Source organism: Rhinoderma darwinii, chromosome 2, assembly GCF_050947455.1.
Source record: "Rhinoderma darwinii isolate aRhiDar2 chromosome 2, aRhiDar2.hap1, whole genome shotgun sequence".
Lineage (NCBI taxonomy): Eukaryota > Metazoa > Chordata > Amphibia > Anura > Rhinodermatidae > Rhinoderma > Rhinoderma darwinii.
The window spans coordinates 469,786,540-469,922,325 of record NC_134688.1 but is presented as its reverse complement, the minus strand read 5'-3'; the positions used below and the strand labels follow the sequence as shown (position 1 = coordinate 469,922,325).

The following is a 135,786-nucleotide window of genomic DNA, read 5'->3' as shown; positions in this document are numbered from 1 at the left end:
CTGGTAGGAAGGTTCCTGGTATAGTGAGGGACTGTACTTGTGTAGTTAGTGCTCAGGCGAGCAGGTTTTATTTTGTTTTGCCTGAAATGTAAATGGCTTATTTTTCACATTTTAGACTATAAAAATAAAACACATGCAAGCCCTGTCTGGACTAAATTTGCTGCGTCACTGTCTCTGACTGCTGTGAACTCGCCTGCCTCGCTCCACTGACGGTAAATCCCTCACAATATATAAGTATTATTTTTTCACTGCCAAAGCCCATATGCGTAACTACACCATAGCATAAAATACTGCCACATATGGTAAATAATGCTACAATGCAGTGCTAAAATAACAGTACTATAACAGTGGCATTGTTTTTTATTTTACAAAAATATTGACTTATTAAGTTCGATTTTAATCCAGAACTTTGAGGTGTTTGTCATGAGTGTTTATTAGCCTATAATTCACCAATATTGAACAAGGAACCACTGACCTAGCAGATTGTTACCGGTCACGAGCACCGCTCCTGCACAACACATGCTTATTAGTATTGTGATTAGCAGATATAAGCCTGCATATGATTGGTCAGGTAACAATTTGCTATGTAAATGGTTCCTAGTTCACTTTTTATGACATATAAGAAAGTAGCACACACACCATGATTTCCAGGCTGGTTGGTTTAACACAAAACTGGGCTGCTGGTTTTTTTTTTCTTACCAACTTGACCAAACTCCTTAGGTCCTAGGGCTGTTTTTTTTAATTATTATTATTACTATTTTGCTATATTATTTGCTATATGTTATATATATATATATATATATATATATATATATATATATAGACACACAGCACACAAGAAAACGGTGACAACACACTGAGAACACTAATGTCACCGAAGCCACGTTTTATGTATATATATATATAAATTAATTGATGATGTCTGTTCTTTATGCACGGCCAAACGACTGGACCAATCTGCACCAACTTTGTCCCATAAGTAAATCAGGTCCTTTTGAAGGTTTTACACCGGGCTTCAGATCTTTAGGGCCTACTGTTCTCGACATATTCACAAAAAATTGCAATACAGAAGCAAATATGGCACCACCGACTTTGACTTCAAGGGTCCTCCTCCATATCACATCACATGATCCGTATTAGCCAATAGAAGCTCGCAGGTCCTTGATTCTTAGCCTCACTGACATACACACAGTTTTACATTTTTGTTTTACACCAGGTTTCTATAATAATCCAGCCATCTTTCTTTACTCACCGTGAACGTACCTATACTACACTGCACCTATACTGGATTTCAGCATTCTCATAAATTGAACCATTTTCAGACCAGTAGTGCCTCTAAAAAGGAACCTGCACTTGCACTTTATTGGATATGTTGGTTTCATATCAGTAGGAAACAAAGTTTTTAACCACTCACACAAACAAAGGCGGGTAACTCTGCTAGTACTAGATGTATAACAAGTACAGCCAGCAGGTGGCAGCATCGTCCTCAGAAAGAACACAAGTGCTAATTATGCTGGAATTCACTAGGCACTGAGCACCGTGGCTGTTAAAGAATAACTGCTCAAATGTCAAAAGTTTTGATTGGTGAGGGTACACCCTCCGATCGCTAAAACGAAGGGGCAGTATCGCCCTGCCGCCTTTCAGTTTTGACCGGCTCTCCTTGTTGGCTAAAGACGGGCTTATAGATAGTCTGTGAGCCCGTCTTCAGCTAACGAGACGTGTTATCCCAGTTGTGGGCATCAACAAATTTAGAAACCCCCCTAAATCTTACATTAGCCCTTGTTTTATCTTTTGATAACAGAGTGAGAGAGTGGGAGAATTTCAGCCAATACAAGGTGGGCTCTCTTTTCTTATTCACAGCAGTCAGATTGCACCCAGGGATAGTTTTAGGGGATGTTAAAGTGGGCAATTTTTCAGGGCCCCCATTTCCTTGGGACAACCTGAGGGTTGGGCATATAACCCTTAAATGCCATGGATTACCAGGGCACCCTAACATTACCCTTTCACTACCCTAGACCACCTGGGACTTTACCATTATACGGCATTATATGGCAGCATTATTTGGGCATTATATGGCAGTATTATTAGGGCATTGTATGGCAGTATTATTTGGGCATTATATGGCAGTATTATTTGGGCATTATATGGCAGTATTATTAGGGCATTGTATGGCAGTATTATTTGGGCATTGTATGGCAGTATTATTTGGGCATTGTATGGCAGTATTATTTGGGCATTGAAAGGCAGTATTATTTGGGCATTGTATGGCAGTATTATTTGGGCATTGTATGGCAGTATTATTTGGGCATTGTATGGCAGTATTATTTGGGCATTATATGGCAGTATTCTTAGGGCATTGTATGGCAGTAATATTTGGGCATTGTATGGCAGTATTGGACATTGTATGGCAGTATTATTTGGGCATTGTATGGCAGTATTTGGGCATTGTATGGCAGTATTATTTGGGCATTGTATGGCAGTATTATTTGGGCATTGTATGGCAGTATTATTTGGGCATTGAAAGGCAGTATTTGGGCATTGTATGGCAGTATTATTTGGGCATTGTATGGCAGTATTGGGCATTGTATGGCAGTATTATTTGGGCATTATATGGCAGTATTATTTGGGCATTGTATGGCAGTATTGGGCATTGTATGGCAGTATTATTTGGGCATTGTATGGCAGTATTATTTGGGCATTATATGGCAGTATTATTTGGGCATTGTATGGCAGTATTGGGCATTGTATGGCAGTATTATTTGGGCATTGTATGGCAGTATTATTTGGGCATTATATGGCAGTATTATTTGGGAATTGTATGGCAGTATTATTTGGGCATTGTATGGCAGTATTGGGCATTGTATGGCAGTATTATTTGGGCATTGTATGGCAGTATTATTTGGGCATTATATGGCAGTATTATTTGGGCATTGTATGGCAGTATTGGGCATTGTATGGCAGTATTATTTGGGCATTGTATGGCAGTATTATTTGGGCATTGTATGGCAGTATTATTTGGGCATTGTATGGCAGTATTATTTGGGCATTGTATGGCAGTATTATTTGGGCATTGTATGGCAGTATTGTGCGGTATAAACATTTGGGTACACACATGTATCTTTGTGTTATAAATATATTTTAAATTTATAAAAGCAATTATTTAAAAATGCCAAGCTGGTGATCCTACTTTACCTGTTGCCCAGGGCCCCATTTTGTACAAAACCCACCCTGGTTGCACCACACACACAGCCTGCTGCTGATCAGACTATCGAGTGTTTGTGTGCATGATCATGATTTATATTGCATGTACTGAAACTATATGTAGCAAATAAATACTGGACTCAAGTAGTGGTCACTCAGGCAGGAAGTCGGGTGGTTGCTAGGCAACCTAAACAACGACAATTTGCAGAACTCACTAAGTGACAGGCTATGTGAAGAGTGAAGTTAATATGACAGACACTGAACAATTGTGCAGCTTTACTGTAATCAGTGATGATCAGACATGACCACAGCATCTGTGTGAGGGCACGTCCAGACGTGGCGGAATTGCAGTGGAATTCTCCAGCGGCCGTTTTTTTACATTTGTTTCAATACATTTTTAGGCAAGTTAGTTCAGACGTTGCGGAACACTCCGCTGCGGACCATGGGCGGCAGTGCAGAATTTTCCCTCTGCAGCATGCACTGACTGTTGCGGAGAAGCGGAATTTCACTGCAGATTTCAGCCTTTGAAATGCAAAAACTGAAATCTGTGGCAAGTCCGCTGTGTTTCTGCAACGTCTGAATTACCTGTCAAATATGCAAATGTTGGTGCAGATTCGTTGCGTAATTGCCCCAAATCTGCACCAACATTTGCAGCGGAAAAATTACGCCACGTCTGAACGTGCCCTAATTGTTCGAACTGCTCAGTTTGCAACTTCACCTCCGTTATGAACCTTCACATCTCTTTGGCTTCTCTTAAATAATCATAATATTGTATGGCTTGGTACATCAATCAATCAATTTTTTCAGATTTGAGTCAGCAGCGTCTGGGTGAGACCTCTGAATTTCGTCTCGTGGTGAAGGCCTATTATTAGTCTCCTATTAGACTCCAAATATTTTTTTGCAGCCGTTAGTTAATGCAGTAGACAAAGCAGATTGTTTGTTTTCAGCATTTTTATACACATTATTTTTGCTGTTTTAGAATTTTTAGGCTTAGGCTATGTTCACACGGCTTAGCAAAATACGTCTGAAATTACGGAGCTGTTTTCAGGCGAAAACAGCTCCTGATTTTCAGACGTTTTTTGTAACTACTCGCGTTTTTCGCTGCGTATTCTACGGCCATTATTGTATTATGTGTCTGTATTATTTTGTTTATTTTGCACTTTACTTTACTTTTATGTTTTTATTATGGTCTGTCCCTCAAAGGTCAGAAAATACCTTTTGCGGGCTTTATTTTTTTTTTTTCTTTTATACCTTATTTTTCCACTATAACTGGGATTGCAAAGCAGCCCCAGATACAACTGAATCAGCGGAAATTGACACCAATAGGGCTGTGCTGGGTCTAGGCAGCAGCCTTCCACTAACAGCATTCAGGCGAATATGTGACCAGTAGAGGCAGCAGCGCTGCTGCCTCTATTTTGTGCACAACGCTCATTGAGTGCTGTGTACAAGAGATCAGAGAAGACAGAATTGTTGGAAACCACTTCTATCTTCTCTCCAGTCTCTGAAGCGTTTTAAGGACTTGGACTGCCCGCCGTATATTTACCATGGGCGATCGGGAACCAGTTAATATTATAGCAGCTGCAATGAATTGCAGTCAATGGTCAGAAAAGTGTCCATAGTGTAATCGTTTCCTAGGAAGAGATGTTCAGCCCCTTCCACAGAGACTAGGGAGTGACAGGGGAGCCGCATACTTTCTGCGTATATAGTGTTACTATCCTGCCTTATCTAGGCCTCCAGCAGTACAATACAGCCGTTATTACATTTCCTATCCTCTATTGATAATGAGATGACTCTGCTGACTCTGACACAGCTGAGCTGAAAAGTGAGCTGCAAGCAAAAAAACTGAAAATGTCAGCCTATTGTGTCTGCTCATCACCAGTGTAAAAACGGCAACATTTCAATATATATTTAGTCACATAAAAAATACACCAACAAGAGGAAAGATGTATACTTATAATGAAAACCGGATTTAAATAATATGCCATTTTCTGAACATATATTCACTATTATCTCGTCTGGGACTGCTAGATGGAGCAGATAGAGATAACTATGTTTTCTAGTCCGGAAGCGTGTTTAGAGTCAGCTGTTTTTTTTTTTAGCTGTGCTCCATTAGACCAGTGCTGTGATCATTTACTCCAGCCTAGCTGCATTACATATAGGGAGTCTGAGAAAAGACTGAAATTTACCCTGTCTTATCAGAGGCTCAGGCTACTGCTTTGCCCCATGCTTTATACTGAAGCACTGCTTGTCCAGATCAGCTGCTGTGTATAGACACAAGCTTAGAAGTAAGTTAGTGCATGGAGAGCTAATTTCTATTATAGCAAGGATAGAACAAGCAGCTAAACCAAGTGGTTACGGCCAATCATATCCTAGTTATACTTGATTATACCAAAAAATTGAAGAGGATATCCAGAATCCCAGAATATTGTGGTTGAAGGGCCACACGGTGCCGTCCTAGTAACTAAACCAAAAACAATAAACCAAAAAACTATCCAGGACAAAACAAGCATTCATCTGGGTAAGAGAAATTCAGATATTGATATATAAAAAATAAATATATCTATAAATATTGTGATATAAAATTAGTTTAATTCGTAGAAAAAAGAGGAAAATAATGCAGACAAATTCCCACAAAATTCATATACAGTAATAGAATACAATTTTAAAACTACCTGGCCAGGGATAATTTTGGGTATATATCGATATAAGCATAAATATGCTAAATGAGATACAAAAGGATATATTGGCAAGGTACATATAACAAGTTACAGCCTAGGAGGGACAGTCAATTCAAACCTGTCGGGACGGCAAAATTGTTAAGCACATCCAGGAACCAATATAAGTACGGTAAAGTAGAGTGAGCAAAGAGAATAGAAATGATCCACAATGATTTTCCGCATACTCATCTATTGTGTGTACATCAGTCCATAGATGGGCTTTATCATTCTTGAAGTTTCATTGCAACTTAAACAACCTTAGAATCGTATTCTTGGTCACTTCAATTCCTTCAAGCAGGCGGATTCCTGATTATACACAGAGTGGATTTCTCCCTTGCTTCCTTGTCCGAAACAGGATGGGTTAATTCCCGGATACAGGTGAATTTAACGGCTGTTGTAGCGCGCATGCAAAGTTCTTGCTTCAAGTTTGAAACAGCCAATTGATCAGTGGCGGATTAAGTAAACCATGGGCCCTGGGCTGTTCCACAAGCTTGGGCCCCCTTGTCCACCACCGCCCTGCCACGTCATGTCTATATTAAACACCACCTTTCTGTGTGAGCACTGACAAATGAGTGCTACGATTCCCCTTGTCAAAGGGCTGTGTCCCCACATACTGACAGTCTCCAACCATCGCTGACAGTATCACACTGTGTAGGGACACATCCTCCTGACAAGGGGAATGGTAACACGCATTTGTCTATTAGTCCTGGGTACACAAAGACTTTATGTGGAATACAAGGATTTCCGATAACAGACATGTCAGGAGAGGTGACAGATAAATGCAATGACTCACAGGTGATGTCTTCACTGATAGGTCGTTCTCTTTTCTTCTCCATCTGACACAGACCGCTATGGCGACTTCTCCTGATGACTGCAGTTTCCTGATGAGAAATCTTTTCCCCTTGATTCTGTAGCCATTTTCAGCGTCTATAGCAACATAAAAATTCAGAAATGAAACACCCTAAATCGTCTTATACCCCAGACCCCTAAGCAAATTAAGACCCAGGCCCATACATTAACTCAAACCAATAAATTCAGTCCCCAAGAGGTAACTAAACTTTTAAAAAACATTTGGCGTGTCATAGTGAGAGTGATATGTCAGAAGTTTTGATTGATGGGGGTCCCAGCATTGAGACCACCACCGATCACTAAAACAAAGCAGCAGGAGTGCCCGGGTGAGCGTTGTTCCACTTAATTTCTGACTGTCTTTTCTCGGCGCGGTGTACGGACTCATAGACTTTCTGTTGTGCCCATAGACCGCATGCTCGGCTATCAAAGGAAAGACGATCAGAAACAAAGTGGCTCCTCACTCACCTGAGCGCTTCTGCCACTTTGTTTCAGCGATTGGTGGGGTCTCAGTGCCCGGACCCCCACCGATTAGAACATTTGACATGTCACTATGACATGTATTTTTTTTTAAAAAGTTTCGTTAGTTACCCTTTAAGCAGTCAGACACCCCTCCCCAGTGCATCTGACTGACTGCTGAGTGCCCTATGGGAGGGTCTAAGTGTCTGACACTTAGGGCGGATTTACACGAGCGTGTGCGTTTTGCGCACACAAAAAATGCGGCGTTTTGCGCGCGCAAAAGGCACTTAACAGCTCCGTGTGTCATCACCATATGATGCGCGACTGCGTGCCTTTCGCGCACCCGCCATCATTATGACACTCTGTTTGCATGTTTGTAGCACCTGGTGCTTTTCTGTTTGCAATCATAGTTATACTGCTGTTGAGCAAATCACGCACGTCCCACGGAGGTGCCTCCGTGTGGCATGCGTGATTTTCACGCACCCATTGACTTCAATGGGTGCGTGATGCGCAAAAAACGCAGAAATATAGGACATGTCGTCAGTTTTACGCAGCAGACTCACGCTGCGCAAAAATCACTGACAGTCTGCACTGCCCCATATACTTGCATAGGTCCGTGCGAGGCGCGTGAAAAGCACGCGCGTTGCACGGACAAATTACACATTCGTGTAAATCCGCCCTTATGGCTCTTGGGGGGGGGGAAGGAGTTATTCCCCTATAGAACCCTGAACAGTCAATCAAACGCTCTGACCCCCCCCCCTGCAGAATAATAACTACTGAGGGCTCCATGGGGGAGATTATACTGCAGGGGGGGGTTCTGAGCATCTGACTTACTGCAGAGGGCTCTATGGGTGGGAAATTATTTTGCACACAAAAAATGTGAGATTAAACACCCTATATACAATTCACACTAACACCAAACACTATATATTCAAACCACACACACTATATAGACTTACATTATAGACACTATAAACACAGCACACACTATATACACAGCACACACTATATACACAGCACACACTATATACACTATATACACAGCACACACTATATACACAGCACACACTATATACACTATATACACAGCACACACTATATACACTATATACACAGCACACACTATATACACAGCACACACTATATACACAGCACACACTATATACACTATATACACAGCACACACTATATACACTATATACACAGCACACACTATATACACTATATACACAGCACACACTATATACACAGCACACACTATATACACAGCACACACTATATACACTATATACACAGCACACACTATATACACAGCACACACTATATACACAGCACACACTATATACACTATATACACAGCACACACTATATACACTATATACACAGCACACACTATATACACAGCACACACTATATACACAGCACACACTATATACACTATATACACAGCACACACTATATACACAGCACACACTATATACACAGCACACACTATATACACAGCACACACTATATACATTATATACACAGCACACACTATATACACAGCACACACTACATACACAGCACACACTACATACACAGCACACACTACATACACAGCACACACTACATACACAGCACACACTACATACACAGCACACACTACATACACAGCACACACTACATACACAGCACACACTATATACACAGCACACACTATATACACTATATACACAGCACACACTATATACACAGCACACACTATATACACAGCACACACTATATACACAGCACACACTATATACACAGCACACACTATATAGACTTACATTATGACACACATAAACACACACACACTACATAGACTTACATTATAGACACTATATACACAGCACACACTATATACACAGCACACACTATATAGACTTACATTATGACACACACACACACACACACACACACTACATAGACTTACATTATAGACACTATATACACAGCACACACTATATACACAGCACACACTATATACACAGCACACACTATATACACAGCACACACTATATACACAGCACACACTATATACACAGCACACACTATATACACTATATACACAGCACACACTATATACACAGCACACACTATATACACAGCACACACTATATACACAGCACACACTATATACACAGCACACACTATATACACAGCACACACTATATAGACTTACATTATGACACACATAAACACACACACACTACATAGACTTACATTATAGACACTATATACACAGCACACACTATATACACAGCACACACTATATAGACTTACATTATGACACACACACACACACACACACACACATAAACACACACACACTACATAGACTTACATTATAGACACTATATACACAGCACACACTATATAGACTTACATTATGACACACACACACACACACTACATAGACTTACATTATAGACACTATATACACAGCACACACTATATAGACTTACATTATGACACACACACACACACATAAACACACACACACACTACATAGACTTACATTATAGACACTATATACACAGCACACACTATATACACAGCACACACTATATAGACTTACATTATGACACACACACATAAACACACACACACTACATAGACTTACATTATAGACACTATATACACAGCACACACTATATACACAGCACACACTATATACACAGCACACACTATATAGACTTACATTATGACACACACACACACACACACACTACATAGACTTACATTATAGACACTATATACACAGCACACACTATATAGACTTACATTAACTAACACACACACACTTACCAGTCTCTTCCTCTGCGGTGCTTGTCTCTGGCAGCCTCCAGGACCTTAATCATGTGACTGTGACGTCACCACAGGTCCTTCACCCTCTAGTTTCAGTTTTGCCGTTATCAGGCAGCTGCTGGAGGTTTAGACAGGAGGGACAGTGCACAGCAGCACAGAGGAGCAGACTGTCAGGGAGACTCCAGCACCTGCCCATCACAATCTCTGACAGTCTGCTCTCTACAGCTGATGTGCTGTGCCCCTGTTCCCTGGCCTCAATTGACTCCCCCTGCACATTCCCCCCCGCCTCTAGAATGCGGCAGCAGCAGCCCTGGAGAGTTTTGTTTAACTTGTGTGCGGTGTGGGAAGCTATGGGCCCCCCTGCAAGCCTTGGGCCCCGGGCGACCGCCCGAAACGCCCATATGGGGATCCGCCACTGCAATTGATATCCTCTAGATGTTAAGTCCCATACCTTGTAAGTAGTAGAGGTTAACCCCTTAATGACCAGCCTATTTTAGACGTTAATGACCAAGCCATTTTTTACGTTTTTCCATCGTCTCATTCAAAGAGCTATAACTTTTTATTTTTGCGTCGACATAGCTGTATAAGGTCTTGTTTTTGCATGTTTTTTTATTTTATTTTTTATGACGTTCACCGTGCGGGTTAAATGATGTAATAAGTTTCCAGTTGGGGTCGTTCGATATCAAATATGTTTAACTTTTTTACTTTATTTTGTTTGTTAATAATAAAGCAGTTTGTAAGGGGAAAAAGTGGGGTTTTCTTTTTTTTCACTCTTTTTTTTTGTCACTTTTTATTAACTTTTTTACTAGTCCCACTAGGGGACTTCACCATGCGATAATCCGATTGCATTTATAATACACTGCAATACTTCTGTATTGCAGTGTATTGTGCCTGCGGCATGACCTAGCAGGCATTCACCACAGGCAGACCTGTGGGCCTTTATTATGCCCCCAGCTGCCATCGGAGAAACAGACACTCGGCGGGTGTTGGTGGGAGAGAGAGGGAGCTCCTTCCCTCTCTCTCCAAAACCACTCAGATGAGGTGCACGCTATTCAGCACCGCATCTGAGGGGTTAAACGTGTGAGATCGATACTAATATCGATCTCACACGGCAGAGCAGGGACGCCCCCAGCCTTCAGCTAACTCTGGTAGCTGAGAGCAGGGAGATTTGACAGCTCCCTGCTCTGTTTACTTATTCCGATGCCGCAACGTAAAAAGTCTATGGCATCGGAATAAGGTCCGTTAGTGACCCACGTAGAAACACTATGGGCCGGTCACTAACGGGTTAAGAATCTCAAGTCCAGGGACCCAATAAAGAGATACCAGCCAAGGTAGTAGGTAACAAACCAAGCGTGGTTTGAAGCATGGAGTTTACAGGTAACCACGCCTGAGGAAAACGGTGTGATGACGTCTCTCACCACTGTGCATACGTCTTACGCGTTTCATCCTAGCTGGGATTTCATCAGAGACAGGAAATCATGTTCACGATAGTACCTGCTTATATAGCAGAGGCATTTAACCCCTTCCCGACATTTGCCGTACATGTACGTCATGGAAAGCATTGACTTCCCGCATCTTGCCGTACATGTACGCCGAATGTTTGGGACCGGCTCAGAAGCTGAGCCGGTGCCATCATCACCGGATCTCAGCTGTATCTTACAGCTGACATCCGGCTGTAACGGCGGGGACCGAAATTAGCTTCGATCCCCGCCATTAACCCCTTAAGTGCAGCGCTCAAACGCGATCGCTGCACTTAAGGTGTTTGCAGCTCATCGGAACCCCAGTAATGAAATTGCCGGGGTTCCGGTGGCTGCAATGGCAACCGGAGGCCTAATACTGGCCTCCCGGTCTGCCTAGCACCGAAGCCGGTCAAGATCCGCCCGGCGGCGGAGCCTGATCGGCTTCCGTAGCTGCCGGCAAGATGGCGCCGGGTCAGGAGCTGATCCGGCGTCATCAGCGGTGGAAGTCAGCTGTACTGTACAGCTGACATCCACCTGTAACGGCAGGAACCGGAGCTAGCTCCGATCCTTGCCATTAACCCCTTCGATGCAGCAATCGAAAGCGATTGCTGCATCGTAGCGGTTGCTAGCAGATCGCCAGCCCTGACAGGCAATCAGGACTGGCGACTGCTGTTATGGCAACAGGAGACACAATGGTCTCCTGCTCTGCCATTACGGAAGCCGATTTAGGCCCCGCCGGGAGGCGAAGCCTAATCGGCTTGCTGTCAGTGAATGACTGACAGATCTAATACATTGCACTACATAGGTAGTGCAATGTATTAGAAAAAAAAAAATCTGACCGTTGGACCTTCAAGTCCCCTAGTGGGACTTGAGAAAAAGTGTAAAAAAAGTATAAAAAAGTGTAAAAAAAAAGTGCAAATAATGAAAGTTTGAAAACAATAAAAGTTTCAAGTAATCAAATAAAACACAATCCCCCTTTTACTCTTATCAAGTCCTTTATTATTGAAAAATAATAATAAACCATATGTATTTGGTATCGCTGCGACCGTAACGACCGGAGGTATCAAAATATTATATTATTTATTGCACGCGGTGAACAGCGTAAAAAAAAACTTAAAAAACGTTACCAGAGTTTCTGTTTTTTAGTCACTTTGCCCTACAAATGTTAGAATAAAAAGTGATCAAAAAGTCGCATGTATCCAAAAATGGTACCTATAAAAACTATAGCTTGTCTCGCAAAAAACAAGCCCTTATACAACTCCGTCGACAAAAAAATAAAAAAGTTATGGTTCTCACAACTTGGCGACAGAAAAAAAATACATTCTTTTTACAAAAGTAATTTTATTGTGAAAAAAGTTGTAAAACATAAAAAAGTGCTATAAATTAGGTATCGCCGGAATCGTACTGACCCGCAGAATAAAGTTAACATGTAATTTATAACGCATGGTGAACGCTGTATAAAAAAAACGAAAAAAGCTGTGCCAGAATTGCGTTTTTTTGTTTACCTGGCCTCCCAAAAAATAGGATAAAAGGTGATCAAAAAGTTGCATGTACCCCAAAATGGTACCAATAATAACTACAGCTCGTCCCGCAACAAACCAGCCCTCATACCACTACGTCTATGAAAAATAAAATTAGTTATGGCTCCAATAAGTCAGGAAATAAAAAAATATGCAGTTGTGCCCGAGGGGAACATTTCTTCTGTTTGAAGAGGCGATTTATCAAGGATCTAAAATTAGGGAACCAGGAAAGGGAGGGCCCAAACCTTATCGCTGGAAGCGACGGTGCCCGTATTATACCAGGACAACACTTCCCAGCAAAATTCCCCAAACTACAAAGGCGCGGAATGTGGACCAAAAGGGGGATAAGAAAGGACGCCATATATCAGTGCGACACCGGCCTGTGCAGAAAGGATTGCCTCACAGCGTAACACACATCCATGGATCATTTTATTGGTTTTTTTTACCCCATTATTATACCACCTGACTATGCCCCTTATATACTCCGCCCAGCTTACATATGCCCTACATTATAAACGGAAACACCAGTAAGACTCCAAACAAAACTACTACCAAGCAAAATCCACGCTCCAAAAGCCAAATGGCGTTTCCTCCCATCTGAACCCTACAGCGGCCCAAACAGCAGTTTCCTTCCACATATATGGCACCGTCATACCCGGGAGAACCCTTTTAGCAATTTTTGGGGTGTGTGTCTCCAGTGGCATAAGCTGGGCACGACATATTTGCCACTGAATGGCATATCTAGGGAAAAATATAAATTTTTAATTTGCACCATCCACAGCGCATTCATTTATGGAAAAGACCTGTGGGGTGAAAATGCTGACTACACCCCTTAATAAATGCATTGAGGGGTGCAGTTTCCAAATGGGGTCACTTCTCAGGGGTTTATTTTTATTATTTCACATCTGAGCCTCTGCAGTTGTGAACCAATACTTTGTAAATCGCCAAATTAGGCCTCAATTTTACATGGTACCCTTTCACTCCTGAGCCTGGTCGACTGTCCAGGCAAGAGATTAGGGCCACATGTAGGGTGTTTCTAAAACCAGGAAACCCAGCATAATAATTAGAGAGCTGTCTTGTTATGGTGGCACAAGCCGGGCACCACATATTGTCCACATATCTGTGGAAAAAATCCCATTTTCACTCTGCAACATCGAGTTCACACTCATTTCTACAAAACACCTGCAGGGTTAACATGCTCACTACACCCCTAGGTAAATGCATTGAGGGGTGTAGTTTCCAATATTGGGTCACTTCTGGGGGGTTTCCACTGTTTTGGGCCCACAGGCGCCCAGAAACCAATCCAGCAACATCTGCACTCCAAATGGCGGTCCTTCCCTTCTGAGCCCTGCCGTTTGCCCAAACAGCAGTTTATGACCACATATGGGGTATTGCCGTACTCGGTAGAAATTGCTTTACAAATGTTGGGTTCTTTTTTTTCCTTTATTTGTTGCGAAAATGAAAAAATTTGCGCTAAAGCTACGTCTTATTGAAGAAAAAGGATTGTTTTTATTTTCACTGCCCAATTCTAATAAATTCTATGAAACATCTGTGGGGTCAAAATGCTCACTACGCCCCTAGATGAATTCCTCAAGAGGTGTAGTTTCCTAAATGGTGTAACTTTTTGGGCGTTTTCATTGTTTTTTCCCCTCAGGGGCTTTGCAAATGTGACATGTCCTCCGCAAACCATTCCTGCTCAATGTGATCTCAAAAAGCCAAATAGCGCTCTTTCCCTTCTCAGCCCTGCCGTGTCTCCAAACAGCCGTTTATTACCACATGTGGGGCATTGTTTTACTCGGGAGAAATTGCTTTACAAATTTTGTGGTGCTTTTTCTCCTTCAGTCCTTGTGGAAATGAGTAAAAATAAGCTAAACCTACATTTTCTTTGAAAAAATGTTGATTTTTATTTTCAGGGCCTACTTCCAATAATTTCTGCAAAAAACTTGTGGAGTCAAATCGCTCACTATACCCCTAGATAATTCCCTCAATGGGTGTAGTCTCCAAAATGGGGTCACTTGTGGGGGGTTTCCACTGTTTTGTCTCCTCAGGGACTTCGTAAATGTGACATGGCCTCCGAAAACCATTCCTGCTAAACTTGAGCTCCAAAAGCTAAATAGCGCTCTTTCCCTTCTCAGCCCTGCCGTGTCTCCAAACAACCGTTTATTACCACATGTGGGGTATTGTTTTACTCGGGAGAGATTGGTTTACAAATTTTACGGTGCTTTTTCTCCTTCAGTCCTTGTGGAAATGAGAAAAAATTAGCTAAACCTACATTTTCTTTGAAAAAATTTAGATTGTCATTTTCAGGGCCTATTTCCAATAATTTATGCAAAAAACCTGCGTGGTCAAAACGCTCACTATACCCCTAGATAATTTCCTCAATGGGTGTAGTTTCCAAAATGGGGTCACTTGTTTGGGGTTTTCACTGTTTTGTCACCTCAGGGGCTTTGTAAATGTGACACGGCCTCCGCAAACCATTCCTGCTAAACTTGAGCTCCAAAAGCCAAATAGCGCTCTTTCCCTTCTCAGCCCTGCCGTGTCTCCAAACAACCGTTTATTACCACATGTGGAGTATTGTTTTACTCGGGAGAAATTGCTTTACAAATTTTACGGTGCTTTTTCTCCTTTAGTCCTTGTGGAAATGAGAAAAAAAATCGCTAAACCTACATTTTCTTTGAAGAAATGTTGATTTTAATTTTCACGGCCTACTTCCAATAATTTCTGTAAAAAAACTGTGCGGTCAAAATGCTCACTGTACCCCTAGATAATTTCCTCAATGGGTGTAGTTTCCCAGATGGGGTCACTTTTGGGGGATTTTGACTGTTTTGGCACTGCAAGAGCCCTTCAAACCTGACATGGTGCCTAAAATTTATTCTAACAAAAATAAGGCCCCAAAATCCACTAGGTGTTCCTTTGCTTCTGAGGCCGGTGCTTCAGTCCAGTAGCACGCTACGGCCACATGTGGGATATTTACTAAAACTGCAGAAACTGGGCAACAAATATTGAGTTGCATTTCTCTGGTAAAACCCTCTGTGTTATAAAAAAAATTGTACTAAAAATTTATTTCTGCAAAAAAATATGACATTTGTAAATTTCACCTCTACTTTGCTTTAATTCCTGTGAAATGTGTAAAGGGTTAAGACATTTTCTAAATGCTGTTTTGAATACTTTGAGGGGTGAAGTTTTTAAAATGGGGTGACTTTTTGGGGGTTTCTAATATATAAGGCCCTCAAAGCCACTTCACAACTGAACTGGCCCCTGTAAAAATGGCCTTTTGAAATTTTCTTGAAAATGTGAGAAATTGCTGCTAAAGTTCTAAGCCTTGTAACGTCATAGAAAAATAAAAGGATGTTCAAAAAACGATGCCAATCTAAAGTAGACATATGGGGGATGTTAATTAGCAACAATTTTGTGTGTTATAACTGCCTGTCTTACAAGCAGATACATTTAAATTGGGAAAAATGCTAATTTTTGCAATTTTTTGCTAAATTTTGGTGTTTTTCACAATTAAATACTGAACATATCGAGCAAATTTTGCCAGTAACTTAAAGTCCAATGTGTCACGAGAAAACAATCTCAGAATCGCTTGGATAGGTGAAAGCATTCCGGAGTTATTACCACATAAAGTGACACATGTCAGATTTGAAAAATGAGGCCCGGTCAGGAAGGTCAAAAGTGGCTAAAGAGGGAAGGGGTTAAAGATACATTGTCAATTTCAATAACTCAATCGCTTACATGCAGTAGAATATTGGGAATAAACTGCAAGTACAGATTAAACGAACGTACAATACATCTTAAACCATTTTTAGAAAGGTAATCATAATAAAGAATAATTTCGTTAGAAAATATTACCAGGATTGCCGAAAGCAGATACGACCAAAAATTGGTCCTCATTAATAACTTTAATTGAGATGCTAGTGTCATTATCCTGGAGAGAGAGGCATCACTCTCCCTTAAAATAATTTAAAAAAATACAAAATAAAATAATATATAAATAAATAAATAAAGAAAGAAACAAGAAAAAAGAAGAAAAAGGAAAAAAGAAGAAGAAAGAAAAAAAGTAAGAAAAAAGCAATAAATAAAGAAACAAAAAATCCCAAACATATTGCGAGTAGCGATATTCTGTTTCCTTTATAGATCACAGAAAACATGATTACAGTACGGGACAGTTGTCCTGCAGAGAGGCAGGGACTCCTAGCGTCGTACATAACTATGATGCTAGGAGTCCGGCTCCCTGCAGTGTGTTCGGCCCGGTACTTGCGGCCGAAATACGTCCGTCAATTACGGACGTAATGACCTCGTGTGAAGATACCCTTAGGGTATGTGCACACGTAGTGACCAAAAACGTCTGAAAATACGGAGCTGTTTTCAAGGGAAAACAGCCCCTGATTTTCAGACGTTTTTTGAGCAACTCACGTTTTTCGCGGCGTTTTCGCAGCGTTTTTTACAGCTGTTTTTGGAGCTGTTTTCATTGGCGTCTATGAGAAAACGGCTCGAAAAACGTCCCAAGAAGTGTCCTGCACTTCTTTTGACGAGGCTGTAATTTTACGAGCCGTCTTTTGACAGCAACGCGTAAAATGACAGGTCGTCGGCACAGAACATCGTAAGACCCATTGAAAGTAATGGGCAGATGTTTGCCGACGTATTGGAGACGTTTTTTCAGACGTAATTCGAGGCGTAAAACTCCTCCATTACGTCTGAAAATAGGTCGTGTGAACCCAGCCTCACTCTTCAACACTCCGATTTTATGGAGGCACATGGATTTTTTTCCCATATCAATCTGACGGAATTTTTTTTTATTTAACATAATACTTTAGATGCCGTATTATGCAGGAGTTTTGACCTAAAATAATTATTTCTAGAGGAGATATGCAAATATTACTTTTTTAAGGCACAGTAAAATGTCACACAGAAAACCTACAGCTCATTATATAGAACTGTATGGACTTCATGTGCCGCCTTACATGAGCCCTGTGCATGAGGCCTTTGACTGTAAGTTCTTACCTAAAAAATAAAACTATTATTATTATTATCATCAACAATACTAAACTACTGCTATTACTAATATTATTATCATCACCATTTTTATTATTTTATTGTTGACACTCTTAGGCCCTGTTCACACAGTTTTTTGCAGGCAGAAAAAAAACTGCCTCAGAATTCCTTCAGGTTATTTCTGCCTCCTATTGATTTTAATGGGAGGTCAGAGGTGGAAACCGTGGCAGGACGACATGCCGATTTTTTTTCCATGAGTGTCCGACAGTGGCCTGGGAAAAAAAAGCCTCTGTCTCCCATTGAAATCAATGGGGGTGATTTTGGAAGTTTTTGGCGCCGATTCCAATGCGGTTCCCGCTTCAAAATCAGCACCAAAAAACCCAGCGTGAACTGACTCTTAGGGCGGATTTACACGAACGTGATATACCTCCGTGCAATGTGCGTGATTTTCACGCGCGTCGCACGGACCTATGTTAGCCTATGGGGCCGTGCAGACAGTCCGTGATTTTTGCGCAGCGTGAGTCCGCTGCGTAAAACTCGCGACATGTCCTATATTTGTGCGCTTTTCGCGCATCACGCGCACCACACGGAAGCACTTCCGTGGGACGCGCGTGATTCACGCAGCAGCACTAAAAAGTATGAATGAAAACAGAAAAGCACCACGTGCTTTTCTGTCTACAAACATAGTGTCATAATGATGGCGGCCGCGAGAAAATCACGCATCCGCGCATCATACGCTGTTGACACACGGAGCTGTTAAGTGCCTTTTGCGCACGCAAAACGCAGTGTTTTTTTTAACGCAAAACGCACACGCTCGTGTAAATCCGCCCTTAGGGCTTATTCAGACGAACAGGATATACGTCTGTGCAACGCGCGTCTTTTTCATGCCCGTCGCATGGACCTATATTAGTCTATGGGGCCGTGCAGACAGGTGCGTGATTTTTACGCTGCATGAGTCCGCAGCGAAAAAGTCACGACATGTCCGTTCTTTGGGCATATTTCGCGCATCACGCACCCATTGAAGTCAGTGGGTACGTGAAAAACACGCGCACCACACAGAAGCACTTCCGTGGGACGCACGTGATTCGCACAACAGCAGTGAAAAGGATGAATGAAAACAGAAAAGCACCACGTACTTTTCTGTTTACAAACATACACACAGAGTGTCATAATGATGGCGGCTGCGCGATAACCACGTTTTTTGCGCGGGCAAAACGCACACGCTCGTGTGAATCCAGCCTTAGGCTGTATTTACACGAACGAGTGGCAAATCGACCGTGAAAAACGTCATTTTTTCACTGGCTGAATTGCTTTCGTGCGAGATCCGTGTTCTTGGAAAATGTGCAAAAATCTGACATGAACAGGAAATAAAAAAACAGCCGTCACACGTCCGGTTATCCCTGTTATGTGAGCAAGTCCTAAAGATCCTTATTATTGCTACTATAATCAGAACTACTGCTATTATTATCATCATCAATATTGAATTAACATTATTATTATTATTATTAGTGCTATTATTATTTTTATTATTATTATTATTTTTATTATTTTTATTATTATTATTATTATTATTATTAGTGCTATTATTATTATTATTATTATTATTATTATTATTATTATTAGTGCTATTACTATCATCATGACTCTTAACCCCTTCCCGCTCCTTGACGTACTATTACGTCATGGCAGCTGTATCGTTCGCGCTCCATGCCGTAATAGTACGTCTCGGGAGTAACGGCCGTTTCGGCCGTCCTCCCGACACATACAGGAGCTGTGACGCTGCTGTCTTGTTCAGCAGCTGTCACAGCTCCTACAGCGGGGACCGATCGCTGTGTCCCCGCTGATTAACCCCTTAAAAGCCGCGTTCTATAGAGATCGCGGCTTTTTAGGGGTTAAGCTGCCATCGCCGGCCTGCTACGCGATAGCGGCCGGCGATGGTGACTATGGCAACCGGACACCAAACAATGGCGTCCGGCTATGCCATAGACGGAAGCCTAGTGGGTCCTGACAACGTCAGGACCCACTATGCTTGCTGTCAGTGAGTAGCTGACAGTTCTAATACACTGCACTACGCATGTAGTGCAGTGTATTAGAATAGCGATCAGGGCCTCCTGCCCTCATGTCCCCTAGTGGGACAAAGTAATAAAGTAAAAAAAAAGTTAAAAAAAGATGTGTAAAAATAAGAAAATAAAAGTTTTAAAAGTAATAAAAGTAAAAGTCCCACTTTTTCCCTTATCAGTCCTTTATTATTAATAAAAATATATAAACAAACAAATAAACTATACATAATTGGTATCGCCGCGTCCGTAACGGCCTGAACTACAAAATGATTTTGTTATTTATCCCGCACGGTGAACGCCGTAAAAAAAAATATTAATAAACCGTACCACAATCACAATTGTTTGGTCACTTCACCTCCCAAAAAATGGAATAAAAAGAGATCAAAAAGTCGCATGTACCTAAAAATGGTACTGATGGAAAATACAGTTCGTTACGCAAAAAATAAGTCCTCGCACGGCTTTATTGATTGAAAAATAAAAACGTTATGGCTCTTAGAATAAGGTAACACAAAAAGTGAATGATTGTTTACAAAACGTACTTTATTGTGCAAACGCCATAAGACATAAAAAAAACTATAAACATCTGGTATCGACGTAATCGTATCGCCCCGCAGAATAAAGTTAATATATCATTTATAGCGCACGGTGAACGCTGTAAAAAAAAAAGTATACAAAAACAATAGTACAATTGCTGTTTATTAGTCACCACGCCACCTAAAAATGGAATAAAAACTGATCAAAAAGCCGCATGCACCCCATGAAAACTACAATGGATTCCTCAAGGGGTCTAGTTTCCAAATTGGGGTCACTTTTGGGGGGTTTCCAATGTTTTGGCACCACAAGACCTCTTCAAACCGGACATGGTGCCTAATAAAAAAGAGGGCTCAAAATCCGCTAGGTGCTCCTTTGCTTCGGAGGCCGGTGCTTCAGTCCATTACCGCCCGAGGGCCACATGTGGGATATTTCTCTAAACTGCAGAATCTGGGCAATAAGTATTGAGTTGCGTTTCTCTGATAAATCCTTTTGTGTTATAAAAAAAATGGTATAAAAAGAGTAAATGTCACCTCTACTTTGCTCTAAATTTCTGTGAAACACCTAAAGGGTTCATAAACTTTCTAAATGCTGTTGTGAATACTTTGAGGGGTCTAGTTTCTAAAATGGGGTGTTTGATAGGGGTTTCTAATATATGGGCCCCTCACAGCAACTTCAGAAATGAACTGGAACCTAAAAAAATAAATAAATGAGGCAATACTTCGCTTCTTACATTATACTGATAATGAGCCGTGCCCACTCCGAGATGACCCCAGTTTTGACCGTTTGTATAAACGGAGACCCCTATTAGACCGTTCCAGTGCCCGGTTTTCCCAAGCATACACCCCCGAGAAGTGTTTTTCTATTGATGAGTCCCTGGTACATTTTAAAGGGAGGGTTCAATTCCGCGAGTACCTGCCGGGTAAGAGGGCAAGGTATGGCGTGAAGATGTATAAGCTGTGAGAGTGCATCAGGGTATACCTACAGGTTTAGGATATATGAAGGAAAGGCCACCCCCAAACCAGACTGCATCCTGGACTACAATAGGTACATGGGAGGGATGGACTTGTCAAATCAAGTCCTGAAGCCCTACAGCGCCATGCGGTGAGGTATAAGAAGCTGGCCGGGCACATCATACAGATGGCTTTGTACAATGCGTATGTGCTACGTCGATGTGCAGGCCAGAGGGGAACTTTCCTGGAATTTCAAGATCTAATCTTTAGGGACCAGGAAGGGGGGGTGCATCGTACCAGGGCAACACTTTCCAGGAGAAGGTCCCCAAACCGGTGGAAAGGGAAAGAGTCAAAAGAGGTGCAGAGTCTGCTATAAGAGGGGGATAAGGAAGAACACAATATACCAATGTGACACGTGTCCCGAAAAACCAGGGCTCTGTATAAAAGATTGTTTTAAAATGTATCATACATCCCTTGATTTTCAATTTACCCTGATGCACTCCGCACAGCTTACCCCCCTCATCTTTCCCTTCTGAGCCCTGCCGTATGCCCAGGCAGCTGATAACAGCCACATGTAGGGTATTGTCGTACCCAGGAGAACCCACATTACAATTTAAGGGGTGTATATCTCCGGTGGCGCATGCTGGGCACACTATATTGGACACTGAAATGGCATATACATATATAAAATTGCAAATCTCACACTGCACCATCTGCTGCGCATTATCTTTTACACAGTACCTGTGGGGTCAAAATGCTCACTACACCTCTAGATGAATGTCTTAAGGGGTGTAGTTTTTAAAATGGGGTCACTTCTCGGGGGTTTCAACTGTACTGGTACCTCAGGGGCTTCTGCACACATGACTTAGCACCAGAAAAGCTCCAGTAGGCCAAATGGTGGTCCTTTCCTTCTGAGCCCTCCCATGGGCCCAAAGGGCAGTTTATCACCACAAATGGGGTATTGCCGCACTAAGGACAAATTGGGCAACAAAATGGGGTATGTTGTTCCTTGTGAAAATAAGAAATTTTGATCAAAAATGACATCTTATTGGAAAAAATATCATTTTTTTCATTTCACAGCCCAATTCAAATAGGTGCTGTGAAAAAACTGTGCGGTCAAAATGATAACAAAAACCATAAATTAATTCCTTGAGGGGTGTAGTTTCCAAAATAGGGTCACTTCTGGTGGGTTTCCATTGCTTTGATACCTCTGGGGCTCTGCAAATGCAACATGGCACCCGAAAACCAATCCAGCAAAATCTGGACTCCAACAAACACATAGCGCTCCTTTCCGTCTGAGCCCTCCCATGGGCCCAAACGGCAGTTTATCACCACAAATGGGGTATTGCCGCACTAAGAACAAATTGGGCAACAAAATGGGGTATGTTGTTCCCTGTGAAAATAAGAAATTTTGATCAAAAATGACATCTTATTGGAAAAAATATAATTTTTTTCATTTCACAGCCCAATTCAAATAGGTGCTGTGAAAAACCTGTGCGGTCAAAATGATAACAAAAACCATAAATGAATTCCTTGAGGGGTGTAGTTTCCAAAATGGGGTCACTTCTGGTGGGTTTCCATTGCTTTGATACCTCTGGGGCTCTGCAAATGCGACATGGCACCCGAAAACCAATCCAGCAAAATCTGGACTCCAACAAACACATAGCGCTCCTTTCCTTCTGAGCCCTCCCATGGGCCCAAACGGCAGTTTATCACCACAAATGGGGTATTGCCGCACTAAGGACAAATTGGGCAACAAAATGGGGTATGTTGTTCCCTGTGAAAATAAGAAAATTTGATCAAAAATGACATTTTATTGGAAAAAATATCATTTTTTTCATTTCACAGCCCAATTCAAATAGGTGCTGTGAAAAAACTGTGCGGTCAAAATGATAACAAAAACCATAAATGAATTCCTTGAGGGGTGTAATTTCCAAAATGGGGTCACTTCTGGTGGGTTTCCATTGTTTTGATACCTCAACGCCTCTTCAAACCTGGCATGCTGCCTAAAATATATTCTAATAAAAAAGAGGCCTCAAAATGCACTAGGTGCTTCTTTGCTTCTAGGGCTTGTGTTTTAGTCCACGAGCGCAGTAGGGCCACATGTGGGACATTTCTAAAAACTGCAGAATCTGGACAATACATATTTAGTAGTGTTTCTCTGGTAAAACCTTCTCTGTTACTAAAAAAAAATTGAATAAAATTGAAATTCAGCAGAAAAAATGAAATTTGCAAATTTAATTTCCACTTTGCTTTAATTCCTGTGAAATGCCTGAAGGGTTAAAAAACTTTCTATATGCTGTTTTGAATACTTTGAGGGGTCTAGTTTTTAAAATGGGGTGTTTTATGGGGGTTTCTAACACATAGTCCCCTCAAATCCACTTCAGAACTGAACTGGCACCTTCAAAAAAAGGCTTTTGAAATTTTCTTAAGAATATGAGAAATTGCTGTTTTATGTTCTAAGCCTTGTAACGTCCAAGAAAAATAAAAGAATGTTCAAAAAACGATGCCAATCAAAAGTAGACATATGGGAAATGTGAACTAGTAACTATTTTGGGTGGTATAACCGTCTGTTTTTCAAGCAGATGCATTTAAATTCTGAAAAATGCTATTTTTTGTAAATTTTCTCTAAATTTTGCAATTTTTCACAAATAAAGACTGAATATATCGACCAAATTTTACCACGAACATGAAGCCCAAAGTGTCACGAGAAAACAATCTCAGAATCGCTTGGATAGGTTTAAGCATTCCGACGTTATTACCACATAAAGTGAAATATGTCAGATTTGAAAAATGGGCTCTGAGCCTTAAGGCCCAAACTAGGCTGCGTCCTTAAGGGGTTAAGGTAAAAAGGGGAATAAAAAAAGAGAAAAAAAAAAAAAAAAGAAAAAAAAAAGAAAAAAAAAGAGAAAAAAAAAAAAAAAGAAAAAAAAAGAAAAAAAAGAGAAAAAAAAAACGGCGCTCCTCTAAGGTGATATCGTTCTGGTATTTGTAAGATAATGAGTAACTTAATGAATGGAGCTCACCTTGGTGAGTTGTGCAATGTCGCCAGCACAACTTAACTTTGTAGCTTGTACACGCTTGTTCACACTGTGCTTGCCTCTGGAGCCATAACCGCATGGGGTGAATTCGTATCAGGAACTCCTCTCCTTGCGGTTTTGAAGTAATGCAGATTAGGAAGAAAAAGCTGCTCCTCTGAACGGGCGCTCAGGTGTGGATTGTACTGGTATCTTCACAAAATCGTCAGGGTATATTTTCAACGATTTTATTATTAAAAAAGAACAATATAAAATTTGATTGCTGCAACGCGTTTCAACCACGCACTGTGGTCTTCATCAGGCACATAAATTTGGTTACAATACATCATCTTATATACTTGTATCATATGCTTCACTTCCAGGTTATATATATACAAAAAATTAATCTTCTTCTATACTAAAGCTAAGAATATCTACCATTTGGCAGAAAATAGTTGGTTAAAAGGTAGAAAAGAGGAGAAATAGCAATTAAGAGAAAATCAGTCTGAGGAAAAAACATACACACACCTGTGCTGAAACGCCCATGATGAACCTTCACCTTGCCAGTTTAACCTGGAAGTGAAGCATATGATACAAGTATATAAGATGATGTATTGTAACCAAATTTATGTGCCTGATGAAGACCACAGTGCGTGGTTGAAACGCGTTGCAGCAATCAAATTTTATATTGTTCTTTTTTAATAATAAAATCGTTGAAAATATACCCTGACGATTTTGTGAAGATACCAGTACAATCCACACCTGAGCGCCCGTTCAGAGGAGCAGCTTTTTCTTCCTAATCTGCATTATCATCATGACTGCGATTACTGTATTTTTTTCTACTATTATAATTCTTAATATGCTAATATTATTACATTCATCATCATCACTACTGCTATTATTACTGCTTTTTAAAAAACTATTATTAGCATTTTTTATTATTATCATCATCACTACTGCTATTACTACTTCTAATATTATTATTACTACCTCTACTATTGATATTACTATTATTACTATTATGATTTATCATCACTATATACAGTATATGTATAAATATTGTTACTATAATCTTTGTTTATTACTCCTACTATTACTATTATTTTCCTAAACATCCACTTTGTGCTTGACCGTAAAAATGAAGAAAAACCGATATCGGTACAGACCCCCAACCAACCAAACTTCCTGTAGAGATAACACATATGTATGAGTAGGTTGACTGGGCACTCCAAATATGACGGAAGTCGTCCTGCGGTTATCAACTTAATTTCTCTGGTCAGAGCTGTAAGGGCACGGCCAGACGTGGCAGAGTTTTTCCGCTGCAAATGTTGGTGCAGATTTGGGGCAATTACGCAACGAATCTGCACCAGTATTTGCATATTTGACAGGTAATTCAGACGTTGCAGAAAACACAGCGAACTTGCCACAGATTTCAGATTTTGCATTGCAAAGGCTGAAATCCGCAGTGAAATTTTGCTTCTTCTCCGCAACAGACAGTGCATGCTGCGGAGGGAAAATTCCCCACCGCCGCCTATGGTCCGCAGCGGAGTGTTCCGCAACGTCTGAACTAACTTGCCTAAAAATGCATTGAAACAAATGTAAAAAAACGGCCGCTGGAGAATTCCACATCAACGTCTGGCCGTGCCCTAAGGGTATGTTCACACGCTTAACCAAAAACGTCTGAAAATACGGAGCTGATTTTAAGGGAAAACAGCTCCTTATTTTCAGACGTTTTTTGAGCAACTCGCGTTTTTGGCTGCGTTTTCGCAGTGTTTTTAAGGCTGTTTTTTGAGCTGTTTTCAATAGAGTCTATGAATAACAGCTCCAAAAACGTCCCAAGAAGTGTCCTGCACGTCTTTTGACGAGCCGTCATTTTATGCGCCGTCTTTTGACAGCGACGCGTAAAATTACACCTCGTCTGAACAGAACATCGTAAAACCCATTCCAAGCAATGGGCAGATGTTTGCAGGCGTAATGGAGCCGGTTTTTTCAGGCGTAATTCGAGGCGTAAAACGCCTGAATTACGTCTGAAAATAGGTCGTGTGAACACACCCTTAGAAAAACCAATGCAGCTGTTACTGTCTTTCACATCGACATTTTCAATCAAGTTCAATGCACTAGATCAATGAGTGCCGGCAGGACCGCCCGTAGGGCAGCACAGGTCATACGGTTGTGAAGTGCCTTGAAATCATGGGTATAGGTGGAGCCTGCGCAAAGGCATAATTTGAAGCTCCAGGGCCCCAATAGAATGGGGCCCCAACATATGACATGTAATCTCATGGTGAAGAGGGGCAATTGGCCATCCTCAGGCACCAAGTTCCAGCTGCATCTGCAAAGCTTGCAGCCCCTTTAGTTACAATCCTGGGCCTGCTCTGTCTGATACTGTATTATAGCCTGGGGTATTGAGGGCCATTGCCGATTTTGAAGAGGAGACATTAATATCTACTGGTTTTAATGTCTGATTCACACGAGCGTATTTTATGTCCGTGTTACCGACGTTAAAACAACGGCCGTCACACAAACCTATGTAATTCAATGGGGCCATTCAGACATGCGTTGTTTTTCATGGAGCGTGTGTCCGCTATGTGAAACTTACCGCAGGTCCTATGTTTTTGCGCACCACGCAGCCCATTGAAGTCAATGGGTGAGTGAAAATGACTGACAGCACACGGACACGTCTGTGATTCACGCTCCAGTTGCCAAAGAAATGATGAGGGGAAAAAACAAAACACCTCCTTCAGTTTTTTTTTGCAGATGTAAAAAACGCATGACATACGGATGACATAAGTGCGTAAAAAACGGATGCAAAAAATACAATGGAGCGGACCTCAATAGTTGGTGGGCGTGCAACAGTTAAATTCAAAAAAGGCTGCCTGCCGGCAGAAATAAGCCCTGTTTTCCAACCATTATTAAAGAGTAAAAATAAAAAAGTCTTTATTCAATTTGCAACAAGGACAGACTACATGAAATGTAAAAGTTAATGTCCATTTCTGACAGCAATTAGCACAGTGCCAGACGTAAGAGCTCTGTCTAGAAAGGGTTAAGTACCACAACCACAGAGCGCTACATGCAGTTAGTTATTAGTTAGATTCAAAGGTGTCAATAGGACAATTATTAAAATAAAGGTAGAAGCCCCCCCCGACATGTTTCGCTACGATGTAGCGTCCTCAGGGGTATCGGGGCCAATGAAAACGGATGTACCCCCTGAGGAAGCCAAAGATAGCGAAACGCGCGTTGGGGTTGTACTGTGGACCTTCCAGCACGGACATATCGTGAGACTCTCACTTTTGAATGGGTAAGACAGCATCACTATAACTGATCACCATACAAATACTGTGTTCCCTATGTCACTATTTTCTGGCCAGGCACTTATCCATTGTTGCTACATAAATTTTAGGACATCGAGAACTAGCAGTATTTGACCCACTTTGCTGAGATATTCTATATACTTTATTGTATGGGTGGTGAATTTGAGTCTGCCCTATTATATTACTCCTATGTTGTATCTTGTCCTGTGCTGTATTGTATACCACGGTATTAGTACTAGAGTCTTCTTATGATGTGTTTTTAAATGTATGTTATTTTCTATCAATAAAATTTATATATTCTTGTATACTTTAGACGATATAGCTCTCTTTTCTTCGGTATGGTTCTATAATTATGGAGCAGTCTATTTGACATAATATGGGGGGAAGTTGGTTTTCCAAACTTTACCTAGCCTGTAACCAACATATGCTTAGAGTTTATCTATCTATATCCACAGGCTGTGTCATAAACGTCAGAGAGACACCTCTGGGACCCGCACCTATCTCCAGAACGGGGCCCCATAAACCCTGTTCTACCTCTCTGTGTTGCGGCTGATGCAGGTGAATTCTGACCATGAAGAAGGAAACGGCATAGCTCGCTGAGCTGCGCTGTTTCCGTAAGTCCCATAGAACTGAATGCTAGTTACGGAAACACCTTAACTCGCATGCTGCGCTGCTTCCGTAACTGCCATTCACTACTATGGGATTTACGGAAACGGCGTAGCTCAGCGATCTACGCTGTTTTCTTCTTTATGGTCGGAATTCAGCTGGAACACAGAGAGGTAGAACGGGGTTTAGGGAGCCCCGTTCTAGATAAAGGTGCGGGTCTATCTATCTGACATTTATGACATATCCAGTGGATATATCATAAATCTCCCTGAAGGGAAAACCCCTTTAAGTAAGTCGACCGCTCCAGACCGACCGACGCAACATCATCAATACCGGCGAACATCACACACCGAACCAAAGAGAAGCAGTTCCAGCCATCATATTAGGGGTGAGTTACTTAAATGTTTGACCAAATAAAGCAGGCTCATTTTTAAGTTGATAATTTTGTATGGCCGGCGAATGATTTTATAAATATCCAAATGGCCCTCGGCAGAAAAAATGTTCCCCACCCCTGATGTAGGTCATTGGCCTATTAATTTATTCTCTGTAGCATCAACATATTGAGCTCTACACAGAACAGTAGTCACTCACATCAGATATCTGTTCCCAGTCATAACTGAATTTTCCTGTTTCATAGACACGCCAATTTCTTAGGAAGCCAATTATCCGCATGTTATTTGGAGCTTGGGAAGAAATTGGGGTTACATATAAAATCGTAAAACTTCTTGTAGATGTTTATTGTGGTTGGACTTGAAATCGGGACTATTGGACAAGTTGAGGTGGAAAATCAAAGGGTCAATCCATAGAGTTATTTAAAGGGGCTGTCCAGTTTGGAAAACCCATGTTCATACACCATATTAGAGAATTCTGAGTTAATAGAGGAAAGTTCTCTGTCCAGGATCCTCATCTCTTGGCCAAAGTGGAGAGCAGTTAGAAAGAGAGTATCTCTGTCTGGAGGACCTGACTTGTCCTGTCTTACACAGACAACACATTTGTATGAATGGACACTGTGTAATACTTCATTTCCCCTGTGGTGGTGCTACAGGGAAGATGAACATTTACTGCCAGGTTTACCTACTGATTACAGCTGATCTCTGGAGGTCCAGTAGGGGGACACTTTGTGATCTGTTTACTGTGGAGGGATCTTACTAACAAGTAGGGAGAAAGTGGAGAACCCCTTTAATCAGAAGGAAAGACCATCAAAACAACTTATGGTGCAGAATCCATGAAAGTTCAGCATAGTTGGTTGAAGCGTCGAGCGGGCGGGTGGATTTCATTCCCCCGCCCGCCTGGCGTGGCCATGCCGCTGGAGGCGGACCTGGGAGGAGGATATTTTGATATGGGATTGCACGATAGGACGCTATCGTGGGTGGGCGGGATGAATCAGCGTCTGTCATTAGTGACCGACGCTGAACACCTAACCACCCGATAGGAAACAGCTGGGATCTTACCTGCAAACCACCAGTGAGGAAGGTATATTTAAGGCTAACTGGGGCATTTGGACATCAACCCCTGACGAAGCACCAGCGAAACGCGCATCGGGTCAAGCAGAGGTCCCCCCTCCCGGTCCTGATCTCCTATTCATCTTCTTATACGTAGGTGTAGGTATATTGCTTTGCATGTTGTTTATACTTAAGATTGCACTTTATATATATTCTCTATACTTATTCATGTGTTCATCTGTGCAAAGCGTACCATGCCTAGTACCTGCTCAATAATATGTATTTATGCACTTTAGCCATATATAGGATCTGTTAGACCATTTTTACATCTGGGGGGCCACTCTGCTTTTATGTTCGGATTCCGTTTTTGTTCGAGGGTCCATGGCATTTTATTATGTTTAATTGTTATATGTTTTTTCTGTGTGTCTAATTGACTTTAATAAAGATTGTTTGTATTTTTTCAAATACCTGGTCGTGACTTGTTTCTTTTTCTGGTATAGTTGGTTGAAACCAAAAAGGTCAGAAAAACATTGGAGATGAGAATTACTATTACAGCTGGAGCAGGAGAACAGTTTTATAATCTGTACTGTAGACTCACAGTTTAATGAGTGTTTTAGCCCTTGTAGATCTGTCTAATGACAATCCTGAGGAAAAGAAAATTCTGGTTGCCTGCAGCTCTTAGAAATTTTTGCCACGTGGATGCTGTCATGGATCTTTGAGGGTAACCCTAAGGTCAAGATCAGTGGCGTAGCTATAGGGGTCGTAGTTGTCGCAATTGCTAATGATTTAATAAATTCTCTGTGCCGTGACACCGACACTTCCTGGTAATGAGCCGGGCTCCATTGATGTCACATGTGGGGGCGTTCCAGCCAGTGTGGAAGAGCCGATGCGGAAGATCCTGGAAGCCTCCAGGTGAGCTGCACAGGGAGCCCGTAATGTATTGTGCTGTCTGTGTTAGCAGTGGAGAGAGGAGGGCCTTTAAATTACGGGCCCCCCTCTCCTCCGTTGCAAACTGCACAATACAATACATTACAAACTGTGGGTTGCGACCCCCTGGGGGGTCGTGTGAAGGCCTCCGGGGGGTTGCAAGCCACTCACTAGGTCTTGGTTCCAACTGTATCTGCGTCCTCATGACGCAGATACAGTTAAATTTATTGCTGGAGCAGTGAGATGACGGCTCCTTCCTCCAGCATTCATTGGGCCGTTAGCCATTAGTGGCTCGACGCAGACAGGCGCGATGTAGTGACATCATTGCGCCTGTCTGCACCGAGTCACTCATAGCACAGGCCAAAGGAGAAGAAGGCTCTCCTTCACCCATCGCGGGAACGGGGATAGGTAAGTAATTTTATTATTTTTCTATTATGCACATATGGGGGCATTATACTGTATCGGGTGCTGATATCGGGGCATTATACTGTGGGAGCATCCATGTGGGCATTATACTGTGGGAGCATCCATTTGGGCATTATACTGTGGGAGCATCCATGTGGGCATTATACTGTGGGAGCATCCATGTGGGCATTATACTGTGGGAGCATCCATGTGGGCATTATACTGTGGGAGCATCCATGTGGGCATTATACTGTGGGAGCATCCATGTGGGCATTATACTGTGGGAGCATCCATGTGGGCATTATACTGTGGGAGCATCCATGTGGGCATTATACTGTGGGAGCATCCATGTGGGCATTATACTGTGGAGGTACAGCTATGGGGCCATTATACTGTGGAGGCATCCATGAGGGCATTATACTATGTGGGGGCAGCTATTGGGGGCATTATACTGTGTTTGAGCAGCTATGGGGGGCATTATACTGTGTGGGGGCATTATATTGTGGAGGCAGCTATGGAGGGCATTATACTGTGGGGGCTGTTGGGCAAGGTGGCTGGGCATAGGTGCGAGCAGGGGTCTGGTGGTGTTAGGGAGGGGTAGGGGGGCCAAAGCTGAATTCTTGCACCAGGGCCCATGAGCCTTTAGCTACGCCTATGGTCAAGATGACCCCTATAAGTAAAATATTTCCCAAGTACAGGAAGTAAGAACAGTGAAGTGTCTCTAAAAGAGTGCTGAGAGCACAGGTATAATAGGTTGGAGTGACTGCCAAGACTTTCATATTGTGTGTGTGTATTGTAGAAGAGGATTTCTGCACAAAGAGCTGTTCTTCTTCCACATCCTCTTCACAATCCAGGAATGACTGTAACATATCCTTCATTGCCTGTATTCTTATTAACCAGTCATATGGAAACAGTTTCCAGTTCTTCGTGTAAATAAATTAAACTTTATACTATATATTATATGGGGAACGTGGCGTCCATCTCACATTTAGGGTCTGTTCACACAGAGTATTTTGACGAGCTTTTCGTAGCGGAATCTGCTCCGCAAAACTCGTCAAAAACCGGCCGAAAATGCCTCTCATTGATTTCAATGGGAGGCGGGGGCGGTTTTCTCCTGCGAGCGGTAAAACCGCCTCGCTGGAGAAAGAAGGGACATGCCCTATCTTCACGCGTTTACGCCTCCTGCCTCCCATTGACATCAATGGGAGGCAGAGAGAGCGTATTTCGCTGAGTTTTTTGCCCGTAGCACTCAATGGCCGTGGGTGAAAAACGCTGCGAAAAATGCAGCGAAAATCGCAGCGAACGCCGTGCAGGAAGGACAAAATCTGCCTCAAAATCCCAAACGGAATTTTGAGGCAGAATTTTCCTCCTGCAAAAAACTCTGTGTGAACGAGGCCTTAAGCAACCTGGAGCTCCTCTTAGATCATGTACACGCGTTAAGGATTTGATGAGGAATTTGGTGTGAATTCCGCGCCTATACCCACACCCGTCCGCTGACATTCTGCATCCGATGCAAGTAAAAGGGGTTTCTGAAACCCCTTATTGATATGCTCCAGAAGGTGCGGAATTATGAATGTGCTGCGGATTGAATTACAATAGTGCTAATCTGGGTGCAGATCCACTGGAACATCTGCAACAGAAATCAAATTTCAGCCTCAGATTTCTGCTGCAGATTTTCTGAAAAATCCTCGCGGCTCTGCCTAAGGCTAGGTTCACATCTCGTTTTTACTGTACGTCTGATGTGCACGTTTTGACATGAGAAAACAGTATCAAAATATGCACCACAGCGTGTACATTGATTTCAATGGTCAGGACGGATGCTCTAATGGTGTAGTTTGTGCTTACGTTTTGTTTCCTCACGTTGTATCCTTTTCTTTTACATGTTCTGAAAAGCTTAGTCTACTACACTTTTCATTACTGTCACAAACAAATACACAGTAAACAGTGAGGTCCCTGTTCTTTCCAAACCTCTGTCCCTACCTACTTGTACGACCCGACCTAAACGACGGCGCACAACTGGGCGGCGTTCCCTATACTAGTATCAGTGGAACTGACAAACGGATAAGACAGAAACAGTACGAAATAACAAAGGGTCACCTGGGAAGTACACGGAGGGAGAGGCAGGGCAAATGCGCGACGGACAAGTCCTGGCGCAAAAGGCGGAGTCAGGCAGGCAGGGTCAAACCGGGAGAGTGCGGCAAAAACAAAAGTCAGAAGGCAAAGAAAAAGTCAGGAGTCCAGCCGGGGTCAGGTCACAAAGGGGTCAAAATGCAAGTCGCTCAGGGAAGTCTGAAACAAGGGAAAGCACCAGGCAAGGAAACTCTAATTACAGGCAAAGGCCTACTGCCCCAGACTGAACTAAATGAGGAGAGGGCGGGAGAGCAGGAACATCAGCCAGGCCTTGATTGGCCTGACACTCCTGAGCTCCTATTGGCTGCAGACTGCCTCAGTTTGCCAGGCTGGGCGACGCCCGAGCGAGTAACTCTCGACGTCCTGGAGACCGAGGGAGCTGCAGGAAGGGAGTACGTGACAATTACTTTTCCAAAACATACATGTTTTTATTTGTATTGAAGTCAATGACGACGTATGGATGACAAATTCCATCTTAACTGGTTGCCGACACAGGACGAGTATGCTCGTCCTGAGCGGCGAGCACTTCGCGCATTAGGACGAGCATACTCGTCCTGTGTGACAGCCGTCCCTGCGCGCGATCGAGAGCGGGGCAACGGCTGTAATACACAGCCACGGCCCCGCTCTGACAGCGGAGGGAAGAGAAACATCTTCTCTCCGCCGTTAACCCTTTGAACGCCGCGATGACAGAAAATAACTGTGACGCGATCAAAGCCCATAACTCATATGGCCAGACAGCCCAGGGTCCAGTGAAGGACCCCAGGGCTGTCTGAACATATTTCCTGTTGTTAGGGCATACTGAGGTATGCCTTAACAACTGCCTGTGTACGATCAGTAACAGGATAATGTACTGGCATATAGATCTATACCAGTACATTACAGTTACAAAATAAAAATCAAAATGATAAATCCCTTTATGGGATTAAAAAAAAAAGTTAAATGAATGTAAAAAAAAAATAATGGTAAATAAATAAATAAAAAGTTAATAAAATACACAGAAATACTCATTTTTTATAATAAATAAACTTTTTAAAATATAAGTCCCAAAACATGAAATAATATAGACATATTTGGTATCGCCACGACCGTAACAACCTGTACTACAAAAGTATACCATTCTTTATTATGATCGGTGTATGGTGTAAAAAAAAATATATTAAAACTGCTGCACAACTGCTTTTTTTCTGCATTTTAATCTAATTAAAAATTTATAGAAATTAAACGATAATGTATTTGTACCAAAAAATGGTACGTACATAAAGTACAACTCGTCCCGCAAAAAACAAAGTCTCATACAACTACGTCGTACAAAAAATAAAAGCGTTATGAGCGTCGGGATGCAAAGAGGGAAATGTAAAAAAAATTGCTCTGTCCTCAAGGCCAAAATTGGCTGTGTCCTTAAAGAGGCTCTGTCACCAGATTTTGCAACCCCTATCTGCTATTGCAGCAGATCGGCGCTGCAATGTAGATTACAGTAACGTTTTTATTTTTAAAAAACGAGCATTTTTGGCCAAGTTATGACCATTTTCGTATTTATGCAAATGAGGCTTGCAAAAGTACAACTGGGTGTGTATTATGTGTGTTACATCGGGGCGTGTTTACTACTATTACTAGCTGGGCGTTGTGTATAGAAGTGTCATCCACTTCTCTTCACAACGCCCAGCTTCTGGCAGTGCAGATCTGTGACGTCACTCACAGGTCCTGCATCGTGTCGGCACCAGAGGCTACACTTGATTCTGCAGCAGCATCAGCGTTTGCAGGTAAGTAGCTACATGGACTTACCTGCAAACGTCGATGCTGCTGCAGAATCATCTGTAGCCTCTGGTGCCGACACGATGCAGGACCTGTGAGTGACGTCACAGATCTGCACTGCCAGAAGCTGGGCGTTCTGAAGAGAAGTGGATGATACTTCTATACACAAAGCCCAGCTAGTAAAAGTAGTAAACACGCCCCGATGTACACACATAATACACGCCCACTTGTACTTTTACTTTTCAACACGCCCAGTTGTACTTTTGCAAGCCTCATTTGCATAAATACGAAAATGGTCATAACTTGGCCAAAAATGCTCGTTTTTTAAAAATAAAAACGTTACTGTAATCTACATTGCAGCGCCGATCTGCTGCAATAGCAGATAGGGGTTGCAAAATCTGGTGATAGAGCCTCTTTAAGGGGTTAAACCCTATGTTTTCATGCGTAAAACGTATATGCTTTTGTAACCTTATATGGGAAATCTTGAGTTTACAAAGTTTGATTTAGCTAAAGAACAAAAAATGTATACGTTTTAATAAGTAAGAAAGGACACAAACGTATACTACAAAAAACGTAAGCATATGTTACAAATGCATAAATTTTTGTAACTTTAAAAACGTATACTTCGTCGTGTACAACAAACATGTGCACAAAACCATATGTGAACTTAGACTAAAGCAAATCCAACATGTGCGCACATCCCCTTACACTGCCTGAAGTCGTTACGTAAATGTCCAGAGAAAAAAGTTGGGAAGGGGATCAAGGGGATGGGGCTGCAGTCTCTCTAACTCAAACTGGGTGTTAGACTTAGGCCTCATACACACAGTCATGACCGTAATCACGGCCCATAAATAGCGGCACGGCTGGCTACGGACAGCCGCTTACATTTTCGGCCCATGCTCCCATACGAAGTATGGGTGCACGGCTTGTAAAAATCAAAAGAAAGGACATGTTAGATAATTTTCAAAACATTTCTATGGCCCGGATGCCTCCCCGCAAATATACGGGAAGGTGTCCGTGGTCAATAGAAGTGAATGGTTCCGTAATTACGGTCCACAATTACGGACGATTGCCTCAGGCCTCATGCACATGACCGTAATTTTGATCCGCAATTACAGATACGTAATTGCAGATAAAAATATGGATCCATTTCTATGGCCCACGGACACCTTCCTGTATATTTATGGGAAGGTGTCGGGGCCTTAGAAAGGATCTGCAAAAAATAGGACATGTCCAATTTTATGAATTTACGGACCGTGCTCCTATACTTTATAATGGGAGCATGGCCCGCAAATGCGGATGACTGTCCGCGGACGTCCGTGCCCTGTAATCGCGGACCATGATTACGGCTGTGGCCGTGTGCAGGGGGCCTAATGCTGTGAGAGGGGAGGGGGAGCAGGAGTGGTCAGGACACCCAGCACAGCTCTCCAGCTCCACACCATGAAGAGAAATCAAATAATCATTTACAGAAATAGAGAGAAAACTAAAAGACCCAAAATTCGGAGACTGTTTGTGACTGGACAATATCTGATAGACATCTGCAGCTACGTAAGGAGAGATTGTGTTGTTCTTTCTCCAGTTTTGTGATAAATATTCTTTAATGTAATTCACTGACTTCTTGGAAACTTTTTTGGGTTTATGCTGAGCAGAGGGGCGGTGGGAATCATGGAGGGAAGAGCAGAGAATCGAGATTTCAACCTTTCCTCAGACTCCATGCAGTTAGTGGAGTCATTGGTCTCCCCTGTGCCCTAACATAGCAGAGCTAAACAGCAGCCAAATAAACCTATTTAAAAGAAAAGAAATAGCAAATAATCTTTACCCATATCTAACATTATTATACATGCGCCGCAGGACATCTGCTTTATGTTATTTTAAAGAGTATGCCGACTTCTGCCACCAATTTTTATTTTCTCCCTGCATCCAAAATCTAAAAAGAAGCAACTTTGCCAGTAACCCTGATTTGTGTATGCAGCTCCAGTGCTCGCTTATGTATCTCCATGGTTACATTTCAAAGTATACTGACCCGGCAGTTAAGCGTTGCTTCCTTATATCTGTCCCCTTTTGTTGATAACCTAAAGAAAGTAAAAAAGGGGGCTGAGGGAGTGGGGTAACACAACTGCAAGATCAGACTACACACAGGCTGTTACCATGGAGTCACATAGGACAGCATAGCAGCTGCATACACTAAACGATAGACGTTTAATTCAGGATTTTTGGAATAAACATAATGTGTCAATGCGGATGATGTGTGTGAGAACAATACAAGCAACAACTCTGCCCCAAGACCGCACCGTAACACGAATTGCCTTACATTTCCATATTTCGTTGCTATTATAACCTGCCATCTACAAACAGGAAGCGAGAGGCCGCAGTGGTAAAATAGGAACCGAGACACAAATGAAACATTCTCTGCAGTACGTTTGCTTCTTTAAGACTGAGAGATATTAGCCGGGTGGACCCTTAATCTGAATCCTGATATGCAGCTTCTACCATGAACATGTTTCTCTTGCTGCTGTCAGTGTCTTTTCTCCGTAATATGGTCTCCGAGGCAGGTAAGATATTTATCTCCTATCAATGTGGAATCTATAATGTGTGTGTGTGTGTGTGTGTGTGTGTGTGTGTGTGTGTGTGTGTGTGTGTGTGTGTGTCGTAACACATACCCAAAATAAATGACACTGTATTTATATCATTTTTGATCTTTTATATTGTTTTGTGTTGTGTATTATGCGGTGATGTATATAGATCTAGCAGATCTCTGTTTGTTCTTTTGTGCATTTCGATATTATGTAACATTACCAACATCTATATGTATATTTAAGTTATGTTAATGCAGATGAAGTGGAGCTGAGGTTTGTAATGTAGTAGAGCAAGTTGGTCTTTTAGATGTGGCTCGTGGTGATATTGCAATGTGGTATTTGTATTTGTACTTGTATATAAGACTGCAAAGAAAACGACTGCTCTTAAAGGAATTTTCCAGAAATAAAAAATATATAAATTGGCCTCAAAATGGAAAATCAAAAATCTTTACAAAATACTAATCCATTCTCCTCTGGTCCCCCACCGCTGATCCAGTGCATTCCTGGCTCATCCAATTGACACGTCAGGTGACTACGGTGGCCAATAAGTCACCACATTGGTGACATTGCTTTGGATGTAACATCACTGATGCAGCCAGAAATTGGGCGCTGTGGTCACCTGATGGATGGCCACATCAGCGCGTACTAGGAGACAACCAGAGCAGTAGGGAAAAATGCAAGACCGGTGGCTAGGGACCAGAAATGGTAAAGTAAAAATATTTAAAAAATTTTGGTTTTTCCATTTTAAGGCCAAATTGATATGTTTTTCAATCCTGGAAAACTATCTTAACTCAACAAAGTAGCATGACGCACAAATAATTGTGCAACAAGTCACAAATTCTGCTCTGCCACATCTGCATGTCTAATTTATTTGAAAACATAAAAAGATTCTAAATATTTTAAAAAGTATTAATATTTGATGGAACATTTTATACATCACATCCGTAGCTGCATAGAGAATAAAGCAGCACTTCCACAAGGACCAGAAGGTAAAGACTTTGATGGATAGAATCCGACCACCATGAATTTGACCACCCTGAATTTGACCACCCTGAATTTGGCCACCATGAATTTGACTACCCTGAATTTGGCAGACTCTACCACAGCCAAAGAGACAGAGTTGTTGACATAATGGATTGGTTAAATCAAAAGACAGACACTGATCTCAATGGGTGCTCTGTAAAACTTCACAGCTAAGATTATCATGGCTTGAGGATAGTAGATTCCTACCGTGAACCTCCCACCATACTCCTATTTACCAATAAAACAGTCTTTACTTTGGTGGAAAGGCCACAGCAGCCAGTTTATTAAACACATTATATATACAACAATTCACTCATATGAAAATACCATAAATATTATTATAAATAATATTCTAATAACTTTATAATTAACATTATTATTAACATTATAATTAACACGTTAGTGACTGCGAATACACCCTTTCACGGCGGTGCATCAGAATAAATAAGCATAAAGAAAAAACTCCATGCTCTCAGCTACCTCCCACCCTCTCACCCCACCCACGCCCTGCATGTGATCACAGGGTGTCGGTGCTTTCTATGGCAGCCGGGGGCCTTAGAAGGGCCCCCTGGACTGCCTCTAGTTAAGAGGCATGACCTTACACTGAGAGGCAATAATACGCTATAATAAAAGCGATCAAACGATCGCATAGTAAAGTCCCCTAGTGGGACTTAATAAAAAAGTAAAAAAAAAGTTTAATAAAGTTACATAAATAAATAAATAAAAACCCACTTTTTCCCATACAAAATGCTTTATTATGAAATAAAAAAAGTTAAAAAGTTACACATATTTGGTATCGCCGCGTCCGTAACTACCTCAACTATAAAGCTGTTATGTTATTTAACCCGCTTGGCGAACGCTGTAAAAAATAAAATAAAAAACAATGCCAGAATTGCTGTTTTCTGTGCATCCTGCCTTCAAAAAAATGTGATAAAAAGTGATCAAAAAGTCGCATGTACTCCAAAATGGTACCGATAAAAACTACAAGTCGTCCCAAAAAATAAAAGCCCTCATAGAGCTGCATCGGTGGAAAAATAAAAAAGTCATGGCTCTTCAAATATGGAGACACAAAAACAAATAATTTTGAAAAAAAGTTTTTTTACTGGGTAAAAGTAGTAAAACATACAAAATCTATATAAATGTGGTATTATTGCAATCGTAATGCTCAGCTGAATAAATTTATTATGTTATTTATACCACATGGTAAACGGCGTAAATTAGGACGCAAAGAGTGGCAAATTTGCTGGGTTTTTTCCTATTACTCCCCAAAAAAGTTAATAAAAGTTAATCAATAAATTATATGTACCCCAAAATGGTGCTATTAAAAAAACAACTTGTCCCGCAAAAAACAAGACCTTATACAGCTATGTTGACGAAAAAATGTAAAAGTTATAGCTCTTGGAATGCGACGATGAAAAAACGTAAAAAATTGCTTGGTCATTATGGTTTAAAATAGGCTGGTCACTAAGGGGTTAACATTCTAAGGACTTCACTTAAATGATGAGGAGTCCTTGAAAGCATTCACACTTCCTGAAATCCATTAACAGGCCTATGGTCTGCCCTCAGCTGTGCTGCACCTAGACTGAGGACCCATTATCCTCCAGATCTGCCCCCCTTACTGGGGACCCTGCCCACAGGAATTTAACCAACGGGGGCTGGGTAAAAACATCCCCAAGCCCAAATTCCCATCATCATTATCCTATCCACCTCACCCTGACTTTATCCGGACTTTAATATGCGATTCTCCGATCGCTATTATAATACACTGCAATACTTTTGTATTGCAGTGTATTACTGCCTGGCCGTTTAAAATGGACAGGCATCTGCTAGGTCATGCCTCCGGCATGATCTAGCAGGCATTCGCTCCAGGCAGACCTGGGGGCCTTTATTAGGCCCCCGGCTGCCATCGCAGACACAGACACTCGGCGATCTTATCGCCGAGTGTCGGTGGGAGAGAGAGGGAGCTCCCTCCCTCTCTCCAAAACCACTCAGATGCGGTGCTCGCTATTGTGCACCGCATCGGAGGGGTTAAACGGGTGAGATCGATACTAATATCGATCTCACCCGGCAGAGCAGGGACGCCCCCAGCCCTCAGCTGCCTCTAGCAGCTGAGAGCAGGGAGATTTGACGCTCCCTGCTCTGTTTACTTTATCCTGATGCAGTGCCGTAAAAAGGCATATGCATCAGAATAAAGCCCATTAGAGGCCGCCGTTAAAAGGCGTATTGGCGGTCACTAACGGGTTAATGGTAAAATCCCTGGTGCTCTGGGGCAGTGTAGGTATTAAAGGTAAAGTCCCTGGTGGCCTGGAGCAGTGTAGCTATTAATGTTATTGTCCCTGATGGTCTGGGGCAGTGTAGGTGTTAAAGGTAAAGTCCCTAGTGGTCATGGCAGTGTAGGTATTAATAGTAAAGTCCCTGGTCCTCTGGGGCAGTGTAAGTATTAAATATAAAAACCCTTGTGGTCTGGGGCAGTGTAGGTATTAATTGTAAAGCCCCTTGTGGTCTGGGGGCAGTGTAGGTTTTAATTGTAAAGTACCTGGTGCTTGTCACGATCCGTGGACGCACTAGGCCGCACCGCCGTAGCTGAGTAGCAGCTGGCCAAACAACAGTCCTAGTACAAAAGTAGCTTTAATAGTCCAGACAATAATGGAGGCTCGGCACAGATGAACTTGTAGACACCAGACTTGGTGCATATCAGCAGGCGTGACCGGTGGCACAACACGACTCCAAGAGGTTAAAGGCATAGGAACAAATAGCACGGGATACAGGATAAGGGTAGCAGGGCACGGGAAACAGCGGGAACAGGATAACACTAAGGGACCATTGCTAAGACTAACATAGGTAAACACAACCATGCTCAGGCAATGAATGAAAGGGCAGAGTCCTTTTTATAGTCCAGGGTGATCATGGGCTAATTACAGATTTTCCTCATGTGTGTGCACTGGTCCTTTAAGGCCGGGCGCGAGCGCGCGCACCCTTTGGGAACTAGTGCAACTATGCGGATGTGAGTGCCGGAATCTCTCCGAAGGGAGATGGTGTCCGGCACTTACTTGTCCATGGCTGCGGCCGTTGGAGGGCAGGTAAGCACGATGGTCCGTGGCTGTGGCCGTTACAGTATCCCCCCCCCCCTTATGCCCCCTCTTCTTGGGACCAGAGCGAGAGAGGAACTTTTTAATGGGGGCAGGAAAATTGAGGTTATCTTCTGGCTCCTAGGACCTCTCCTCTGAACCAAACCCCTTCTAATCCACCAAATAAAACATTCTTCCTCCTACTATTTTAAAGTCCAGGATCTCCTTAACCTCGAATACATCGGAAAAACCGCTGGGAGCAACTGCAAGGCTAGGCGTTTTTGTATAGCAGTTCAGGACCACAGGCTTCAGGAAGGACACATGAAAGGAGTTGGGGATGCTGAGGGTAAGAGGCAGCCGAAGCTTGTAAGAGACAGGGTTTTTTTTTTGCTGTAGGATCTCAAAGGGTCCGAGGAACCTGAGAGCAAACTTGTATGATGACACCCTGAGCTGGATATTCCTTGAGGATAGCCAAACTTTGGTACCTGGAAGATACAGAGTTGGCTCTCTTCTCTTAGCATCTGCTTTTCGCTTCATGTGATCGACTGCCTGCAGAATAGAGGACCGGGTTTTCTGCCAGACCTGTAGAAAATCTCCAAATGCAGAGTCAGCTGCTGGTACCTGGGCTGTAGCGGGAACAGGAAGAATTTGTAGATATTGGTCATGGACAATAAAGAACGGTGTGGAAGCAGTGGACCCACTTGTGTGGTTGTTGTACGAGAACTCGGCACATGGAAGAAGCTGTATTTTTTTGTAAGGCAAAAAAAAATCTGCCTCAAAATTCCTTCAGGAACTGACAGCGTTATTTGACCTTTTTTTTGTGTTTTTTCTTAAGCCATTGAAGCTAATGCAAAAGACGCAGGAAAAAAAGCACCAAATGAGCGCCGCAGGTATTTTCTGCCTCCTATTAATTTAAATTGGAGGTCAGAGGCAGAAACCGCTTGAAGACCATCAGCCCCCCCACTCACAGTAAAATGACCATCAGCCCACCATTCACAGTAAAATGACCATCAGCCCACCACTCACAGATTCCCCCTGTAGGTAGCGCCACACAGCCCCTTGTAGGTAGCGCCACACAGCCCCTTGTAGGTAGCACCACACAGCCCCCTTGTAGGTAGCACCACACAGCCCACTTGTAGATATTGCCACATAGCCCCTTGTAGATAGCGCCACACAGCCCTCTTGTAGGTAGCACCACACCGCCACCTTGTAGGTAGCACCACACAGCCCCCTTGTAGGTAGCACCACACAGCCCCCTTGTAGGTAGCGCCACACAGCCCCCTTGTAGGTAGCGCCACACAGCCCCCTTGTAGGTAGCGCCACACAGCCCCCTTGTAGGTAGCGCCACACAGCCCCCTTGTAGGTAGCGCCACACAGGCCCCTTGTAGAGAGCGCCACACAGCCCCCTTGTAGAGAGCGCCGCACAGCCCCCTTGTAGAGAGCGCCACACAGCCCCCTTGTAGAGAGCGCCACACAGACCCCTGGTAGGGAGTGCAACACAGCCCCCTGGTAGGGAGTGCCACACAGCCAACAGCCCCCTTGTTGGTAGTGCCACACAGCCCCCTTGTAGGTAGTGCCACACAGCACACCGCCCCCTTGTTGGTAGTGCCACACAGCCCCCTTGTACATAGCAACCCCCCCACCCCTTCCTATAGATAGCGCCACTGAAACTCCGTGTGGCCGGGGATTCCGCTCCTGGAGCGCTCCTTGATGTCTCTCTCCATATATGGACAGTGACATCAGGGGAAACTCCTGAAGCAGAATTCACGTCCACAGAGTTGCCGATGCTGTGACCGGGGATTCCACTCCAGGAGAAGCTCCTGTCGTCTGTGTCCATTTATGACCCACATAGATTTATTATTATTATACAGTCTGACCTCACAAATTTTCCTTTACCGAATGCGCACAACTTTCCACAAACAAACTCCAAAATCTTGTGAAAAGTCTTCCCAGAAGAGTGGAGGTTGTTATCGCCGCAAGAGGGGCCAACTGCATATTAATCCCCATGGTTTTGGAATGGGATGTCAAACCAGCGGTGCGATAATTAGGGGTCCACATACTTTTGACCAGATAATGTACATTGCTTTACATTTCTTATAGTAATCAGTAGAGTTACAGTACACAATAACTTCTAGTCCATTTATATCCAAAGTTGCATCCACAATTACAAATGCGTTTCACCAGCATTTAAAAAAAATGTGGGCGCCCGTTTCAATTCCCTTTTGTAAAATTTGAACCAGCAAAACATGAATTAATCTATGCTTAGAGGGTTTAAGTACTATGTCTACAAAGTTTTTTTTCACCTCACCAGACGGTCTATGACCATCTGCACTGCAGGCATTGCAGACAACATGTCAGCCGAAGCCATGGCAGCATGTACAGTATTTGGCACTATTATGGTCATGGTACGGTATTCTCCATCACAGTATAGCATTGGAGACACACGAGAATTGACAAAACCTCAACAGGTCACTTCTGGATCCAAGATTCCTGGGGGCAGCACTTTCAGAGCCGAATTATGGAGAGGGAATCCGGGACACCAGCTCTGGGGCCTCCACCACTTGCTTGCCTCCCAATGGCACCGTAGCTAAACATGTTTCTCTTTCTAATACCACCTATTAATTGGCTTAGTTTACATCAGTTTTTGCACCAACATTTTGGCGCATTTTTGCCGCACAATGTCGCATATTAAGCAATGCCCCTTTTGCTAGACCATGCCCCTTTGCACTAAGTCGTGCCGCCTTTTTTGAGCTTCTAAAAAAGTGTCTAAACAGTTAATAAATGTGGCGCACAGCGTGTACAAGAAGTGTGTGTGTGTAAAGTAAGTGTGTGTGTGTGTGTGTGTGTGTGTGAACTGTGTGTGTGAACAGTGTGTGTGAACTGTGTGTGTAAGGTGTGTGTGTAAGGTGTGTGTGTGTGTGTGTGTGTGTGTGTGTGTGTGTGTGTAAGGTGTGTGTGAACGGTTTGTGTTTTTGTAACCTCTGTGATAAGTGTGTGTGTGAAGTCTGTGAAGAATGTAAGGGTATGTGCACACACACTAATTACGTCCGTAATTGACGGACGTATTTCGGCCGGAAGACCCGGATCGAACACACTGCAGGGGGCCGGGCTCCTAGCATCATACTTATGTACGATGCTAGGAGTCCCTGCCTCTCTGCAGGACGACTGTCCCGTACTGAAAACATGATTACAGTACGGGACAGTTGTCCTGCAGCGAGGCAGGGACTCCTTGCATCGTACATAAGTATGATGCTAGGAGCCCGGCTCCCTGCACTGTGTTCGGTCCGGTACTTGCGGCCGAATTACGTCCGTCAATTACGGACGTAATTAGTGTGTGTGCACATACCCTAAGTGTCAAGTAGGTGTTATCCACAGTAATGTGCATATGTTTTGGGCAATTGTGGAAAAATGCTGCAAAGTAAGCATGCTTTCAAAAACAGAAGTGTTAATAATTGTTTTTTTTTAATCAATTATCAAAATGCAAAGTGAATGAACAGAAGAGAAATGTAAATCAAATCAGTATGGAGGAAGTCCAGAGCGCTCACCTTTTTTACTGTATAACATTGAATATATTTTTTTAATTCCCCCAAAACAATATTTCAAAAAATTAATCAATAATCCAAACCTCATACAGCTTCGTTGATGGAAAAATAAAAAAAATATGGTGATTGCAAAACTATACTGAGTTGGTAGCGCCATACCTATAGGAAAAATGTCATTTATTATTACTAAAAGTTTTTTTTACAGCTAAAAAAAATGCAGAGAACAACGGAGGCATTGCTTGTTTTTTTTTTTTGCACCCTCCCCCAAAAAAATGAATGAAGCTAATTAATAAATTATGGTGCTAAAGAAATTCAACTCTACCACCCAAAAAAATAAAAAAAAATTTACATTGACGTAAAAATAAAAAATATATGGCTCTTGGAATGCAACGATCAAAAAAAAGCTAAAAAAATAGCTTGGTTCTCAAGGCCCAAAAAAGGCCGGTTCTTAAAGGGTTATGGTCCATGGGGGTCTGTAAGCAAAACATATGTGGGGTTCTTTAATATTTTTAATGGTAGAAAATGGAGAGCAATACTGCCATAATATTGCCATACTGTACCCTAATAATACCACTACGCAACAGTGACAAATATCAGTATTATTGAGTGCCCATATAGTTCTACCGTACATTGCCAGCATTATTCTACCATACAGCGCCTGTATAATAGAGTTATATAGTGAACACATAAAAGAGCTATATGGTGCTAAAACAATATTACTATATAGTACATTAATAATATCACATCTAGGGCAATGATTTACGTTTGTTATAAGCCGTAGGGGGCTGTAAGACCAGCAGCGGATAAAGCCATGGCGGGGATCGTCGCGGAAGGATGACACGAAACCAGGTTGATAGCAAAATGAAAGTCACTTTACTTGCCTGGAAATGTATTAAATTTGAACACTTCTTTTGCTTCAGAGAGGCACAGTCTCTTAGATACTTGTCGCAGCAACAATTTCGGGTGCGACTTTGGTTCAGGCAATGGTGACTCATCACTCCAGATGTAGGACAGAGTCTTCACACATCTCTTTGATATAGGGTTACGTTCTTCATTGGAGGCCTTCTACTTGATCTTGCAACCGGTCACGTATGTGCTCCTACCAGTCTTTCTCACGGGGAGACTCCAGCCACTTCCACCCACCCACAGCAACACTCGCAAGGAGGCTCCTGCAACTTCCACCCACCCACAGCAACACTCGCAGGGAGGCTCCAGCCACTTCCACCCACCCACAGCAACACTCGCAGGGAGGCTCCAGCCACTTCCACCCACCCATAGCAACACTCGCGAGGAGGCTCCTGCAACTTCCACCCACCCACAGCAACACTCGCAAGGAGGCTCCTGCAACTTCCACCCACCCACAGCAACACTCGCAGGGAGGCTCCAGCCACTTCCACCCACCCACAGCAACACTCGTAGGGAGGCTCTAGCCACTTCCACCCACCCATAGCAACACTCGCGAGGAGGCTCCTGCCACTTCCACCCACCCACAGCAACACTCGCAGGGAGGCTCCAGCCACTTCCACCCACCCACAGCAACACACGCAAGGAGGCTCCTGCCACTTCCACCCACCCACAGCAACACTAGCGGAGAGGCTCCTGCCACTTCACCCACTAATCTGTACAGACCCTCTATGGCTTTTAAGGCACTCACGTACCATACTGCACTAACACAGCAGTGGTGCCCTCTGGCACTACAGCGATGCATGTGCTGTACACTAAACCCTGCCAGGTGGGAACAGTGTCCTTTTATAATTTATATGCCGCCCAAGCGTTAGACACGCTGTGTATCCACGATTGGTTGCATCCTCACCACTGTTATGGCTCAGCAAATAAACCTAGCACATGGTGTCCTGGCCATTTTTCCCAGTGCCTAATTTAAAGATACAGTTGCCTGAGAGCAAACGTACAAATAAGACATTCCAAATTATAAATATCTACACAGCAACATGTATTCCTCCAGAACTTATTCCTTGGGGAGTCCCTGAGACAATTGCCCCTTGTAGCGTCCACGGCCGCGGACCTTCGGGATTACTCATCCCCCGACGGCCGCAGCCATAGATCTGGGAGCGCTGGCCCACTTCTCCTCCCCAGGAGACACCAGCACTCACTTTCTGCTGTGTCCCATAGAGTGCGCGTGCATGCTCGTGCCTGGCCTTAAAGGACCAGCGCGCGCACATGAAAATAATCATCAATTAACCCATAATCACCCTGGACTATAAAAAGGGCTCTGCCCTTTCAGTCATTGATTGAGCATTGTTGTGTTTACACGTGTTAGTCTTGCAAATGGTCTGTCAGTGTTCTCCAGTTCCCAGTGTTCCCGTACCTGCTACCTGTATCCTGCATCCCGTGCTACCATTGTTCCTGTGGCTTAGAAAGTTGGAGTCATGTTGTGCCATTGGTTATGCCTGCTGTGTTACACCAAGCCTGGTGTCTGCTGCCAAGGTCCCATCTGAGCCTAGCCGTTACTACTGTCTGAACTGCTACAGGTACCCTTGTGCTTGGACTATATAGACCTTGACTTGGTACACTGTTTGGCCAGCTGCTATCCCGCTGCGGCGGTACGGCCCAGTGGGACCACATACCCACAGATCGTGACACCCCTCTTGCCAATGCTATAATCCATCCCTGAAAATAACATACAGCGCCATCTACTGGGATTTTAGTATACCCACTTTGACATAAACTGAAGCTGTTACTGTACTGTACTCCACCTATAAAAGCTATAGGGTGTACATGCTGCTTTTTTTTAGTTGAGGTTCGTTGCATTGCGTAAATAAAAATGCTGCTGACAGTATAACTGTTTAGTCATACGGAAGCTCAATGTTCACGGTATTGTTACAATGTCAGTGGAGAGCATGTCACATTTGTGAACCGCAAGCCATCCTGTGCCATGAAAGGGAGCAATTCTTGTAAGCTGTAGGCTCAGCACATGAAGGTGCGTTGGTGGAAGGTTGCTGTGAAGATTACAGACTGTAAATCAAAAAGGATTTCTCCAGCCTCTAGATGACTCTAGAACAAAACTAAACTTTGCATAGTCATTTCATGTCAAAGTACAGTTCATGTGTGGGCAAGTGTAAACCAACACCACAAAGGGAAAACATGAAGTGTGGGTATAGTTTGGAGAGTTTCCTTTATCACAATTTTCTAAGCTGACGTATCTCTTGTGGATTAGCCCTTGATCACACAGTCCAAATTTAGGCCTCATGCATACAGCCGTGCCCGTAATCATGGGTCGCAATTGCGTGCATGGCCGGCCACCGACAGCCGGGGGCAGCCGTCCGCATTTTCGGCCCAAAGTATGGGAGAACGGACTGTAAAAAGCAAAGGATAGGATATGTCCTGTCTTTCGCTGTACACTTCTACGGCCCAGATAGCTTCACGTAAATAAACAGGAAGGCATCCGTGGACAATATAAGCGAATGGGTCCGTAATTGCAGACCATAATTGCGGTCTGCAATTACAGACGATTTTTACGGTCGTGTGCATGTTTTTTGTTTTTTTTCCAACACCAGGATTACATTACATGTTTAGGATTTACTGTGCGAACAAACCCTTAATGGAACACTCAGGACAAAACTGATGCACTGTGTTGTGCCTAATGCCGGGCCTGAGGGGGTGGAGCATGACTCAGGGGTTCTCTTTTGTGTTTTTCACACACCCACACGATTAAATTATCTGGCTGATTTTAAAAAAAGATTAGCTTGCAGGAATCTATGATCTGCAAACTGCATTTGTTCTAGGGAAAAGGCCAGCCATCCTTCAACAGCTATTGGGTGCCTGCGGGCGCCTCCCGAATTTGCCGCTGATATGATAAAGTGTCCGCACTGCTATCACGTAGCAGTCGTGCCACGTTAGGTACTCCCGTGTCTGCGCGCTGTAAACAGTCAGTAGGAAGACTGGTAGAGGGTAGGTATGTGCCACTGAGATTTCTTATCTCAGTGGTGTAAATCTCTGGGAAGTTCGTTGCTCAGCAAGCTTAGTTGGTGAGGATGAGTTTTTTAGGCTGGAGAGGGAGAGAGAGAGAGAGAGAGAGAGAGAGAGAGAGAGAGAGAGAGAGAGGGAGAGAGAGAGAGAGAGAAGGTTGTTATTCCTCCAGGTAAACTGCTATGACCGAAGCACCTAACAAAGGGGATTTGCACACTCAGGTGGTGGCTGCTACAGGGTGAGAACTTTAAAGATTGTTTTTCAACAAAGCTATATTGTTTTGTTGGTTGCTTTACTCAGTGGACGCAAACTCTGTACAAAAAGGATCTGTTTGTTTGGTGCAAATAAAAAGTACCCGCTGTGTCTGTTTTACCCTGTTTCCGTGTGCGTGACTGCCCAATACAGCAACCCAAGGGGGACCGCGTGCAGGATTACCTCGGAATCTTTCCGAGAGACTCATTGGAAAGACCTTGGCCCTAGAAGTAAGATATGCAATTATGTCTACCCAAAAGGGTAAAATATTCTGCAGGATAGATCATGTTTCAAAGTGAATTTTAATAGCTGCCAGATATTTCAAATTTTAGCTGTATAGTTATTTTGTCATACAGTAAGGGTATGGGCACACGATAACTGCAATTACATCTGAAAATACGGAGCTGTTTTCAAGGGAAAACAGCCCCTGATTTTCAGACGTTTTTTGAGCAACTCGCGGTTTTCGCTGCGTTTTTTACGTCCGTTTTTGGAGCTGTTTTCATTGGAGTCTATGAGAAAACGGCACCAAAAACGCCCAAAGAAGTGTCTTGCACTTCTTTGACGAGGCAGTCATTTTACGGGTCGTCGTTTGACAGCTGTCAAACAACGACGCGTAAATTACAGGTCGTCGGCACAGTACGTCGGCAAACCCATTCAAATGAATGGGCAGATGTTTGCCGACTTATTGGAGACGTATTTTCAGGCGTAAATCGAGGAATAATACGCCTCGTTTACGCCTGAAAATAGGTCGTGTGAACCCAGCCTTACTATAATATATGTACAATTTTTTTTTTTTTACTTCAGAAATCCTAATATGATTTTTCTGATCAACTAATGTGGTTTGTCCCTCAAGGCATCAATTCTTGACCTCCAAAGTATGTCGCACCTGTTTCTGATTCCTGGTAGCGCCCAGAATAAAGTGCATAATTAGTATCACTTTTGAGGGACTAGCAGGAAAAGAACATCATTGCTGTTACTAGGTGGCTGGCCTAAGTCCTAGAACAAATGCAGATCATAGATTGCTGCAACCTGATCTTTGTTCTTCGGGAGGCAGCCACCTAGCACCAGCTATTGGGTAGAGTAGCACCCACCTGGTAGTAGCTCTCATAAGTCTTATCTGATCTATGTCAGAGGGACTCCAGTGGTGTTTAATAAAGATCCTTTCTGATGACCATCTATCTGCTTTAAGGATGGAAGAATTCCTTTAACCGCTGCCCTGTAGGAAGAGGCACTCTGAATGGAATGCATTTTAAAAATACTTGTGTCTATACCTGCGCTTCGCCTAGCCAAGATTATCCAACCCCTAATGGTATTGACTGTGGCTTTCTTAAGTGCTTGTCTCAAAGTTACAAACAAACTGGTAACCTCTCCTCTCAATGTGTATGTATATCTAGATAAGATTTTAACAGTGTCACAACACAGAGGGATGTGCCAGTCACATCTTCCAAGAGATCGATCTCTATAGGACTATTTTAAATATGTAAGGTCTGAAGGTACATTTACACGGTCTGACGTGGGTCGTGGAAACGAGTGCTGATCGAGACAGCTCGTTGAAAGGCGTTTGTTTGCTCTTTTCACAAGGAGCTAGTATGGGGATGAGCGCTCGTTACTCCGATTGTCCCCATATATTTCTTTCATGTCGGTAGCACATCTCTCTGTTTACACACCAAGATGTGCTGCCGACAACGATAATATTTTGGTAATTTAAAACGATATAATGAGCCGATGAATGAGCATTTGCTCATTCATTGGCAGATTGTTGCCCTGTTTACACAGAGTAATTATCAGGAATGAGCATTCTGTGACAGCTCATTTCCCCGATAATTGGCCAATGTAAAAGGGCCTTTACTCCTGCCTTTTAAAATAATATAATAACCTTTAGGGGTCCATGAGAGCCACATCTCCACTACATGAATCAAGGTCAACTCCATTAGTCTAGCAGCCATAAGAAAAAGGCATGCTAGTTTTATAACAATCCAGCGTAAAGATGTAGTGGAGTCACCCAGTTGGCTTAAATATGTCAAAAGAGGCTCTATATCCCAAGTACTTGAGTACTTTGCAAGAATAGGTCTGGATGCAACAGCCCTTTTAGAAGCCTTAAGTTTATTCTATTCGCCGTCAGTTTAGAATTAATGACCTTAAAGAGGCTCTGTCACCAGATTTTGCAACCCCTATCTCCTATTGCAGCAGATCGGCACTGCAATGTAGATAAGAGTAAAGTTTTTATTTTTAAAAAACGAGCATTTTTGGCCAAGTTATGACCATTTTTGTATTTATGCAAATGAGGCTTGCAAAAGTACAACTGGGCGTGTTTACAGTAAAAGTACAACTGGGCGTGTATTATGTGCGTACATCGGGGCGTGTATTATGGGCGTACATCGGGGCGTTTTTACTTCTTTTACTAGCTGGGCGTTAGGAATGGGAGTGTATGATGCTGACGAATCAGCATCATCCACTTCTGTTCGTTAACACCCAGCTTCTGGCAGTGCAGACACACAGCGTGTTCTCCAGAGATCACGCTGTGACGTCACTCACTTCCTGCCCCAGGTCCTGCATCGTGTCGGCCACATCGGCACCAGAGGCTACAGTTGATTCTGCAGCAGCATCAGCGTTTGCAGGTAAGTAGCTACATTGACTTACCTGCAAACGCCGATGCTGCTGCAGAATCAACTGTAGCCTCTGGTGCCGATGTGTCCTCGCTCGTCTGACACGATGCAGGACCTGTGAGTGACGTCACAGCGTGATCTCTCGAGAACACGGCTGTGTCTGCACTGCCAGAAGCTGGGCGTTCTGAAGAGAAGTGGATGATACTTCTAGTCAGAACGCCCAGCTAGTAAAAGTAGTAAACACGCCCCGATGTACGCACATAATACACGCCCCAATGTACGCACATAATACACGCCCAGTTGGACTTTTACTTTAAACACTCCCAGTTGGACTTTTGCAAGCCTCATTTGCATAAATACAAAAATGGTCATAACTTGGCCAAAAATGCTCGTTTTTTAAAAATAAAAACGTTACTCTTATCTACATTGCAGCGCCGATCTGCTGCAATAGCAGATAGGGGTTGCAAAATCTGGTGACAGAGCCTCTTTAAGATTGGATCATAAAACCTCTTAATTCTAGGACATTGATATGCATCATTTTCTCTATGGCTGACCAAGTGCCTGTTATTGCGGAGTCTAGTAAGTAGGCTGCCCATCCCATATGAGATGTGTCCAATGTTATTGTTAAAGTGTAGCTAAACGTTTGACAAACTTCTGACATGTCATAGTGACATGTGGAGGTCCGAGCACTGAGACCCCCACCAATCGCTAGAACGAAGCAGCTGAAGCCCTCGTGTGAGCGCTCAGCCGCTTCGTCTCTGTTTGGCTTTTTCTGGAAATAAATGTTTCAGTGTACGGACTCAATACAAAGTCTATGAGCCCGTACTCCGATACATCGGCTTTCCAGAAAAAGCCGAACAAACACAAAGCGGCCGAGCGCTCACACGACCGATTCAGCTGCTTCATTCTAGCGATTGGTGGGGGTCTCAGTGCTCGGACCCCCACCAATTCAAACTTCTGACATGTCACTATGACATGTCAGAAGTTTGTCAAACGTTTAGCTACACTTTAAGTCCACACGCTGTTCCAAAGATTTATTTAGATCTCCTAACCAAAACTGCATCTCACAGCAAAGAATGGGAGCCATTTTTAACCCAGGTTGTAACGCTACAATTCTTCCAATGAGTCTTGCCAGATCTCTTAGAGAGAGAATTTCTGTGGTGAGAATTATTCTCACTCTCTCTTTTATGTCCAACCACTTTTCTGCTGGAACTTGTATTTGAAACATCTTTGTATCTACGTGAAAACCTAAGGAAATCAAACTCACTGTGGGTATAAGGAATGACCTTCCTACATTTATGTGGAAACCTGTGTCGGATAGGGTGGACATTAGCATGTCTCTGTGTGTGTAATCAAGATCTCATTGTCCTGATTAAATAAAAGTATATCATCTAGGTATGCATTCTTGAGGTCTATCTTTAAAAAGAAAAACTATTTTTGCAAAAGGAGTTTCAAGTCAGCTATATTCTCTAACGGGAAACTCTTTTCCTTTAAGAACCTGTTTAACGGTTTTACATTGATGAACAGTCTGACTTATCCATCCTGTTTTTTGGGAAATAAATGGCTGAACCAGCCTTCCTATTCCGGATGAGCTAGGAAAATCTTCCCCTCTTCTAATGCTTGTTCTAGAACAACGTCTAGACTCCCGTCTGTCCTGAATCTGGGTATCCGCCTTTGAAGCGGAAATGTTTTCAGAGGAAGGCATAAGCCCTTTTTTGCCATGCCGATGCCCCGTGCAGTTGTCACGTGTATAAACGTTGACAGCCTGGAACGGGTTTACTGAGTGCAGTGCTGCTTCAGTGTGAGCAGCGCTGCACTCTCATGTCGGCCGGGGCTTTGAGAGCCCCGGAATACATTCCCCACTGTTGATAGTGACACCCACAACCCCCTGTAGGTAGCGCAAAACTCTCTGTAGAGACCGGCATCTAAGCTCCCTCCAGCATCGGAATTCCCGGCATTGATCTGGCTTAGGATTCTCCTCCTAGAGGGAGCCCCGTCGTCTCTCCATCCCTGCTGTAGATAATGCCACCCTCCCTGCAGATAGCAAGCCCCCCGCTATAGATAGCGTCGCACCAACACGTGCACCCTCTACAAAATGTTGTCTACTGAAGATGAATCGGATTTAGGTGTGATTACACCTCAAGTTTTTACCTACACCATAGAGGACGCTGACCGTATCCTTCGGGGTCTATCGGGAGATGTTGCATTCCTAAATGTACCCACTGTTGTAAATGTGAGGAGGAAATGGGAGGCAGATTCCAAGAGATTAATCTCCCTCGAATTACATCTTTCCACGCTTGGTGAATATTACAGATGCCTTCGAATACCACGTGGTATGCGTTCACATCTGAGACCAAATCTCTTCTCCACAAATGCTGCGTTTAAAGAGAGATTTGAATCTCTAATAAATATTCTCAGGATCTTTTGCTTTTGAATCTTGAGTTTTTACAAAGAGAGATCGATGTGGTCAAAATGCGTCTGAGTGAAAGGGATGCTCAGCTGAAGGAGATGTTATCTTCACAAGATCTTTTAACCTTGAAAGATAAAGCTACCCTATATCTACAGAAATTTAGAGGGGATATCGAGAAGACAAAGCGCCAGAAATGGCAGCGCGATCTCGATGATTATGCCACGGGCAAAATCTACTGCTGGCAAGGAGAAGATGCTGACCCAAGGGGTCCTAGGAGGACCGAAAGAGGACCAAGAAGACGACAGAGGGGAACTGAGCCATACATCACAGATTCTGAACTCTCTGACGACCAATATGCCATGCCTTTTTTAGGCGATAATCTGGCTACCCCTTTGGGGGGAGAAGGCGAACCCGCAGGGGCGGAAGGAAACATAGGAGGAAGATTGATTCACAACAAATCCAGGGGACGGATGACTTAAGCACGGGGGACACGGCAATATCAGACCAGGAAGAGAAATCTCCAGACCTAGTGGTGAATATATCGTCATGTGTGTTATCTGTTCCACAGGTCAAAGTTCTCAACCGTGGCCTGTCTTTCTGTCCTAGTTATCCCATTGATTGGTGTAAACTAAATCTTGATTTGGAAAGTTTCTTTAGGTCTTTAAGACTTAAGGTACACTTTTCAGATCCAACCAAATGTGTAAATAATTTGTCTGTAGCTTCTACTAGTGAAATGTTCCACCTTAGGGATTATGGGTTATTCAATAAGAGTAAATTTCAACCACCCCAAAATATCCATGCTGTTGAGACTTACATCTCATTTGTTAGGGATCAGATCAATTGTTTGAAGAGAATGTATAGTGGTCAGTACATACATAGAAATTTGACACGTATTGAAAATGTGGCACTCAGGGAATTAATGGACAACAGTAGTTTGACCATTAAACCTGCAGATAAGGGGGGTGCCATTGTTGTGATGGACACCTCCTTTTATCTGCAGGAGATGACAAGACAACTTAATGACAACAGTATATATACGGCTTTATCAGGTGATCCTAAATTTACGTATCTACGTGAATTGGATACCCTGATTACCAAAGCATTTAAGAAGAAAACTATTGATAGAGGTCTTTGTGAGTTTCTACAGGTTAAATTTCCAGTTACTCCTGTCCTTTATCTCCTGCCAAAGATTCATAAGGACCCCATTCGACCCCCTGGACGTCCTATTGTCTGGGGAAGTGACTCTTTATTTGTCCCGGCAGCCATGTTCATTGATAAAATTCTTAGGCAGTTTGCCACTGGTGCAGACTCCCACATCAGGGATACCTCGGACAAAATAATAAACATTAAATGTTTTTTTACATGTCAGTCATCATATGTGATTTATCTCTTGAGCTGTCCATGTGGTCTACACTATGTTGGTGAGACCACAACTGAATTGCGCCTCAGGTTGAGGAACCATAAGTCTAATATTAAAACTAAGAGGCAGGATTTGCCGGTGTCAAGGCACTTTGTGGAGAAGGGACATGGTCTCTCGCAATTGAGATTCAGAATCATTGATTCTGTGCCTCAGTTGAGACGTGGTGGTGATAGAGGTCTGGCTCTTAAAAGAAAAGAGCTTGAGTGGATCTATAGGTTAGATACTATGTCTCCCAAGGGATTGAACATAGAATGGCGCACATATCTAATATAGTGAGGGGTTTGTTCTCCATGATCTTGGGGGTTATTTTTAACGGTCGGCGTCCTTTCTGGTGTAGTTGGTGTTACTCTTATATATACTATGGAAATAAGTCCTTTTGGAGTCTAATTTTGACTCGATATCTAGATATGTATATTTTTTAACTTTATTCTTTATTGTACTATGTTTGTCTTTACAAATATTGCTTGGTAATTTTTGTTTGTTTACTTGTCTTTTTCTTGTACTTTTAGATACACTGTATTTTGTCAAACATTGAAAGGTTATTGGAAGGCAGCGGAGGCCCATTCATTGGGATCATCAAACCAGTTTACAGTCATTCAAGTATAAGCCTCTATGTAATGTCCTACGTGGCTTTTTTGCGATGTAATTATTATGTGATGTGGCTGCTTTATAATATTTACTTGCAACCCATGCTACATAGATGAACAAAATAAAAATTGAAAGATCTTCTTTTACACCTTCTGATTCTATATATAAAAGATTTTTTTTTTTTTTAATTTTTCTTTATTACACCAGCTTCAAACATGCAATCTAAACATATGGGATCCTATGGTTGTTATTGTCTGGACATCTTTTTTGTCCGATATACTTTACATCCCTGGATGGGATGATGTTTACTTATCCAATTGGGGTCCCTTTAGATGCTCCTATGGTGACTATTGTCACATTTGTGGAGGGGGTCTACGATGTACCCGACTTTGATTGATTGCCACTGTATGGAGATTACTATAGATGGTGTTTTTTGTGCTGCTCTGCATATTCCACCAATTTCGATGGTGGATGCATTGCAGCACCAAACGAATGGTGTGAACGATATGCAGCTATAGATATTATATACTGCAGTAGTTTTCTTATCTATTTAGCGTTTCCTGATGATGCTGACGCCTGCGCATTGACACTGGAACGCAAGTTCCGTGTTCGCGCATGCGCAGTGTCAGCTGCTCGGTTCGATGCGTTCCACCGGACTTTACATCCGGTCTGGACGCCATCTTTGAGCATGCGCACTGGAGACGCGTGCGGAATTCACACGCTGGTTATGTGGACATTCCATACAGACTGTTTACTGTAAGTTTATTCAGTTTACTTAACCTTCACCTGGATTTAATTGGCCCCTGCCTCCTTCCATATTACCCTAATGACACTTATTAACACTGTTTGTGATATTTACACATGACTATTGATATATATGTATCACTTTGTATTACTGTTTTTTTCTAAAAATTCAGAGATATTCACTTCCATACCAAAATCTATAATATTTTTGTATTGTACACATTTTTAATGGGTATTACATATTTAATGATGTGATTGTTAACTGATGTATGTTCCCTCTATTTATATTTGACACCATTGTTAGTTTGTGACGGCTTGAGAAAGGTTCCTGTTGAACCGAAACGTTGCTGTGTTTGAGGTGAATAAATCCACCCTGTTTTTCATCCGTCTTGAAGTCCTGGTGCCGTTACTATTTTCTATGCTGGTTTTCTATATATATATATATATATATATATATATATATATATATATATATATACACAAACATATAAATATAATATAAATAAAAAATTACAAAAAAAAGTGTTTTTTTTTCACATTTTTAGTGATTCGTCTGCTCATAATAAAAATGTAAAACACGGAATTAATTCAACTAATCTAAACAATGACAGCCTCAAAAGTCTTGTAAAAATCAAAGTAAAAATAATTGTGACACTCAAAGTGGTTGCACAGATATTATCATTTAAAGAAGTGCATATCAAAAATGTAAAATTTGACCTGGACACAGGGGCCTCAATGACCCTTGGTCATGAAAGGGTTAGGACCCAACGGTCAGGAGTAATCACCTGCCAATCTTGCAAATATGTTTTTGACGGTATTAGAGGAATGTCTCTTACCTGACTGGGTTTTCTTGTTGTAGTTCCTGGAATAAACAGCTCTTGCTAAGGAAGAACCTTGTCCTTTGTTGCGTGATCTCCTAAAGTGTCTCTGTTTATAATCACAGACCTGCCCTCAGGGTATGTACGACTGGCCATCTGTTCGAAAAGGCTGTTTTAAAGGATACACAGTTCTTAAACTCAACAAAAAGGACTTTCGATCTCTATAACGTCCTTTAACCTCCTGAATGAATTCAGGGCCAAATAAAGATGAGGACTCCTTGTTGCGATACTCATGACTCTTAGAGGCCAAACCAGACATGCCAGTGGACGCCAACCAGTGAGTTCTCTTTATATTTGTTATGTAATTAAACGACTGACCAATAATGAGAACTGCCCGGCTAAGAGCTTTAAGTAGAGCTAGTTCGGAGGAGAGGAAGGGGTTAATACTGCCCTTGCAATTCTTATCGCTCTCCTGTTCAGCATCGGTCAGCATTAAAAGCAAAGGTTCGGCTGCGTCTAAAACCTTAAACTGTATGTTCCTCAGTGTCTGTGGAATCTTTGGAACTAGAAGAGCCTAAAATAGACAGGAGAGCTGGATCAATCTCAGGTGCAATTAATACCTGGATATCAGGGATGCCAATACAATTTCAAAGGACCAAATCATCCTCTTTAACAAGAGTTGTCCTAAAGGGCAGCTGAGCAAAATCTTTTACTTCAGACGACTCTGCTAAGGCCCATCTTTGGGAAAATAACTTCGTAGGGGTCATGGGCCATCTGCTTATCACTCGGTTTGCACCTCTCAGACGATGCAGCAGACCTGATGACACTATCCGACTCCCAGTCCACTTTCAAGTTGGGTGAAGAATATAACTCAGGGGACCTGTCAGGTGAGGCAAACGCCTCTAATTAATTTTTCCCCCATGAGTAGGAAGAAGGTGCTGTATTACGCTTTCTTGTTACGCTCTGTGGAGAGTTTCTCACGGAGACCGACGCTGCCACAAAGAAAGCGCCCTGCTCCATTGCTGCCGGAAAAATTCTGAGGTAATCTGGCAAGCGCACACGGGATTACCTTACGTGATCGCACAGCTACGAGGTAGCAGTGCGGACACGTTATCATTTTAGCAGAAATTTTGGATGGCGCCCACCCGCACCCGATAGCTGGTGCTAGGTGGATGCCTCACGAAGAACAAAATTATCCCAAGTAAAATCTTTTGGAGATGCCCACTCATCAGTCACTTTTGGAAACGCCCACTGATCAATCACATTTGGAGACGCCCACTGATCAGTAACTTATGGCACAAGTGAAAACAATACCTCCATACAGTGCTCAAATAATAATGCCATTCAGTACCCTAAAAATACTACCATAACAAGCTCAAGTAATACACCCCTACGTTGTCTAAACAACACTGCCATACAGTCCTCAGACCGCACATTTCTCATGTAAATATTACACACATGGCCAAGATGGATTCCGCTGGTACCCACATAAATAGAGCATACACTGCCCAGTGTGTAACCATAAGCCATACAGTGCCCAATGATTGTTACACAGTGCCCACATAGTGCCATATAGTGTCCAGGTGATCGTATACAATGCTCTCGAATTGACAGTGCCACATACAGTGCCCATATAGTGCATTTCATTTGAATCCATAGAAAGCCAAAATAACAAAACTGAAACTGCACCTAACAGAAACAAATGGGTGACCATGTAATACATAGTCATGCCAAGTCTGTTCCAGAATGGCAACCACTAATTCGAGTGTCTCTGTCCTGGATAATAGAAGGAGGTATTGAGTAGGAGATCTATTACGTCTATAGGCATTCATATGGACAGCCCTTTAAGAAAAACAACCTTAACCCCTTAAGGACCGGGCTATTTTGGGCCTTCAGAACCAAGGGATTTTGTTTGCTTTTTTTCATCGTCGCATTCCAACAGCCATCATTTTCTTTTTTTTTCCTTTGAAGTATGTTTTGTTATTTTGCCAAACAAGTAGTAGTTTTAATTGGCACCATATTGGTGTACATATAATTAATGAATAGATCTTTTATTATTTTGTTTTTTTTGGGGGGAACAGCAAATATAGAAGTCAAAGAGCCAAGATCAGAGGTCTCTCTGATACCACCCATTACATTGGGGGCCCTGCTGTTATTCACAACTAGGTTTTTGCAGTGATCATGAAGACACAGATTCTTTGATCGCAGGATCACCAGGATGCGCTATTCCATGTATGTGGAAAGGTAAATAAATCCTACCTCCATGGATGAATAGGGATCAAACATTTACCTCCAAATTGTAACATTTAAAATATTATAAAATGGGGGCGTGGCTACCAGCCTATGGAGTAAGACTTGTGCTCCTGTAGCGCTGCAGCTCCTGGGCTAATTACCGGCTCACACCAGCAAGAAAACTACCGGTTGAGACCTTGTTCCTACCTGGACGGTCTCCTGACTACTTGGAGATATGGGCAGACTGACAAAGAAGCCTGTGACTGCTAAACTCACCGAGTTATTTCCAGCATCAAGGACCCAAGATGGAGCTGACTCACAGAGGATTTCTGTCTCCAGCCAGAGGAGCTCAGGCACTCCACGTGGGTCTGTTCCTGCTTCCCTGCCTCCTTACCTGCGATCTTCAGAGCATGCCTCCTCATCACAGCCGTCTTCTCCTCTCAGTGACCATGTGCTTCCTCCTGTGGGATCATCTTATTCACCATCTGTGAGTACTGCTGGCTCTCCTGCAGGGCAGAGTCTGTTACATGCTCCATTTCTTGCCTGCTTCTGGTGCAGAGAAACCTGTATCTGAAACTGCACTTAAGTTGTTGCAAGAGTTTCATATTTCTATTCAGCAGTCCATACAGTCAGCTTTTCAGCATCTGCAAAAGGACTTTCATGCTCTTGAGGACAGAACTTCCCATATTGAAAATAAGATGGCTGAATATTCTGAGGCTCATAATTTACTTGTGGATACAAGTACTTCATTGGAAGAACAGGTTGAAACGTTGAAATACAAGGTCGCCGACCTCGAAGATCGGTCGCGCCTTAATAATGTACGGTTTCGTGGCATTTCTGAGTCAGTTAAAGGAGACCAGTTTGTAGAGTTTCTCACAGATCTTTTTGTGGCGATATTACCTGATACACCGCAACTGGACTTGATGATTGACAGGGCACATCTTATTCCCAAGCCCAATTCGTTGCCTTTATCTTTTCCGTGTGATGTTACATAGTTACATAGTTAGTACGGCTGAAAAAAGACACATGTCCATCAAGTTCAACCAAGGGACGGGAATACGTGATTGCACGTATTCATTTTTACCGCTTTAAGGATAAATTGCTGTTTGCGGCGAGAAATGTGACATCCCTTCCTGAGCGGTTTCAAGGTGTTAAATTGTTTGCGGATCTTTCTGCAGCTACGCTGCTTCGTCGGAGAGAGTTTTCATCTGTTACCACGATTTTGCGGGATCATCAAATTCCCTATAAATGGGGATTCCCTGTCAAGCTGATCATTACCTACAAAGGATCTAAATACGTGGCGGACTCCCCGCTGAAAGTTCAAGCTCTGCTCACTGATTGGCATGTGACTGCGATGTCTCCTGCAGGCTCACGGGTCTTCTCATCTAGACAGCCTGCTTCTTCAATCAAGTATCCTCCTATTCTGAACACGGACTGGCAGAAAGTCTCAGGTCGTCGAGCTTTGGGTATCTTATGGTGCCTTCATATGGTCCTTTCTTGTTTTACTGTAAGGGCGGTTCGTTTTTTCATGTCCTTATTGTATATGTATTCTTGACTTTAAATAGCCCGGGTTTAGCTCTTGGCTTAAACCACCTGCCTAGTGGCCTTAAGTCTTCCACCCCCCATCGTGGCGCCAATTTTCTATCATGCGCCAACACAATTATTTTTGTTTCTCGTTTTGCTCACCATACTCACCTGCTTGAGATTGTCATTTCTTTTTTTTTATATGTTTATGCATGTCATGTATTTGGAGAATCTCTGTAATCCTAAATTGATGGGTAATACTATTATTGTGATTTTATCCTTTTAGGGTATGTGCACACACACTAATTACGTCCGACGTTCCCCACGTTCGTGTGAATAAGCCCTTAGGGTATGTGCACACACACTAATTACGTCCGTAATTGACGGACGTATTTCGGCCGCAAGTCCCGGACCGAACACAGTGCAGGGAGCCGGGCTCCTAGCATCATACTTATGTACGATGCTAGGAGTCCCTGCCTCTCCGTGGAACTACTGTCCTGTACTGAAAACATGATTACAGTACGGGACAGTTGTCCTGCAGAGAGGCAGGGACTCCTAGCACCGTATATAACTATGATGCTAGGAGCCCGGCTCCCTGCACAGAGTTCGGTCCGGGACTTGCGGCCGAAATACGTCTGTCAATTACGGACGTAATTAGTGTGTGTGCACATACCCTTATAGCGTTTTTGATTTTCTTTCATTATGGTGCTGACCTTTTCTTCCTTAAATGTCAAAGGGCTTAATAGCCCATTTAAGCGCTCAATGTTGTGGGCGGAAACCAAGCGCCTAAAACCTTCTGTATTGTGTTTGCAAGAAACACATCTAAATCAATCTGATTTCTTTAGACTTAAACACAAAAATTTTCCCCATATTTACACTGCTCCGGCGGTTTCTAAAAAACGAGGTGTGGCTATAATCCTGGACAAATCGGTAGCCTTTAAACAAGACGCTGTTCATATACATTTGGAGGGTCGCTATATTATTCTTGTTTGTCATCTTAATAATATTCAGTATACCATTGTTAATTCCCTACCTTTATGACCAAAATAATACTTTATTGTTTAATCCTCAGGACATTGTGAATTGTATTGCGCAATATTATTCTTCACTTTATAATTTAAATGCAGACTCTTCCACTAGTCAACCATCCCCGAATGCCATTGCTGATTTTTTGGCCTCTGTGTCCTTACCGACGGTCACACCGTTACAATTGGATACTTTGGCTAATCCTTTTCTTTTATCAGAAATTAATGATGCCATACTAACACTAAAGTCGCAAAAATCCACTGGCCCTTATGGCCTTACTAATGATTATTATAAGAAATACAATAGTATTCTAGCGCCTCATATCCTACAGCTTTTCAATCATATACATTCTACCGGGCACATACCTTCCGAAATGCTACGGGCCACCATTGTTACTTTTACCTAAACCGGGCAAACCAGCAGATAGACCACAGAATTTCAGGCCCATTAGTTTGCTTAATACGGACTTAAAATTATACTCGAAGATTTTGGCATCTCGTTTGTCTAATATTTTACAGAAGTTGGTTCATCGAGACCAGGTTGGGTTTGTTAAAAACCAATTTTCGGTTGATGGCACTCGACGTTTTATCAATATCGTGGACTGGGTGGGGCGCTGTCGTATGCCCTCCCTGCTCCTGTCATTGGATGCGGAGAAGGCATTCGACCGTGTGCATTGGGGTTATCTAGATGCTGTACTGGCTAAATTTGGTATCATCGGAGCGGCGCAGGATATTATTATGGCGTTATACTCTACACCCTCGGCTACTGTTTTAACTTCGGGATATCTATCTACACCTTTTGAGATGTCTAATGGTACGCGTCAGGGCTGTCCTCTGTCCCCATTAATTTTTACATAAATTATGGAACCCCTGGCAGAAACTATACGTTTGTCGCCACATATTCAAGGCATTAGTATTCCACACATAAAATAGGTCTATTTGCTGATGACGTGCTTATCGTGTTATCTGATCCACTTAATTCCCTTCCTCAAGTGGTAAAGGTGTTGCACCATTTTAGTTCTGTATAATATTACAAGCTTAATGTGAATAAATCCCTGATTATGGATATGGGTCTGCCGCCAGAAACTGTACAGACTTTACAAAATCAAGATTCATTTGTATGGTCCTCCCAGGGCCTTTCATATTTAGGTATTACATTGAGGTACCCTGTGTCACATTTATACGCTTCTAATTATCTCCCGTTACTTACCTGTTTGGAAAGAGAGCTCGAAGATTATTTGAAGTTTGAAGTTTCCTGGGTTGGCCGTATTGCAGCTATAAAAATGATGGTTTTGCCAAAAATTTTATATATTTTCAGGAATCTTCCTATCCCCCTACCTGTTTCATATCTGACTAGACTACAGAGCCTATTGCCCAAATATGTGTGGAAAAAGCATAGAGCTAGAGTTGCTCATCCTATATTGTGCCTCCCTATTGAGAAAGGAGGGCTTGGTCTACCAAATATGGTAGCTTACTACCATGCTACTATTTTAGATCAACTTCGGCAGTGGCTAAATCCTCGACATTCCAAGCATTGGGTAAATATCGAACGTGATTGTGGTCAATATAGCTCAATTGAAGCTTATCTTTGGGCTTCTTCCCTTAAGTTTCAAACTCGTCCCCCTCATTTATTGACTGTTAAAGCCGCCTTGATGTCTTGGAAGCTGATTGTGGTCCAAAAAGCTCTCTTTCCACTGCGGGTGTTTGATATGTCCCTGCAAATTCTCACGCAGTTGATTCTTGATTTAGACCTTTCTAATTGGGGAACGCAATGCATTGGGAAAATGTCGGATATTGGGAGTGGTAGTCCCTTGTTGTCCTTTGCAGAGGTCTCAAATAAATACTCTATACCACAGGTCGACTTTTACAAGTATTTGAGAATTCTGCACTTTATCTCAAGTATTCATATTAGAGATAATCCCCCTACAACGCCTTATGAACTATATTTCCATCACTATAGTAAGACTATAAAGGGTGTTTCTAAGGCGTATCTCGCTATTTCAGAGCTTCTACAGACTAAAACTCTTGCATGTCTGTCACACTGGGAAACAGATTTACATCTTACTCCAGGATCTGTGGATGGGGAATCGACTTATCTTTTGGCAGCTAAACTATCTAAATCCACTCAAAACTTGGAAATTGTTATATAGATGGTATTTTACGCCTTTTCGTTTAGCTTTGATCTATCCAAACTTGTCCAATATTTGTTGGAGATGTTGTGTTTCCAAGGCAACACTTTATCACGTATTTTGGGAGTGCCCTCTTTTAAGATTGTTTTGGGACAAAATAGACAAACTCTTGACTACTGTTTTACAATATTCCTTCGTTTGTAGTCCGGCATTAGCGTTACTTAATATTGGAGTCGCTGACTTTCATTCTCACGATAGAACAATCATATTTCATGTTTTGACCTCTGCAAAGATTCTGATAGCTAAATATTGGAAGCAGACTGCCACTCCGAGCATATTTGAAGTCATTCAATATGTCAATACAACTTGCATTATGGAAAGAACGGTTTCTACTGTACATGGGTATCAATTCTCTCAGGGCTTATCTTGGGACAAATGGCAGTCCTCTAGGTACTTTATGGACGGTCTTCATACCTAATTGTACATGCCTGTATCTCTGTCTTTCTCCTATCTCATTTATAACTGGTGAGTTTTGTTTTTGTTACGGTTTGTTTTTGTTTGGCTCCTTTCTTTCCTTCTTTCTTTCTTTCTTTCTTTCTTTCTTTCTTTCTTTCTTTCTTTCTTTCTTTCTTTCTTTCTTTCTTTCTTTCTTTCTTTCTTTCTTTCTTTCATAAACCTCAGCATGTCCTTACTCTTCTTTATATACACATGTACTGTATGTATTATTGGAATGTATAATGGTTTTATTTTTGTAAACTTGCGGATGTGTACTGCTATGGAATTTTGTTTTAGCTACTGTTCTTGATACATTTTGTACATTCCTATTTTGTAACATCTCTGATGAAACTTATGGTTCAATATCCTACTGTATCTATTTTGTCAATAAAAAATATGTTTAAAAAAATAAAAAAATATATTATAAAATAAATAGCATTATGCATTTGTATCTCATTACACCACAAATTTTTAAAATACAATCAATTGTTATGTCAATAACATTTTATTTCTGATCTCCTTCTTCTCTTACTTTCAGGTGCGGTGACGGTGAGAAGAGGTCGGTCCGCTGTTCTGCAGTGTGGGGTTGATCCTGGAGACACATTACTAATAGTTACATGGAAGATTCATCTACGTCATTCATCCTGTATAATATCATATAAAACAGAAGAAAACAATACAAAGACATCACACAGCTCCTGCACTACAAGGATGAGAAGTGACAATTTATCCCTGGAGATCAGTAACACTGAAATATCTGATGAGGGGAACTATAACTGTGAGGTTGTAAATGATAAAAACACATTCTTCAGAAACACGTCACTACAAGTATTAGGTGAGTTGTAATGTTTCTTTTTTATACAACCTCATGATGACGTGTGACTGGCGAGGACACTGACTCGTATAAATGATCACATGATTTCATCAGCTCATGGGAATGTTTACAGCAGCAGGAGATGAGTGTGATGAACTTTACTGGAGGCAGTGACTTGTCCACTTCTCTGATTATATATTAGTGAGGACAGCAGACGCTCCAAGTGTACCTATTTAGGAGGGACAGTACTGATGTTCAACAGTCTGTACTGATCAAATTAAGTAGTACCCCTTTCGCCACTTTCTTCAATTGAGTCAATCATCTCTTATTTTCAGAGTATCAGACTGTACTGGAACGCAGAAGATGCAAGGGAAGGAGACTTTGGTTCGGTGACTGCTATAGGGCACATGCGGGGAAGGTGCCTGGCACTTAAAGGGGTTTTCCAGGTTCTGACAACTGATGACCTATCCACCGGATAGGTCATCAGTACATGAGCTGTGGGAGTCCGACACCCGTGCCCCGCACAGATCAGCTGGTCCGGTGCCTCCGTGCACCGGACGTACATGCCTGGAAGCAGTTGGCTCCGGCAATGGAATACTCCTATTCAAGTGAATAGGAGCAGACCTGCAGTTCGGCAGCACATCCGTTATGCTATGTACGGAGCCAACTGCTTCCATGCTCCATCCATAGCATTATGCATCACAACATCCGGTGCCCGCAGGCCACCGGAGCGGCTTATCGGTGAGAGGTCAGGGTGTCAGACCCACACCGATGACATACTGATGACCTATCCGGTTGATAGGTCATCAGTTGTCATAAGCTGGACAAGCCCTTTAACTGTTTCACCAGCTTGCCATTAGACTGTCTTAGTGTAACCTACACTACCACTACCTGCAGCAGCCACTATGGGGAACTTACTGCATACGGATTCATAGAGCTCCCACTGAGTTAAAGGGGTTGTCCACGCACGGACATCTGATGACCTATCCACAGGGCAGGTCATCAGTATATGATCGGTGGGGGTCTGACATCCTTACCCTACACCGATCAGCTGCTCCGGCTGCCTCCGGGCACCAGATGTCAGTGCCAGAAGCAGATGGCTCCAGTCACTAAATAGCGGCCGCGCTGCCGTACTGTTCAAGTGAATAGAAGCAGAGTTGCTGTTCTGCAGCATGGCCGCTATGCAGTAGTCGGAGCCATCTGCTTCCAACTCAGAATACTTCATACCCTGCATAACATCCAGCGCCTAAAGGCAGCCTGAACAGCTGATCTGTGCGGGGTCCGGGTGTCGGACCACCAATCATACCCTGATGACCTATCCTTCGAATAGGTCATCAGTTGTCCGTGCGTGGGAAACCCCTTTAAATACTAGCTTTATAAATCCATATGCAGTGAGCTCCCCCAGTAACAGCAGGGATACAGAGTTATGTAATTTATCAAGTCAGAAAGACAGAGCTTCCCTATACAGATATACTGTGTTATAAAAAAAACAAACACAAAATTTGGAACTTAAAAAAGTAATGATGGGCAAAGATACGTGGTTCATTTGGTGGAGCTCTCAAAGTTTTTCTCTGGTTTCTGTGTATCTCCTGGCTGGCACTTATGAAGTCACTGGCAAATGTAGAGGCAATGTTGGGGACCTATGGCTGGCACTTATGGGGACAGTGGTTGAAACTTGTAAGAGCTCAGGCTGGCACTTATAGGAATGCTTCAGCTGGGGCACTGTGATTGGTGCATGGGGAATTGGCTTTTTCGTTTGAGAGGGGCACTGTGGATCTCTTTATTATAGGGCACTATATATCTGTCGGCACTGTGGCTTCCTCTTCTGCTGCAGTGTAAATGTGCATATGTTATGGAGGAGCAATGTTGGAAGGTATTAAATGGCTGCATATGATGGGGCGGTGTCATTATGTGAGGGAAAGAATAGGAACCAGTCGGAAGTTGTAAACTTGAGCAGATTCCTCCATCAGCACAGAGTATTTCAGGAGATGATAGTGCTGAGCTTGAGGGATAGACTTATCTGTCTCCTAATGTAAATATGTCAGTATGACAGGGACAGTGTCATGGAGTCACCTGAGAGGGGTCACAATGTCATAATTATGTGGAAATTAGGTTTAATTATATTATATGAATGCTGCATATTATCTGAGCACTATATGGTGGTATTATGCGGCCAGTATATGTCAGTATTCGGGGGCGGCGTTTGGGCACGGCAAGCGGTCCCGGACCCCATACTTGCCGCCACCACCATCACTCCATATACTTACCCTCCCTGCTCCTTTCGGGTCCTCTTCACCTCTGGGTGCACTGTTGGCTCCTGATGCCGTTCTGCGTCAGTACGTTGTTTGCGTGGCACAGATAACGACCTGGCACTGAATGCCGTCAAAAGTCAGTGCTGCCCCTGGAGGTGAAGAAGACTCAACTCAGGAGCAGTGACTGGCTTATTATAATATGGTGGATTCTGTCTGCTGGGCACGTATCTAATCCTATCATGTGTGATACTGTCTGCTGGGCCCGTATCTAATCCTATCATGTGTGATACTGTCTGCTGGGCCCTGTATCTAATCCTATCATGTGTGATACTGTCTGCTGGGCCCTGTATCTAAGCCTACCATGTGTGATACTGTCTGTTGAGCCACTGTATCTAATCCTATCATGTGTGATTCTGCCTGCTGAGGCCCTGTATCTAAGCCTGTCATGTGAGATACTGTCTGCTGAGCCACTGTATCTAATCCTATCATGTGTGATACTGTCTGCTGCGTCCCTGTATTGTATACATGCGGGCAGCATGTGACTGCTGCAGCCAATCACAGGCCTCAGAAGTCATTTGCTGTATTCCTGGCATTAATGCTCAGCGATGGGCGCCGTGATGCCAGGAATACGACACATCACCGCTGAGCCCTCTGATTGGCTGCACAGGTCACATGCTACCGCCATATAAGCAAACATCGGGATGACTGCCGGAGCGTCAGTATTGCCGGGGGAAACAATTGGTGAAATCATAGCAACAGCTAAAGGGACATAAATTTACTCAAAAACACACACAAAGCATGGCCACTCACAAAGAGGAGCAGGATACAACAGCACCTCCTAGCCGGGCGCAGACAGGCCACAATGGCCATATAGAGGGGGATTGCACAGGTGCGGATACTGATAAAACAGCCAATCACACGCCTCCTAACCATGAGGTGGGTGGCTGCCCGGTATAAACATTGCACACAGATAAGGCTTCTATAAGGTGCCAGTCATACGGTTGTGTGTAGTGCGCCATGCTGGCTTACAGCCTATTAGTTACGCCCATTGTATTCCATCAGGTGGGCTGCCCAGCACATATCAGACGCACTACAGCAAGCGCTGATATAATATTCTCCCCCAGCATTTACAAGGCCCAGCTGTGTCCTGAAAAAATGTGTATACGATGGAATACAATGGGCGTAACTAACAGGCTGTAAGCCAGCATGGCGCACTACACACAACCGTGTGACTGGCACCTTATAGAAGCCTTATCTGTGTACAATGTTTATACCGGGCAGCCACCCACCTCATGGTTAGGAGGCGTGTGATTGGCTGTTTTATCAGTATCTGCACCTGTGCAATCCCCCTCTATATGGTCATTGTGGCCCGTCTGCGTCCGGCTAGGAGGGGAAAAAAATAGGTGAGTACTGATTTTTTTATGTTAGGACATTTGCAGCTGTTTGTAAAGAAAATTAACAACCAGGATAACCCCTTTTAAGCTTTATTTATATAAAGCCAGAAAACCTTTTATCACTTGTTGTTTTTATTTTTTTTCTCTAGTTTGGGCAAAACAGGAAAAAAAATCCTATTAATAAATCCTTCACAAATAAATGTCTCTAAGGGTATGTTCACACGCTTACTAAAAAAACGTCTGAAAATACGGAGCTGTTTTCCAGGGAATTTTTAGAAATGTTTTTTACGGCAATTTTTAGAGTTGTTTTTCTTTAGAGTCAATGAGAATCGGCTCCAAAAACGGCTCAAGATGTGAAATGCACTTCTTTTTCACGGCCGCTTTATGTGGCTGTTTTTAAAAACGGCCGCGTAAAAATACGCCCTGTCGGAACAGAACGCCATATTTCCCATTGAAATCAAAGGGCAGATATTTGGAGGCATTCCGCTTCCGATTTTTCAGCCGTGTGCACATACCCTAATTTGTATTTTCCTATTTGCCCTGTTTTCAGGGAAATTAAAAATGTGCTCTTAATTTTTCAGAGCAGCGTAAGATCTAAATACTTGTGCAATTTGTTTTATTTTAAAGCGGAAAGGCTATGATCACCTTTACAGACAAATTTTTCTTTATTGCTTCAATCCATTTCTTTCTTTTTTTACCCCTTTTTTATTTTTGCATTATGTACAAAATACATTTAAAAAAAAAACAAAAAAAAACAAAAACAGGTAAATCACCATTCCTTCAATGTAGTTGGATTTTTGGATACCCATTTCTTAGCAATCAGCCTTCTTGCTTAAAACAAGCATCTAGACACGGCAATTTGAACAAAGTATTCCAATTCCTGTACTTCTCCCCAGAAATGATGTCATTTTGGGCATCTCCAAACTATGTTGACTGGATCTGCCTCCTCTTTACCACTTCTTAGACAGTTTGCCTGTCCTATCTGGATACAATTTTTACAATAATTTCAGGGTATAATAAAATTGTGTTATTTTCTATGTATTGTTTATTAATACCAAATAAATTTGCTGAAATATATTATTCCACATTTCCAGTTCCAAATCCCCCACTACAAAATTCTATTTTTGGATACAAAAATAATATTCTATAGTATTTCGATATCAACCCTTTCTTTTGTGCATTTCTAAGCAATAAATGAATTACTTATGATTTAACCAGTTCCATTTTAGTTACAGTCCCTTGTTCATCCATTGCATGTTTTAGTCGTGAAAATTGAAATTTTACCATATTCGGCAGTGAAAATTCCATCATGAGTATGAAAATCTTTCATTATCTCACCATTCCAAATGTGAATTATTTTGCTAATCCCATGCTTTTCCCAATTTACAAACCCTTTTAATTGTCACCATACTTTATACTGTATCTTCTATTATCCCATAGGGGTGTGTGTTCTAGGAACCATTCTATTTTAAGTATTTCCATTACCGTGTACCATAACTCGTGATATAATCCAAAAAGAGTGTACTGCCTTAGAGATCCCTCTCTTACACAAATTATTTTATAGGTTGATCCCTTAAAGGAGTATTCTAGCTAAAAACATTCATCCCCTATGTATCCACCGTAGCGCTCAGCTGTTTCCATGAGCGCCGTAGGCTTTGAAGGGAGCGGCAGGGCACAAACTGGACTGCTGCTCCATTTAAACTCCTTCTAGCTGCAGTCGTGCGGTTGGGGATAACGGGATACCGTGTTCTAATGATTAGTGAGGAGATCAGTGGTCAACCACGACCGATTGAACATTTATCACCTATCCAGTGGATAGGTGATAAATGGTTCTGCTTGGGATACCCCTTTAAGTCCCTTACTCTCCCTAATCAGTGATATTTATGACTACACCATTCCCGTTTTAATATCTTTTTTTTTTTTTCAATAAATAAGTGGGTCTCCTGCAAGCAAACAAATGGCGTGTGATACGTCCTAATCATATCAAAGACATACATCTTTTTCGCTCATCTGCCAACCTTCTCACATTAAGGGCTTATTCAGACTAACGTATGTTTTGTGTATATAGCTCCTATGCAGACTTGTGACTCCATGGATACAGACTACAAAGAAGCCCTGTGAAGTATGAACCTGTAGTCATAGTCCCTTTTAACTGACCCATACTTCTTGCTAATCTATCAAATGTATGTAGTGGAATAAATGGAAGGAAATATGACAGCAGGATCAGACTGCACACAGTTTGTTTGTTGTCTGTTACCATGGAAACACAGGTCCGGATTGGAGCTGCGGAAACAAGTTGCTTCGTTTTTCATTATAAATTCATTGGGACAATAAAAGAAAATTGGTAGCAAAAGTGAACTTGGCCTTTAACTATATTTTTATATGAACGTAAAGCCTCTCACCTTTTTCTCCTTACATTGGAATAAAATAAATTAACTTAAAAATTAAAAGAGAACTTTTTTTTATTTTTTTTAAAAAGTGCAAATTTTGCGGCGTTTGTTCCTGTAGTTTTAAGTGCATGGGCTATAGTAAAATATCAAACACATTACACACAACTGCGTTTTTGTTTGTGGCCAGTGGCATTTTCTTCTAAACGCAGCCTGCAATGGATATGGCGTTTTTTCAGGCGTTGTTCCCATAGGCTTCTCTGACGCCAAATTAAAAATCTCACCAAAAACGCCTTAAAAAAAACCTCATGTTACATTTTAATAATGATAGCATTTTTGAAGCGGTTTTTTTAACATAACTTTTCTGATGTTTTGAACTCTGTGTGAAAGGAGACCTAAATATCAGGGCTTCAAAAATGTTCTCTTGAAAATCCAGGTAAATCCAGGAAAATCAATGAAGCTGCCTCCTTTTTTTATTTTCTAAAGTACAAATGTGTTGTGGATTGCCAGCTGTATTAGGTCTAATTCACACAGAGTATTCTGCAGGCAGAAAAAAAAACAGATTTTGACCTGCCTGCACTCTCTTGTTGCGTTTTTTGAAGCGTTTTTTGCCCAAGGCCAATGAGGACCACAGGCAAAAAAATGCTGCAAAATACGCTTTTTCTGGCTCTCATTGATTTGAATGGTAGGTCAGAGGCGGAACCACGGCAAGAAAGAACAAGCCGCTTTTTTTTCCCACGAGCAGCTAAAAGCCGCCCAGGAGAAAAAATTCCTCTGTCTTCCATTCAAATCAATAGGAGGCAATTTCGGACATTGTTTGGCGCTGATTCCGATGCAGTTTCTGCGTCAATATCAGCGCTAAAAAACTTTGCGTGATCCAGGTCTAAGGCTATGTTCACATTACTTGTGAGGCTTCCATTAAAGTAAAACATCGGGAGTATTTCCTGATGTATACCGCCAACGGAACCTCCGACATATACCACTGTACTGTACAGGCATACAGTGGCATATGTTACACATAGGCTCCCATTATAAAATAAAAACATAAACCATGCACAATAAATTTTATGCGGGGATTCCTTTGTACAGGAAAGCGCAGCTGACTCTGCAATTCTATACAGTTAGAAAAAGGTATGCTGACGTATATCAGCCCGGCGAAAGCCAAAAGGACACTCATTTGGCATTCGTTGGTAAATAATGCCCATGGATACATTCGATACATTCGACATATCTGCCGGAAGCTATTCCGGTGCATAGGTCTAACTTAGGGAATCGTGATGTGAACAGAGCCTTACATGTATGGCCACTTTTTTTCCACCAGGTTTTCTTCCGCTTCTAAATAAGGTTGGAGGACCTGGTCGCTTAATCCAGACTTCTCCCATGTACTTGCTGGATTCAGTCACGTTCACTAGCTTCTGCTTGTCTGATGACGCCCGGCTTTCACTCACTGCCACTCTTGCTGCGGAATATATTGTGCTCAATACTGTATATACAATTAGGTCCAGAATTATTTGGACAGTGACACAAGTGTTGGCATTTTAGCTGTTTACCAAAACATATTGAATATACAGTTATATAATCACTATGGGTTTAAAGTGCAGACGCTCAGCTTTAATTTTAGGAAGGGTTTAGGAATAAACTGCTTTAATATGAAGCTGCCTCTTTTTTAAGGGACCAAAAGTAATTGGACAATTGTCTGAAAAGCTATTTAATGGGCTGCATGGGCTGTTCCCCCCATTAATTCATCATCAAATAAACAGGTAAAAGGTCTGGAGTTGATTCCAGGTGTGGCATTTGCATTTGGAAGATGTTGCTGTGAACCCACAACCTGAGGTCAAATGAGCTGTCAATGCAAGTGAAACAGCTGAAAAAAATGAAGAAATCCATCAGAGAGAGAGAGAGCACAAATGTTGGGAGTGGCCAAAACAACAGTCTGGTACATTCTTAAAAAAAAAGAGCGCACTGGTGATCTCGCGAACTCCAAAAGGCCTGGACGTCCACGGAAAACAACAGTGGTGGATGATCACAGAATCCTTTCCATGGTGAAGAAAACCCCTTCACAACATCTACCCAAGTGAAGAACACTCTCCTGGAAGTAGGTGGATCAGTATCTAAATCTACCATAAAAAGAAGACTTCATGAGAGCAAATACAGAGGATTCACCACAAGGTGCAAACCATTAATCAGCCCCAAAAATAGAAAGGCCGGATTAGACTTTGCCAAACAACGTGTAAAGAAGCCGCCCAGTTCTGGAACAGCATGAAACTAAGATCAACCTGGACCAGAATGATGGGAGGAAGAAAGTATGGAGAAGTCATGATCCAAAGCTCACCACATCCTCTGTAAAACATGGTGGTGGCAGTGTGATGGCATGGTGGGGGCAGTGTGATGGCATGGTGGAGGCAGTGTGATGGCATGGTGGAGGCAGTGTGATGGCATGGTGGGGGCAGTGTGATGGCATGGTGGAGGCAGTGTGATGGCATGGTGGAGGCAGTGTGATGGCATGGTGGAGGCAGTGTGATGGCATGGTTGAGGCAGAGTGATGGCATGGTGGAGGCAGTGTGATGGCATGGTGGGGGCAGTGAGATGGCATGGGCACGCATGGCTGCCAAAGGCACCGGGTCACTAGTGTTTAATGATGATGTGACTGAAGACAGAAGCAGCCGGATGAATTCTGAAGTGTTCAGGGATTTATTTTCAGCTCCGATTCAACCAAATGCAGCAAGGTGATTGGACTTCGCTTCACAGGACAGATGGACATTGACCCAAAACATCCTGCGAAAGCCACCCAGGAGTTTATAAGGCAAAGAAGTGGAATATTCTGCAATGGCCGAGTCATCACCAGATCTCAACCCGATCGAGCATTTCACTTGCTTAAGACAAAACTTGAGGCAGAAAGACCCACAAACAAGCAACAAGTGAAGACGCTGCAGTAAAGGCCGGGCAAACATCACAAGGGAGGAAACTCAGCGTGTGGTGATGTCCATGGGTTCCAGACTTCATTGCCTGCAAAGGATTCTCCACAAAAGTATTAAAAAAAACACCATTTTATTTCTGGTAATGTTAATTTGTCCATTTACTTTTGAGCCCCTGAAATGAGGAGGCTGTGTAGAAAAATGGCGGCAATTCCTAAACGTTTCATAGGATATATTTGTTCAACCCCTTGAATTAAACCGGAAAATCTAAACTTCAATTGCATCTCAGTTGTTTCATTTCAAATCCAATGTGGTGGCAGCAAAACCCAAAACATGAAGATTGTGTCACTGCCCAAATAATTCTGGACCTAACTGTATGTCTCTGTACTTTACCACCAGCAAATCCTCACATGCAAAAGCACAGGATTCCTCCCCTTGCATGAAGAAGAACCTGAAGTGACACTATCATTGTCGTTGCATAAAAAAAAGAACCTTCTACCTCCGTAGCTGCCTCGGATTCCGGCCACAGCATCAGGGTTTTTTTATATTGCATTTTTTGTACATTTAAATGTTTTATAAAAACACTTATAACCTAACTTCCTAAGCACTAAATTATGCACTAGAAGAGAAGCGGGTGATGTGGAGCTCTGTAACAGGAAAACAGACCTCCAATCTCTATAAATAGACATATTGAAATGACTCAGTATCACACACCACAGATATTATTGTTAATCCCTTTATAACCCTATTAGGCATTCATTTCTAAACCACTCTAAATCACTAGGGATATTACTAGAAATACTACTAATAACCTCTAAACCACCGTATGTAAAACATGTAATGTAGTACAAATGGAAAGTTGGCAGGGTAGGTATAAAGGGGGTGGGGCATATTTCAATCTCAGCAATTGACGATGACACATTTGGAAACCCCTGTTCTCCCAATTGTGGGACCCGTCCGTACCTATCACCCACTTTTGGCATATCCACATGATATGACATCAGCACCAGAACTGTTCGTCCGGAGCTTCATGAAATTGGTTTCTATGTTCGCTGCACACAAGCCTAAGATCACCATGCACAATGCCAAGCGGTGGCTGTAGGGGTGTAAAGCACATCGTCACTGGACTCTGGAGCAGTGTGTTCTCTGGAGTGATGAATCACGGTTTACTGTCTGGCAGTCTGATGGAGGAATCTGGGTTTGGTGGATGCCAGGGGAACGCTACCTACCAGAAAGCATAGTGTCTACTGTAACATTTGGTGGAGGAGGGATGTTTTTTAGGTCTTGGCTCCATATTTCCAGAGAAGGGTTAATACTACAGCATACAAAGACATTTTACACAATTATAGCTTCAAACTTTGTGTCCTCAGTTTGGGGTTGGGCCCTTTTCTGTTCCCAAATGACTGTGGCCTTGTGCCCACATCGAACTCCAGAAATACATGGGGCGAGGAGTTTGGTGTGGAGGAACTCAAGGGTCTACACAGAGGCTGGACCTCAAACCCATCCAACACCTTTGGAATGAACTAGAACGGAGAATGTGAGCCAAAACTTCTCACCCAACATCAATGTCTAACCACACAAATGTTCTTCTGAATGGGCAAAAATTTCCACAGACTCTCCAAAATCTTGTGGAAAGTCTCCTAGAGGAGTGGAGGCTGTTATAGCTGTAAAAGGGGGACCAACTCTATATTTAGTTTCATGGTTGTGGAATAGGATTTCCAAGAAACTCATATAGGTGTGATGGTCAGGAGGCCACATACATTTGGCCATACAGTGTAGCTAGCTAGGAGACTGGGGAATACAATACAACTGTATAAGGTCAGAGAAAAGCAGACTGGAGTTCTCTCATATGGACAGATTTATTTAAAAAAATAAAGTGTTGATTTTCTGCCCATTCTCTATATTTAAACAGATTTGAACCATTTTAAACAGGTTTGCGATTGGTCAGAAACGGAATTTGCACTAGGGCACAAACATACCGAGAAATGTGTTCACATTTATACCTAATTCTTACTAATTACAGTCAGGGCCATACACAGGACTGTCAAAGAGGGAGTTGACAGTATGGTTACGCATATCTACAGAGCGCGCACACACATACAAATAAATGTATCTCTGTTAGTGCCTTCATAATAAAATGAATAAATAATGTTACTATACAGTGTATGTAAAAAATGCTGCCATATTGTACACAAATCTAATGTACCCATACAGTACAAGTAAATAATGCTGCCATACTGTACACAAAACTAATGCCACCATACAGTAAGAATAAATAATTCACACATACAGTACACATAAATAAAAGTGCTATACAGTACACAAAGAATACAGCCATATAATGACAGCCAGAGTATCCATGTTAGAACACCATCAGAGTGGGCTTGTTAATAGTACCATCATAGTCTGTAGGTTTACACACCTGTCAGCATTTTAGTCTATTATACCAGCACATTTTATATCCAATACCTCAGAAAGTTTCATTTGTCTGCTGCAAACGCAGACATTTACTATAATTTCCACCAATCAGTATTTCCAGGAAGGAAGCCCTGACTGGGTACAACGCCTCACACAGCTATAGCGAGTTACAGTATGCAGCCCGACTATACAACCAGTGTTTCTCTTTGACAACCGCTCTTCAAAAGGAAGTCACCCGGGGATCAGCTGTACCGCCGCTGCAAGGGAAATTAAGGCCATGCATTAAAAATGGGGCCAATGGACAAAGGAACCCAATACTACAAGGCTGCCCTGCCCTCTCCTGATCGACATTAGATCTGATACCTATGTCCCATGCAGTGGATTAGTGACAACCACACTAAAAATCACATTAGGCCCCCTGAACTTTACCGGCACTGCCGGCCGCCGACAATATGGAAGAACAGTCAGTAAAATAAAAAAATAGGACATGTCCTATTTTTTACGGATGCTTTCTACGGCCCAAACACCTTCCCGTAAATATATGGGAATGTGTCCGTTGGCCATAGAAATTAATGGATCAGTATTTGGATCCACAATTACGGTCCGTAATTGCAGATACAAAATTACAGTTGTCTGCATGCGGCTTTAGCCTGGACAGATGTTATGGCTGGATAGTGATAGTCGACTGTTTTCATACTAGACTTTGATAGAAAGTGACTCAGAATGCTTTATTAGAAAGAGACTGCAAGGATTAGGAGCCAGGTACCCCTGTTCTTAGGATAGTCAAGGTTCCCATTAGTCAGACCCTGATCAAATTGATGTTTCAGCTGTTGGAGATTGTACAAATCCTTTACATTGTACTAATAACCAGACCACTTTCTTGTCCTCAGCTCAGCCGACGACATTCTTAAAGTTAAACAGTGATGGATCTCCAGAGTGTGGAGCGATTGGTGGGAATCCACCTGCACAAATCTCCTGGATCCCACATTCAGATGATATAAACACCACAATACTGGAAGAGCCGCACCAGACGTGGACAGTGATCAGCACATTCAGTAGAAAGAAAATTAATGGGAATTCAGTGACTTGTTTTGTTTCTCATCCAACGTTTGCAAATCCATGGAAAGATGTTATTACATATAGTGGTAAGTACTTATATAATTTTATGCACATACCATATATACAGTTATAAACCATATGAACTGAATAGCCACATTAGTAGAGATAACCATCTGGTATCACATTGGACCTCCTTTGGCCTTCAGAACCAGAGCAATTCATTGTGGCATAGATTCTACTTGGTGTTTAAATCATGCTGCAGGAATATTGGCGCAGGTGGACGAATAGCTCCTTAGAGTCCGGGCCGCACCTGCCATGAGGCGAGGTGAGCCTGCCGCCTCAGGCGACGCAACCTAGTTAAAAAGGGGGGTGGTATTTTGTGCACTGTCTTTACTTTGTGCACTTGTGACTTGATTCCAGCAAGGAACCACGTATGGACAAGGCAGGGGGTGGGGCGTAGTGGGGGGCATTGCTGGTGGGGAAAGAAATGTCGCTGGGCCTCCTGCCCCCATTAATTGAAAAGTGATCGGCCGATGCTGTGGGGTGTTATACTGAGAGGGCTCACTGACTGCAGAGGGCTCTATGGGGGAGGTAAGTTAGTTAGATGCTCAGACCCCGCCCCCTTGCAGTATAGTAACTACTGCGGGCTCTATGGGGGGGATTATTCCCCCCACAGAGCCATATGCTGTTAGCAAGATGCTCAGACCCCCTTTGTAGTATAATCTCCCCTCCCAGCGTTGGCTGATCACAAGTGGCTGATCACAAGTGGCTGAGCCGGGTATAATCCTTCCCCCTTTGTAGTATAATCTCCTCTCCCAGCGTTGGCTGATCACAAGTGGCTGATCACAAGTGGCTGAGCCGGGTATAATCCTTCCCCATAGAGCCCTCAGCAGTCACGCTCAGACCCCCCTTGCAGTATAATTTCCCCCATAGCGCCCCCAGTATTTATTATACTGCTGGGGGGGGGATGTCTGAATGCTTCAACTGTAACTAAACTTTTAAAAAACTTCTGAGATGTCATAGTGACATGTTAGAAGCTTTAATCGGTGGGGGTCCGAGTACTGAGACCCTCACTGATTACTAAAATGAAGCGGCAGAAGTGCTCGGGTGAGCGCTGTGCAGCTTCGTTTCTGATAGGCTTTCTTGGGAAAGCCAAGCAGTTGGTCTACGGGCTCATAGACCGCACACCGCTCCGAGAAAAATCGATTAGAAACTAAGCAGCTCAGCACTCACCTGAGCGCTTCCTGCACTTCATTTTAGCGATCAGTGGGGGTCTCAGTGCTCGGACCCTCACCGAGCAAAACTTCTTACATGTCCCTATGACATCTCAGAAGTTTTTTAAAAGTTTAGTTACCCTTTAAAGCAAGGGTCTCAAACTCAGCCGGGTAAGTGGGCCACATATAGAAAAAATGGGAAGTTGACGGGCCGCATTACTTTAAAATTTGATACAATACAAAATTATTGTTAATCAATTTAGTTATTTGATCTTCTACATTACTAACACTACATTACTATAATAATAATACTACATTACTATAATAATACCGCTAGGTTTAAAATTTGAGAGCATTCTCCACGTGCTTATTTCAACAATCCAGTTTTCCAGTTTAAGTGTCGCTAAATGCAGTCCGGCGGCTCAGTTGGCAGCGTTTGGCAGACACACATGTAAAGATTGGGCAGCCCCTATTTAGATAGTGCCACAGTGCCCTCTGTGGATGCTGCCACAGTGCCCTCTGAGTATGCTGCCACAGTGCCCTCTGTGGATGCTGCCACACTGCCTTCTGTAGATGCTGCCGCAGAGTCCTCTGCAGATAATGCCACAGTGCCCTCTGTAGATAATGCCACAGTGCCCTCTGTAGATAATGCTACAGTGCCCTCTGTAGATAATGCCACAGTGCCCTCTGTAGATAATGCAACACACCCCTAGATAATGCCAGTGTCCTCTGTACATACTGCCACAGTGCCCTCCGTAGATAATGCTACAGTGGCCTCTGTAGATAATGCCACAGTGCCCTCTGTAGATAATGCAACACACCCCTAGATAATGCCAGTGTCCTCTGTACATATGCCACAGTGCCCTCAGTAGATGCTGCCACAGTGCCCTCCGTAGATGCTGCCACAGTGCCCTCCGTAGATGCTGCCACAGTGCCCTCCGTAGATGCTGCCACAGTGCCCTCCGTAGATGCTGTCACAGTGCCCTCCGTAGATGCTGCCACAGTGCCCTGCGTAGATGCTGTCACAGTGCCCTCCGTAGATGCTGCCACAGTGCCCTCCGCAGATGCTGCCACAGTGCCCTCCGCAGATGCTGCCACAGTACCCTCTGCAGATAATGCCACACACACCCCAAGTAGATAGTTCCATTGGGGCTCCCTCTAGGAGTGGAATCCCCAGACAGAGAGTTGCCGACGCTTTTGCTGGGAATTCCTCTACTGTTGGAGCCCCTGACATCACTGTCCATACACAGTGATATCAGGGGATCCTCATGGACCAGAATGTGATATCAGGGGCAACCCCAGAGCCGGAGTCCCGGAGATAAAGCACTAGTATAGGCTCTGCACTGGAACTCTGGGGAAGCCATTAACATCAGTGTCCATATTTGGACAGTGATGTCAGGGGCTTGCCCAGAGTTGGAGTTACCATTTTTACTAGGAGTCCTTGCATTAGCTTTTTCTGGCGCACGGGACCTCCCAGTTATGCCAAAATTATTAATATCTATTAATATTTCTGGCGCATCTCTAGGTCCTGTGCGCCACAATAGAAATTAGAGTTTACAAGTTTCTATTGTGGCCCAGGGGAGAAGAAAGAAGACTGTTGTAGGTGAGTATAACATTTTTCGGTTTTTCATATTTCTAATTTTTGTTTTGCAAGTTTTTCTGGACCATTTGGACTACGTAGAAGATTTGGTGGACTATAATGATTTACGCTTTATTTATTTTAAATAAAATGGTCAAAGAGGGTTGTGTGGGGGAGTTTTTATTTCAATGAAAAAAAAATCTTTTGCCTCTGAAATTTTCTAATACTTTGTTAGCACCTTGGTAATGGCAGTTGTCTGTTTGACGATGTCCATTACTGAGGCGGGACTTAGTGTTAGCCGATGCAGAGGCTAACCCTAAACAACATTATTACCCGTTACTCATCACCGCCAGGGGTATTGGAATGAGCCAGGTAATATCCAGTACCCGACCATCTGTATTGACGGCAGGGCACTGGGGCGGCCGCAGGCTGGCATTACTAGGCCAGGAAGGGACAAAAACTGTGGCCTTTTCCACCCTGGTAATGTTGTCAGGTCCGTATTTCCCACCGAATAACCACCTCTGTAAATTGAAAGCTGAAGGCATGCCTGGAAAGAAGTACACCACACAGAGTAATGTTGGTAGACATCCCCTCCCTCAGCCAGGAGGAAGACTGAAACCTTTTATTCAGAACAAAGAAACACAGAAAGAGACACATGCCTCCTCCCCAGAGATGTGGGAGTGCCCAAGCCCCCACCGGTTTCACACCTGTAAGTTCTCAGACTCACTCTTCTTGCATTCCAGGGGGCGGTGTCTTCCATAGGTGTGTCCGACATGAACAAAGAACTTATTATATATCAGTATATTACACAAAGAACTGAAATGTATATACATATGTGTGAGGATAATATTTTTCAAACAATATACATAGTAATGATCCCTGACAGTCCCCCCTAAAAATATTATTACTCTATCCCTGAGTCTTGCCTAGCAACCTACCACTGACCACTCGAACCAGGCGGGTAGGGGTTTTGGATTTCTTCACCAGCTTGAGACGAACTACTTCTGATGAGTAACCCCCCTTTGTACCTGGACTTCCAAGGTGTCGGAGTGGTCCTAACTTTCCCTATTCTCCTCTGGATACAGGATGGTTGTCTTGATATAATCTACAAACCGCTGCTGGTTGTAATATATATAATTAATCCGGTCTACATTTTTATTAACAGTAATAATTGTCGCACTGTCACTTACTGTCCTAATGGGACTTTACCCCTGCAGATATGACAGGTCATGGGCAGCACAGTGACCTTCACCTCACACCTTCACATAAAACTCCTCAGATTGTAATTTGCAGCACCGTGGCATATTTACACACATTATAATTATAAACCTCAGACATTATAAAAAATAGGGCCTCAACTAATTAGCATAATGCTATCACCAATCTCATGCTATCACCCTCAGGTTTCGGGTCCCATCAGTTCATTGCCAGTCCTGTACACCATCGTCCCCTTCTTCTCCTGTCTTCTGCACTTCACTGACTGTCACCCTCAGGGTAACCCACACAATTGTGGAGTCAGACTACGTTGGTGTCCAGTGGGGGAGTTATTATTACCCCCTCCTAGCCACGTACTTATCAAACCACTTGATCCTGCTGACGGATTCACTCAGGTCTTTGGTCTTTACTTTGATCTTTGCTGATGTCATCAAGACTTGGTTTGGTCCTTCTCATCTGTCCGACACCGTCTCCTTTAGTTTACGTCACCGGGCTGTACATAGCACCTCATGCTGTGAGCCTGGGGTGAGATCCCACGTAGGCGGATTAGTGGAGTTGTATTGTGACTATCACAAACCCTACGCATCTGTACTCTTCCTCTGGCAAGTTACTTGTCTGGGCGGCCGCTTAGAATTGTGACACTGCCGTCAGTTCATGATAAACGCGTTGTAGTGGCTCAGGCTGCGCCTGCCGCATCTCAGTGATGGAGTTCATCGTGTTAAAAGTCTTTTCGTTCATATTTACTGGCACTTGCTGGGGACCCCCAACTCTTGTCAATTGTTAAAATAAATACTAATCTGGTGATAACATCATCCGCATACATTATAAATGTTGTTCTAAGTACTTACAATAATGTCAGGCCCTCAAATGACATCAAACACCTTTATATAAGGAAAAAAACTTCTCTGTTACAATGGACAGGGCACCTAGAAGATGTGTGATTACTGGGTACATTTCATTTGCTCTTGGTGATACTCTTTCAGCAGGATTTGTACCTTGATCTCAGCTGATTGCCTAGAACATCTCCACCTCACAGAAATATACACAGATTCCACATGTTTATCTGACAAGTGTCTCAAACAAATTTTTCTTACTCTAATCTGGTTCGTTCTACCTCGGAAGGCCTCTCAAGGTCTGTTCTCTTCGTGGGAGGCGGGTATGATAAGGTTGGCATCGGTCTGCCAGGACTGTTCTGTAGGCAAATCAAACAGCTCTAACAGAATTTAGCAGCATCAGCTGTAAAGCCTGGGACATACCAATTAGATCTTACCACATCGATCCTTGCAGTCTTGGGGCATATGTGAGGTCATACACCATCAATACAAGTGCTATCAAGAATGCATTGGGCACTACTGGTTTACCTTCCTTTATCCGTCCACATTCTGTTAGAATCTGGTTCTCACGCCTTCCGCTCCCAGTTGGACTCTTCCTGTGAAGAACAAGCTTTTCTTAGCCTAATCAGTAATTGATCTTAATCAGATAATTAACTTGAAGAAAAACATTAACAATGACAGATTTATGTTAAACGTTCACACTGGTCAGTAACTAAAACTGATACCTACAAACTGATTCTTCTTCTTTATATATATATATATATATATATATATATATATATATATATATATATATATATATATATATATACATACACATATACACTGCACAGAATTCTCTGCTCTAAATTTCGCTTTCACAATAATAACAACAAAAATAAACAAAAAAAATGTTTTCTAATGGGAATATTCCGCTTCTGTACCTTTTATCTGACACATCCAACAGTCCAATACTGAGGCTGGTCTAGAACTTTACATAAAACTTAACCTCAGTATTTAATATTCCCACAACCCTTCTTAAATACAGTTATTAAACAAACTAACCTTGGGACAATGTTTAGAGAACTTCTCACTCTCACGGCGCGGGGTGTGGACCCACTGGGCCGAACCGCGTAGCGGGGTAGCAGCTTGCCAACTACGTACAAAACAATGTCTATAGTTCAAAACGGGTACCTGACGAAATAGTAGACAGTGGCAGGATCACGACTTGGCTTTCACAGCAGGTGACGCCGCGGATGCAGCGGGAAGGCACGACTTGGCTTTCACAGCAGGTGACGCCGCGGATGCGGCAGAAGACACGACTTGGCTTTTACAGCAGGTGACGCCGCGGATGCAGCGGGAAGGCACGACTTGGCTTTCACAGCAGGTGACGCCGCGGATGCGGCGGAAGACACGACTTGGCTTTTACAGCAGGTAACGATAGTACGGGATACAGGGTACAGGCAGCAGGAACGGGCAACACTGGGAACTGGAAAACACTGGGAGACCTTTAGCAAGACAGACTAGGGTATACAACAACGCTCAGGCAAGGAACCAGTGGGCAGAGCTCATTTTTATAGTCCAGCAGTCATTTGGGCTAATACAGTGGCGTAACTACCGCCGTAGCAGCAGTAGCGGCTGCTACAGGGCCCGCGGCATGAGGGGGCCCGTGTCGCCCGCCGGCACGGGCCCCCACCATGGCCGGAGGCTCCGCTAGCAGCCGCTATGGCTGCTACAGCGGGACGCCACTGAACACTACGGCAGAGCAGGGAGCTATTTCCCCGCTCTGCCATTAACTGGTTCCCGACCGCTGGCTGTGTTTTTACGGCCAGCGGTCAGGGTCCTTAAAACCCGAGCCATAGACTTTCTATGGCTCGGGTTTTAACTTGCTGCCCGCGCGATCGGGCAGCTGAATGTCGGGTCTCCGGCTGTCAGTGACTGCCGGGGACCCTGAGGAGAGGATAGGAGCAGCTTTCGCTGCTTCTGTCTTCTCCGATCTCTTCTACACAGTGCTCAATGAACGCTGTGTATAGGAATAGAGACAGCAGCAGCGGCGCTGTCTCTATTCCTCCCGGTGATCATGTAACTGGTCACATGATCGCCGGGTGCCGTTACTGACAGACTGCTGCTGGGTCTTACTAGACCCAGCACAGCCCTATTAGTGACAATCGTCACTATGAGAGGGCTGATTTCCCCTGTAACTGGGGCTGCTGTGCAGCTCCAGTTACAGTGGAAAAACATGGTGTAAAAGAGAGAAAAAAAATATATATAAAGTTCCCCAAAGGTCTTCTTTGACCTTTGGGGGACAGACCATAGTAATAAAAAAATAATAAAGTAAAGTGCAAAAAAAATTGAAATGATAAATACACATAAAATACCCACCCCAAAAAAAAAAACGTTCCCCCCCCCGCCAATCATTGTTGTAACGCTAGCGCTGACCCTATTACCCTAATATAGACATGTAATATATCAAAATTGACGGTAGACAATGACGATCACAAATAAAAGGTCTATTTTAGGGTAAAACTATGTTATTACCAAAAAAAATAGCTGAAACGTAAAAAAGCTTATTTTTTTACTATTATTTTCAAACTTTATGAATAAAAATTCTAAAATAGCGAAAAAGGTGTGTATAAAAACGATAAAAAAAGAAACCTGCATTGTCTACGGAAAAAACGTCGCAAAAATCACGTCGTTAGCCCAACAAATAAAAAAGTTATAGCCATTTAACGAACGCGTGCTAAAAATGGCTAAACGGTGTCTGGTCCTGAAGGCGCAAAATAGAGCAAAAGACATGTATCCCCTCTCCACAGGACATGTATCCCCTCTCCACAGGACATGTATCCCCTCTCCACAGGACATGTATCCCCTCTCCACAGGACATGTATCCCCTCTCCACAGGACATGTATCCCCTCTCCACAGGATCTCCACAGGACATGTATCCGCTCTCCACAGGATCTCCACAGGATAGGGGATACATGTGTGATCGCTGGCATTGATAGGGAGAATGGGGGACTGAAAGTCCCCTGAAGTTCTCCCTCACAAACCTCGGACTTCCGGGGTATGTGTCGGCAGCTCCGTAGAAATTAATGGAGCGCCAGTCGCGCTTGTGCGCATGCGTGACCAGCGCTCCTTTCATTTTTATTGAGCTGCGCAGACGCCGGAAGTCAGAGGTTTGTCATGGAGAAGTTCAGGGGACTTTCAGTACCCCGTTCTCCCTATCAACGCCAGCGATCACACATGTCTCCCCTATCCTGTGGAGATCCTGTGGAGAGGGGATACATGTATTTTGTAGGACACACTGTAGGTCGCATTTTTTTGGGAGGGGGGACGCTGCATGGCGTTCCCTACAGGGGGGGGACGCTGTATGGCGTTCCCTACAGGGGGGGGTGGCTGTATGGCATTCCCTACAGGGGGGGAGCTGTATGGCGTTCTCTACAGGGGGAGGCTGTATGTCGTTCTCTACAGGGGGAGGCTGTATGTCGTTCTCTACAGAGGGGGGGCTGTATGGCGTTCTCTACAGGGGGGGGCTGTATGGCGTTCTCTACAGGGGGGGCTGTATGGCGTTCTCTACAGGGGGGCTGTATGGCGTTATCTGCAGGGGGGCTGTATGGCGTTATCTGCAGGGGGGGCTGTATGGCGTTATCTACAGGGGGGCTGTATGGCGTTCTCTACAGGGGGATGTATGGCGCTATCTACAGAGGGGGGGGCTGTATGGCGTTATCTACAGGGGGGGCTGTAAAAAAGGCACTATCTACAAGGGGGGGGGGGGTTGTGTGACACCCAGGGGAGGGGGGGCCCCAGTCAAAAGTTTGCTATGGGGCCCAGTCTTTCCTAGTTACACCCCTGGGCTAATAGCTGATTACTGGCAGCTGGACGCGTACTGGCCCTTTAAGGCCGTGCACGCGCGGGCGCACGCGCCCTGCGGGGAACGGCACGAGGACCCGGAAGACAGTGCCGGCGCCTGCCGGAGGGAGGAGGACGCCGAGCAGAGAGGTGTCCATGGCCGGGATCGTCAGGGGGTGAGTTAGAATGGTGATCCCCGGCCATGGACGTAACAGTATCCCCCCTCTTACGCCCCCTCCTCTTGGGACCAGAGCGGGAAATAAATTTCTTCACGAGGACCGGGGCATCGATATTCTCCTCTGTCTCCCAAGACCAAATCCCCTCCAATCCACCAAGTAAAATGTCCTGCCTCCTACTTTCTTGGTGGCCAGGATCTCCCTCACTTTAAAAGTTCCGGATGAACTGCCAGGAGCCACTGCGGAACTAGGAGTCCTGGAGTAGCGGTTTAGAACCACGAGTTTTAGCAAGGAGACGTGGAAGGAATTAGGGATCTTGAGGGTAGGAGGCAGTCAAAGCTTGTACGACACAGGATTGATCTGCAGCAGAATCTCGAAGGGTCCAAGGAACCTGGGGGGCAAACTTGCAAGATGGCACCCTCAGCCGGATATTCCTGGAAGACAGCCAGACCTTTGTACCTGGAAGAAACTGGGGAGGTTCTCGTCTTCTAGTGTCTGCCTTTCTCTTCATGCGGTCCACCGCCAGCAGAATAGAAGACCGTGTCTGCTGCCATATTTGCAAAAAGTTCCTGAAGGTAGAATCGGCTGCAGGCACCTGAGACATAGTAGAGCCGGGCAGGGGTATTCGAGGATGTTGGCCATAGACTATAAAGAACGGACTGGAAGTGGTGGACTCACTGGTATGGTTATTATAAGAGAACTCCGCCCACGGAAGCAGCTGCACCCAGTCATCATGTCTTCTGGAAACAAAGTGCCGTAGGTAGTTCTCCATAATTTGATTAATCCTCTCAACTTGCCCATTGGACTGAGGGTGATAAGCTGAGGAGAAGTCCAACTTTACCCCGAGTAGGCCACAGAGTGCTCTCCAGAACATAGAGGTGAACTGGACCCCTCGATCCGAGACAATATGCAGAGGTAATCCATGCAGACGGAAGATGTGTTGCATGAAGAGGTCAGCCAGTCGAGCGGCAGAAGGCAGGCCAGTCAGGGGAACAAAATGAGCCATCTTTGAAAAACGATCCACCACCACCCAGATCACACTGCATCCTGCAGAGGGAGGCAGATCCGTAACAAAATCCATAGCAATATGCCGCCAGGGGGCCTCGGGCACCGGCAGTGGTTGGAGCAGACCGGCTGGTCTGGAGTGGGAACCCTTGTTGGCTGCACACACCGTACAGAAGGAGACAAAGTCTATGATGTCTTTGGGCAGCGTGGGCCACCAGAACTGACGGGCAATCAGGTCTCAGGTCTTACGGGCACCAGCATGTCCTGCCAGCTTGGAACAGTGACCCCAGCGAAGGATTCTTCCTCTGTCTGCCAGCCGTACGAAAGTTTTTCCTGTGGGAATGCCTCTAACCTGCAGAGGTTTTGACAGGGTAGATGCAGGAGGGATCGATAATATTCTGTGGGGGCTCCACAGTGTCCTCTGTTTCAAAAGACCTAGACAAGGCATCGGCCCTCACATTCTTGTCGGCAGGTCGGTAGTGGAGTTCGAACTGGAACCGTGCAAAAAACAATGACCATCTGGCTTGACGAGGATTCAGTCGTTGAGCCGTCTGTAGATAGGTCAAGTTCTTGTGGTCCGTGAAGACCAGGATAGGATGAGCTGCGCCTTCCAGTAGGTGTCTCCATTCCTGCAGAGCCATCTTGATGGCCAGTAACTCCCGGTCCCCAATCGAGTAGTTGGGCTCTGCAGAAGAAAACAGCTTGGAATAGTAACCACATACCACCGTCTTGCCTTTCGAACCCCTCTGGTACAATAGAGCCCCGGCACCAATAGAGGAGGCGTCCACCTCTAACGAAAACTGCAGAGACACATCAGGATGGTGCAGAATGGAGGCAGACGTGAAGGCTTTCTTTAAGGTTTCAAATGCGATCTCCGCCTCTGAAGTCCATACTTTGGCATTCATACCCTTTTTAGTAAGGGTGGAGATGGGAGGTCTCAGATAAGAGAAGTTGGGGATGAATAGTCTGTAGAAGTTGACGAATCCCAGGAAGCGTTGTATGGCCCTTAAGCCTTGGGGACGTGGCCACTCCAGGACAGCCTTGACCTTCTCAGGATCCATCTTGAGACCCTGATCAGAGATAATGTAGCCCAGGAAGGGAAGAGACTTTTCTTGGAACACACACTTCTCCAACTTGGCGTAGAGATGATTCTCTCTTAATCTAAGCAACACCTGGCGGACATGGCCCTGATGAGTCACAAGATCTGGGGAAAAAATCAAGATATCATCGAGGTACACCACAACACAGACATAGAGGAGGTCACGAAATATGTCATTCACAAATTCTTGAAATACTGCGGGAGCGTTACACAGGCCGAAGGGCATGACCAAATATTCGTAGTGTCCATCACGTGTGTTAAAGGCAGTCTTCCACTCGTCTCCCTGACGGATCCGGATTGGATTGTAGGCCCCCCGCAGGTCAAGCTTGGAAAAAATTTTCCCCACCCGTATACGATCAAAGAGCTCAGAAAAAGGGGTACCTGTTCTTCACCGTGATCTGATTGAGACCCCGGTAGTCAATACAGGGTCGAAGGGATCCATCCTTCTTTTTGACAAAGAAAAACCCGGCTCCGGCCGGGGATGAAGACTTTCGTATGAAGCCCCTCTCTAGATTCTCTTTAATGTAGGCCGACATAGACTGGGTCTCTGGCAAGGAAAGAGGGTATACTTTACCGGGAGGAGAAGAGTCAGGAATCAAGTCGATAGGACAGTCGTATTCTCGATGTGGTGGCAATATCTCTGCCTCCTTTTTGTCGAAGACATCAGCGAACTGAGAGTAACAAGGGGGTAGCCCAGACAATGACTGAGGCGAAGAAGGCTGGGATGGAAGGACATGACCCAGACAGCGGTCTAGACACTTGGGACCCCACTGAAGAACCTCTCCAGAGTTCCAATTCAGGACTGGGGCGTGATGACGGAGCCAAGGCAAGCCCAGCAGCACGGGGTTGACGGCCTTGGACAGGACATACAGAGAGATCAGCTCGGAATGAAGAGCTCCCACCTGGAGTCTCAACGGCTTGGTCACAGACAATACTGGGTCAGGCAAAGGCAGTCCATCTACCGAGGCAACGATCAATGGTCTCTCCAGCAAAACAGTGGGCAACTGAAGGAGATCCACAAGGTCTTGACAGATGAAATTGGCTGCGGAGCCAGAGTCCAGGTAGGCAGAGACTGGATGAGGTCTCCCGCCAGCGACAATGGTTACAGGAATAAACAGCTTGGACGAGAATTCTCTATCAAGTGCAGTAGCGCCCAGGGTTGTCTCTCCAACCAATCCCAGACATTGGGGTTTCTTAGGCCTCTGGGGACACAGACGCACGACATGGCCAGCGAGGCCGCAATACAGACAGAGTCCAGAGGTGCACCTGTGCTGTTTCTCCTGATCAGACAGTTTAAGCTGATCCACCTGCATCGGGACCTCGGACGCAGCAGAAGAACAGGGCAAGAGGGGTTGCTGGAAGTTGAGCGCCAGTCTAGGAAGCCGTCTCTCCTGAAGAATCTCTTGGGATCTCTCTCTGAGCCTTATGTCCACGCGGCTAGCCAGCTGAATAAGATCATCCAGGGCAGCTGGGAGATCTCGAGCAGCCAGTTCGTCTTTGATCTTAGGCGATAGGCCATGCCAGAAGGATGCTACCAAGGCCTCATTATTCCAAGACAATTCTCCTGCCAGAGTCCGGAACTGGATGGTGTATTCGCCCACGGAGACGTCCTCCTGACGCAGGTTAAAAATAGCAGTAGCAGCCGATGAGGCTCGTCCAGCCTCCTCAAATACGGAACGGAACAACCGCACAAACCCCAGGAAGTCTCTGGTCACGGGTCCCTGTCGTTCCCAGATTGGGTTCACCCACGCCAGGGCCTTGCTGGCAAGTAGGGATACAATAAAGGCGATCCTGGCTCCGTCCGAAGGAAATGCTTGGGCGTGCAGAGTGAAATGGATTTGGCATTGGTTCAGGAACCCCTTGCACGAACTTGCATCTCCATGAAACCGTGGTGGCAATGGCAGCGAGAACCGAGAGTCCGAACTGGAGCTGCCAGGAGGTGTAGCTGGAGGGTTGATCGGAGGAGTCTCACTAGGAGCGATGACGGAAGAAACTAGTGCACCAAGATGCTGCGCCATGGAGTCTACTGCCACAATGAGTTGATTCTGTCGTGCTTGCAGATCCTGCAGGTCTGCCTGCATGGCTTGGGAGGATGACAGACTCTTGACTTGGCCAGCGGGGTCCATGGCCTGAGCGTACTGTCACGGCGCGGGGTGTGGACCCACTGGGCCGAACCGCGTAGCGGGGTAGCAGCTGGCCAACTAGGTACAAAACAATGTCTATAGTTCAAAACGGGTACCTGACGCAATAGTAGACAGTGGCAGGATCACGACTTGGCTTTCACAGCAGGTGACGCCGCGGATGCAGCGGGAAGGCACGACTTGGCTTTCACAGCAGGTGACGCCGCGGATGCGGCGGAAGACACGACTTGGCTTTTGCAGCAGGTGACGCCGCGGATGCAGCAGGAAGGCACGACTTGGCTTTCACAGCAGGTGATGCCGCGGATGCGGCGGAAGACACGACTTGGCTTTTACAGCAGGTAACGATAGTACGGGATACAGGGTACAGGCAGCAGGAACGGGCAACACTGGGAACTGGAAAACACTGGGAGACCTTTAGCAAGACAGACTAGGGTATACAACAACGCTCAGGCAAGGAACCAGTGGGCAGAGCTCATTTTTATAGTCCAGCAGCCATTTGGGCTAATAGCTGATTACTGGCAGCTGGACACGTACTGGCCCTTTAAGGCCGTGCACGCGCGGGCGCGCGCGCCCTGCGGGGAACGGCGCGAGGACCCGGAAGACAGTGCCGGCGCCTGCCAGAGGGAGGAGGACGCCGAGCAGAGAGGTGTCCATGGCCGGGATCGTCAGGGGGTGAGTTAGAACGGCGATCCCCGGCCATGGACGTAACACTGACATCTTATCATTGTACAAACACCAGGTCAATACTTGGGATAACATTGTTCCCCTGTCACTTACACACAATGTCTGCAGTGGGGAAGATACCGGCTGGGCTTCAGGCCCCCCTGAGAACAGGTCTACACACACGAGCACATTGTCATACACTTCTAGCTCGGGTAGTTGTATGTTCTGCAGTCGCTGGGACGGGTAATCTGGCCGGGCTGCACTTTTCACAGGTACCTTTGCTGTTTTACCTATGTCATGCAGTAAGCACATCATTCCGGCTGCTACAAACCTAGTGGTGGCATTATTGTATCCAGGGACAAGCCAATTTACTGACACCTGGCCGCACATACTCTTGTTGTCAGGTCTGTCTTCTCTTGCTCTCTCAATTGGCTTACCCGATGATCCAATAAAGTTCCTACTACCAATGGGCCCATAATTGAGGGCGATGCCAAAAGCATACCTAGAGTCAGTGTAAATGTCGGCCATCTTACCTTTTGCCAGGTTACAGCCTCAGCGAGCACCTCCAGCTCCGCTCCTTGAGATGAACAAGAAGGTGAGAGTGGTTTCTGGGTAATTTACCTGGTGCCTCGTATCCTGTCTTGTACATACTGTATATGATGAAGTATGTCTACATTACAAATTGACATTAAAAACCCACGTCACATATAGATAGAACATTTCAAAGGGGTGGCGTCTTCATCCTCTAAAATAAAACCAAATATTATACACTTCTCCACACTCATCTGATAATCCAGAATACTTTGAGAATCTCACTTTTATCAGGTTCTGCAAATAGTTAATTAATACAAAAACAAATAAAAATAAAACATTCCTAAAAACTTTACATCAAATTAACAATGTCCAGACAATTTTTTTTTGTTTTTGCCTTCTCCCCCATCTAAATCTGTAAAGACCCATCTGTGAGTGACGTCACCTCCTGTGTAACTTTGCTGGAGGGGGATGGTCTTTTACACAATACCTCATATTGAGTGGAGACTACAGCACAGCATACCCAGTGCCATATTTACTGTTCTGGAAAGATCTGGAACCATCTACACAGAAAAACCTCAAAATTTAGGTTACTCTCATACACATTTAATCTGGATTACTCATTGGGATCTCATACACATTTTGTAGATCTCCTGAAACCAAATCAATTAATTCAAAACAAACCAAAATTGTACCTGATCAGTTCCTTCACCATTCCCCCCTTTGTGGACTCTGCGAAAGTAATGTAGCAGGGTTCAAAACTACATCTCAACATAACAAAGTCGGGCACTAGTTTAACCCCCTGTAATGTACAACAGCCTGAAACAAAAATGACTTTTTCCTGACGAAAATACATTTTATCTTTACAATGACATAACTCATGTGTGAAATCAAAAACAAAACAATTGTAGTTAGTTATTCAATAAAACAGAAACTATTATATCTGATAACATTAATTACTGCAAACCAATAAACTGTATATAAAAATAGGGAACGGTGGGGGGCACATACATTTTCAAAACCCCGTGTCTCACAGTATCTATAGTTTAATACATCTGAATTAACATCAAAACACATTAAATCTGATCACATCATAACACATAAATATCGTAACTTTTATAAACAACAGCGCATGCGCAAAGAGAAGAAATTTATTTAGGTTTGTAAACATTACTGATATATATCTCAAAGCAGTGCATATTGAAATCCCTTTGTCTCATCAGCCCTGCAGACTGCACCCAGTCAGCCCCCCCCTCCTCCCAAACACAGCATACTACAGGGGGGAGGGGGGGGTCACACACTCACTTCTCACAGCGTCTAGTCTCACAATCTTAACACTTTCAATGCCGGCAAAACAACATATGTATCTGCAATCATTCATCACACCATTGTATAGGAATTATCTGAGTTCAAAACATCAAACACATAATCTGTAACAGTCCAATCTGTCGGCCACCATGTCTATATTATGATGACGTGTTGCTTCATCAGTGTACAGCGTCCTGCACACTAGAATTGAATCTAAAAATAGAAAAGACACTACAAATGACAAAATTAACAAGGCGATTATTTCATACTGATTTGGTTGGGCCGGGCGTGGCCACATCAGGGGCAGGGGGGGGCAGCCTCTCCCATTGGAAACACAGTCCGCAGCTGTGAGGGGGGGGTTTCCCACCCACAATGAGGACACACTCAACATGAGGTACGGACGCCATTACCGGGCGTCGGCTGGTCCTGTGTTTTCTAATACATACAATACCTTTCTTATTCCTAACTTCCTCTTCTGCAAATCCCTCTAAAGCACTTTCCATCAACTTACTACCTTCCAACTTCCCTTTGTTCTCCAGAATACCTTTTGCCCAATCTCCGGCTTGCAGCCGCCCTCCTCTATGGATTCCACACACTTCCATCAATTTCTTCATTTTACTCACATACTGCGTCCCTTCTCTTTGCTTCACTAAATCATATGCCTAACAGTCTATATTATACACGTAATTTATATAACAATTTTCGGTCAACGACTCCCAGGCCTCACCGGAAATATTACAATTCCTCAGTCTACAGCCTCCGGTCCGCCGAAATATTACAATTCCTAGTCTGCAATGTATTTATTATTACATCTCGCTAGGATATAACAATTATCTAGACTCGCCGGCCTCGCTGGAAATATTAAAATCTCACAGGTCTATAGCTCTCCGGTCTGTTATATAATATTTAGCTAGACTCTCCGGCCTCGCTGGAAATATTAAAATCTCACAGTCTATAGCTCTCCGGTCTGTTATATTTTCTATCTAGTCCCTAATTACCCAGAGGATGGTTAGTCGGGCGCGACTAAGGTCTCACAGGTTTGCGACCTCACAGCGGAAAATATCACCTCTGTCGCCTGAGATAATCCAGGAAATCAACAAAAGGGTTCTACAGATCGCCACAAGACTGTCGACTAACACAGATAAGTCGAAGATTTATAAAATCAATTCGCTTACCGTGTTATTGCGGAGGTGATCAAATTCCTTATCAGTGGGCAATCTCGGGTCCTCTGTTTCACCCTGTGATTGTCGGTTATCCGGATTTCGATATTTCCTCCAGTGAGGTCCCCGTCGGGCGCCAAAAATGTCAGGTCCGTATTTCACACCGAATAACCACCTCTGTAAATTGAAAGCTGAATGCATGCCTGGAAAGAAGTACACCACACAGAGTAATGTTGGTAGACATCCCCTCCCTCAGCCAGGAGGAAGACTGAAACGTTTTATTCAGAACAAAGAAACACAGAAAGAGACACATGCCTCCTCCCCAGAGATGTGGGAGTGCCCAAGCCCCCACCAGTTTCACAGCTGTAAGTTCTCAGACTCACTCTTCTTGCATTCCAGGGGGCGGTGTCTTCCATAGATGTGTCCGACATGAACAAAGAACTTATTATATATCAGTATATTACACAAAGAACTGAAATGTATATACATATGTGTGAGGATAATATTTTTCAACCAATATACATAGTAATGATCCCTGACAATGTTAGGCTGTGGCTGCTTTCTTGTATCTGTCTGGTTATGAAAAATAGGGGGGATCCCTTGTCATTTTAAAAAAATGTAAAAAAACAAAAAACAAAAAAAACGATGTGTGGTCCCACTATTTACCATAACCATCCAGATACAACATAGCAGCAGCAGGCTAGTATTACCAGGGTGGGAAGGGCCACGGTTTTTGTCCCTTCCCGGCCTCATAATACCAGCCTGCTGACGCTCCGGTGCCCGCCCTTTACTACAGATGGTCGGGTATTGGATTGTACCTGGCTCATCCTGATACCCCTGGTGGTGATGGATACCGGCAGTGGCGTAACTACCGCCGTAGCAGCAGTAGCGGCTGCTACGGGGCCCGCGGCGTGAGGGGGCCCGTGTCGCCCGCCGGCACGGGCCCCCACCATGGCCGGAGGCTCCGCTAGCAGCCGCTATGGCTGCTACAGCGGGACGCCACTGAACACTACGGCAGAGCAGGGAGGTATCTCCCCGCTCTGCCATTAACTGGTTCCCGACAGCTGGCTGTATTTTTACGGCCAGCGGTCAGGGTCCTTAAAACCCGAGCCATAGACTTTCTACAGCTCGGGTTTTAACTTGCTGCCCGCGCGATCGGGCAGCTGAATGTCGGGTCTCCGGCTGTCAGTGACTGCCGGGGACCCTGAGGAGAGGATAGAAGCAGCTTTCGCTGCTTCTGTCTTCTCTGATCACTTGTACACAGCGCTGAATGCGCGCTGTGTACAGGAATAGAGACAGCAGCAGCGGCGCTGTCTCTATTCCTACCGGTGATCATGTGACTGGTCACATGATTGCCGGGTGACGTTACTGACAGACTGCTGCTGGGTCTAACAAGACCCAGCACAGCCCTATTAGTGACAATCGTCACTATGAGAGGGCTGATTTCCCCTGTAACTGGGGCTGCTGTGCAGCTCCAGTTACAGTGGAAAAACATGGTGTAAAAGAAAGAAAAAATATATATAAAGTTCCCCAAAGGTCTTCTTTGACCTTTGGGGGACAGACCATAGTAATAAAAAAATAATAAAGTGCAAAAAAATTTGAAATAATAAATACACATAAAATACCCACCCCAAAAAAAAAAACGTTCCCCCCCCCGCCAATCATTGTTGTAACACTAGCGCTGACCCAATTACCCTAATATAGACATGTAATATATAAAAATTTACGGTAGACAATGACGATCACAAATAAAAGGTCTATTTTAGGGTAAAACTATGTTATTACCAAAAAAAAAATACCTGAAACGAAAAAAAGCTTATTTTTTTACTATTATTTTAAAACTTTATGAATAAAAATTCTAAAATAGCAAAAAAGGTGTGTATAAAAACGATAAAAAATGAAACCTGCATTGTCTACGGAAAAAAACGTCGCAAAAATCACATTGTTAGCCCAATAAATAAAAAAGTTATAGCCATTTAACTAACACGTGCTAAAATTGGCTAAACGGTGTCTGGTCCTGAAGGCGCAAAATAGAGCAAAAGACATGTATCCCCCCCCCCCTCTCCACAGGACATGTATCCCCTCTCCACAGGACATGTATCCCCTCTCCACAGGATCTCCACAGGACATGTATCCCCTCTCCACAGGATATACACAGGACATGTATCCCCTCCCCACAGGATCTCCACAGGACATGTATCCCCTCTCCACAGGACATGTATCCCCTCTCCACAGGACATGTATCCCCTCTCCACAGGATCTCCACAGGACATGTATCCCCTCTCCACAGGATCTCCACAGGATAGGGGATACATGTGTGATCGCTGGCAGCGATAGGGAGAACGGGGGACTGAAAGTCCCCTGAAGTTCTCCATCACAAACCTCGGACTTCCGGGGTCTGTGTCGGCAGGTCCGTAGAAATGAATGGAGCGCCGGTCGTGCTTGTGCGCATGCGTGACCAGCACTCCTTTCATTTTTATTGAGCTGCGCAGACGCCGGAAGTCAGAGGTTTGTCATGGAGAAGTTCAGGGGACTTTCAGTCCCCCGTTCTCCCTATCATTGCCAGAAATCACTCATGTATCCCCTATCCTCTGGAGATCCTGTGGAGAGGGGATACATGTATTTTGTAGGACACACTGTAGGTCGCATTTTTTTGGGAGGGGGGACGCTGTATGGCGTTCACTACAGGGGGGGGGGAACGCTGTATGGCGTTCCCTACAGGGGGGGGTGGCTGTATGGCGTTCCCTACAGGGGGGGAGCTGTATGGCGTTCCCTACAAGGGGGGCTGTATGGCGTTCCCTACAGGGGGCTGTATGGCGTTCCCTACAGGGGGGGAGCTGTATGGCGTTCCCTACAGGGGGGGAGCTGTATGGCGTTCCCTACAGGGGGGGCTGTATGGCATTCTCTACAGGGGGGGGCTGTATGGCGTTCCCTACAGGGGGGGCTGTATCGCGTTCTCTACAGGGGGGCTGTATGGCGTCATCTACAGGGGGGCTGTATGGCGTTATCTACAGGGGGGCTGTATGGCGTTATCTACAGGGGGGCTGTATGGCGTTATCTACAGGGGGGCTGTATGGCATTCTCTACAGGGGGATGTATGGCGCTATCTACAGAGGGGGGGCTGTATGGCATTATCTACAGGGGGAGGGGGGCTGTAAAAAAGGCACTATCTACAAGGGGGGGGGGTTGTGTGACACCCAGGGGAGTGGGGGCCCCAGTCAAAGGTTTGCTATGGGGCCCAGTCTTTCCTAGTTACGCCCCTGGATACCGGCATAATAACGTGGGTCACTTTTTACTGGCTAACACTAAGCCCCAGCCTTAGTAATGGACGCTGTCAAACAGACAACTGCCATTACTAAGGCGCTAATAAAGTATTAAAAAAACTGAGACATAAGAAAATATTTTTTATTGAAATAACAACTCCCCCACACAACCCTCTTTCGCCATTTTATTTAAAAAAAAGTAGATCATCGAAGTAGTCCAACAAATCTACGACTTAGTCCAAATAATTCAGCAGAACCTACAGTACAAAAAAAAAAAGTTAGCAGTATGACATTTTTTATTTTACATAGTTTTCACTTTACAAGTGTGAATGATCTAATAGAGATTGGCTACTTGGATTTCTTATGATTTTTTTGCGGATGGATGCGGGGGGGGGGGGGAGCACATTTCAATTTTCTCCTCAGGTAGCAGAAAAGCTAGAATTGGCCCTGCTTATAGTTGACTCTAAAGTGTCCTGCTGCCATAGGGCAAACGGTTGCCATGCAAGGAATGAACTTGGTCAACCACAATGCTTAGGTGAGCCCTACTGGTGAAACATTTATCTACAGGTATTAGAGTACCAGAATGTGCCCAGTAAACATTTCCCCCACCATTACTCCACCTCAACCAGCCTGAACTGTTCACACCTGACATTAAGGGTTTATCAATTCATGCTCCTTGTGCCAAATTCTGACCTATCAGCATGGTGCCACAGAAATCTGGATTCATCTGACCAGGCAATGTTTTTCCACTGCTCACTGATCAAATTTTGCTCTTTTTTGCCACTGGGGTCTCGCATTTCTTCTTCCATTAGACAGCAATGACATTCATACTGGTCATCTGCTGTTGTAGCCCACCCGTGCTAAGTACGAGTTCTGCATTAGAACAAGTTAGTTGGAGCACTAGCGTTGTATTTGGCTTCAATTTTCTTGACTGTGCACCGCCTGTTCGTCAGAATGATTCTTGACATCCTCCTCTGACCCCTTTTGTTGACGAGTTGTTGACGTCCCCAGGATCTTATTTCACTGGATGTTTCTTCCTCGATCACACCATTCTTAGTTTACTCTCTAAATCATTGCACGAGAAAACCACACAAGGTTGGCAGTGTTTGAAATACTGACCCCGGTGAGTCTAAGGGTATGTTCACACACTATCAAAAAAAGTCTGAAAATACTGAGCTGTTTTCAAGGGAAAACAGCCTCTGATTTTCAGGCATTTTTGAAGCTGAAAATTAAGCTTCTTTTAATTTGGAGCTTCTTTTGAGGCTTCTTTTTAGGCGTTTTTTGAGGCGTTTTTCAAAGTGTTCAATGGAAAATCAGCTAAAAAAAAACGCCTCATGAAGTGACATGCTACTTCTTTTTATGGAGCGTCTTTTTACGCTCCGTTTTTTAAAATATAGGTGTAAAAAGACGCCCCATATGAGCTAAATGCTGTTTTTCCAATTGATTTCAATGGGCAGATGTTTGTAGGCGTTCAGCTTCCGTTTTTTTCAGGCGTTTTTTTGAGGCGTAAATGCCCCAAAATACGCCTCAAAACACTGAGTGTGAACATACCCTAACACCAATGACCATGCTTTGCTCGAAGTTGCTCAGATCGCTCGATTTTCCAATTCTAATGCGGATTCAAGCTGAAACTGATCCATGGAAAACTCGTTCACTTAATTTTATACTTCATTTCACGTCACGTGTCTAGTTTCCATACAGGGAAGCTCCAATCATGAAAGGGCAGGTGACTCTAATAAAGCGGCCATTCAATGTATATAGAAAGAATATATATTTAAGATCAGTTCTAGAGTGGATCCATATTTTTGCGGTACCATGCTGATGGGAGGGTCAGAATTTGGGACAAGCAGCATGTATCGATGAACCCTTCCATCAGGTGTGAACAGTCCAGGCTGGTGGAGGTGGAGTAATGGAGGGGGAATGTATTCTTGGCGCACCCTGGGTCCTCTGATACCTGTGAATCAATGTTTGAACGGTAGGGCTTACCTAAGCATTGTGGCCGACCAAGTTCATCCCTTTATGGCGGTTGTTTACCGTATGGCAGAAAGACTAGCAGCAATTGCGAGAAGCTATCCTGTCTGCATGCAGTCGCCACGAGCGGGTGCTAACTGCATTTGGATGTATTCAGCTACTATTGAACTCAGTGGGACCTGTATAAATCTTTATGCACTCCCTCTCGACCCCTGAATGTCTCTAAAAATGGACAACCAGTAAGCCAAATGTATGCAGAGCTATAATAGCTGCAAATGGAGGATTCTCTAAAATAATTATTAACTACACAAAATACAGTTTTTTAAATAATATATATTTTATCTAATAGAACCCTTAAAAAATAACACCAAGGGATTCCTATAACCGTAACAACGTGGTCTACTGTATATTGTTAAAATAAAATAAAAGTAAATAAATAGATGGCATATCCGGTGGATATTCCTTTAACCCCTTAAGGATTTATCAGTTCTGAAAAAAATTAAAAAGTGACAGTAGATGAGATGATAAAACTTTTCTCAAACACATAGTATTAGCAGCACAGCAGATTTCCCTCAGCATTAGGGCTTATTCAGACGATCGTGTAATACATCCGTGCAACGTGTGGGATTTTCACGCGTGTCGCACGAACCTATGTTAGTCAATGGGGCCGTTCAGACTGTCAGTGATTTTCACGCAGCGTGTTTCCGCTGCGTAAAACTCACGACATGTCCTATATTTGTGCGTTTTTCGCGCATCACGCACCCATTGAAGTCAATGGGTGCGTGAAAAGCACCCCCGTGTGACGCGCGTGATTTGCGCAACAGAAGTAAAAACTATGAATGAAAACAGAAAAGCACGAGCGGAAAAAAAGGTTTGCGGGAAAAGAAGCGACATTCCCTTTCTTCGGGTGTTTCCGTCTCTGACCTCCCATTGACATCAATGGGAGGCAGAGAAAGCATTTGGAGGCAGATTTTTCTGCCTGCAAAAAATCTGTGTGAACAGGGCCTTAAAATTATCTCCAAATCGTCTGTATTCAGCCTCGTAATTTTCTCTGCCTCAAATATATACGCCATGTGAACATACCCTCACAGGACACAGTTTGTACTTTATTTCAGCAGTGTGACGTCTAAATCTACCTGAGATTTTCTCCTTCTCTTGGAGATATAAAGCGAAACACAAATCGGGATTAAAAAATTCTCCTCACATCCAGCCAGGAGCCTGAATTTTACTTCATACAGAATATTGTTATTTATCAGCTGTGAAAGGCTCCGTTCACATCTGCGTCAGGGCTCCGTTCTGACGTTCCGTCGTAGCTTTCCATCGGAACCTATGGTTTCCGTTTGTGTCAGTCAGGGCTCAGTTCCAACCGAAATCTCCAATGGAACATCGGAACGGAGCCCTGACACAGATGTGAACGCAGCCTAATAAGAGTTTCCTGTGTCTTATAAAGCCCAGGTAGAGAAGGAGAAAGCTGATTGTAAAAAGTTAATCTGCTAGAGGAGGAGATAGACGCTTGTAAAGGGTTAATCCACTAGAGCCGAAGGAGACAACTGCTTGTAAAGAGTTAATGTGCGTCTCTCACTACAGATACATAGAACCAGCAGCAGGCACACACTGAGGAGAAAGCGGTGACGGGATTGAACTTTTTCTAGTTAGTGACACTTCAGATTACGCAGCTTCCTTCTCTTCCTGCTGCTCCATAATATACAGAAATCTTACATTCCTACTGATATAACAGCCTCCAGCATGAAGTAAGATAGCAGCAGAGATCTCCACTGTGTACACATGCTGCACACTAAGGGTATGTGCACACGAGAACTGTCTTTTACGTCTGAAAAGACAGACTGTTTTCAGGAGAAAACAGCTGCGTTGTTTCAGACGTAAAAGCTCCTCCTCGCATTTTGCGAGGCGTCTTTGACGGCCGTAATCTTGAGCTGCTCTTCATTGACTTCAATGAAAAATGGCTCAAATTACGTTGCAAAGAAGTGCCCTGCACTTCTTTGACGAGGCAGTCATTTTACGCGTCGTCGTTTGACAGCTGTCAAACGACGACGCGTAAATGACAGGTCGTCGGCACAGTACATCGGCAAACCCATTCAAATGAATGGGCAGATGTTTGCCGACGTATTGTAGCCCTATTTTCAGGCGTAAATCGAGGCATAATACGCCTCGTTTACGCCTGAAAATAGGTCGTGTGAACCCAGCCAAACAGTCTCCTACTTCACAGTGACCTCTCCCAGCTCTGAAACAGGAAGTCTTATAGAGCGGTCAAAATCTGTAAGGCTGTGTTCACATCAGCATTAGGAGCCTCCATCACAGATACGGTGAAAAATCCCGAACAGCATAGCGCAGAATGCAGTGTTACTTTGTCCTATAAAATGACGGAAACCTGACGGAACCCTTTAAAGTGATTTGGTTTCCTTGGCTCCGCTGGTGTCCGTTATCTTACAGATCTGCCACTTTTTTTATTTTTTATTTTTTTCGGTTTTCTATTTCTATGACGGAACAGAAATATGGAAAAAAACAGATGTGAATAAAACCCGATCTGTTCACTGCTGCCTGTGGAGATTTCAGTTGTCTCAGATCGTATAGCTCCAGAGCTTTTATCACTTAAAGAAGGCGTTTTTAAATTTAAAATCAAAAACTTTAATTTCAGTCATAATTTCTTGTGTGCAATTTACCATTTGATGTCTTTCAGATATGATGATTTATTACCTGGTACCTGGATTTGTAATCAGTTTCATCTTAATCTGTTTTATCATCTGGAAGCTGAAATATCTCAGGTAATACTCTAATGCCAATGTTTACAATCTTATATTATTAAAGTGTAACTAAACTTTAAGAAAACTTCTGACATGTCATAGTGACATGTCAGAAGTTTTGATCGGTGGGGGTTCGAGCACTGAGAACCCCACCGATCGCTAAAACAAAGTGGAAGAAGCGCTCGGGCGAGAACTGAGCCGTTTAGTTTCTGATCGGCTTTTCTCGGAAAGCCGAGCAATTGGTGAACGGGCTCACAGACTTTATATTAATTCTGTACACTGTTACCTCTGCTTTTCGAGAAAAGCCGATCACACACGAAGTGGCTCAGCGTCTACCCGAGTGTTCCTGCCGCTTTCTTTTTTTGCGATCGGTGGGGTTCTCAGTGCACGGAGACCCCCACCGATCAAAACTTCTGATGTCACTATGATATGTCAGAAGTTTTCTGAAAGTTTAGTTACACTTTAAATATTCCTTCATTGTGGAAGATTTGATGGAGAGGGGCACTTATTGGCATCAGTGTGGAGAAGGACCTTTCAGGATGGCAATGCATGGTCTGTTTGTGGGAGAACTTGACCAGACTACACTCAGCCTTGACTTCAATCTCATTGAACACCTCTACAATAAAACTAAATTTCACCCAACATCATTGACCAAACCACCCATTGCTCCCGTGGCTCAATGGATATCAGTCCATGTTTGAAATTCATGTGGAAAGCTTTTCCAGAAGGGTGGAGGAGTTAATAGCAGCAAAAGTAGGACAAGCTCAATAATAATGCCATAAGTATAGAGATTTTCTCTATTGTATTTATTTGTTAAAAAGTTTATGAGACAATACAAGGGAGCATCCTAGTAAATTTGGATTACAATGCCTCCCTGTTGACCAAGACCAGTGCCGGGTTAAGGAGCCATGGGACATATGTGCGAACATACCTTTGTGACATAGACTTAGCAGCGCAGAGAAAAAGAGCTTTGGTTGCATGTGCAAATAAACTTGCCAGTGCCTGAGGGAGGTCCCAAGACCGGCAAGTGCTCCGGCTCCTAATTAAACCTTCTCCGATGCCTACCCCTTGGTCTTGATTAACGGTTCTGCCGTTCATCTACGTCACAGTGTTTGGCACTAAAATGTAACTAATGTGCCAGTGTAATTATCAAGCAAGACCCCTTTTGTGAGACAACCCCTTTAGTGGCAGACTATGTGGTCAGCTTTGGTTCTGAGAGTAAAATATTACAAGTAAAAACATCACCAATTGTAAAAACGAGAGTCACAAAATCCCAGATACTAGTCACGGGCGGCACCCCCAGCAGTGAGGAGGAGCTTGAAAGGAGCAGCGGTCGAGCATGTGCCTGCCGCTCCATACAATGTCAATGGGACTGATGAGTAAAAGCCAATCGCTGTACTTGGTTATTTCTGTCATTCCCATAGACTTCAAATGGAGCGGCAGCGCGCATCCTCGATCGCCACTCCATTCGAGCTCCTCCTCACTGCAGTCGAGCAGTGAGGAAGAAAAGAGGGTTTGGGACCCCTGTCCTCACAATCGGCGAGGGTCCCTGTGGTTGGGCCCCCCAGTGATCAGAGTATTATCCTGTGAATAGGTGATAGTTGTCAATTCTATGGATACTAAAGTGTACCCCTTTTTGCATAAATAAGTAGTAAGTGAATACATGAAACATGTTATATATGTTATTATGGCAAAGTGACATCAACCTCACCTTCCAGCAGCCTGTTGTTCACATTTCCCTGTCTACAGGCTCTTTGTAAATATTCTGAAAACTTCTAAGTCACCAAAATATCCATCTAGTGTAAAACAATAAAGAGAAAAATGGGAGGAGGGGGAGGCAGCTGCAGTTTCTCTCTTTCAGAATATCTGAGACTCCATACTTTGAGAGAGGAGGAGGACTAGTAGGGGAAGCCATCTGATTGGCTCAGGGCACACAGCACAGCTCTGACATCACTCGGCAAGCGTGGATAGGAAAATATATATTTACAGTACAAAAGAGACACAACCTACAGGTTACAGACCATATGTCATGTATAACATCTAATAAACATCTACAGCTGCCTGAAGAAGGATTTTTTTTGTGTGGAGGACTCTTGATTATATATAGAACTTGACAGTAGATGATTGGATAATATCTCGGTAAACTGAACTGTATTCTTGTTGTATTCTCTGCAAAATGTGTCTGCAAGTATTTTTGGAAATCACTACAGCCCCTATATTCTCTATCCCCATGTTATCTTGTCCACAATGTCGTTTACGCTGCTTTATTATATACTAGTCCTTCTCAATGAATTAGAATATCATCAAAAAGTTAATTTATTTCAGTAATTCATTTCAAAAAGTGAGACTCGTATATTATATAGATCCATTACACACAGAGGGATCTATTTCCAGCATTTGTTTTTCTTTTAATGTTGATGATTATGGTAACAGTTACTGAAAACCCAAAATTTAGTGTCTCAGAAAATTAGAATATTATATAAGCCCAATATATCAAGTCTAGTCGAGGTAGCGCAGCGTCTGGCAGGACATTTCCCAGCACTTCATGCTTCCCCCTGCTGACAGCTTTATGGAGATGCTGGTTTCATTTTCCAGCAGGACTTGGCACCTGCCCACACTGCCAAAAGTACCAATACCTGGTGTAATAACCACAGTAACACTGCGCCTGATTGGCCAGCAAACTCGCCGACCTAAACCCCATAGAGAATCTATAGGGTATTGGCAAGAGGAAGATGAGACACCAGACCCAACAATGCAGACGAGCTGAAGGCTGATATCAAAGCAACCTGGGCTTCCATAACACCTCAGCAGTGCCACAGGCTGATCGCCTCCATGCCACGCCGCATTGATAACACCTCAGCAGTGCCACAGGCTGATCGCCTCCATGCCACGCCGCATTGATAACACCTCAGCAGTGCCACAGGCTGATCGCCACCATGCCATGCCGCATTGATAACACCTCAGCAGTGCCACAGGCTGATCGCCACCATGTCATGCCGCATTGATAACACCTCAGCAGTGCCACAGGCTGATTGCCCCCATGCCACGCCGCATTGATAACACCTCAGCAGTGCCACAGGCTGATCGCCTCCATGCCACGCCGCATTGATAACACCTTAGCAGTGCCACGGGCTGATTACTTCCATGCCACGCTGCATTGATAACACCTCAGCAGTGCCACAGGCTGATCGCCTTCATGCCACGCCGCATTGATAACACCTTAGCAGTGCCACGGGCTGATCACCTCCATGCCACACCGCATTGATGACACCTCAGCAATGCCACAGGCTGATCGCTTCCATGCCACGCCACATTGATAACACCTCAGCAGTGCCACAGGCTGATCGCCCTCCATGCCACGCCGCACTGATTCATGCAGAGTCGGAGCCCCGACCAAGTATTGAGGGCAAATACTGGACAGACTTTTCAGTAGGATGACATTTCGGTATTAAAAATCATTTTCGAAATTGGGCTTATATAATATTCTAATTTTCTGAGACACTAAATTTGGGGTTTTATTTAACTGTTCCCATAATTAGAGATGAGCAAACTTATCAAAAGTTCGGTTCGGCTAGTTCGCCGAATTTCACAAAAAAGTTCGGTTCGGACCGAACTAGTTCTGACCGAACCTGTCACGTCCGTGCGCCGAGCATGCTACTGTCCGGGGTGCTGATAGAGTTAATGGGCTGCACTAACTCTTTCAGCAACCTTGACAGTACATGCTCGGCGCGCGGAAAATACAATTTAAATGTAATAAAAAAATAAAAATTATACGTTCGTACTTACTTTCCTCCTGTCCGGCCTCCAGCGATGACGTTTCATCCCTTTCGCCGCTGCAGCCAATCACAGGCTGTAGTGGCGGTCACGCACGTCAGGATGACGCTTCATCCCACGTGACCGCCTCTGCAGCCAATCACAGGCTGCAGCGGCGACATGGATGAAACGTCATCGCTGGAGGCCGGACAGGAGGAAAGTAAGTATGAACGTATTATTATTTTTTTTTGGCATGTATGTATGTTGGTATGTATGTTGTCATGTATGTATGTATATCTGTGCATGTATGTTGGCATGCATGTATATATGTGCATGTTTGTATGTATATTTGCATGTATGTATGTATGTTTGCATGTGTGTATGTTTGCATGTATGTATTTTTGCATGTATGTTGTCATGTATGTATGTATGTATGTATGTTGTCATGTATGTATGTATGTATATATGTGCATGTGTGTATGTATGTTTGCATGAATGTATGTGTGTTTGCATGTATGTGTGTTTGCATGAATGTATGTTTGCATGTATGTATGTATGCATGTTTGTATGTATATTTGCATGTGTGTATATATATATATATATGTATGTATGTTGTCATGTATGTATGTATGTATGTTGTCATGTATGTATATATGTGCATGTATGTTGGCATGTATGTATATATGTGCATGTGTGTATGTATGTATATTTGCATGTATATATTTGCATGTATGTATGTTGTCATGTATGTATGTATGTATGTATGTATGTATATATGTGCATGTATGTTTGCATGTATGTTGACATGTATGTATACATGTGCATGTTTGTATGTATATTTGCATGTATATATGTTTGCATGTGTATATGTATGTTTGCATGTATGTATGTATGTATGTTTGCATGTATGTATGTTGTCATGTATGTTTGTATGTATGTTGTCATGTATGTATGTATGTATATATGTGCATGTATGTATGTTTGCATGTTTTTATTTTTGCATGTATGTTTGCATGTATGTTTATATATATGTGCATGTATGTAATTATGTTTGCATGTATTTATGTTTGCATGTATATTTGTGCATGCTTGTATATATGTATGTATGTATCTTTGCATGTTTGTTTGTATGTATGTATGTTTTCATGTGTGTGTGTATGCATGTATGTATGATAGTTTGCATGTATATATGTGTGTATGTTTGCATGTATGTATATTTGCATGTATATATGTGCATGCTTGTATGTATGTTTGTATATATGTATGTATGTATGTATGTATGTATGTTTGCATGTATGTTTGTTTGTATATATGTCTGTATGGCCATGTATGATACTGTCTGCTGGCGCCCTGTATCTAAGTCAACTTCACGGCAGGCTTCTATACATGGTATAACAGTCAGTATCACACATTAAACTGAATCTAAGCCTACGACATGTTTTATTTCATTTTTTTTTTTTACAGGTTTGGTGTTTGGACTACGTCGGTTTCGAGGACTACTTAGATGACGTTTTTTTTTCTACAATAAAATGGTTAATGAGGGTTGTGTTGGGGGTGCTTTATTTCAATAAAATATTTTATCTATATCTTTGTCTTTTTATTTTCAAATTTTATTACTACCACTTTAGTAATGGCCGCTGTCTGAGTGACCACATCCATTACTAAGGCGAGGCTTAGTGTTAGCCGGTGCAGAGGCTAACACTAACCACCATTATTACCACGGTACCCACCACCACCAGGGGTGCCGGGAAGAGCCAGGTACGATCCAGTACCCGACCATCTGTTGTGATGGTCGGGCTCTGGGGCGGCCGCAGGCTGGTATTATGAGGCTGGGAAGGGCCAAAAACAGTGGACCTGCCCACCCTTGTAATGCTAGGCTGCTGCTGCTGTGTTGTATCTGGCTGGTTATAAAAGTGGGGGGGACCCCACGTCATTTTTTTAAATTATTTATTTATTTAAATTTTTTTTTTTTAAAAGACATGGGGTTCCACCCAATTTATCATAACCAGCCACATACAACACAGTGTTATTAGCCTGGGAATGGACAAAACCAGTGGCCCTTCCCACCAATGTAATGCCAGACTGCTGCGGCCTTGTATATGGCTGGTTATTAAAAATGTCGGGGACCCGTCTATTGCTAAATTTGTTAAATTCAAAAAAAAAAACGACGTGGGGGTCCCCCCCATTTTTATAACCAGCCCGATACAACACAGCAGCAGCAGCCTAGCATTACAAGGGTGGGAAGGTCCACTGATTTTGGCCCTTCCCAGCCTCATAATACCAGCCTACGGCCGCCCCAGTACCCGACCATCACAACAGATGGTCGGGTACTGGATCATACCAAGCTCTTCCCGGCACCCCTGGTGGTGGTGGGTACCGGGGTAATAATGGGTGGTTAGTGCTAGCCTCTGCACCGGCTAACACTAAGTACCGCCTTAATAATGGACGCTGTCAATCAGCCAACTGCCATTATCTAGGCACTAATAAAGTTTAAAAAAAAACACAAAGACAATTATTTTTTATTGAAATAAGAAATCCCCAACAAAACCCTCGTTAACCATTTTATTAAAATTTGAAAAAACGTAGATCTACGCAGTAGTCCAACGAATCGAAGATGTAGTCCAATCGGTACATCAAAATCTGCAACAACATAAAAAAACAGTTATCAATGTGAACAATACCAATACTTCTACTCACCTACACACATATATACACACACACACAAACAAACAACCATACACAAACACACACATATATACACAAACACAACAAGATATACACACACACACACACATAAACAGACAAACACACACACATATACACAAACTCACACATATACAAACAAAAACACATATCCAAACACACACACACACACAGTTATACACACACATACATGAACACATATACACAAACACATATACACAAACACACCCATATATACACACAAACACACACCCATATACACACATATACACAAACACACACACATACAAAAACACACACAAACATCTACACACAAACATACACAAATACACCCATATATACACAAACACATATACACAAACACACCCATATATACACACACACACACACACACACACATATACACAAACACACATATAAAAACAAAAACAGACAAAGTCACATACCCAAACACACATATATACACAAACACACACATACACAAACACGGTTTCTTTTAAATGCTGCTGGGGAACCCGCTCGATCCACTATATAAGGCTGCGCTACAGTGCAGCATTTAAAAGAAACAGGATCCTGACCTGTCCATAGAGTTTAAGGCAGCACAGAGTATTTCAGGAGATGAGCGTGCAGATTCAGTGCTGCTGTGAACTCTGCTCTTACCATTACGTAGCTCTCAGTCTGTTACCTCTCCTCCACTCCTGTCCTCAAGAACACCTTCACATGATTGGCAAGTCACCACGTAATGGTAAGAGCAGAGTTCACAGCAGCACAGAGTATTTCAGGAGATGAGCGTGCGGATCTTGTGCGGGGTGGTGACTTGCCAATCATGTGAAGGTGTTATTGAGGACAGGAGTGGAGGAGAGGTAACAGACTGAGAGCTACGTAATGGTAAGAGCAGAGTTCACAGCAGCACTGAATCTGCACGCTCATCTCCTGAAATACTCTGTGCTGCCTTAAACTCTGTGGACAGGTCAGGATCCTGTTTCTTTTAAATGCTGCACTGTAGCGTAGCCTTATATAGTGGATCGAGCGGGTTCCCTAGCAGCATTTAAAAGAAACAGGATCCTGACCTGTCCACAGAGTTTAAGGCAGCACAGAGTATTTCAGGAGATGAGCACGGGCAGCCGTTCGTTTTTCCGAGCCGTGCTCCAATTATGCACACGACCGTAAAAACACCCGTTATTGCGGGTCGTAATTACGACCCGCAATAACGGGCTCATAGACTTCTGTTACCCACGGGTACCTTTCCGTTTTCTCACGGGAAGGTGCCCGTGCCGTTAAAAAAATAGAACATGTTCTATTTTTCTATTTTACGGGCCGTGCTGCTATAATTATAATGACAGCACGGTTCGCAAAAGCGGCCGGCTGCCCGTGGCCGGCCGGCCGTGCTCGTAGTTACGAGTCGTAATTACGAGCACGGCCCGTAAAATAAAAAAATAGAACATGTTCTATCTTTTTAACGGCACGGGCACCTTCCCGTGAGAAAACGGGAAGGTACCCGTGGCTAACAGAAGTCTATGGGCCCGCTATTTCGGCTCGTAATTACGACCCGTGATAACGGGTGTTTTTATGGTCGTGTGCATGAGGCCCCGTAATGACGGGTGGCTACATGTGTGCACCCGTCATTACGGCAGCGTTGCTAGGCGACGTCAGTAAGGGTATGTGCACACACACTAATTACGTCCGTAATTGACGGACGTATTTCGGCCGCAAGTACCGGACCGAACACACTGCAGGGAGCCGGGCTCCTAGCATCATATTTAGGGTATGTTCACACGAGGGCGTCCGTTACGGCTGAAATTACGGGGATGTTTCAGCCTGAAAACATCCCCGTAATTTCAGCCGTACCGGCATGTGCAGGCGCTTGAACGTCGCGTCAATTACGGGCGTAATTAGCGCTGCTATTCATTGGAGTCAATGAATAACGGCTCCAATTACGGCCAAAGAAGTGACAGGTCACTTCTTTGACGCGGGCGTCTAGTTATGCGCCGTCATTTGACAGCGGCGCGTAAATATACGCCTCGTGTGAACAGACAAACGTCTGCCCATTGCTTTCAATGGGCAGATGTTTGTCAGCGCTATTGAGGCGCTATTTTCAGACGTAATTCGGGGCAAAAACGCCCGAATTACGTCCGTAAATAGGCCGTGTGAACATACCCTTATGTACGATGCTAGGAGTCCCTGCCTCTCCGTGGAACTACTGTCCCGTACTGAAAACATGATTACAGTACGGGACAGTTGTCCTGCAGAGAGGCAGGGACTCCTAGCATCGTACATAAGTATGATGCTAGGAGCCCGGCTCCCTGCACTGTGTTCGGTCCGGTACTTGCGGCCGAAATACGTCCGTCAATTACGGACGTAATTAGTGTGTGTGCACATACCCTAAATAGTCACTGTCCAGGGTGCTGAAAGAGTTAACTGATCGGCAGTAACTGTTTCAGTACCCTGGACAGTGACTACCGATCACAGTACCTGTAAAAAAAAAGACGTTCATACTTACCGGGAACTCCCTGCTTCCTCCAATCCGGTCTCCTGGCCGTTGCCTTGGTGACGCGTCCCTCTCGACATCCGGCCCGACATTCCTTGATGACGATGCAGCCCATGTGAGCGCTGCAGCCAATCACAGGCTGCCGCGGCCTCTGCAGCCAATCACAGGCTGCAGAGGCCTCTGCAGCCAATCACAGGCTGCCGCGTCAGAAAAGGTCGGACTGGAGGAAGAAGAGGGACTCGTCCGCAAGACAACGACCGGGTACGTATGAAATGCTTTTTATTTTATTTTTAATCAGCAGCCTCTTTTCTCTATCAGTGATTGATAGAGATAAGTGGCTGCCGATTTGTATAATGTTTTTGACCGGGTTCGGTCAAAACGGGTTCGGCCGAACCCGGTGAAGTTCGGATTCGCTGCGAACCGAACTTTTCCGGAAGTTCGGACCGAAACCGGGTTCGGTTGTCCCGGTTCGCTCATCTCTACCCATAATCATCAACATTAAAAGAAAAAAAATTCTGGAAATAGATTCCTCTGTGTGTAATGAATGTATAGAATATATGAGTTTCACTTTTTGAATTGAATTACTGAAATAAACTTTTTAATGATATTCTAATTCATTGAGAAGGACTATATATATATATATATATGTCTATTTTTCTATTGCAGGACCTGCTTCAAAGAAATGGTAAATACAGACCCCCAACGAACACAAAATGATTGTGAAGAGGTAAATAGATAGAGAATTATAGAAACATATAGACTGTATGTCATTGCTTACAGGCAGTAAAAACACTAGGAACGAAAATCCACTTATAACAATCTTTACTAAAAATTCATAAATATAAAATATCATTCAAAAGTTTGAATATGGCACATTTCGAAATTAATACTTACCTTTTAGCACCATATTTTTTTTTAGGTCCAGCATTCTGTGCTGTTTGATATTTATTAAGACATATCAGGGCTTCATGATACAGGGCTCCAAATCACATGCATACAATTAAATGATAAAATTCTGTCTGTTTGCAGGCACCACTAGGGAGTGCTAACTGTTTTATTATTGAGTTTAATTTATGAACAGTATGCATTAAGATTCTAAGCTCCCCCTAGTGGTGTCAGAATTTTATTATCAGTAATATCGTAGTTATATTCTTGTATATAGGGGCAGTATTATAGTAGTTATATTTTAGTACCAATAGGGGGCAGTATTATAGTAATTATATTCTTGTATATACCAGCCCGACGGAGGCTAAAAGGACACAAGCTAATGGAGACCTTATGGACCCTTTCACGATCTACATAATAAATGTAGGGCCAAAAAGTGATGTGCACAGAGTCTTTGGGTATGTTCACACGGCAGCCTCCGTTACGGCTGAAATTACAGAGCTGTTTTCAGGAGAAAACAGCTCCGGAATTTCAGACGTAAAGGCATGTTGCAGGCGTTTTTCGCAGCGTCCATTACGGGCGTATTGTAGCTGTTTTTCCATGGAGTCAATGGAAAATGGCTTCAATTACGCCTCAAGAAGTGACAAGCACTTCTTTGACGCGGGCGTCTTTTTTACCGTCGGCACAGAACATCGTAAAGCCCATTCAAATGAATGGGCAGATGTTTGCAGACGCTTTGGAGCCATATTTTCGGACGTAATTCGAGGCTAAAACGCCCGAATTACATCCGTAAATAGGGTGTGTGAACCCAGCCTAATACATATCAACAGCTGCCTACGGCTGGGTTCTCTCGTCGCAGTTATGCATTTTTTGGTGATGATCACTGTAAAAAGTGCCAATTTGCTGTGCTTTGCAGCAAAAAAATGCATTTAATTTAAGACGTGGGAACCCAGCCTAATAAATAATGGTGATTTAGTGACAAGTACTTTAAGGCTGGGTCGTGTGAACCCAGCCTTAAAGTACTTGTCACTAAATCACCATTATTTATTAGGCAGGGACTAGTAGCATCGTACATAACTATGATGCTAGGAGCCCGGCTCCCTGCACTGAATTCGGTCCGGGACTTCCGGCCGAAATACATCCGTCCATTACGGACGTTAATGTGGTCGTGTGCACATACCCTAAGGCTGAGTTCACTCGGGGCGGATCTGCTGTGTAAAAGCGCGTAGCGTATCCGCCTTGTGCGCCACAGGGAATCCAGGTTAAAAAACGTCACCAAACTGTGGTGTAGTTTTTCGACCCGGAATGTTCGCTGCGAAAAACTGGTGCACATGCTGCAGCTTTCTCATCTCAGATTGGCTATAGCGGTGGTCACATGGGATTAAGCATATATAGGGGGCAGTATTATTGTAGTTATATTCTTGTATATAGGAGCAGTATTATAGTAGTTATATTCTTGTATATAGGAGCAGTATTATAGTAGTTATATTCTTGTATATAGGAGCAGTATTATAGTAGTTATATTCTTGTATATAGGAGTAGTATTATAGTAGTTATATTCTTGTATATAGGAGCAGTATTATAGTAGTTATATTCTTGTATATAGGGGGCAGTATTATAGCAGTTATATTCTTGTCCATAGGAGAGGATAGACGTGTGCTTGTGAGCTCCCTGTTAGGACTATGCATGGCTTCTGACCCAGGTGGAGGGGAGGGGTCCTGGGCTGATGATCCTGGGAAAGCCCAGAGTCTGGAGTTTGGCCTGCAGCATGGAGATGGTGGAGGTGATGATCTGGAAATGGTGGCTGGTGAGTCAACTGAATCTCATGATGTTGGTGAATTGTGCACAAAAATGACAAAGAAAAATATCTTTAAAATGGAAATGCAAGTTCGCAAATTGAGAACTGAAATTAACCAAAAGACTGATCCAAAGGCAAAGCTGATGAAATGTGAGCGTCTGGATGTTTGCACACGTGAGCTGGTGATATTGAAGGAGAGATTGCAGAAAGAATCATGCACAGTCCCAAAAATAAAGAACTGGGCAATTGAGAACAAAAGGGAGACCAGAGCCCAAACTGTGAAGAGAAAAAATATCATTGCAAAAAAAGACACTGACTATAATATTGTGGCACAGGGAAACCCTGGAAGATATGAGTGTGCAGTGGCTGGAGGATCACATCTCTCATCATGTGTGGGGTCTGTGCAATCAGCCAACACAAATGCTGCTAAAGCTGCAGAGAAATGTGTGCCAGCTGACAAGGGGTTAACTGCAGTAGACTCTATGTGCAGTACTGATGAAGTGAATGTGAGTGGCACTCCTGGGAGTGAGCAAGAAAGTGCCGCATATACTGACATTGTAAGTGAGACCTCGCTCAGCGCGGTGATTGACAGTCTGATATCTGATGAACCAGCGGCACAGGCTGAGGCGGACATTGCAGACCCTGTTCTGGAGGTTCAGCCGTCCACAGTGTCAGTGAATGGAGTGCAGGTTACACAGCGATCAGGAGCAGACACAGGAGGATCTGCAGTACAATCAGCTGAGGAGAGGTCCAGTCCTGACCCACCTGCTGACAGACCTCAGTACAGGAGACTGTTCTCCAGCGTCACAAGACCGACTAACCCCACACCTCAGAGGAGGAACGCTGTCAGAATCAGGTACTCCGGACCAGAGGAAAACCTCCCCTCCAGACTCCACATTGGGAAAGTTTTATTGAAGGAGTTTATGAAGTTTAAAGCTTCTGAGGTGTTCGCTCTGATCCACGTTCCTTCCAGCAGGAATTATGACATCAGTTTCAAGCTGCAATATAGTCTAGACTTGTTCTGGAGTATTTATAACGATACAAAGGAGCACGCGATGTGGGAGCATCTACATGTCATCCAGCTGACTAAACCCCAGGTAGTCACCGCCACCGTCCTGTTCCAGTCTGAGGTGGTGGCTCTGGCAGATTTGCAGCACTGGTTGAGCAGATATTGTGAGGTGAAGAGACTGCCAACAAAGATCTATGATGAGGAGGAGATCTGGAATGGAGGATATTCTGTCAAGATCCAGCTGGTTCAGGAGAATGGAGTGACCAGACATCTGCCGCACTCCTTCTACCTGGGCTCGGAGAGAGGCGTATGTTACTACCCTGGTCAACCGCGACTGTGCCATAGATGTGGGGGCAGACACCTGGCATTCAACTGTTCCCGTATTAAGTGCTCACTATGTGGTCAGTTTGGGCATGTGAAGGACGATTGTACAGGACCTGTCATATGTAACCTGTGCTTGGGACCTGGACATACATTCCGGGAGTGTCCGCATGCAGAACATAATAAAGAGGAGACCTTTAAAGAAGCCATGGAGGAAGAGCAGGAGGATTTCTCCATATGTGTAGATACGACCCCAGAACCTGGAAGTCCCAGCGAGGATGTGAGCCAAAGTACCAGAGACCCTGCTTCAGAGACGAATGTCCCATCTGTGGATGCTGCACAAGTGTCACCAGCCACTGAAAATAAAGGTCATGTTAAAAGTAAAATATCCAGTCACTCTGTCACCAAAACATCTAAACATCTGCCCAACACCAGTAAGGAACCAGCTGATCCAGCCGCAGCGACCAGTAAGGAACCAGCTGATCCAGCCGCAGCGGCCAGTAAAAAAACAGCTGGGCCAGCCGCAGCGACCAGTAAAAAACCAGCTGATCCAGCCGCAGCGACCAGTATCGATGAGGAGGGATTTCAGACGGTTAAAAGGAGAAGTAAAACAGATGATTCTTCTAGGAAAAAAATCACTGCTGCAAAGAAATCACCGGAGTCTCCAGTGCTGGCGATAACTGGGGGACGTTACTGTGCGCTGGGGGAAGATGACCAGGAAGAAGAAGCAGAGATGGAGCAAGTCGCCTCACACATCCCAGATGACGAACCTCAGGATGAAGATGCTGACCCCCCAATGTCCACCAAAAGATGGGGTGTTACAGGACATAGTAGTGGAAGAAGGAAAAAAAGTAGGAAAGACATGTAACCAGGATGAGGCTGAAAATCACCTCCTATTAATGTGAACAGCGTGAAGAATAGGAGCAGGCGGCAGGCGATATTCCAGCGTCCGTCTGACGACAAAACCAATGTCCTCTTTATACAAGAGACTTATCTACAGAGTAATGTCCCTGCTGTGTCCCTGCAGTCACCACATCTAGTGGGACAGTGAAACTCTCAGCTGCTGTATGGAGACTTCTACCCCGAACTCCGTTTATATCATAGAGGTTTACTATATGCCATAAATGTGGTGACCGTGTACCATCTGTGGTGTGTGCGATGCTGCCCGGTCACCAATAAAGAACTCTCCTGTAATACTGTCTAGAATAATATCATGAAAAATAGTTGAAACAATCTATACTGGAGCAATATTCATATATTATGGTTTGTTTAATGATTGTGATGTTATTAAGAGACAAATGTTTATTTTCTTTATCTGTTATGAGTGTATTGCAAAGGTATTGTAATAATTTGTTGCAAGTTTTCAAATAAAAAAGATAATTATAGAAGTTATATTCTTGCATATAGGAGCAGTATTATAGTAGTTATATTCTTGTATATAGGGGGCAGTTTTATAGTAGTTATATTCTTGTATATAGGGGCAGTATTATAGTAGTTATAGTCTTGTATATAGAGGGCAGTATTATAGTAGTTATATTCTTGTATATAGGGGGCAGTATTATAGTAGTTATATTCTTGTATATAGGAGCAGTATTATAGTAGTTATATTCTTGTATATAGGGGGCAGTATTATAGTAGTTATATTCTTGTATATAGGAGCAGTATTATAGTAGTTATATTCTTGTATATAGGAGCAGTATTATAGTAGTTATATTCTTGTATATAGGGGCAGTATTATAGTAATTATATTCTTGTATATAGGGGGCAGTATTATAGTAGTTATACTCTTGTATATAGGGTACAGTATTATAGTAGTTATATTCTTGTATATAGGGGCAGTATTATAGTAATTATATTCTTGTATATAGGGGGCAGTATTATAGTAGTTATACTCTTGTATATAGTAGGCAGTATTATAGTAGTTATATTCTTGTATATAGGAGCAGTATTACAGTAGTTATATTCTTGTATATAGGAGCAGTATTATAGTACTTATATTCTTGTATATAGGGGGTAGTATTATAGTAGTTATATTCTTGTATATAGGGGGCAGTATTATAGTAGTTATATTCTTGTATATAGTAGGCAGTATTATAGTAGTTATATTCTTGTATATAGGGGTAGTATTATAGTAGTTATATTCTTGTACAAAGGGGCAGTATTATAGTAGTTATATTCTTGTATATAGGGGGAAGAATAATGCTGGGTTCACACGAGCATGTTACGTCCGTAATGGACGGAACGTATTTCGGCCGCAAGTCCCGAACCGAACACACTGCAGGGAGCCGGGCTCTTAGCATCATAGTTATGTACGACGCTAGGAGTCCCTGCCTCTCCGTGGAACTACTGTCCCGTAGTGAAAACATGATTACAGTACGGGACAGTTGTCCTGCAGCGTGGCAGGGACTCCTAGCATCGTACATAACTATGATGCTAGGAGCCCGGCTCCCTGCAGTGTGTTCGGTCCGGGACTTGCGCCAGAAATACGTTCCATCCATTATGGACGTAATGTGCTCGTTTGAATCCAGCCTTATAGTAGTTATATTCTTGTATATAGGGAGCAGTATTATAGTAGTTATATTCTTGTATATAGGGGCAGTATTATAGTAGTTATATTCTTATATATAGGGGCAGTATTATAGTAGTTATATTCTTGTATATAGGGGCAGTATTATAGTAGTTATATTCTTGTATATAGGAGCAGTATTATAGTAGTTATATTGTACATAGGGGGCAGTATTATAGTAGTTATATTCTTGTATATAGGAGCAGTATTATAGTAGTTATATTCTTGTATATAGGGGCAGTAATATAGTAGTTATATTCTTGTATATAGGGGGCAGTATTATAGTGGTTATATTCTTGTATATTGGAGCAGTATTATAGTAGTTATATTCTTGTATATAGGGGCAGTATTATAGTAGTTATATTCTTGCATATAGGAGCAGTATTATAGTAGGTATATTCTTGTATATAGGAGCAGTATTATAGTAGGTATATTCTTGTATATAGGGGCAGTATTATAGTAGTTATATTCTTGTATATAGGAGGCAGTATTATAGTCGTTATAGTCTTGTATATAGAGGGCAGTATTATAGTAGTTATATTCTTGTATATAGGAGGCAGTATTATAGTAGTTATATTCTTGTATATAGGGAGCAGTATTATAGTAGTTATATTCTTGTATATAGGGAGCAGTATTATAGTAGTTATATTCTTGTATATAGGGGCAGTATTATAGTAGTTATATTCTTGTATATAGGAGCAGAATTATAGTAGTTATATTCTTGTATATAGGAGCAGTATTATAGTAGTTATATTCTTGCATATAGGGAGCAGTATTATAGTAGTTCTATTCTTGTATATAGGGGCAGTATTATAGTAGTTATATTCTTGAATATAGAGGCAGTATAAGGCTGGGTTCACACGTGGCGGAATTTCACTTGAATTCCGCTGCGGACACTCCGCAGCGTTAATCCGCAGCGGAGCCGTTTCTCCATTGACTTCCACTTCTATTTAGAAGTGTTCGTTTAGACGATGCGTAAAATTCTGCTGCGGAGCATAGGCTGCGGAGCGGAATTTGGTGTCCGCAGCATGCTCTGTCTGTTGCGGACCAGTGGCGGACTGGTTGGGACTCATGGCGGAATTTCTCCATTGACTTCAATGGAGATTCTAAATTCCGCAATGAAGTCCGCAGCTGTCATGCACATGTTATGTGTGCTGCGGATGCGTCTTGCTTTTTTGACATGACATTTCTTCATTCTGGCTGGACCTATGTATTTCTAGGTCTACAGCCAGACTGAGGAAGTCAATGGGGCTCCCGTAATTACGGGAGCGTTGCTAGGAGACGTCAGTAAATAGTCACTGTCCAGGGTGCTGAAAGAGTTAAGCGATCGGCAGTAACTGTTTCTGCACCCTGGACAGTGACTACCGATCCCAATATACAGCAACCTGTCAAAAAAATAGAAGTTCATACTTACCGAGAACTCCCTGCTTCTGTCTCCAGTCCGGCTTCCCAGGATGACGTTTCAGTCTAAGTGACGGCTGCAGCCAATCACAGGCTGCAGCGGTCACATGGACTGACGCGTCATCCAGGGAGGTCGGGCTGGATGCCGAAAGAGGGACGCGTCACCAAGACAATGGCCGGTAAGTATGAAATTTGTTTACTTTCACTAGGGAAAGTGCGGTCCCTTCTCTCTATCCTGCACTGATAGAGAGAAGGGAAGCACTTTTTCCGCAGTCCGCAGCAGCTAGTCCGCATCAATTTACTGTGCATTTTGGGCAGATCCGCAGCGTAATCCGCAATGCGGATTATGTGCGGCATTGATGCGGACACTTGCGGAGATAATTCCGCCACGTGGGGGCCTGCCCTTATAGTAGTTATATTCTTGTATATAGGGGCAGTATTATAGTAGTTATATTCTTGCATATAGGAGCAGTATTATAGTAGTTATATTCTTGTATATAGGGGCAGTATTATAGTAGTTATATTCTTGTATATAGGAGGCAGTATTATAGTCGTTATAGTCTTATATATAGAGGGCACTATTATAGTAGTTATATTCTTGTATATAGGGGGCAGTTTTATAGTAGTTATATTCTTGTATATAGGAGCAGTATTATAGTAGTTATATTCTTGTATATAGGAGCAGTATTATAGTAGTTATATTCTTGTATATAGGGGCAGTATTATAGTAGTTATATTCTTGTATATAGGGGCAGTATTATAGTAGTTATATTCTTGTATATAGGAGCAGTATTATAGTAGTTATATTCTTGTATATAGGAGCAGTATTATAGTAGTTATATTCTTGTATATAGGGGCAGTATTATAGTAGTTATATTCTTGTATATAGGGGCAGTATTATAGTAGTTCTATTCTTGTCCATAGGAGAGGATAGACGTGTGCTTGTGAGCTCCCTGTTAGGACTATGCATGGCTTCTGACCCAGGTGGAGGGGAGGGGTCCTGGGCTGATGATCCTGGGAAAGCCCAGAGTCTGGAGTTTGGCCTGCAGCATGGAGATGGTGGAGGTGATGATCTGGAAATGGTGGCTGGTGAGTCAACTGAATCTCATGATGTTGGTGAATTGTGCACAAAAATGACAAAGAAAAATATCTTTAAAATGGAAATGCAAGTTCGCAAATTGAGAACTGAAATTAACCAAGAGACTGATCCAAAGGCAAAGCTGATGAAATGTGAGTGTCTGGATGTTTGCACACGTGAGCTGGTGATATTGAAGGAGAGATTGCAGAAAGAATCATGCACAGTACCCAAAATAAAGAACTCGGCAATTGAGAACAAAAGGGAGACCAGAGCCCAAACTGTGAAGATAAAAAATATCATTGCAAAAAAAGACACTGACTATAATATTGTGGCACAGGGAAACCCTGGAAGATATGAGTGTGCAGTGGCTGGAGGATCACATTTCTCTTCATGTGTGGGGTCTGTGCAATCAGCCAACACAAATGCTGCTAAAGCTGCAGAGAAATGTGTGCCAGCTGACGAGGGGTTAACTGCAGTAGACTCTATGTGCAGTACTGATGAAGTGAATGCGAGTGGCACTCCTGGGAGTGAGCAAGCAAGTGCCTCATGTCCTGATATTATAAGTGAGACCTCGCTCAGCGCGGTGATTGACAGTCTGATATCTGATGAACCAGCGGCACAGGCTGAGGCGGACATTGCAGACCCTGTTCTGGAGGTTCAGCCGCCCGCAGTGTCAGTGAATGGAGTGCAGGTTACACAGCGATCAGGAGCAGACACAGGAGGATCTGCAGTACAATCAGCTGAGGAGAGGTCCAGTCCTGACCCACCTGCTGACAGACCTCAGTACAGGAGACTGTTCTCCAGCGTCACAAGACCGACTAACCCCGCACCTCAGAGGAGGAACGCGGTCAGAATCAGGTACTCAGGACCAGAGGAAAACCTCCCCTCCAGACTCTACATTGGGAAAGTTTTGTTGAAGGAGTTTATGAAGTTTAAAGCTTCTGAGGTGTTCGCTCTGATCCACGTTCCTTCCAGCAGGAATTATGACATCAGTTTCAAGCTGCAATATAGTCTAGACTTGTTCTGGAGTATTTATAACGATACAAAGGAGCACGCAATGTGGGAGCATCTACATGTCATCCAGCTGACTAAACCCCAGGTAGTCACCGCCACCGTCCTGTTCCAGTCTGAGGTGGTGGCTCTGGCAGATTTGCAGCACTGGTTGAGCAGATATTGTGAGGTGAAGAGACTGCCAACAAAGATCTATGATGAGGAGGAGATCTGGAATGGAGGATATTCTGTCAAGATCCAGCTGGTTCAGGAGAATGGAGTGACCAGACATCTGCCGCACTCCTTCTACCTGGGCTCGGAGAGAGGTGTATGTTACTACCCTGGTCAACCGCGACTGTGCCATAGATGTGGGGGCAGACACCTGGCATTCAACTGTTCCCGTATTAAGTGCTCACTATGTGGTCAGTTTGGGCATGTGAAGGACGATTGTACAGGACCTGTCATATGTAACCTGTGCTTGGGACCTGGACATACATTCCGGGAGTGTCCACATGCAGAACATAATAAAGAGGAGACCTTTAAAGAAGCCATGGAGGAAGAGCAGGAGGATTTCTCCATATGTGTAGATACAACCCCTGAACCTGGAAGTCCCAGCGAGGATGTGACCCAAAGTACCAGAGACCCTGCTCTAGAGACGAATGTCCCATCTGTGGATGCTGCACAAGTGTCACCAACCACTGAAAATAGAGGTCATGCTAAAAGTAAAATATCCAGTCACTCTGTCACCAAAACATCTAAACAACTGCCCAACACCAGTAAGGAACCAGCTGATCCAGCCGCAGCGACCAGTAAGGAACCAGCTGATCCAGCCGCAGCGGCCAGTAAAAAAACAGCTGGGCCAGCCGCAGCGACCAGTAAAAAACCAGCTGATCCAGCCGCAGCGACCAGTATCGATGAGGAGGGATTTCAGACGGTTAAAAGGAGAAGTAAAACAGATGATTCTTCTAGGAAAAAAATCACTGCTGCAAAGAAATCACCGGAGTCTCCAGTGCTGGCGATAACTGGGGGACGTTACTGTGCGCTGGGGGAAGATGACCAGGAAGAAGAAGCAGAGATGGAGCAAGTCGCCTCACACAACCCAGATGACGAACCTCAGGATGAAGATGCTGACCCCCCAATGTCCACCAAAAGATGGGGTGTTACAGGACATAGTAGTGGAAGAAGGAAAAAAAGTAGGAAAGACATGTAACCAGGATGAGGCTGAAAATCACCTCCTATTAATGTGAACAGTGTGAAGAATAGGAGCAGGCGGCGGGCGATATTCCAGCGTCCGTCTGACGACAAAACCAATGTCCTCTTTATACAAGAGACTTATCTACAGAGTAATGTCCCTGCTGTGTCCCTGCAGTCACCACATCTAGTGGGACAGTGAAACTCTCAGCTGCTGTATGGAGACTTCTACCCCGAACTCCGTTTATATCATAGAGGTTCACTATATGTCATAAATGTGGTGACCGTGTACCCTCTGTGGTGTGCGCGATGCTGCCCGGTCACCAATAAAGAAGAACTCTCCAGTAATACTGTCTAGAATAATATCATGAAAAATAGTTGAAACAATCTATACTGGCGCAATATTCATATATTATGGTTTGTTTAATGATTGTGATGTTATTAAGAGACATATGTTTATTTTCTTTATCTTTTATGAGTGTATTGCAAAGGTATTGTAATAATTTGTTGCAAGTTTTCAAATAAAAAAGATAATTATAGTAGTTATATTCTTGTATATAGGGGACAGTATTATAGTAGTTATATTCTTGTATATAGGGGGCAGTATTATAGTAGTTATATTCTTGTATATAGGAGCAGTATTATAATAGTTATATTCTTGTATATAGGAGCAGTATTATAGTAGTTATATTCTTGTATATAGGGAGCAGTATTATAGTAGTTATATTCTTGTAAATAGGGGGTAGTATTATAGTAGTTATATTCTTGTATATAGGGGGCAGTATTATATTAGTTATACTCTTGTATATAGGGTACAGTATTATAGTAGTTATATTCTTGTATATAGGGGCAGTATTATAGTAATTACATTCTTGTATATAGGGGGCAGTATTATAGTAGTTATACTCTTGTATATAGGGTACAGTATTATAGTAATTATATTCTTGTATATAGGGGGCAGTATTATAGTAGTTATACTCTTGTATATAGGGTACAGTATTATAGTAGTTATATTCTTGTATATAGGGGCAGTATTATAGTAATTATATTCTTCTACATAGGGGGCAGTATTGTAGTAGTTATATTCTTCTACATAGGGGGCAGTATTAGGGTATGTTCACACAAGGCGAATACGCTGCGTAAAATTACACAGCGTATCCACCCTGGATGCCGCAGGCAGTTCTGGCCGAAAAAAGACACCAAATTGTTTGCGCCGGAAAACAGCAGGTTAAAAAAAAAAAAAAAGCTTATACTTACAAAGACGATGCTCCAATAATTCCCGCCGGTCTTTGTTTGTTTTCCTGCAGCCATAACATGTCGTTCATCCAACATATACATCAAGAAAGGCTATTGAAAAGTCCATGACGACCACGTTAAATGTATACCTGTGACATATGCCCTATAGTGGTATAAGTCACCCATAGAAACCCATGTAAAAAAAAAAGTTATACCGTGCGGTATATTTTTTTTTTGCAACATCCCTCGAGATGGAGAGATTAGTCAACTACGCTAATCCGCCCCCCCCCCCTGAAAAAAGGCATACCGACGCATACCAGCCCAACGGAGGCTAAAAGGACACAAGCTAATGGAGACCTTATGGACCCTTTCACGATCTACATACTAAATGCAGGGCCAAAAAGTGATGTGCGCAGAGTCTAGTACATATCAACAGCTGCCTAAGGCTGGGTTCTCTCGTCGCAGTTATGCATTTTTTGGTGATGATCACTGTAAAAAGTGCCAATTTGCTGTGCTTTGCAGCAAAAAATGCATTTAATTTGCGACGTGGGAACCCAGCCTAATAAATAATGGTGATTTAGTGACAAGTACTCTAAGGCTGAGTTCACATGGGGCGGATATGCTGCATAAAAGCACATAGCTTATCCGCCACAGGGAATACCGGTTAAAAAACCGCACCAAACTGTGGTGTAGTTTTTCGACCCGGAATGTTCGCTGCGAAAACCTGGTGCACATGCTGCAGCTTTCTCATTTCAGGAGAGCGCTGCAGCATGTGATTGGCTATAGCGGCGGTCACATGGGATTAAGCGTCATCCCAGGAGGCCGGCCCTCTGATGTCATCCAGGCCGGCCTCCTGGGATGATGTTTCATCCATGTGACCACCGCTATAGCCTGTGATTGGCTGAAACTGCAGTCACATGGGATGAAGCATCATCCCAGGAGTCCGGCCTAGAGGAAAAAACAGACTCCTAGGTAAGTATAATATATTTTTTGATTTCTGAGTTGTTGTTTTTTGTTGCGGAGTCACTGCGAACCTGTCGCAAAAAAACGCAACAACTGCTATTTGTTGCGGGTTCTACCTCCCCAATGAATACAATGGGGAAAACGCAGCGTTTACGCAACAACAATTGACATTCTGCCGAATAATCTTTCTGAGCGTTTTTTCCGCTCGGTATTTACGCAGCGTGTGGAGGACTCTTGTTTTATCTCATCCACTTTGCTGCTACTGTATTATGCTGCAGATTTTGTGCAACGATTTTGCTTTGCGGAAAAACCGCAGTATTTACGCAACGTGTGAACTGACCCTGAAAGTCACCCACGTTGTATGTTATTAATTTTGTCTCTTTTTTTTTTTTTTCTTTACAGAACAAACAAGAATTTGAACCCTATGCAACCTACACCCAAAATGACAATGTTATTTATTGCGTAGCATCAACATTTATTGGCTTTAATGAAGCCGCAAGCTCGAAATCTTAAAACGAAACATACAAATCTAATAATAAAATATAAACATATAAATGTCCTCTATGTTTCCATCGCTTCTCAGATTTGATGTTGTAAATAAAAATCTCTATCTGGTCATGGAGCTCAAGATCTCGAAGTTTAATGTACCTGAATGGTGCCAATAGAGAGATCCCCGGTGTGCGTACTAGGCCGTAGCCTGTGCTCTCCTGAGACGGTCCATGACAGTATAGGAAATATACCTAAACACAATCATAGAATTTTACAATGATGACTACCCCCCCCCCCCCCCTCCCCCGGATATTGGTAGGACTCTAGAAATTATGCGGTAATGATGTATAAATCGCTCGTTTTAATGTTAGGTCTCATGACGCATCGTTACTTACCACCGGCTTTAAGGTTTCCCAGCCTGGGAGGGGCTTAGCTGTGTGCACCCGCCCACTGATATCTATGTTTAAAGAGAGGGTAATTGACATATGGCGGACTCAATTACTGGCCTGAAAAAAATTGAGCCATGTTGATAGCAGTCACTCGATATTGCAATGTAGAAAATATGGAAGCAAATAACAAGAAATACAATATAAAAGTAAACACGTAGAAACACCATGAGCTGGTCGATATTTCATTTTTTGACCCGAGTGTTTCTTTAAGGACTGGGGGAAGTTTTGGGATTTTTCCCTTCCTGCATTCTGTCATCCATAACTATTTTACTTTTAAGACCACATATGTAGCTGTTTTGGGCCTTGTTTATTATAGAACGAGTTATAGATTTTTATGCTATCATTTTAGGGTACATGTAAGTTAAAGTTTAATTTATATGAATTTTTGTAATGGCGTAATGTATAAAAAGACCAATTTCACTGTTTTTATAAACGGCGTTCACTATTTACCTTAATAGCATGATAAGTAGATTGTCATGAGTAAGGAGAAATTAAATATGTTTTTTACAGGTTTTTTTATTTAATAAAAATGATTTATTTCAAATCGTGTTTATTGTATTTTTGAATTTACTGTGCTGATTTTTTTCAAATCATTAACTTTATTAAAACTTTTTTTAACTATAAAATAATACCATGTCTCTATATGATATTACATTATTGCCTATTCAATTAAAGTGTTACTCGTTAAACCCCAAAAACACTATTATAGTGCAGCTGTCACGTACTCCCTTCCTGCAGCTCCCTCGGTCTCCAGGACATCGAAAGTTACTCGCTCGGGCGTCGTCCGGCCTGGCAGACTGAGGCAGTTTGCAGCCAATAGGAGCTCAGGAGCGTCAGGCCAAGCAAAGCCTGGCTGATGTTCCCCTCTCCTTATTTAGTTCAGCCTGGGATTGTTGGCCTTTGTCTGTAATTAGTTACCTAGCCTGGTGCTTTCCCTTGTTTCAGACTCCCCTGAGCGACTTGCATTTTGACTTCTTGTGACCTGACCTCGGCTGGACTCCTGACTTTTCTTTGCCTTCTGACTTTTGTTTTTTCCGCACTCTCCCTGTTTGACCCTGCCTGCCTGACTCCGCCTTTTGCGCCCGGACTTGTCCGTGGCGCAATTGTCCTGCCTCTCCCTCCGTGTACTTCCCAGGTGACCCTTTGTTTTTTCGTACTGTCTCTGTCTTATCTGTTTGTCAGTTTCACTTGTACCAGTATGGGCAACGCCTCCCAGTTGTGCGCCGTCGTTTAGGTCGGGTCATACAAGTAGGTAGGGAAAGAGGTTTGGGAAGAACAGGGACCTTACTGTTTACTGTGTATTTGTTCGTGACAGCAGCACTTCACAAAATAATTGTTTTTCCGAATTATTTGATCAAACAGTTCAGATTCCAAAAAGCAGCACATGGACCACTGCCGGCTGCCCTCACTGATGCAGTAGGAGACAGACCTCCTGTTCTGACTCCTAAAATCCCATCTACAGTATAGGAACTAGCGCAGAAGATTGCTCTTCAAATCACCCCCTGCACCGACTCAAGACACTTGTCCACTTTGGAACTTAAATATTCAGGCATCTGGGTCACGAAGTACTTCAACCACACACACAAATTTATTTTACACTGTCCTTATGCCAATCCGCACAAAATCTTTAGTATGAACCCCTATAACCACCACTCTAGCAGATCCCATATTGATAGAGAAGAATGTCCAATACATTTCTCGCTAATAGTTCATCAGATTATAGATTAGGGTTAGGAATTGGCAATTATGGATTAGGTTTAGAGTTTGTAAAATGGCCGTTGCACACGACCGAGTACCACTCGGGCAGATTTTTATGGCATCCGAGTGGTACCCGATAGTTTTCACAGACCCATTCACTTTAACGGGTGAATCGGGTCTGTGACGGTCCTATCGTGTGCATGAGGCATAAAGGGTATGGGAAATTATATACACACATTTCAGCCATAACATACACTACCTGCCTAATATTGTGTAGGTCTCCTTCATGCAACCAAAAAGCTCTGACCCATCAAGACATGAACTCCACAAGATTTCTGAAGGTTCCTGTGGTATCTGGCACAAGATGTCAGCAGCATATGATTTAAAGAGGCTCTGTCACCAGATTATCAAATCCCTATCTCCTATTGCATGTGATCGGCGCTGCAATGTAGATAACCGCAAAGTTCTTGTTTTTTTTTGGAAAAACTATCATTTTTGGCTAAGTTATGAGCAATTTTATATTTATGCAAATTAGCCTTTCTGATAGACAACTGGGCGTGTTTTCTCTTATTTCCAACTGGGCGTGTATTGTGTTTTTAGCAACTGGGCGTGTTTACTTCTTTCACTGCACAATCACACCGTGCTGCGGATCATGCTGGGCTGGAACAATGAGAAGTGTATGACGCTGATTGGTCACTGATTGGTCAGCCTCATACACTCCTCTGTACAACACCTAGTTGGTAAAAAGTAAAAACACGCCCAGTTGCCCATTGAGAAACTCATTAGCATAAATCTAAACTAGCTCATAACTTGCTAAAAAATTATAGTTTTTCAAAATAAAAATCACTGTTGTTATCTACATTACAGCGCCAATCAGATTATGTAGGAGATAGGGCACTTATAATCTGGTGACAGAGCCTCTTTAAGTCCTGTAAATTGTATCACAAAAAGTTGTACGTACCAAAAAATGGTACCAATAAAAACTACAGCTTGTCCCGCAAAAAATAAGCCCTCACACCACTCAATCCACGGAAAACTAAAGAAGTTACGGCTCTCAGAATGTGGTGAAAGAAAACAATTTTTTTTTTAACAAAAAGGTTTTTTCTTTTTAAAAGTAGTAATATATATAAAAAAAACTACATAAATTTGGTATGGCCGTAATCGTATTGACCCGGATAATAAACTTCAGATTTTGTTTTTACCGCCCAGTGAAAGCCGTAAAAATTAAAACCAAAAGAACAATGTAGGAATCGCAGTTTTTTCCAATTTCAGCTCACAAAGAATTTTTTTTCAGTTTTCCAGTACATTATATGGTACTTTAAATGGTGCTATTAGAAACTACATCTTCTCCCACAAATAATAAGCCCTCACACCACTCCATTGACGGAAAAATAAAAAAGTTATGGCTCTTGAAACGCGGGGAGTGAAAAACGAAAATGAAAAATGGCTCGCTCCTTAAGGGGACAACTAGACACGCGTTTCGCACCCTTCATCTGTCCGCTCTATACACTCCTTCACCATGCAACTCCTGCTGTCACCGGTAGAAAAATGTAAGAGCAGCCATATCAGCAGTCCGCCAGTTTCATTGACTCCAGCATCTTACACTGCTTGCACACAAAACATTCCCTCCCGCGGTTGCGATGTCGACCCCGAGGGTAAGGGGATGCAAGCGGTATTAGCTGCTGGAATTAATAAGGTGGGTGGACCACCGGTACAACTGCCCTTACAATTTTCTATTTTATCTACCTCATTTGGGACTTTGGCATCTAGCACCTTACTGTTGCTGCAAAGTGCTAATGTCAGCAGCAGAGCCAGCGTTAGGGGGGGACAAACTGGGCAATTGCCCAGGGCTCCCATTCTCTCAGGGCCCCTTGCCCTCTGAGCTGCTACAGGGCCCGTGGCATGAGAAGGCCAGCGCTGCCCGGTTCATAACATTTAACGGCCGGGGTACGGGCCCCCGCATGCCCAATGGCATCGCTAGCACCGGGGGGGGGCCCCGATGCTAGCAACTGCCACATTTAGTTGTATCTGCATCCACAGGATGCAGATACAATTGAATACTATAGGCTGCAGGCCACGTCAGGCCTGCAGCCTATAAGACGCTGGGACGGAGTCCCTGAGCAGTCCGGCATCATGACGTCACTGCATTACGCTGGCCTACGCATGGGTTCCATCTGGAGGCTGTGGAGCACTCCGTCCGTTGCGGAAACAGGGCTAGGTAAGTACAAATTTTTATTTTTTGGGGGGCGGATTATCTAAAATGGGGGGATTGCTGTGTTGCACTATCTACAAGGGGGGGCAGTGTGACACTATACAGGGGAGGACTGTGTGGAACTATATACAAAGGGGTGTGGCACTATCTACAAGGGGGAGTGTGGCACTCTACAATGGGGGGGGCTGTGTGGCACTATCTACAAGGGGGATTGCTGTTTGGCACTAACTACAAGGGGGGTTGTGTGGCACTATCTACAAGAAGGGGCTGTGTGTGGTACTTTCTCCAAGGTGGGCTGTATGTATGGCACTATCTACAAGGGGGGCTGTGTGTGTTGCTATCTAAAATGGGGGGCTGTGTGTGGCGATCTTTACAAGGGGCGTGTGGTGCTATCTACAGGAGCTGTGTGTGTGGCACTATCTACAGGGGAGTGTGTTTGTGGCGCTATCTGCAGGGGGCTTTGTGTGTGGCGCTATCCACAGGGGATGCTGTGGCTCTATCTACAGGGGGCACAAAAGGAGCATAATTACTGTGTGGGGGCACGGTTACTGAGGGGGAACTTTTATTGTGTCAAGCACTGGCGGATCATTATTACCATCTGGGGCACTGTGGGTTACGAGTTTGTTTAGAAGATGGGGTATATGTAGGTGGGGTGGACGTTGGAAAACCAAAAAAACCAATATGTCTGTGTATCAAATTCTGCAGAGGCGATTCATGACTGGAATAAGTGGTCACAGTGGTCTGGGTTGGATGTATAAAAAAAGGAAAGTGAACGACTCTAATCAGAGAAAACATTACCTGTGAGTCATTAGATATAAATGTGCTGTAATTGCTTATATTGTCTGCAGAGTTCCTGTGTATAACTGGCATCTACCACTATATGGTGGCAATATTGGTCTTTGTATGGTGATTTTTATTCATTAACAGTATGGGGGTATTGTTTAGTCACTATGTGGTTATAGTGTGGCGGTATTATTCAGTAATAGTATGGGTGTATTATTCAGTCACTATGTGGTTATGGCGTGGTGGTATTATTCATTAATAGTATGGTTGTATTATTCAGTCACTATGTGGTTATGGTGTGGCTGTATTATTCAGTAACAGTATGGGGGTATTATTCAGTCACTGTGGTTATGGTGTGGCAGTATTATTCAGTAACAGTATGGTGGTAGTATTCAGTCACTATGTGGTTATGGTGTGGCTGTATTATTCAGTAACAGTATGGGGGTATTATTGAGTCACTGTGGTTATGGTGTGGCAGTATTATTCAGTAACAGTATGGGGTATTATTCAGTCACTATGTGGCTATGGTGTGGCGGTATTATTCAGTAACAGTATGGGGGTATTATTCAGTCACTATGTGGTTATGGTGTGGTGGTATTATTCAGTAACAGTATGGTAGTAATATTCAGTTACTATGTGGTTATGGTGTGGCAGTATTATTCAGTAACAGTATGGAGGTATTATTCAGTCACTATGTGGTTATGGTGTGGCAGTATTATTCAGTAACAGTATGGGGGTATTATTCAGTCACTATGTGGTTATGGTGTGATGGTATTATTCAGTATCAGTATGGGGGTATTATTCAGTCACTATGTGGTTATAGTGTGGTGGTATTATTCAGTAACAGTATGGGAGTATTATTCAGTCACTATGTGGTTATGGTGTGGCAGTATTATTCATTAACAGTATGGGGGTATTATTCAGTCACTATGTGGTTATGGTGTGGCAGTATTATTCAGTAACAGTATGGGGGTATTATTCAGTCACTATGTGGTTATGGTGTGGCGGTATTATTCAGTAACAGTATGGGGGTATTATTCAGTCACTATGTGGTTATGGTGTGGTGGTATTATTCAGTAACAGTATGGTTGTAATATTCAGTTACTATGTGGTTATGGTGTGGCAGTATTATTCAGTAACAGTATGGGGGTATTATTCAGTCACTATGTGGTTATGGTGTGGAAGTATTATTCAGTAACAGTATGGGGGTATTATTCAGTCACTATGTGGTTATGGTGTGGTGGTATTATTCAGTAACAGTATGGGGGTATTATTCAGTCACTATGTGGTTATAGTGTGGTGGTATTATTCAGTAACAGTATGGGAGTATTATTCAGTCACTATGTGGTTATGGTGTGGCAGTATTATTCATTAACAGTATGGGGGTATTATTCAGTCACTATGTGGTTATGGTGTGGCAGTATTATTCAGTAACAGTATGGGAGTATTATTCAGTTACTATGTGGTTATGGTGTGGCGGTATTATTCAGTAACAGTATGACAGTATTATTCAGTCACTATGTGGTTATGGTGTGGTGGTATTATTCAGTAACAGTATGGGGGTATTATTCAGTCACTATGTGGTTATGGTGTGGTGGTATTATTCAGTAACAGTATGGGGGTATTATTCAGTCACTATGTGGTTATAGTGTGGTGGTATTATTCAGTAACAGTATGGAGGTATTATTCAGTCACTATGTGGTTATGGAGTGGAGGTATTATTCAGTAAAAGTATGGGGGTATTATTCAGACACTATGTGGTTATGGAGTTGAGGTATTATTCAGTAAAAGTATGGGGGTATTATTCAGTCACTATGTGGTTATGGTGTGGCTGTATTATTTAGTAACAGTATGGGGGTATTATTCAGTCACTATGTGGTTATGGTGTGGCGGTATTATTTGGACCTTATATTGTGTTATTATTGGTAATATTGGTCTTATAATAGTGAGTTGTGTTCAGTAACAGTATGCAGGTAATATTTCATCTGGTATAGCGGTATGATTTAATAACTGCATATATATAACTTTTAACTTTGCCAGTGCCACACTTTGTCTAAAACCGTCCCTAGTCAGCAGGTACGGTGGTGCATCTACTCGAGGCTCTTTGCCGCAGCGCCACCCCCACTGAGACACTGCAGGCTGCAACCTGAGGTGAAATGCTCACATTGCCTCATTGCAGATGCAGCCCTGACTGTCATGGGTTTTAATGATGTGACTGAAGGTGTAAAAGTAAAAATTAAACCACAAAAACTCTATTTTGGGCTTAGAAAAGGAAACAAGTGTGTGGTCTCAGACTACAAGCAAAATGAAAGAGAAATAGTCTGATGCTTCACTAATTCACTGTCAAAATTATAAAATAAAAAAATAAACACATGGAATAAAGTATCATTGTTCCTGATATGTGAAATATATTTATTCATAATAATAAAAAGAACTGTAACAATTGTAAAATAAACAATAATTATACAAAACCTAAAAACCATTGAACTCAATTACTTTCACTACATAACACCTACATCTGTTACAGCTTCTGCTACAAAGAAAAATAATTAACAGTCCGCCATTCGCTGCGCTGCACATGACTCCCACCTTGGCTATCACTTTTCTATCTTTTTATAGGTCCCGTCAAGTCACTTATCAGCAATCTTGAGAACATATTATGAAATAATAAGAAAGATTGTGAGTTATGTGCTATGAGAGAAAGGCTTGGGGAGCACATGGAGAACTCACGGGTAAGTGGAATTCACTAAGGTTATGTCTTTAGTGCCTAAGTAAGACTCATGTTGCCTTTGTCTCTGGTGGCCCAGTGTGAATCTACTGTTCATGACCCTTGTTGCACTGTCAGATTACATCTATCCATATCTATAGGTACTTTTATTTACCTAAATCATGGTGTATCTAGTAGTTGTAAGTTAAAATCAACTGGACCGGTCCGGTTTAGAAATGTTGAAGATGTCTCGCCACTTATGCCTGACTTTTAAAGCCCTTTTAATTCAAGGTTTTCCAGGTTGCCATTGGCTAGCGTCATGGCTTTGTCTATGGTTTACTGTAGGAATAGTTATTGTAGTTTGTGGATTTTCTATAAATAGGAAGTTCAGCATGATGAAGATATTTCAAAGTGTAACTAAACTTTTCAAAAACTTTTGACATATCATAGTGACACGTCAGAAGTTTTGATCGTGGCTGTCAGAGCACTGAGACCCCCACCGATCGCTAAAACTAAGCGGAAGAAGCGCATGGGTGAGCCCTGTGCCGCTTCGTTCCTGATCAGCTTTCCTCAGATCGGTTTATGGGCTTAATAGAAAGTCTATGAGACCGTACACAGCTCGCTCGGCTTTCCGAGGAAAGCAGATCAGAAACAAAGCGGCACAGTACTCACCCGAGCACTTCTGCTGCTTCGTTTTAGCGATCGATTGGGGTATCAGTGCTCAGACCCCCACCGATCAAAACTTCTGACATGTCAAAAGATTTTTAAAAGTTTAGTTAAACTAAACACTCATAAACGCGACCGTTGTGCCACTCGGGCCATTTTTGACGGTATCCGATTGGCACCCGATAGTTTTCACGGACCCATTCACTTTAGCGGATGAATCGGGTCCGTGAAAAATGGTCCAAGTCTCCGATCCATGGAAAGATAGAACATTTCCTATCTTTCCTGAGATCACTGACGGGACTGGGACGGTGCACACAGTTGTGCGCATGAGGTGTTATTGTGTTGACCTTTTTGAGCGACTATCGTTTTTTGAGGAGTGTTACACTCTTTTCATATCTTTAACTTATAAATTATATATATAAACCAATAAATTTATGTTTACAATAATTTCCTGTGGGGTTTTCTTTTCACTGGTCTGCAAGGCCACGTTCACACGCTGATCATTGTCCAGATATAGGCGCGGATTCCGTGCCTAAATCCTGACAAAATTCACAAACATTCTTTTGGGAATGCATGTGAATGGGGTAGCTCTAGGCAAATTCGGGATATAGGAGTGGTAGTAGCTGACTGCGGGGGCAGGAGTAGAGTGGGTTAAATCAGTCGGGCAGGCCACAGGTGGGTGTTCAAAGGGTTAAGGAAAAAAAGTTTGGTTAGCAGCTCAGGTGCTGGTAAGTGGTTATATAAGTTTACTACCCTAAGAGACTGGTCTCTTTCCATCTGGACCTGTGGAGAAAAGAGATGTCCCATCCTCCCTCACTTTGTGAAATGTCTGTTTTGTGTTTGCGTTATGTTATTGGTGATATTTTGAAGTCACA

The 135,786-nt window shown here is 43.3% G+C and overlaps 1 protein-coding gene across 1 annotated transcript; it reads left to right on the top strand.

Annotated features, from left to right (window-relative positions):
* Positions 1 to 64,379: 64,379 nt before the first annotated feature.
* Positions 64,380 to 126,433, top strand: LOC142741920 (cell surface glycoprotein CD200 receptor 1-A-like). The gene is made up of 7 exons (XM_075851242.1): positions 64,380 to 64,454; positions 64,524 to 64,719; positions 66,079 to 66,375; positions 78,611 to 78,865; positions 103,462 to 103,546; positions 113,136 to 113,196; positions 126,310 to 126,433. Exons 1-7 carry the CDS (start codon positions 64,380 to 64,382, stop codon positions 126,418 to 126,420), a joined length of 1,080 nt encoding a protein of 359 aa, XP_075707357.1. The 3' UTR covers positions 126,421 to 126,433.
* The last annotated feature ends 9,353 nt before the right edge of the window (positions 126,434 to 135,786 follow it).

What these genes read in the sequence shown, in the direction of transcription:
- LOC142741920 (XM_075851242.1), top strand. Translation starts at nt 64,380, where the DNA reads ATGGTAGCTTACTACCATGCTACTATTTTAGATCAACTTCGGCAGTGG. An exon ending in CTCGACATTCCAAGCATTGG is followed by an intron (nt 64,455 to 64,523) that starts GTAAATATCGAA and finishes TCTTCCCTTAAG; the next exon opens with TTTCAAACTCGTCCCCCTCA. An exon ending in TGGAAGCTGAAATATCTCAG is followed by an intron (nt 103,547 to 113,135) that starts GTAATACTCTAA and finishes TTTCTATTGCAG; the next exon opens with GACCTGCTTCAAAGAAATGG.